Source organism: Pan troglodytes, chromosome X (assembly GCF_028858775.2).
Source record: "Pan troglodytes isolate AG18354 chromosome X, NHGRI_mPanTro3-v2.0_pri, whole genome shotgun sequence".
NCBI lineage: Eukaryota > Metazoa > Chordata > Mammalia > Primates > Hominidae > Pan > Pan troglodytes.
This window is the reverse complement of record NC_072421.2, coordinates 16,690,191-16,834,369: the sequence shown is the minus strand read 5'-3', so window position 1 is coordinate 16,834,369 and position 144,179 is coordinate 16,690,191. Positions and strand designations below refer to the sequence as shown.

Sequence of the window (144,179 nt, the reverse complement as noted above, 5' to 3'; positions counted from 1 at the left end):
AGGCTGCCATGGGTCTCCTTTCTCCCTCTTGCTCTTCTCATCTTCTTCTGATGCTCTTTGATGAAAGACCTGCTTCCTTCTTTCCATGAAGTTGCTCCAAGCTTCTTCTTCCCATCAAATATCCAGCTACCCAGTGTTTCTAGATACATTTTTATATTCACCTGTTATTATTTACTAACCCTACAGTAACCACCCACCCTACAGTTTTAATGGCATGACCTATGACACAGCTAACCACCTATCAGAGAAATTATACCCCAAAATCTTTAACTAAAAATTTTAAACAAAATATAAAACTCTCAAAACGAGCAATAATTGTTTTTTTTCCATTCCCATAATGTCCCCAAAATATCTCCTCTGAATTACACCTGAAGTTACTGCACTTACAGTCAGGTTTATAAGCACCTTCTTTTAATATGCAACAACCACAGCAAGTAGTTTAGCAGACAAGGTGTTATTTTCCCCCTTGTTGTGCATTAGTTTAGTCCAGATTGCTTTTCAACAAGCAAGTAGTTAATATTAGTCACACAGAAGAAATTGCATTTTTGATGGGAGTTGGATTGAGAATGAGGAGAAGGAGGAGAGATAAATAAATTACCCAAGTCTTTGAAGTCAGGGCTGGATGAGGAGGAGCAGGAAAAGAGATGAGAATAGCATTTATTGATCACATCACATACTGCAGAGAAGTCAGGCACTGGTTTAGTGTTTTCAAAGCAACACTGTAATAACAGCAAGGTAACTGAGAGGAGCATCCTCATATCATGAATGAGGAAACCAAGGTTCAGAGAGGTTAATTCACTGGCACAAGGTCATAGAACTGGATATAAATTCAAACTAGGATTCAAACAAAGGACTTTCTAACTCATAGCACACATCCTTTCCTGAATGCTAGGCTGCATATCAGACTAAAGTGATCAAAGTAGCACCAAGTACGCTGAACACTTGAAAGATAAGGAAAGGGATACCAGAATATAGGGACTGGATACAGAAGGGAAATAAAAGGGTTCCAGAAGCAAATGGTGCCCACTACTTTGGCATTTTCCAAGATGTGTCTTAAAGCAAGCATAAGAAACATGTCAATGTCAGAGTTCTTCAACTGAAATCTATGAATATAGTATCAGAAATCAGTGAAATCTTTGAAACTTCTCATTGCTGATTTTCATTTCAATGGTAATACTTTAAAAGTATTTTCTTATATAGACTTTATTCTCATTTAGTATAAATTATTATTCAAAGACTTGTGCATTTTCTATTTATACAAAAGAACTGAAATAAATCTTGTAAGCTACTGAATAATAGTAGCTTTTAAAAGTCTCTGCCTTTTCTCTTTGAAGATTAATATAGTAGCAGCTATCATGATTTCCTTAAAAATATTAACTGTATTCTGCAGACCCACTTGGTTTTGTTAAAAAATATGTATATATTAGCTATAAGAAACAAATATTGCCTCCACACCCCATATAGAGGTTGACGTGGTTCTTCTCCAGCTAATTGCATGCTGCTTTCGCTTTATTTCACTGTGGTAAAATGTATATAACATAAAATTTACCATTGTAACTATTTTTAAAGTATACACTTTAGCGGCATTAAGTACATTCACACTGTTGTGCAACCATCACCACCATCTCCAGCACTTTTTTCATCTTCCCAAGCCACAACTCTGTATCCATTAAAGATTAACTCTCCATTTCCCTCTCTCCCCAGCCCCTGGAAACCACCATTCTATTTTTTGTCTCTATTCAGGTAACATTTAACAAGTGCTTTAACAAGTTATAAAAACAAAACATCTTTTGAAGTGATAAATACATACGCAGTATGGCTTCCTCCAGAACTTGAAAATAAGGGAGATTTTAAAAATGCCCTCTGAGGAATAAACATTAACATTAACACATAATAAATCTTCAGTCGTCATGTGGAAGAGTAACAATGACCTCCAGGTTATGGTCATTCATCTCCCCTCTTTCCACCCTGGTTCTCTGTTCCAGCCACACTGGCCTTCTCTCTGTCCTAAGTCAAACCTTGATCTTTTACATCTATTACTAAAGGCATAAAACAATATCTGAATAGGAAGATATACATATTCTTTTTATATATATATACTTTAAGTTCTGGGTTACATGTGCAGAACATGCAGGTTTGTTACATAGGTATACACGTGCCATGGTAGTTTGCTGCACCCATCAACTCGTCACTTGCATTAGATATTTCTCCTAATATTATCCCTCCCCTAGGCCCCCACTCCCCACAGGCTCCAGTGTGTGATGTTCCCCTCCCTGTGTCCATGTGTTCTCATTGTTCAACTCCCACTTATGAGTGAGAACATGCGGTGTTTGGTTTCCCGATCTTGTGATAGTTTGCTGAGAATGATGGTTTCCAGCTTCATCTATGTCCCTGCGAAGGACATGAACTCATCCTTTTTTATGGCTGCATAGTATTCCATGGTGTATATGCGCCACATTTTCTTAATCCAGTCTACCATTGGTGGACATTTGGGTTGGTTCTAAGTCTTTGCTATTGTGAATAGTGCCGCAATAAACATACGTGTGCATGTGTCTTTATCGTAGAATGATTTATAATCCTTTGGGTATATGCCCAGTAATGGGATTGCTGGGTCAAACGGTATTTCTAGTTCTAGATCCTTGAGGAATTGCCACACTATCTTCCACAATGGTTGAACTAATGTACACTCCCACCAACAGTGTAAAACCATTCCTATTTTCCCACAACCTCTCCAGCATCTGTTGTTTCCTGACTTTTTAATGATTGGCGTTCTAACTGGCATGAGATGGTATCTCATTGTGGTTTTGATTTGCATTTCTCTAATGACCAGTGATGATGAGCATTTTTTCATAAGACATACATATTCTTTAATGGAAATACTTGGTGTCACAAAAACTCATTCACTTAAAATCAATACATAATTTAGTGAAATATTAATTATAATCCCAATGGGAATTTTAAGTACATAATAGATATTAAAGTACATATAAGTCTAAACACCCAGGAAAATTATTATAGAGAAGGTTACAGAATATATGGGAGGGCTTATCTTAGCTATTAACATACTATAAAACCAGCATAGTTAAAATAATATAGTATTGGCTTAGAGATGTGCAAATAAAGTGGTGGAGTGTAATAGAGATCACAGAAATATACTTCAGTAAATATATTAAAATATAAGATGGGATAAAGTCAGTATTTTAATTCAGTAGGAAAAGAGATATATGGTATTATCACATCTGTCTATACATTTTGAAGAAAATAAAATTGAAACCCTAGCTTGCACCACATCCAGAAGTAAATTCCAGATTAAAAAAAAAAAGATTTAAATTTTAAAAACAAACAATAAAATCCACAGAAGAAAGTCTTCCTGATGGGAATTAATGCTATCAATCCTGCTGGAAAACTCAAAAACATTTTGCCAAACCTCACCACTGGTATAGCCACGGTCATGGGAAGACCCACAGTTCATGTTCATAAAATGCCAGTCGTCCGAATTAAATGGTTTGGTGAGCTACTTGCAGATGGTGCTCTCAGTTTAAAGCAGTCCTTCATTGCTTTTGTGTTTTAATAACTATTTCTCTGGAAGGCCTCTGCTTAGGGAGATTTTAGTTACCCAGAGAGGAGATGTCTTGGAAATTTTCATGTAGGACAGGGCCCACCAATTCCTTATACTACTACAATATTATTACAAAACATCTGATGCCCTATTTCATACTTTCCCAAGATGTAAAGCAAAATTGTTATACTGGAGAACCTCATCTGTGCCCTTCCTCCAGAAGAGGGAAACTTGTCAACATTGACCCAGAGGGGTAGAATAGTTCTCATTCTTCACCTGCCCTTTGTTTAAATCAATAGGGTGTTAGTACACATGGCATAAGCAGAGGCTTGAGAGTTGCTCGCATGGTTTACCATGAGCAGAAGTCTCCTGTATAACTGTTAACCCTTTAACTTGGGTCACAAAATGAACCACAGGGAAAAATTCACCACAACCAACTCTCAGAATAAAAGCATAAAGTACAGCTTCCTCAGCTAACGTGAACACAAAAAATATCAGTACACCACTAAGATTGTTTGTTACAAAGCTATACCTGTCCGTAAAATACAGCTATGATATTTAAATTAACGTGCATAGACTCAAGGGATGGAAACAGTGGATAACATTCAGAGGTTCTTGTCAGGGGGCTAGAAAAGCCCATATGAAATCTTTCCTTTTTTTCTGACTCAAAATTGAAAGAGACATGCTAGCTATTTACCTATTCAACCATAATGTATCCCATGCCTATCACACAACTACTGCTCACAGTGCTAAGCAAGATAAATCTTTCCCAAATCTTTGAGACTTTAGCCCAGTAGAGAACTGAGAGTAAGCAGAGCATTTTGATCCCATGTGAGGAGTGCTAGTCTATAAGAAACATATGATGCTACATGAGGATATTTTATGAGAAGTTCACAGTGCCACACCTAATGAAAACTTAGGGAGCCTCATAAGTTTAATGGGGGAAATCTAGGTTGAGATCTAAAAATGAAGAGCAGTTAAGAGGTTAAGGAAGGCACAGAAAATCATATGTCATGACAAGGTGCCAGCTTTGCAAGACCCAGAGATAAGTGATCATACAGCACATTGGAAGATTTGAAATATCATTATGTCAGGAGAAAATAAATGGTGGAAACTACTACAAGAAAACACTGAAGAAAATCTCTAGGACATTGGTCCGGGCAAAAATTTCTTGAGTAATACCCCACAAGCACAGGCAACCAAAGCAAAAATGGACAAATGGGATCATATCAAGTTAAAAAGCTTCTGGATAGCAAAGGAAGCAATCAACAAAGTAAAGAGACAACCCACAGAATGAGAGAAAATATTTGCAAACTACCCATCTGACAAGGCATTAACAACCAGAATATATAAGGACCTCAAATGATTCTATAGGAAAAAAATCTGATAATCCAATTAAATAATGGGGAAAAGGTTTGAATAGACATGTCTCAAAAAAAGACATGAATGGCCATCAGGCATATGAAAAGGTGTTCAACATCATTGATCATCAGAGAAATGCAGATCAAAATTACAATGAGATATCATTTCATCCCAGTTAAAATGGCTTATATCCAAAAGACAGGCAATAACAAACGCTGGAGATGATGTGGAGAAAAGGGAACCCTCATACACTGTTGGTGGAAATGTAAATTAGTACAACCACTATGGAGAACAGTTAGGATGTTCCTCAGAAGAACTAAAAATTGAGCTACCATACAATCCAGCAATCCCACTGCTGGGTATATGACCAAAAGAAAGGACACCAGTATATCAAAGAGATATCTGCATGTTTGTTGCAGCATTATTTAGCTAAGATTTGGACACAACCTAAGTGTCCATCAACAGATGAATGGATAAAGAAAATGCAGTACATACACATAATGGAGTACTACTCAGCCATAAAAAATGAAATCTAATCATTTGCAACAACATGGTTGGAACTAGAGGTCATTATGTTAAGTGAAATAAGACAGGCACAGAAAGACAAACATCACATGTTCTCATTCATTTGTGAGATCTAAAAATCAAAACAATTGAACTCATGGAGATAGAGGGTAGAGGGATGGTTACCAGAGGCTGGGAAGAGTAGTGGGGGATGAGGGGAAGGTGAGGATGGTTAATGGGTACAAAAAATGGAAAGAATGAATAAGACCTAGTATTTGATAGCACAACAGGGTGACTATAGTTAATAATAATTTAATTGTATATTTTACAATAACATAAAGAGTGTAATTGGATTGTTTGTAACACAAAGGATAAATTCTTGAGGGGATAGATACCCCATTTTCCCTGATGTGCTTATTTCACATTGTATGCCTGTATCAAAACATCTTATGTAGCCCATAAATATATACACCTACTATGTACACACAAAAATTAAAAATAAAAAAATTTATTTAAAAAGTGAAAAAAAGGAAAACTAATGGTAGAATGGGAGAGAAGGACTGGGAAAAGGAAAAAGGAAACCATGTCTCAAATTTGATATGTCTTCTCTCTTTTCCTCAATATTCTTCTGTGAATGGCAAAACATTATACATTTAATATATGAAGCACATTTTTCCCCTATGGCTATTCTTTTTTGTGTAATCCCAAAGAGGTTCTATTCAGATATCAGAGAAGGCTGACCTAGAGCAAGAGAGTGACAAATATACAGATATTATGCAGATAATGTAAGCAAATATTGGCTCAAAAATAATTTTCTTAAAAACAACAACATATAGGAAAGTTCCAAATATTCAAGACCTTTTAATGTCTGATTCTTAAGGAGTTTACAATCTGCTGGTGAATAGAAGGGAATAACATATTCTTCAATAAGGTTAAGATATGAAATTTTTAAAAACAAAACAAAATGTTGTCTGTGGACCTCAAGTTGCTTTTGCTTCAACCCCTCCCCATTCATGTGGAATCTTTTCTGAACCTGCTTCAACTAGCCAAGTTCAAACTGTCTACTCTGCCATCCCTATAATAACCTGATCTCAGGAAAATACTGGGGATTCATTCATGCTAAAGCGTAATTTGCAGATAAAGTTTACAGGGCAATCACCCCAGGGATATGTGCATTGCAATGGGCTGGAAAAGCACTAAACTAAGAATATCATTTTAGGCCTCAACAAAAGGCTGACAGATTGGGATCTGCCTTTCCTCTTTGTATCTATGCCTTTTTGAGAAGCAGAAAGTAATTCATCCTTCCTCTTAGAGATGTACTGTTGAATCTCATTATTTGCAGTAGTTATGAAGTCATCATGAATACTTGAATACTGCATTACTGAATACTGAAGCAGTATTCCTAGGGGAAATACAGGTTCCTGTGAGTCTCTGATAACAACATTTTTATCAACTGATCAATACATGACCTTATCTTATGTTTGTTTCTATTTAAAGACACCTTATTTAATATATATTGTTGATTTATTAACATCGAACTCCTTTTCAAAAGCACTATCACTCATGCCTGGCACAGGTATTTTCTCCAAAAGGCACATCAAAGCCTTATAATGATTAGGGACACTAGACAGTACCTCAACACTATACTTGGGGGCCACTTTAAGCAGCAAAATCACCTACAAAAAGCACAAAAATGTGAAAAATGTGGCACTAAACAGACCATGAAAAGTACACTTGTTTACAGTCTGAGAGTTGAAACAAGAAGCCAGAGTGACGCCTTGTTTGACTTCAACTGAGGGGGTGTGCGTTGAGTGAGTAACATTTTTCACCACCCTAAGCATGTCTGTGAATGATTGCAAAAGCACCTCAAGTATTGATTTGAGAGTTATAAAGAAACTTTAGCAAGTAGGTACATTTGTAAATATGGCATCTGCAAGTAATGAGGACCAACAGTCTAGGCACCACATATTGTTTCCCCTTTCTGCCTTATCCGCTATTTACACACTGGGTAAACACTCTCCAGGAGCCACATGCAGAGCTGTCCCCCACTTCTAACAGTGTGTACTGGTGCTCCCTGCATTCCAGGTTCTGCTAGGTCATCCTGTGGGGATGGGAGTCATGTGAGCTTGTATTGGTTACTTCTGGAGATTGCTTGTATTTTGTGATTGTGTGTGTGTACACCTACACAAATAAGGCCTTATACTTTTTACACATGTGTGTGCATTCTCAAGATGCTTAAATGACTATAATGTATTATTCAGGGGAGTGATGCATCTTATTCTTCATAAACAGTGCTGTTTTCTATCTCTTTAAGAGATGAATGACTTGTCCCCCTAGGATAAGATGATACCCTCTTATTCAGTCAGTATATGCATCAGAAATGCTGTCAGATAGTGTGCTGGATTGTTTTATGGTCAATTTTGTATGCCAGGAATGAAGTTTTCCAGAATCTCCTTTCCTACATTGTTCATAGTGAGAGTTGGCCAAAGGCGAGACTATACGAGATTTGGGAGACAGAAGGGAAGCAGCACCCATTGCATTCTGAAGGTCATTGTTGGCTAGAGGTGGCGAGACACAGATGCAGAGCTGTCTATGGGGCCAGCTGCTCCTTACTCTCCTCACCTCCACATTCAGCTCTTCAGCCCCTTCTGACCAACAGCAATCCCAGGCCCACTACGAGTTGCTGCCCTACAAACTTACAGAGGTAGTGGCCACAAAGAGCCAACAACTTCCCATGACAGCTCTACCAGCTCCTCTCTATGGTCTGACTCCAGCCACTGGACCTGCTAAGCTCCAGAATTTGCCCAGAAGCTCTCATTCACCAATGCCAGGGCTGATTAGTGACCTTCCCCTGACCCCTCAGTGCCCACCTCCTGTTGTCCAATGTTTGCTTCCCCAGTTCCTCCCCCACTGATAAGGTCTAATTTTTATAATAAATTTCTTCTTTCATACTACTCTTAGTGGTTCTGCTTCTGTGACTCATACAGTTATTAGCTTTTGATTTTTGATTTCTCCTTTCAGTGCCAGGCCTATACAAAATAGGTAACAGACATTCTTGTGGACAAACTAAGATACAGAGCTGGAACAAAGATCCATGCTGTTTGTAGAGTGGTGTTAGAAAACCACATGGCCACTAGTGAATCACCCTGAAACCAGCTCAGTGCCTCCGTGTTGTGATCTCTGCTTACCACGCCTGGCACACAGCCATTTCTTACGCTTGCATGGCTCCTTCCAACCTACAAGGTGCTTTTCAGTGCATATTCTAGGGACCAACACTATAGGAAGGACTTGGAATTGGTTTTCCCATTTTATGGATGAAGAAACTAAGAAAGGTTAAGGTGATGGGGCTAGGAAGTGGCAGAGTCAAGAATTAAACTGAAGCCTTCCAGAGCATTCTTTCCATTTCACTTAGGAGATTCAAACGTTATGTAAAATATTTAAGTAGGCACCTGTTCCTAATGGTTAATACCTTTACAACAACAAAATTTCCCTAAGACAGCTTTTCCCTCAGTGATCTAATTTATGTCCTACCATTAGCCATCTCCATTAGAAAGAAAAATCGCAGACACTTTCAGAAGGACTAGTGAAACCAAATTGGGCCTCAGATAATTTTACAGGGCCAGAAGAGACCTATGCAATCATCTAACATGGTAGACTCCTTTTAAAAATAAGGAGAGTAGAGCCTAAGACTCCCTTACTCCTCAAAGTGTGGCCCCCAGATCAGCAGCATCAGCATCACCTGGCAGTTTGTTAGAAATGCAGTTTCAGGCCCTATCCCAGGAATCTGTGTTTTAAACAAGTTCTCCGTGTGATTTTTTTCAGAATCACTACAGTTTGAGATTCACTGGGCTAAGTGACTTATCCAAGGTTTCATGATTAACTCATAACAAATCCAGCTCTTTTAATTTCCAAGTTCAATGCTTTTTCCGTTATACCAAATGGCTAATAAATACCAACATTCCCTCTCTGTCCATTCACCATTTCCCTAGTCAGGTCGTAGCTAAAATCATTTATTTTGTATTACAACAAGAATACAGTAAATAAGCCCCCCATAATAATATTTTCTAGAAAACTTCTTGTCTAATAAAAATCCTTTAAATATTGGTTTTGAAGTAAGCTGTAAGGAATTCTTCTCTGCCACACCAATCAGTGATTTATTCTCTCTTTCCTATTAACTTCACAATGCATTTGTTTGGTGCTGAGAAGTAGTTGTGCTTTGGTCCCATCTCGGGAAGGTGAAATAAGATCATGATATTGAAAAATCTTAAAGTTACTGAACTAAAACCCCAAATTATTCTGCTGATCTGTTTCTTTAGGCAGTCTGCACTCTCAAATGCAAAACAGCTGGGCCTACTTGACTTAAATAACTAGTGAAGGTGAAATAAGATCATGATACTGAAAAATCTTAGTTACTGAACTAAAACCCCAAGTTATTCTGCTGATCTGTTTCTTTAGGCAGTCTGCACTCTCAAATGCAAAACAGCTGGGCCTACTTGACTTAAATAACTAGACCAGTCTTCTCCAAAGTTATCCCCCACAAGCCTAGGATAACCTCTGCCTTGGAACTTCAGATGTTTCCACAAGGCTCTTTGGGCACCATTTTATTATTACAAATCATTTCAGATGAGTTACTCTGTTTAGGTGTTTATGTTATTCCAGAGAAGGCCCACCTGCTGGCTTGTGGCAATGGGAGGAGAGGGGTTGTGTCAGGTGCCCCTGGATTGGCCTTTATTTGAAACCTGGTGATTGTCCCTATTGACAGTTGCTGTGAAGATACTTCTTGGAATGAGGTTTTGTCTGGCCAGAGCTGCTTTGGGTGTCAGAACAAAGGACGTGGGTAAAGAGTTATTTCCTATGGGGAGTCTTGCATGCCATGTGCCTCACTGTTCCTTGGGGACTCTTCTCTGGAGAAAACACTTTGCAAATGGAGAGCATCATGAGAATGCATAGAACAAGTGGCAACGTAATGGCATGAATGAAAATTTAGAAACTTTGAAGATGAGCTCTGTACATCTTCCATCATCTGCCATGGTCTATATGTTTGTGTCCTCCCAAAATTCATATGTTGAGACCTAATCCTCAACGGGGTGGCATTAAGAGGTGGGCCTTTGGAAAGTGATTAGGTCACCTGCCCTCATGAATGAGATTACTGCCTTTATAAAAGAGGCTCTGGGGAGCCTGTTTGTCCCTTATGTTATGTAAGGGCACAGCAAGAAGATGCTATCTTTGAAACAGAGGGTGAGCCCTCACCAGTCAATGAATCTGTTTGATCATGAACTTCCTAGCCTCCAGGACTGTGAGAACTAAACTTCTATTATCTATAAATTGCCCAATCTATCATATTTTATTATAGCAGCCTGAACAGACAAAAATATTCATTCCTTGGAATCTCAGGGAATCATTAAATTTTAATAATTTTCATCTATTATTCATGTCATTCTTCAGGATGCCAAAGGTAGGATTTCAGCATAAGCTAATTTGGCCTTTTTTTTCAGATTCCATAAAGCAAAACCATATCTGTTTTCTCTCCATAATTCCTTTTATGGAAGATTTTAAACTTTGATGGTTTTCCCCCCAAATTAGCAGTAGAAAAAATACTTCTGTCAAACAAAATCTTATGCTGGAACAAATAAAAGAAACAGACAAAAATTATAACTAAATTCAGGAGGAGTAAGGTATATAAAAATGTATCCTGAAATGATATCAAAGTAAATTCTCATGTATAGTAGTTAAAACATTCCACTAAATAGCTTTCTGATCTTGAGTGAGTTACTTATCTTCACTGGGGACAATAATACACCAACCTGGGGCGGGGGGCAGCCAAGATGGCCGAATAGGAACAGCTCCAGTCTACAGCTCCCAGAGTGAGTGACGCAGAAGACGGGTGATTTCTGCATTTCCATCTGAGGTACCGGGTTCATCTCACTAGGGAGTGCCAGATAGTGGGTGCAGGACAGTGGGTGCAGCGGACTGTGCATGAGCTGAAGCAGGGCAAGGCATTGCCTCACTCGGGAAGCACAAGGGGTCAGGGAGTTCCCTTTCTTAGTCAAAGAAAGGGGTGACAGACGGCACCTGGAAAATCAGGTCACTCCCACCCTAATACTGCGCTTTACCTATGGGCTTAAAAAACGGCATGCCAGGAGATTATATCCTGCACCTGGTTCAGAGGGTCCTATGCCCATGGAGTCTCACTGATTGCTAGCACAGTAGTCTGAGATCAAACTGCAAGGTGGCAGCGAGGCTGGGGGAGGGGCACCCGCCATTGCCCAGCCTTGCTTAGGTAAACGAAGCAGCTGGGAAGCTCCAAACTGGGTGGAGCCCACCACAGCTCAAGGAGGCCTGCCGGCCTCTATAGGCTCCACCTCTAGGGGCAGGGCACAGACAAACGAAAAGACAGCAGTAACCTCTGCAGACTTAAATGTCCCTGTCTGACAGCTTTGAAGAGAGCAGTGGTTCTCCCAACACACAGCCTGAGATCTGAGAACGGGCAGACTGCCTCTTCAAGTAGGACCCTGACCCCTGACCCCAGAGCAGCCTAACGGGGAGGCACCCCCCAGTAGGGGCAGACTGACAGCTCACACGGCCGGGTACTCCTCTGAGATAAAACTTCCAGAGGAACGATCAGACAGCAGCATTCGCGGTTCACGAAAATCCGCTGTTCTGCAGCCACCACTGCTGATACCCAGGCAAACAGGGTCTGGAGTGGACCTCTAGCAAACTCCAACAGACCTGCAGCTGAGGGTCCTGTCTGATAGAAGGAAAACTAACAAACAGAAAGGACATCCACACCAAAAACCCATCTGTACATCACCATCATCAAAGACCAAAAGTAGATAAAACCACAAATATGGGGACAAAACAGAGCAGAAAAACTGGAAACTCTAAAAAGCAGAGCGCCTCTCCTCCTCCAAAGGAACGCAGTTCCTCACCAGCAACGGAACAAAGCTGGACGGAGAATGACTTTGACGAGTTCAGAGAAGAAGGATTCAGACGATCAAACTACTCTGAGCTACAGGAGGAAATTCCAACCAAAGGCAAAGAAGTTAAAAACTTTGAAAAAAATTTAGACGAATGTATAACTAGAATAACCAGTACAGAGAAGTGCTTAAAGGAGCTCATGGAGCTGAAAGCCAAGGCTCGAGAACTATGCGAAGAATGCAGAAGCCTCAGGAGACAATGCGATCAACTGGAAGAAAGGGTATCAGTGATGGAAGATGAAATGAATGAAATGAAGCAAGAAGGGAAGTTTAGAGAAAAAAGAATAAAAATAAATGAACAAAGCCTCCAAGAAATATGGAACTATGTGAAAAGACCAAATCTACATCTGACTGGTGTACCTGAAAGTGACGGGGAGAATGGAACCAAGTTGGAAAACACTCTGCAGGATATTATCCAGGAGAACTTCCCCAATCTAGCAAGGCAGGGCAACATTCAGATTCAGGAAATACAGAGAATGCCACAAAGATACTCCTCAAGAAGAGCAACTCCAAGACACATAATTGTCAGATTCACCAAAGTTGAAATGAAGGAAAAAATGTTAAGGGCAGCCAGAGAGAAAGGTCGGGTTACCCACAAAGGGAAGCCCATCAGACTAACAGCGGATCTCTTGGCAGAAACTCTACAAGCCAGAAGAGAGTGGGGGCCAATATTCAACATTCTTAAAGAAAAGAATTTTCAACCCAGAATTTCATATCCAGCCACACTAAGCTTCATAAGTGAAGGAGAAATAAAATACTTTACAGACAAGCAAATGCTGAGAGATTTTGTCACCACCAGGCCTGCCCTAAAAGAGCTCCTGAAGGAAGCACTAAACATGGAAAGGAACAACCAGTACCAGCCACTGCAAAATCATGCCAAATTGTAAAGACTATCGAGGCTAGGAAGAAACTGCATCAACTAACGAGCAAAATAACCAGCTAACATCATAATGACAGGATCAAATTCACACATAACAATATTAACTTTAAATGTAAATGGACTAAATGCTCCAATTAAAAGACACAGACTGGCAAATTGGATAGAGTCAAGATTCATCAGTGTGCTGTATTCAGGAAACCCATCTCACATGCAGAGACACACATAGGCTCAAAATAAAAGGATGGAGGAAGATCTACCAAGCAAATGAAAAACAAAAAAAGGCAGGGGTTGCAATCCTAGTCTCTGATAAAACAGACTTTAAACCAACAAAGATCAAAAGAGACAAAGAAGGCCATTACATAATGGTAAAGGGATCAATTCAACAAGAAGAGCTAACTATCCTAAATATATATGCACCCAATACAGGAGCACCCAGATTCATAAAGCAAGTCCTGAGTGACCTACAAAGAGACTTAGACTCCCACACAATAATAATGGGAGACTTTAACACCCCACTGTCAACATTAGACAGATCAACAAGACAGAAAGTTCACAAGGATACCCAGGAATTGAACTCAGCTCTGCACCAAGCAGACCTAATAGACATCTACAGAACTCTCCACCCCAAATCAACAGAATATACATTTTTTTCAGCACCACACCACACCATACCTATTCCAAAATGGACCACATACTTGGAAGTAAAGCTCTCCTCAGCAAATGTAAAAGAACAGAAATTATAACAAACTGTCTCTCAGACCACAGTGCAATCAAACTAGAACTCAGGATTAAGAAACTCACTCAAAACCACTCAGCTACATGGAAACTGAACAACCTGCTCCTGAATGACTACTGGGTACATAACGAAATGAAGGCAGAAATAAAGATGTTCCTTGAAACCAACGAGAATAAAGACACAACATACCAGAATCTCTGGGACACATTCAAAGCAGTGTGTAGAGGGAAATTTATAGCACTAAATGCCCACAAGAGAAAGCAGGAAAGATCCAAAATTGACACCCTAACATCACAATTAAACGAACTAGAAAAGCAAGAGCAAACACATTCAAAAGCTAGCAGAAGGCAAGAAATAACTAAAATCAGAGCGGAACTGAAGGAAATAGAGACACAAAAACCCTTCAAAAAATTAATGAATCCAGGAGCTGGTTTTTTGAAAGGACCAACAAAACTGATAGATAGATCACTAGCAAGACTAATAAAGAAGAAAAGAGAGAAGAATCAAATAGACACAATAAAAAATGATAAATGGGATATCACCACTGATCCCACAGAAATACAAACTACCATCAGAGAATCCTATAAACACCTCTATGCAAATAAACTAGAAAATCTAGAAGAAATGGATAAATTCCTCGACACATACACCCTCCCAAGACTAAACCAGGAAGAAGTTGAATCTCTGAATAGACCAATAACAGGCTCTGAAATTGTGGCAATAATCAATAGCTTACCAACCAAGAAGAGTCCAGGACCAGATGGATTCACAGCTGAATTCAACCAGAGGTACAAGGAGGAACTGGTACCATTCCTTCTGAAACTATTTCAATCAATAGAAAAAGAGGGAATCCTCCCTAACTCATTTTATGAGGCCAGCATCATCCTGATACCAAAGCTGGGCAGAGATACAACCAAAAAAGAGAATTTTAGACCAATATCCTTGATGAACATTGATGCAAAAATCCTCAATAAAATACTGGCAAACTGAATCCAGCAGCACATCAAAAAGCTTATCCACTATGATCAAGTGGGCTTCATCCCTGGGATGCAAGGCTGGTTCAATACATGCAAATCAATAAATGTAATCCAGCATATAAACAGAACCAAAAACAAAAACCACATGATTATCTCAATAGATGCAGAAAAGGCCTTTGACAAAATTCAACAACCCTTCATGCTAAAAACTCTCAATAAATTAGGTACTGATGGGACATATCTCAAAATAATAAGAGCTATCTATGACAAACCCACAGCCAATATCATACTGAATGGGCAAAAACTGGAAGCATTCCCTTTGAAAACTGGCACAAGACAGGGATGCCCTCTCTCACCACTCCTATTCAACATAGTGTTGGAAGTTCTGGCCAGGGCAATTAGGCAGGAGAAGGAAATAAAGGGTATTCAATTAGGAAAAGAGGAAGTCAAATTGTCCCTGTTTGCAGATGACATGACTGTATATCTAGAAAACCCCATTGTCTCAGCCCAAAATCTCCTTAAGCTGATAAGCAACTTCAGCAAAGTCTCAGGATACAAAATCAATGTACAAAAATCGCAAGCATTCTTATACACCAATAACAGACAAACAGAGAGCCAAATCATGAGTGAACTCCCATTCACAATTGCTTCAAAGAGAATAAAATACCTAGGAATCCACCTTACAAGGGACATGAAGGACCTCTTCAAGGAGAACTACAAACCACTGCTCAATGAAATAAAAGAGGATACAAACAAATGGAAGAACATTCCATGCTCATGGGTAGGAAGAATCAATATGGTGAAAATGGCCATACTGCCCAAGGTAATTTATAGATTCAATGCCATCCCCATCAAGCTACCCATGACTTTCTTCACAGAATTGGAAAAAACTACTTTAAAGTTCATATGGAACCAAAAAAGAGCCTGCATCGCCAAGTCAATCCTAAGCCAAAAGAACAAAGCTGGAGGCATCATGCTAACTGACTTCAAACTATACTACAAGGCTACAGTAACCAAAACAGCATGGTACTGGTACCAAAACAGAGATATAGATCAATGGAACAGAACAGAGCCCTCAGAAATAACGCCGCATATCTACAACTATCTGATCTTTGACAAACCTGAGAAAAACAAGCAATGGGGAAAGGATTCCCTATTTAATAAATGGTGCTGGGAAAACTGGCTAGCCATATGGAGAAAGCTGAAACTGGATCCTTTCCTTACACCTTATACAAAAATTAATTCCAGATGGATTAAAGACTTAAACGTTAGACCTAAAACCATAAAAACCCTAGAAGAAAACCTAGGCATTACCATTCAGGACATAGGCATGGGCAAGGACTTCATGTCTAAAACACCAAAAGCAATGGCAACAAAAGCCAAAATTGACAAATGGGATCTAATTAAACTAAAGAGCTTCTGCACAGCAAAAGAAACTACCATCAGAGTGAACAGGCAACCTACAAAATGGGAGAAAATTTTCGCAACCTACTCATCTGACAAAGGGCTAATATCCAGAATCTACAATGAACTCAAACAAATTTACAAGAAAAAAACAACCCCATCAAAAAGTGGGCGAAGGACATGAACAGACACTTCTCAAAAGAAGACATTTATGCAGCCAAAAAACACATGAAAAAATGCTCACCGTCACTGGCCATCAGAGAAATGCAAATCAAAACCACCATGAGATACCATCTCACACCAGTTAGAATGGCCATCATTAAAAAGTCAGGAAACAACAGGTGCTGGAGAGGATGTGAAGAAATAGGAACACTTTTACACTGTTGGTGGGACTGTCAACTAGTTCAACCATTGTGGAAGTCAGTGTGGCGATTCCTCAGGGATCTAGAACTAGAAATACCATTTGACCCAGCCATCCCATTACTGGGTATATACCCAAAGGACTATAAATCATGCTGCTATAAAGACACATGCACACGTATGTTTATTGCGGCACTATTCACAATAGCAAAGACTTGGAACCAACCCAAATGTCCAACAATGATAGACTGGATTAAGAAAATGTGGCACATATACACCATGGAATACTATGCAGCCATAAAAAATGATGAGTTCATGTCCCTTGTGGGGACATGGATGAAATTGCAAATCATCATTCTCAGTAAACTATCTCAAGGACAAAAAACCAAACACCGCATGTTCTCACTGATAGGTGGGAATTGAACAATGAGAACACATGGACACAGGAAGGGGAACATCACACTCTGGGGACTGTTGTGGGGTGGGGGGGGGAGGGATAGCATTAGGAGATATACCTAATGCTAAATGACGAGTCAATGGGTGCAGCACACCAGCATGGCACATGTATACATATGTAACTAACCTGCACATTGTGCACATGTACCCTAAAACTTAAAGTGTAATAATAATAAAATAAAATAAAATAAATAAATAAATTAAAAAAAAGAAACAGCAAGTACCTGGGAATAAATCTCAGGTGAGAGATGCTCAAGAACTCCATAGAAATAAATATATAAAAACTTTATAGCAACACTGAAAAACATTTAAAGAAATGGATAGATGTATTTTCTTTAAGTAGCAGAAAATTCAATATTATAACAATGTGATTTCTTCTTAAATTGATATAGAGATTCAATGCAATCTCAAAACAATCTCAACTTTTTTTTTTTTTTCTGGGAACTTGCCAAACTGATTGTAAATTTACATGGAACATAAAAGATCAAAAACAGCCAAACATCCTTGAAGGATATCATGATTGAATAAAACGTCCTATCTAGTTAATGGTCATTAGTGTCAAACACCACTATAAAGACAAGTGAGGTGGGGATGGACAGATGCCTGTGGGATATGGCATTATTGAGGCCATCAGTGGTAACAATGGGATCAGTCCATTGACCTGGTGCAGATGGACATAAAACAGAAATTGATTGAGATGGTAAAGGAGTGATTTGAAAGTGGAGACAAGGAGAACACTACAGTATTCTTTGAAGAAGTATAGCTCTTAAAGAAAGGAAACACATTGGGGAGGACGGGTTGAAGAAGTTTTTGCTTTGTATAGGCTGGAGTCATTTTAACACATATGCTTGATTTTTAAAAAAGATTGTGTGGAGGAAGCAGTTGACAGAAACAGAGAAAGAGGTAAATATTGGGTAACAGTCTTTGATGAGATGTAAATGTTGTGGGATCTAATACATGGAATTGTCCTTCTATAGGAAAAGGTAACTCATTTCTTCTGACACAGTAACAAAGAGAATGGGAGTAGTATTGGGGTAGGCAGTTTGTGTAAACTAAAAGCTGATAGAATTTCTACTTGATGCTCTTCATTTTGTCAATAAAGTAGGAGGAGGAACTGACAGCTAATAAGAGGGAGGATGGAAAAAGTAAGTTATTGGGCCTTGGAGAGAGACCTTGGAACACCCATTCAGGGAATTGAGATGGGAAGAAACTCGGAGACTAATAAGGCATTTTCTGAGTTATCACAGAGAGTCCTGCTGCATTTGAAGTCATTGATTTATAAGCTAGGGCTTTTTATTTGAAGTTTAGTGTCTATCAAGAAGAATTAACATAAGAACAGGGCTAACAACATGCCAGTTGCTCTTATTATCATATCAAAACTCACAACATCCCAATAGGAAGGTACTATTATTATCCTTATTTTATGGAACAAAGAAATGTGACTTCCTCAAGGTCACATGGCTAATAAGTGGTAAAGCTGGGATTGCATCCTAGGCAGCTTGAATTTGGAGCCCACATCCTTAAACACTATGCTATACTGCAACTGTTTGAAATTTTGTGATCTCATCCTTTAGTGATCGCTGTAAGTAGATTAATGGATGGTACAGATCTGTTCTATGTTGAAAAGTGGTATCAGAGAATCTGGGCTGTTAGGTTTTTGTTTGTTTGTCCATTTGCTTTTTTGTGAAATCAAATCAATAAAGAATTTTATGCCCAGAAAGTGAAGACCTCTTTGATATCTGGACCAGTGAGCTTTTGTGTTTCTCTGTGTACCCTTGATCCATGGCTACAATTTTAGAACTGAGGCTATAATTCGGAAAGATCTTTACCCCCTTTTGAGTGTGCAGTTTTCCTATCTCTGGAGGATGTTAACCAATTAGATTATGAAGCATCTCAAATTAAAGAAACTCTATTCTGAGCTCCTTGAACTGTCAATCTACATTGGTTTATAGATATAAATGAATGCATATAGAAACTGAATATTCCCCATATTTCAGAAAATAAGGACACTTCTAATATTTTAAAGGTACTAAAAAGTTTTCAGAAAAGCTAACTCAAAAATATTTTAAGAATCCAAGTCCATGTAATTTTGGCAAATAAGACTAATTGAATAATTTTGGTTTAATAAAAACAACTATGTCTTCTCTGACTTACCAGTGTTGAATACATTTTTATTCTATTTGCATATGTTTTTCCTAAATGTATATAGATCAAATAAGGTAACATTACTCCTACTTAATGTTTAAGATTATGGAAAATGTAGATTTATGTTAATTAAATTGCATCATTATTCTACATTTGATCTTAGCCAAAAGGTCAAATTATATTCTAAAAAACTTTGAATTTCAGCAGCAATTATGTTTTGTAGTATGTCAGCTTAAAGATAATTTCCACAATTTTAAAGTACCTTAAAATTTGGGGATGATAGGGGCAGGCACAGTGGTGTGTGGAGGCTGAGGCAGGAGGATTGCCTGAACCCAGGAGTTTGAGGTCAACCTGGGTAATATAGCAAGAGCCTGTCTCAAAAAAAAAGAAAAGAAAAGAAAAAGAAAAAAAAATGTAAAAAAAATTGGGGATGGGTTTCACTCAAGTCCGTGTGAAGAGACCACCAAACAGGCTTTGTGTGAGCAACAAGGCTGTTTATTTCACCTGGGTGCAGGCGGGCTGAGTCCAAAAAGAGAGTCAGCAAAGGGAGATAGGGGTGGGGCCGTTTTATAAGATTTGGGTAGGTAAAGGAAAATTACAGTCAAAGTGGGGGGTTGTTCTCTGGCTGGCGGGGGTGGGGGTCACAAGGTGCTCAGTAAGGGAGCTTTTGAGCCAGGATGAGCCAGGAGAAGGAATGTCACAAGATAATGTCATCAGTTAAGGCAGGAACAGGCCATTTTCACTTCTTTTGTGGTGGAATGTCATCAGTTAAGGCAGGAACCGGCCATCTGGATGTGTATGTGCAGGGGATATGATGGCTTGGCTTGGGCTCAGAGGCCTGACAGTGGGGATGATAGTAAATTGAGTTAATTAATGAATCACCATTCGATACCTAGGTCATATAATTACCAAGCATAATTTTATCTTTATAAAGTTTTGCTCTTAATTTGTGTATACCAAAGAGAGGTTATATCTTTCGGCCATGTCAATGAATGTGTTCATTTTTGCCACTTTGACAAAGTATAAAAAGGGGTTGTGTGACTGTAGAAGGTTGTCTGAAGAGCTTTGCCTCTTTGCTGAAACACTTGTGGAGGGCCAAAAGTTCTCAATTATTTTCCCCTCCCTGTTTGCTTCATGTAATAGAAGTTAGTTACTTTTGTTAAAGGTTATAATTAATGAGTGGCTGAGATACCCTAGCAGAAACAGTGGCAGAAAAACACAACTGTGCATGTGCCTTTTTTTCTCAAGGAAAAAGAGTATGTATGCCTTAATGCAGTAGTATTCAGCTTCTTTTTCCTTTTTGTGTCTGAACCTCTTTATACTCTTGGAGCTTACTGAGAAGCCCAAAAAAACTTTTGTATATGTAGGTTAACTATCAATACATACTATAGTAGAAATGAAAACTGAGACCATTTTAAAATACTTACTTATTGGTTCCTTTAAAAATAGCAATGATGAATACATTGCATGTTAGTAACATCTTACTACTACAGTGAAATTAATGCTGACCTTTTGGGTGCCCTAAGATCTGTCTTAAAGTGTCAGATTGTTCCAGAATATGAAGGAGCTAATGAAGGACAAACCTTGGAAAGTAAATCTCATTTGCCCTGGCTTATAATACCCGAGTTTGAAAACAAGTTATAAAATGTGTTAAAATCTTAGCAAAGTGTGCTCAATTTTGGTGGCTTTATTTCCTTGGTTTACTGCTTATTGGCTTTGCCTACATTAGAGACAGTTGTTTTATACTTTCCAGATAGAAATTCTGTGTCTAACCAGAATAATTCCCTGGGCTTTATGTTGATTTTATTATATCTTTGACTATGTGGAAAAAAAAAAAGAACAAAGGTTTGTCATTCCTCACTTGTAAAAGAACAAAGATTCTTTACAATCATGTTGCCTTCTTTTATTTTAAAATGTTTTATTGACACTGATGTAATATAGAGCCAAATGTTACTTCTCAGGCACCCACAATTGTATTTTAACCAAGTGTGCAAGACTCCTCTGACAACTTCTTTGATTTTTGCTTGATATATTTTGATTTTTGCTTGGTATATTTCTTGGTATATTAGTTATGTTTCAGATTATTATATATATCAGGATTTTTCCCTTTAAAAAATTATGTTCATCCATTTTTGTCTTCTTCCATTTTTATACATCAAATGTAATGTTTACTAACTGTTGAAAATAGGCATAATCACTGTTTTCAAGACATTTTGTGGACATTTTTAGAATGACTTTATTATCTTTGCTTTTCACATCCTGGAAGAATCTAATTTCCTTGTCAGTTGCATTACTCTTATAAACTTTTATCAAACATTTCACATATGAGAATTTTTAGTGAAAGTTGATTTTCAGTGAAAGTCTCCTTGCTCTACAGATAGCTTTTATTTTACTCTAATTATCATTATAAGCTATAAATCATGTTTTTGTCTTCAATAAATGAAGAACCATCTCAGAGTGCTGTGAAAGACTATGACAGGTAATTATTGACACTATGAAAAAAATCTTGAGTACAGGCTTCTGATGGTGTCATTTAGACATATTTGAGATCATATCAGTGGACTGAGTCAGGATTTTCAGAACTCTTTTTAGCCAACAAGTAAATAGTTTCAGAACACTACTGACACTCCATCAGAATAATAACTTTACATAGGACTGAATAAACTGATAAGAGAAAATTTGTTGTGATTACTTGTTTGGAATAAAGTTGAATTTGTTTGGAATAAAGCTGTTTTAGTGGTTTTTTTCCTGTATTATATAAGAAAACTTTTCTTTTTCTACTTAAGCTATCTGTAACCCGCAATATTTTTAAACAGTTTTACTGAGATATAATTTATATACCGTAGATTTCACCCATTTAAAATATAAAATTCAATGCTTTTTAGTACATTCACAGAGTGAATATTGCCATCACCACACCATGAACACAATTAGAACATTTTCATCATCCTAAAAAGAAATTCTGTAGTTATTAGCAGTCATTCCTCCCATCATCTCCAGCCCCCGACAACAACTAATCTACTTTCTGTTCCTATAGATTTGCCTATCCTAGGCATTTCATATAAATGGAATCATGCAGCAATGTGGTCTTTTGTGACTGGCTTCTTTCACTTAGCATTGTGTTTTCAAGGTACATGCATATTGTAGGTATATCAGTACTTCATTCCTTTTGATTGCTGAATAAAAAGGAATATTTCATTGTATGGATTTGGCACATTTTATTTTTTCATCAGATGATAAACATTTTTGTAACCCACAACATTTAAAACTATATCTGATTCTCTCTGACACCTTTTCTCCCTCTACCACTGCCCCTTGAATTCCAAAATTTTGTTTCCTTATTTTTCCTAGAAATATAGTTATTTGCATAGTTTAATTAAGAACCTGCCATCCTTTTTACTAGAATATACTTAGAAGAAACAGTTATATGAGCAAGATCGTGCCTGAAGTGTCATATTTGAGAATTATGCTAATTGAATTAGATATGCCAGACATTTTTATGGACTAAAATTGGCTTTACTTTTGGAGCAAATGCCCACAAAATCCTTCCAGGAAAACTCATGATACCTAGAGAGTCCAGCCTTACATGAGCTCAGAAACATTGCTTCCTGGCAGGCCAGGAACCTTAGTACACTTGCAGGACCTTGAGGAGAAGGTATAGATAGTGCAAATGAAATTTTGTGCAGAGCATTTCTTGGGCTTGGTTTCCTAGCCTCAGGACTGCAAATAGTAGAGGTCGTTAAATCTGAGTTTTTAATGTAAACTTCCAGCAAAGCTAATTTAGGAAGGCCTATGTGGTAAACTAAAACTTCCTACACCTATGTAAATAATCAGGCCAAATCTAATGAGACTAGTTTTATTTTGTGATCATAAATAATCATTCATAGAGATTACTTTGATCTCTAAGAGATAGGGAGAAAGAGAGTATAAGGAAAAATATAAAACCTTAAAATGGACTATTAGGGTACAGAAGATGATTCCTCAAAATATGGCATGCTATAGTTTGATTTGTAGGACCCTCTAAACCTCATGTTAAAATTTGATCCCCAATGTTGGAGGTGGGGCCTAGTGGGAGGTGCTTGATCATGGGAGTGGATCACTCATGAATGGCATGGTGCTGTCCTTGCAAAAATGAGTGAGTTCTTGCTCTATTAGTTCCTGTGAGAACTGGTTGTTAAAAAGAGCATGATACCTCCTCCCTCTGTATTTTTGCTTCCTCTCTCACTATGTGATCTCTGTATATGCCAGCTCCCCTTCACTTTCTGTCATGAGTAGAAACAGCCTGAGGCTTTCAGCCGATACTCAATCTTTCAGCCAGCAGAATCATGGGCCAAATAAACATCTTTTCTTTATAAATTAGTCAGCCTCAGGTATTCCTTTATAGCAACACTAAATGGACTAAGACGGAACATTGGTACTGAGGAGTGGGGTTTGCCATAAAGAAACTTGAAAATGTGGAAGCAGCTTTGGAACTGGGTAATGGGCAGAAGCTAGAAGAGTTTGGAGAGCTCAGAAGAATTCAAAAAGACAAGAGAAATGTTGGAACTTCTTAGAGATTGGTTAAATAATTGTGATCAAAAAGCTGATAGAAATATAGATAGTAAAGGCCATGCTGAGCTGTGGTATCAGATGACAATGAGGAACTTTGGGACTGGAGCATAGATCGCCCTTGTTACACTGCAGCAAATAATTTGACTGCATTATGTCTATGCCCTAGGGCTTTATGGAAGGCTGAACTTAAGAGCAATGACCTAGGATAACTGGGGAAGAAATTTCTTGGCAGCAAAGCATTCAAAAAGTAATGTGGCTACTTTTAACTGCTCACCATCAGATATGGCAGCAAAGGAATGACCTAAAGGTGGAATTTATAATTGAAAAGGAAGCGGTACATACAAATTTGGGAAATTCACAGCCTGGCCATGCAGTAGAGAAAAAAAAAAAGCATTTTCAGGAGAGGAATCCAAGGATGCTATGGAGCAATCATTTGCTAGAGAGATTAGCACCGATGAAAGGGAGCCAGGTGCTAATAGTAAAGATGATGGGAAAAAGACCCCCAAAGCATTTCAGCCATCTTAAAGATTACTCCCTCCCATCACAGGACCAGAGGCCTAGGAGGATAGAATGGTTTTAGGGAACAGAACCAGGGTACTGCTAGACTGCACCACCTTGGGATGCTGCTCCCTGCATACCAGCTGCTCTGGCTCCAGCCACAGCTCAAGGGGCCCCAAGTACCACTCCAGGGAGTGCAAGCCATAAGCTTTGCCAGCTTCCATGTGGTTTTAATTCTGCAAGCTCCCAGAATGCAAGAGTGGTGGAGGCTTAACAGTTTCCACTTAGATTTCAGAGGGTATATTGGAAAGTCTTGGTGCCCAGACAGAAGCCTGCTATAGGGGCAAAGTTCCCACAGAAAGGCTCTACCAAGGCAATGCTGAGAAGAAAGGTGGAATTGTTGCCTCTGCAGAGTTCCCATCAGGGTATTGCCTAGTAGAGCTGTGGGAGTAGGACCACCACTCTTGAGACTCCAGCATTAATAGAGCCATCAGCAGCATGCAACTCCAGCCTGGAAAAACTGTAAGCATTCAACTCCAACCCATGAGAGCATCTACAAAGGCTGTGCCCAGGAAAGCCATGGGGGCAGAACTGCCCAAGGCCTTGTGAACCTATCCCTTACACCAGTGTGTCCAGGATGTAGGTCATGGAGTCAAAGGAGATTATTTTGAAGTTTTAAGATTTAATTTCTGCCCTGCAAGGTTTTGGACTTGCTTTTGGAATGGGAATGTTTACTCAATACCTGTACAACCATTTTATCTTGGAAGCAAATACATTGTTTCTTATTTTTCAGATTCACAACTGTAAGGAAATTGCCTTGGTCTCAGATGAGACTTTGAACTTTTAAGTTGGTGGTGGAGCCAGTTAAGACTTTGGGAGACTATTGGGAAGGGATGGTTATATTTTGCATGTGGGAAGGACATGAGATTCAGGGGGCTAGGGCTACAATGCTGTAGTTTGGTCTGTTTGACATGCCAACCTTAAATAACGTGATCCAGAAAATATGATTCAGTATAGAGTTTATTTGAGCACCAAGCTTGAGGAATGCCACCTGGGAACAGACTCCAAATGAATGGGGTCAGCATTCCAAAAAGTGGAGAAGTAAAAGTTTCACTTATATAGGCAGAGACAGAGATATTTTAGCAGGATTACAACATTTTCCATAGAGACCAGTGCATACCTCACAACAATTTGATTGGTTACATTTACATTCCAAGGAAGATGACATTATTACTCCATTAGGAGGGATAGTGATCTGAGTGGGTCTTATCTCTGGCTCCATTTGATTTTATTATTTACAGGGAAAAAAAGGCAGAAGTTGCAGTTGCATGTTGCATGACTCAGGCTGCATAGCCACATTCCTCTCAAGGCTAAGAATAATTTAAAGTTATGTCAGGCCTCTGAGCCCAAGCTAAGCCATCATATCCCCTGTGACCTGCATGTATACATCCAGATGGCCTGAAGCAACGGAAGATCCACAAAATCACTGAAAATAGCCTTAACTGATGACATTCCACCACTATGATTTGTTCTTGCCCCACCCTAACTGATACATATATTCTCCCCTGCCCTTAAGAAGATACTTTGTAATATTCTCCCCACCCTTCAGAATGTGCTTTGTATGCCTATCCCAAACCTATAAGAACTAATGATAATCCCACCACCCTTTGCTGACTCCTTTTTTGGAATCAGCCTGCCTGCACCCAGGTGAAATAAACAGCCTTGTTGCTCACACAAAGGCTGTTTGGTGGTCTCTTCACACAGACGCGCGTGACATTTGGTGCCAAAACCCGGGACAGGAGGACTCCTTCGGGAGAGCAGTCCCCTGTCCTCATCCTCACTCCATGAGGAGATCCACCTATGACCTTGGGCCCTCTGACCAACTAGCGCAAGGAACATCTCACCAATTTCAAATCAGGTAAGCCGTCTGTTCACTCTTCTCCAGCCTCTCTTGCTACCCTTCAATCTTCCTCTCTCGCTACCCTTCAATCTCCCTATCCTTCCAATTCCAGTTCTTTTTCCCCTCTAGTAGAGACAAGGAGACACATTTTATCCATGGACCCAAAACTCCGGAGCCGGTCACGGACTTGGGAAGACAGTCTTCCCTTGGTGTTTAATCACTGCAAGGACACCTGCCTGATTATTCACCCACATTTCATTGGTGTCTGATCATTGTGGGGATGCCTGCCTTGGTCATTCACCCACATTTCCTTGGTGGCAAGTCAATTGCAGGGATGCCTGCTTTGGCTGCTCACCCACAGTGCAGCCCAGGGCTGCTCATCCCCAACCCCCTTCTCCATGTCTCTACCCTCTCTTTTCTCTGGGCTTGCCTCCTTCACTATGGGCAACCTTCCACCCTCCATTCCTCCTTCTTCTCCCTTAGCCTGTGTTCTCAAAAACTTAAAACCTCTTCAACTCACACCTGACCTAAAACCTTAACATCTTATTTTCTTCTGCTATGCCGCTTGGCCCCAGTACAAACTCGACAATAGTTCCAAGTAGCCAGAAAACAGCACTTTTGATTTCTCCATTTTACAAGACCTGGATGATTTTTGTCGAAAAATGGGCAAATGGTCTGAGGTGCCTGACGTCCAGGCATTCTTTTACACATCAGTCCCTCCCTAGTCTCTCCTCCCAATGCGACTCGTTCCAAATCTTTCTTCTTTCTCTCCTGTCTGTTCCTTCAGTCTCCACCCCAAGTTCTGAGTCCTTTGAATGCTTCTTTTCTACGGACTCATCTGACCTCTCCCCTTCTCCTCAAGCTGCTCGTTGCCAGGCCGAGCCAGGTCCCAACTCTTCTTCAGCCTCCACTCCCCCACCCTATAACCCTCCTATAACCTCCCCTCCTCACGCCAGGTCTGGCTTACAGTTTCATTCCACGACTAGCCCTCCCCAACCTGCCCAACAATTTTCTTTTAGAGAGGTAGCTGGAGCTGAAGGCATAGCCAAGGTTAATGCTCCTTTTTCTTTATCCAACCTCTCCCAAATCAGTTAGCGTTTAGGCTCTTTTTCATCAAATATAAAAACCCAGCCCAGTTCATGGCCCGTTTGGCAACAACCCTTAGACGCTTTACTGCCTTAGACCCAGAGGGCCCAGAAGGCCGTCTTATTCTCAATATGCATTTTATTACCCAACCCACTCCCGACATTAGAAAAAGCTCCAAAAATTAGATTCTGGCCCTCAACCCCACAACAGGACTTAATTGACCTTGCCTTCAAGGTGTGCAATAATAGAGAAGAGTTGCAATTACTTGCCTCTGCTGTGAGAGAAACCCCAGCCACATCTCCAGCACACAAGAACTTCAAAACATCTGAACCACAGTGGCCAGGCATTCCTCCAGGATCGCCTCCCCCAGGAGCTTGCTTTAAGTGCTGGAAATCTGGCCACTGGGCTGAGGAATGCCTGCAGCCCAGGATTCCTCCTAAGCTGCGTCCCATCTGTGTGGGACCCCACTGGAAATCGGACTGTCCAGCTCACCTGGCAGCCACTCCCAGAGCCGCTGGAACTCTGGCCCAAGGCTCTCTGACTCCTTCCCAGATCTTCTTGGCTGAGTGGCTGAAGACTGACGCTGCCCGATCACCTCAGAAGCCTCCTGGACCGTCACAGAAACTTTGGGTAACTCTTACAGTGGAGGGTAAGTCCGTCCCCTTCTTAATCAATATGGAGGCTACCCACTCTACATTACCTTCTTTTCAAGGGCCTGTTTCCTTTGCCTCCATAACTGTTGTGGGTATTGACAGCCAGTCTTCTAAACCTCTTAAAACTCCCCAACTCTGATGCCAACTTGGACAACATTCTTTTATGCACTCTTTTTCAGTTATCCTCACCTGCCCAGCTCCCTTATTAGGTCAAGACATTTTAACTAAATTATCTGCTTCCCTGACTATTCCTAGGCTACAGCCACACCTCATTGCCGCCTTTTTCCCCAGTTCAAATCTCCTTCACATCCTCCCCTTGTATCTCCCCACCTTAATCCACAAGTATGGGACACCTCTACTCCCTCCTTGGCAACCAATCATGCACCCCTTACCATCCCATTAAAACCTAATCACCCTTACCCCGCTAAATGCTAATATCCCATCCCACAGCACACTTTAAAAGGATTAAAGCCTGTTATCATTTGCCTGCTACAGCCTGGCCTTTTAAAGCCTATAAACTCCCCCTTACAATTCCCCCATTTTACCTGTCCAAAAACTGGACAAGTCTTACAGGTTAGTTCAGGGTCTGTGCCTTATCAACCAAATTGTCTTGCCTATCCACCCCATGGTGCCAAACCCATATACTCTCCTATCCTCAATATCTCCTCCACAACCCGTTATTCTGTTCTAGATAAACCTAGCTGACCCCATAAATCCTAAATCCTTTCCCCACTCCCCTTTCCATTCCTTAAAAAACAGCCCTAAAAGCTGCTCCCACACTAGCACTCCCTAACTCATCCCAACCCTTTTCATTACACACAGCCAAAGTGTAGGGCTGCGTGGTCAGAATGCTTACACAAGAGCCAGGACTGCACCCTGTAGCCTTTCTGTCCCAACAACTTGACCTTACTGTTTTAGCCTAGCCCTCATGTTTGCATGCAGTGGCTGCCACTGCTTTAATACTTTTAGAGGCCCTCAAAATCACAAGCTATGCTCCACTTACTCTCTACAGTTCCCATAACTTTCAAAATCTATTTTCTTCCTCACACTTAACGCATATACTTTCTGCCCCCAAGACCCTTCAGCTATACTCACTCTTTGTTGAGTCTTCCACAATCACCATTGTTCCTGGCCCAGACTTCAATCCGGCCTCCCACATTATTCCTGATACCACACCTGACCCCCATGACTGTATCTCTCTGATCCACCTGACATTCATTCCATTTCCCCATATTTCCTTCTTTCCTGTTCCTAACCCTGATCACACTTGGTTTATTGATGGCAGTTCCACCAGGCCTAATTGCCACTCACCAGCAAAGGCAGGCTATGCTATAGTATCTTCCACATTTATCATTGAGGCTACTGCCCTGCCCCCCTCCACTACCTCTCAGCAAGCCGAACTCATTGCCTTAACTCAGGCCCTCACTCTTGCAAAGGGACTACTTGTCAATATTTATACTGATTCTAAATATGCCTTCCATATCCAGTACCACCATGCTGTTATATGGGCAGAAAGAAATTTCCTCACTACACAAGAGTCCCCCATCATTAATGCCTCCTTAATAAAAACTCTGCTTAAAGCTGCTTTACTTCCAAAGGAAGCTGGAGTCATTCACTGCAAGGGCCATGAAAAGCCATCAGATCCCATTGCTCAGGGCAACACTTATGCTGATAAGGTCGCTAAAGAAGCAGCTAGCTTTCCAGCTTCTGTCCCTCATGGCCAGTTTTTCTCCTTCTCATTGGTCACTCCTATTTACTCTCCCACTGAAGTTTCCACCTATCACTCCCTCTCCACTCAAGGCAGATGGTTCTTAAACCAAAAAAATTTGTATCTCCTTCCAGCCTCACAGGCCTGTTGTATTCATAACCTCTTCCATGTAGGTTACAAGCCATTAGCCTGCCTCTTAAAACTTCTCATTTCCTTTCCATTGTGAAAATCTATCCCCAATCCGCCACTCTTGACTCCCTCTTGGAGTGGATAGATGATCTTTGCTGACAGGACACACTCCAACACTTTCACCCTGATGAAGTCCTATTCTTTACTTTTATACTCACTCTTATTCTCGTTCCCGTTCTTATGCCACCCTCTACCTTTCCCCAGCTATCTCCACCACACTATCAATCTCACTCACTCTCTCCTAGCCATTTCTAATCCTTCTTTAACAAACAATTGCTGGCTTTGCATTTCTCTTTCCTCCAAAATCACCGAGGCCTCGATTTACTCACTGCTGAAAAAGGAGGACTCTGTATATTTTTAAATGAAGAGTGTTGTTTTTACCTAAATCAATCTGGCCTGGTATATGTCAACATTAAAAAAACTCAAGGATAGAGCCCAAAAACTCTCCAACCAAGCAAATAATTACGTTGAACCCCCTTGGACACTCTCTAATTGGATGTCCTGGGTACTCCCAATTCTTAGTCCTTTAATACCTATTTTTCTCCTTCTTTTATTTGGACCTTGTGTCTTCTGTTTAGTTTCTCAATTCATATAAAAACCACATCCAGGCCATCACCAATCATTCTGTATGACAAATGCTCCTTCTAACAACCCCACAATATCACCCCTTACCCCAAAATCTTTCTTCAGTTTAATCTCTCCCACTGTAGGTTCCCACACTGACCCTAATCTCGCTCGAAGCAGCCCTGAGAAACATCGTCCGTTATCTCTCCATACCACCCCAAAAAATGTTCGCTGCCCCAGCACTTCACCACTATATTGTTTTGTTTTTCTTATTAATATAAGAAGACAGGAATGTCAGGCCTCTGAGCCCAAGCTAAGCCATCATATCCCCTGTGACCTGCATGTATACATCCAGATGGCCTGAAGCAACGGAAGATCCACAAAATCACTGAAAATAGCCTTAACTGATGACATTCCACCATTGTGATTTGTTCCTGCCCCACCCTAACTGATACATATATTCTCCCCTGCCCTTAAGAAGGTACTTTGTAATATTCTCCCCGCCCTTGAGAATGTACTTTGTACGCCTATCCCAAACCTATAAGAACCAGTGATAATCCCACCACCCTTTGCTGACTCCTTTTTCGGACTCAGCCTGCCTGCACCCAGGTGAAATAAACAGCCTTGTTGCTCACACAAAGGCTGTTTGGTGGTCTCTTCACACAGATGCGTGTGACACTAACAGCTTTAAGTATGAATTATTTTAAGTTTGAAATATTTTATTTCACAGACCCTACAAAAATCTCATGTTAAAATTTGATTCCCAATGTTGGAAGTTGAACCTAATGAGAGATTACTGGGTCATGGTGGCATATCTGTCATGAATGTCTTGGTGCCACCCTCACAGTAATGAGTGAGTTTTCACTCTATTAGTTCCTGCAAGAACTTGTTAAAAGGAGTGAGGCACCCCTCCCTCCCCATGTCTTTTTGCTTCCTCACTCACTATGTGATCTCTGCACACACTGGCTCCCGTTTGCCCTCTGCCTTGAGTGAAAGCAGTCTGAGGCTTTCACCAGATGCCCAATCTTTCAGCCAGGAGAACCATGAGCCAAATAAACTTCTTGTCTTTATAAATTACTCAGCCTCAGGTTTTCCTTTATAGCAACACAAATGGACTAAGACATGGCACTCGGGCATGCTAAATGCTTTTGAAAATTGAAAGGCCTCAGAAATAAGCCTCAGAATCAAGGTCCCTCTAACCTTGTTCCTCTCCCACCCAGTGTAGGGAAGAACTCTCTCTGGAAGTTCTTTATCTGACCAAGAAAATTTATTATCAAAAGAAACACAACTGTCTTCTATCCCCTCCCAGTTACCTTATCTATTGCAGAAAAGAAGACGGAAGAATGCAGCCACACCTGGATGAACTTTTCCATGAGATAATGCCTGCCTCTTGGGTTCATTAAAATTCCAAAGAGATTCCTGTATAAGTTAATTTATCTCTGGTTCATTCATTCTTCCTAATAATCTCTTATTGTCCCTCAAAATAATTGTCTACATTTCCCATCTCCTCCCTCCTCTACAGAAAAAGGGTATATAAGGTTCTATATCCCATTGGGGGGTGGAGTAATCACTCTGTGATTCTCTCCCATACAGGTTAATAAATTTGCATGCCTTTTCTCCTGTTAATCTGCCTTTTGTCAGTTGCTATTCAGTTGAACCTTTAGAGGGCAAAGAGGATGTTTCCTTTCTTGGTTCCTATAGGACAAAAGAAACTACTGAGTATTTTTTTAATGAAATGCTGGAACCTCTGGGGATTATCTCTTGCCACAAGGGTGTGCGCCTTTGCCTTTGTCTAGGCTATTATATGACTCTGAAGAGATAGATGTTAACTGGTGGAAAACTGATGGCAATGTAAATACTTATTACATTACATAGAAATGCAAATTAGCTGTGTCTAGTGAAATGCAATTCATTACTGCCCAATGGTTAGACCACTTTTTTGCAAACTTATTTCAACAACTGTACATACATTTATGGTTCTTTGCCTTCTTCTATGAACTGCTTGTAACATCTTTTCCAGGTCCCTGTTAATTGATGGGTTAAATAAAAATATGTGATGTAATCATTTTATACTTGCATAAGAGTGATGATTTTACCTTTTTTGAACATTATCCTTTAATCTGTCTTATCAAATCAAAATTATCCTTATGCCATCTCTATGAGAGCAGCCTAAACTGCAGGGTGGGGCTGGCTGCACTAAAAGATAAAAAAGAAGGCTGGAGTATGGGATGAGCTAAGGTGATTCTCAGTGTTGGGGACTCTTGGCTCTCTTTTAAGTATATCTAAGAATAGGACAGGGGCAGGGAATACATGAAAGGGAGAAATAACTCTTTGGTGAAATGATTTATGGTAGGATAAGAGAACTAGAAGGTAAATCAATGGAAAGAGTGCTGGGAGAGTGGTATTTACTCTCCTCCTTCTTCCTCCTAGATCTGGGTTCTAGACCCAGTTCTGCCAGCTAGTAGCTGTCTGACCTTGTGTAACTTTTCTAACCTCTCTAGTTTCCTCAAATAATCATACTATCTCCTAAGGTTGTTATAAGAATTAAAATTAGGCCGGGCGTGGTGGCTCACGCCTGTAATCCCAGCACTTTAGGAAGCCAAGGCAGGTGAATCATTTGAGGTCAGGAGTTCGAGACCAGCCTGGCCAACATGGTGAAACCCCGTCTCTACTAAAAATACAAAAATTAGCCAGGCATGGTGTTGCACGCCTGTAATTCCAGCGACTTGGGAGGCTGAGACAGGAGAATGGCTTGAGCCTGGGAAGTGGAGGTTGCAGTGAGCTGAGATCGCACCACTGCACTCTAGTCTAGGCAAGAAAGTGAGACCCTGTCTCAAAAAAAAAAAAAAGAAAGAAAAAGAAATGCAGAATCTAAGGCCCCATCCCAGATCTGCTGACCCAGAATATGCATTTTAACAAGATGTTTCCCTGATTCATATGGACTTTAAAGGTTGAGAAGCACTGATACAGAACATACAGTAACATATAAAAATCAGACAATTAAGTACAGTATTAATCATGTGATGTTTATTAATTGATGGTTCCCAGCTGATGGATGCTGGGCCACATTAAAATCATATGGGAAACTAACATGCAGACCCAGCCCCAGAGATTGTGAAATTCAAGTGGGGCCCAGAAAAAAATTTTTTATGGTTCACAGCCAGATATGGGAGCAGGGTATGAGAAGTGGGAGTTCTGAAAAAGGATGAAATGAAGCAGAGGAGTGGGCCTTGACTGACCCTTGAAATATGGGTTCCATTTTTGGAGAATGAGGAGAATATATGCACGTGTGTATGTGGAAACAAGACTGTAAGACAATGTTATTGTAGCTTCTTCCAGAGAGGGAGAAATAAAAGCACAAACGAAGGAAATATTGCTCCCTGGGGAATTTTGGCAGAATTTTAAAACAATAACATTTCTCTGGTTAGAAACAAGGATGATACCATAATATCTCAGGGGCCAATGTCACATTTGATTTATGTTTAGAAACAATTTGAATGGATAGAACATTTTTCTTCTCAATTCCCACTTGGGGCTAATATATAGTCTTTTTCTCACATAAAAACAGTTTTCAACTCTTGCTCTACATTGAGCAGAAATAATCTAAGCTTGGATTCATTTCAAGATGTTTCCTATCAGCTGGGAAACATTTTTGTGCATTGGCACTATAGTTTAACTTCAATGAGTTCATTAAAAATCAAATAGGATAGTGGGGGTGTGATTATAATTTGAAATGTGGGAAATGCTATACAAATGTCAGGTCATGATATGACTTTCTGGCCTTCCTATGGTTTGTATTCCTTCTGCCTCTTTCATCCCTTCCCCCTTAAGTCTAACTCTGTGCACAACCTTGCTATTCACCATGGGTCTTCTTGACTCGTGATCAGATCAGATGTTCCTCCCTCCAAAATTTTCTTGATACTTTTTTGTTGTTGTTAACTCTACACTTACACGTCCAGTGTTTCACTTTATAATTTTGGGCCTATAAATTATGCATTTATATGCAGATTTTCTCTATGAGACTTGAAGCTCTTTGAGGCATATGATAATGTCTTATTCATTTTTGAAAATCTAATGCTGGAGGTTCACTTCTCATATGTTTGTGGAGGGGAGGAAAAAATAATTTTCTCCTCTATCCTTCTGAGTTCTTAATTGAGATGGATGTCTTTAACAAAAGACAGATTAACAAGAGAAAATCCAACAGAAGTTTAATAGCATGTATACCTCATGTATACATGGGAGATACTCAAGGGAAATGAGTAACTCTTTAAGAGATGGCTTTGATTTCAGACTTAAATATCATCTTTAACTGAAATCAAGAAAGAAGCGTGTTGGGAGGCCAGTAACGAGGAGGTGGCCAGGAAAAGCATGGTAAACAGGGTAAGGTTTGTGGTGCAGAAGTTTAATATAAAGACATAAAAGTAACTCTAAGGGATAACTTAGAGAGAGAGACAAAGAGGAGTAGGGAGGAAGAGAGAGGAATCAAGGAGGAAAAACTTAGAAGAGGGCCTGTTCCCCAAGGATGCGTTTAGACCTCATTGCAGAGGATGTGGCCACAGGCTACTGGATAATGAAGAAGTTTGCTGGGTTGCCCTGACCAGAGCTGGGCCACAGTCACACAGCCACAGAGGCTGATAGGCGGGGGCATAGAGGGAGTCAGGGTATCTGCAGCCCACTCACTGGCAGGGTGGTACACAGCCCTTGATACATGGTGCCTTTGTGGGAGGGCTGTAGAAACTAATCACTGGGGCACCAGTGAGCCAAGGCACTTGGGTGGGTGTGCAGAGAGAGCTGGGGTATCACTGCCAGCATGAGGCCTGGAGTTCACCAGTGTCCACCTTAGGAGGGCCATGTCATGGAGATCACTGGATCTGGGCCAGGCTGTGGGATTACTGAGTTTTGGTACACTCTCAGCACATAGCTGGGACAGAGCACCACTAGATGTCCCTATACACATGCACCATGCAGCAGAAGCAAGAAAAAGCAAAAATCAGCACAATGGAACCAGGAAAAGAAGGCCCCTTCCTCCTGTAATGTCCCTCTACTGACAAAGCTGACTGTAAAGGACATGTTTACTATAAAGGACAAATGATTTAAGAGTCTAGGCTATTGTTGCAGAGCAGGTACTGAAGGGTGAATTTGGAGTTGAGAGGCAATAAATTCATGACTGACATGTATTGCAAGTTTCCACCAGCTCTTTTGAGCTCCTACCATCCATGAAAACAGCATGGCCCAAAGAGCCACTGCATCTTCAGATTGAGTTCTACAATGTGGAGCAGACATGAACCATAGGTAGTGTTAGGCCTAGGCTGGCTGAGATCGTTGAAATGACAGCCAACTTATGACTCATGAGTATCAAACAAATATTCATTGCAGCAAGTTCTTGAGATATTTGAAGCTATTTGTCATACAGAAAAAAATAACTAATACATCGATTTTCCTCCATATCCCTTGTGCCAGTGCCTAGATTATAAGATGAGATCAATATATAGTTTTAATTGAATTGTTATACAGACTCTGGGTCCATTTTCTGATTTTTCTGAAGGTGTAGCCCACATGTTGTCTAATGGGCTACAAATTGAGTCACCATTTCAGGTACACAGCAGAACAGGAATAACATCATGAAGAATCTTAGTAGATTTCAAATTGGCTCTTTTAAAGAAAAAAAAAAAAAAAACTCTTTTAATGGAAAACTCAAACCCAGGAATTGCTTTTTAAGCTTTTGGAATCCACACAGCTCATTCAGTGTGGAACCTTTATATGATGCAGCTAGGCCATTAGGTCTGGCTTCATCATCTAAAGTGGTACCTTTTTTATGTGGCTTTGGGGGAACAAGGTGAAAACTAATCAGAAGATTGCCTTGTATGTGAGCTGGCTATTTATTGCTCAAAGGGTGAATTTATGGGTGAAGAGAGAAAACAGATAATCCAAACATGGCCCCTACTTGTAGGGTTGCAACTATCATATGTTAATTTTATGTTCCAATCTTTTTCTCCTGTTTGAGGTCACAGCACAACATCACACCCTCACATATAATTGACTACCAGTGAAGAATTCTGTCCTTTCTTAATTATTATGCTGATATTACTTTCATTACACCACAAAGAACCATCAGCAGGAATTAACACATTCTTCAGTCAATTGAAATTATGTTATTTAAAAAGACATTCCCTTTCAAAGATGCCTGGCAGAAATTCTGGCATCGTATCCTAAATATGATTGTTGGTTTGGCCACAAATGTTTTCCATTGCTAACAATATACTCGAGAGCTTTTCACTGGTTTTCATGATGCATATAGTAGAGCTTCCCCCTAATTTATTGACCAGAGCTATGTTTATGGAGCTTATCATCTCTATGTTCTGCCCCAAAACCCCATACTCCAAATGAGCTACACTTTATCTGTTGTCACTTTGGACTTCATGGTGCTGCTGCTACTAACAGTAGCCACTCCTTGCAAGTCATCAACACTCTGTCATGCAGGGGTTTTGATTTAGCTTTTCGTAGCAGGCTTTTCTGATTAAACACACTGTAAACTCTACCTTTCTCAATGGCATAGTTACTTATTTTCCTTCCAAGGATGTTCATTAAAGGGCTTTCAAAATAAAATAGTACATTATGTTGATATTCTTTTAGGTCCACAGCCTCTCTATATTTTATACTTTTAAAGTTTCCCCTTTCTTTACTGTAATACTCATCTAAAGAATCCAAAATTGGTTTCCATTTGATTTTGTTTACTCTCTTTCTAAGTTCTCTTTTTCTGAGCTAAAATAACTTTTGATATGTATCTCTGAATGAGGGTTTCCAAAGAGTAGAAATGACATGATCCCTTACAAGTGGAAGCTTTGGACAGAATGTAGACCTGGATAGAATTTTAGACAAAGTTTTCTTCAACTTTCTCCTTTTGCCATTGAGGTTTAGAGAGGCTAAGTGACCTGTACTAGGTTAAATAACTAAGTGATGGCATATTTGGGACCAGGAATCAGTCATCCTCTCTTCTCTCCCAGTTTTCTTTTCACTGGATCATGACACAGAATGATAAAATGGGAGAGCAGGGAGGGATGTTAGAGATTACTCTATCTAACCATATTATTTGAAAGATGAGAAAGTAATGCTAGGGAAATTTGGATATCTGGCATGATCGTGATATTCTTGGCCTTCCAAAAAATATCTTTCATTCTTTTTAATCTCAAAATAAGAAGCTTTTCAGCAAATCTCCAGTCCCAGGGACTGGCCCTGGTGAGACAATTCACTGAGGAAATCTGTGGCTTACACCCACATGTCTGTTAGGAAGCTGAGCCATCTTCACGAGTAGGCAGAAAAAGGAGGTGCACTAGGAAATCTCTCTCAACCAAAATATCACCCCACACATATCCTCTTTGGGAGACTAACTCTTCTGGGTTCTGAAGGCTTCTTTCTATCTTTCAGAGTTCCCTATTAAAATGCACATAATCCTAGAAAGAGAATCATTTTGAGTCATTTCAGGTGTTATTTATTTATTTATTTATTTATTTTGAGACGGAGTCTTGCACTGTTGCCCAGGCTGGAGTGCAGTGGCGCGATCTCGGCTCACTGCAAGCTCCACCTCCCAGGTTCATGCCATTCTCCTGCCTCAGCCTCCTGAGTAGCTGGGACTACAGGCGCCCGCCACCACGCCCGGCTAATTTTTTTTTGTACTTTTTAGTAGAGACAGAGTTTCACCGTGTCAGCCAGGATGGTCTCGATCTCCTGACCTCGTGATCTACCCACCTGGGCCTCCCAAAGTGCTGGGATTACAGGCGTGAGCCACCGCGCCTGGCCCCATTTCAGGTGTTATTAGTGAATATTCAGATTTTCTCTGAGAGAAAGGCTTCCTTGATGTGCTTTTGTAATAGACGAAGAGAACCAGGAAAAAAAGAGTCCTGAAATGAGATGTCTGTCTTCAAATCAAGCTCCCTAAACCATGTCTGGGACTGAACTAGACTTAAAACCTTGCTGCTTTACATAGGCTGTGTTCTTAACATCAGCAGAAAGAAACACAATCACACTGAGTATTTTTATTTAAATTATGCAAAAGTGTGGGTAGAATCCCTGGATTTCCTTCTCAAGCTCACTTTGCAACTACTAATGATCCCACATAGAGAAAAGGGGAAACATTGGAACTGATGCTTAAGTGAACAAATCTAAACACATTCTTGACTTTATTTAAAATCTATATATTTCATCAATTCCAAGATATATTCCCACTTCCCTATATTAACATTCTGAAATCAAGATGTTTCTAATGGCTGGTGGTGTCTTACAATCATTGGCAGCCAGGTGGGCACTGTCACGTAGTTATCGCATGGATGGGCACCAGCTTGACCACACACGGTGTTCATATTACCATTTCAATAGACTTATATGTAGTGTTATTTGTTCACATAGCAATGTAGTAATAAATATAACTGGTATTTAAGTTTAAATTTAACTAGCACTTGAAGTATCTTTAATGGATTATTCCATGATTTGGTATTAAAACATTAAGATAATGTGAATACACAGAAGCGGAGAAACAGAGCAGCAGGGTGTAAATTTGATATTAATGAAACAAATATCTGTCATGGAAGGAATGATGACAATTTTACATTTTCTTTCAATGCAACAAGCAACTGCTTTATGGTTATCTAGGAAAGGAAGATATCCACAGGTAGATGAAACTCTGCTGGATTTTGCCATTCGTGTTCATCCAAAAGCTTTACCTACACCTCATCAGGCAAGAATGTGCCAATATCAGCACTTGCAGAATGAGTGTCAGCAGCTTGCAAGGAAATTGCAGGAACAATAGTGGAGCACCATCTTAAGAAATGCTGTATTACCAGAGCTCTCGAAAACATAGAGGACAAGATCATATGTACTCTATGGTATGACACAGACGTAAAACCAAAACATGGACATGGAAATTTTGTAACGAAAAATGATTCAAAAGAGTTAGACAATAAATTTGAAAAATCCTTAGGAATTAAATCAGTTTATTCCATTCATATTTCCCTTTTAGATATATGCATAATAGTGAAATATGATTAAAATCTGTGCTTAAGTCTAAAAATCTTCTTTTAAAAGCTATACAATAAAATTTATAAGTAATTAAGAAGTATTATAACTTAAGTACTTTTTGTTTCTTAGTGTTACATGAATAATGGTACATCTTATAATTGATGACATCTTAGATTCAGTGTTAATTAGTGGCAAAGCCTGGAAAAGTCCAGATCTTCTAACTGTCAAATACCTCACACAATGTCTATTACATAGAATGTACTCAGTGAATAGAAGAATTGCTGAAGAAAAAAGAAGAAAAGAAACAATAATGATTACAAAATCTACCCGGGGTGAATTCTCAGTAGCAGAGAATAGCAATATCTATCAGAGAAGAAAGCCAGCCCTTAAGTAGATTGTCAATTTACTTTGACACGTACAACTCAAAATTGACCACTTTTACCTGGTATCTGAATGTCTGCCGAAAGATGATGAGAGGCATGAACATGAATTATCTTGATTTTCTATTTAGAGGATGGATAATTACCTATGATGATTTTTTAAAATACCTGTGAAGACTCAGGAGGCCAAGTACGGTTATGGAGTTAACCTTTTGGTTTGGTTGTTGTCAAGCAGCAGTAAATCAGATTAAGTGTGGAGGGCAAAGTCTTAGAGGATAAGAAGCCAGACAGAGGTTATAAGGCCATCAGAGGCTGTAAGGAACAGCTTGCTGGCACGTTTCCAGTTTTGCCTCCACTTTGGACCATGCACAAATGCACTGTGAAGCATCATTGGTACTGCAGTGTTCAAATACAATTGATCCTTGAACAACACAGGTTTGAACTGCATGAATCCACTTATAAGATTTTTTTCAATAAAAGTTACCAGTGTGCCCTGCCTCTCCTGCCTCCCCTTTCACCTTCTCCACCTCTTCCACCTCTGTCACTCCTGAGACGCAAGACCAACCGCTCCTTTTTCTCCTCCTCCTCAGCCACTTAACATGAAGACATGTTAACATGAGGACAAAGACCTTTATGATGCTCCACTTCCACTTAATGAATAGTAAATAATGCATATTTTCTCTTTCTTATGATTTTATTAATAATATTTTCTTTTCTCTAGCTTATAAGAATACAGCATCTAATATGTATAACATACAAAATACATGTTAATACTGTTTATGTTATCAGTAAGGCTTCCAGTCAATAGTAGGCCACTAGCAGTTAAGTATGTTTTTTTTTTACTTTTTAAAATTTTTCCATAAGTTATTGGTATACAGGTAGTGTTTGGTTACATGAGTAAGTTCTTTAGTAGTGATTTGTGAGATTTTGGTGCACCCACCACCAGAGCAGTATACACTGTACCATATTTTTAGTCTTTTATCTCTTGCCCCCTTTCCCACTCTTCCCCCCAAGTCCCCAAAGTCCATTGTATCATTCTTATGCCTTTGCATCCTCATAGCTTAGCTCCCACATATCAGTGAGAACATGTGATGTTTGGTGTTCCATTCCTGAGTTACTTCACTTAGAATAATAGTCTCCAATCTCATCCAGGTCACTGCAAATACCATTATTTCCTTCCTTTTTATGGCTGAGTAGCATTCCATCATATAAATATACCACAGTTTCTTTATCCACTCATTGATTGATGGGCATTTGGGTTGGTTCCAGGATTTTGCAATTGCAAATTGTTCATTAGCAGTTACGTTTTGGGAGTCAAAAGTTATACGTGGATCTTCAGCTGCATAGGGGTTGAGATCCCTAACTACCATGTCGTTCAAGGGCCAATTGTATCAGAGTGTTTTGAGATAACAAGTGCCAAAATGGAGAGGCAGAAGCCAGGAGCTCATTCCTGAAGAAGGTATGTTGGAAACAAAAAATTGTACTATTTCCTTAGAATCAAGGTGCTCCAGAGAACAATTGGGGATTTATCTGAAGTCCATTGAGTTTCTCATTCTCTCCAAATGGAAAAAAAGAAAGACACTGATTGTGCAACTATTACAGACCAGGTGTTTTATCTACATTATCTCACTTGAACTCCTTTGACAATCTTGCAAACAATGTATTTTTGTTACATTTTTAGATGACAGGAATTCAGGATAAAACAGTTGAAGTAAGTTGACCTTGGTGTCACAGCATGAGTGACAGAGTTTGAAAACTCTGCTGGACCCCAAAACTTATGCTTGCCACTCAACATGCTTCAGTCTCACACAGGGAGAAAGACACATACAGGATGTCATGTCAGGAAATACAGAAATGAAGAGTATAAATGTGGCGCGTTGCCGGAGGGTTCAATTTCATTCAAAGGTTGGGGGAGAGTCATTACTTTCGTATTAAAATAATCATAGACTACTATATGCACATCACATTGGCTAAAAATTTTAAAAGACAGAACATAACAAATGTTGGCAAGGATTTAGTGCAACTGGAACTCTCATACACTGCTGGTGGGAATGCAAATTGACAAAACCACTTTGGAAAACGGTTTGGCAGTATTATAAAAGCGATTATTTGCCTGTCTTACAAAATTTCAATCCTTGATATATTTCCAACAGAAATTGGCTCAGCAAAAGGCACAGAAGAATGTTCATAGTTGCAATATTAGTAATAAGCACAAACTGAATGAAATTCAAATGTTCATTAACAGAGGAAAGAATAAATTGGTACATGTTTACCCAACAGAATACTATTATTACTCTTACATACTACAACACAGATGAAACTTATAGACATGATGTAGAATGACACAAGCCAGATACAACAGTTTGTTGAGTATGATTCCATTTGGTTCAAAAATAGGCAAAACAAATCCATGCTCTTAGAAGTCAAGATAATGATTACCCTTGGGGTGGGGATGGAGTAGTAGACAGTGACTGGAAGAGGACACAATGGGGCTTTTGGGCCTGCTGGTAATGTTCTGGGAGCTGATCGTGTGGTTGCTTCCAGTTTGTGACAGTTTATTGTGTTGTAGACTTAAGATTTGGACAGTTTCTGGTATGGATGTTATTGAGCAGCATGCAAAATTTTGATGAAATTTTGGGATAGAACAAAGCAGATCAAATAATTTTGTGTTTGTGATGGATTGTTTTGTTTTCAGAAACCATTTCATAACTAGCCCTCACCTGATGCTGGGACCAGGGTCTGGCCTCAGAAATCGGAGAGGATTTGGTCCCTTCTCTGCCTTCTTTGTGCATTGATATCAGTCCCATCAATGACCCTTATCAAGTTGAGAACAATGAGACCCCAGATGTCCTTAATGACCTAGAAGCTGGCTCTCCAGAAGGTACCTGGACTTAGTCTACCCAGAGAAACTGAGGGTCCACAATAAAATAGCAGTGTCCTGTGGAGTGTTGGATATTAACATTCAATAGCAAGTTTATACATTGTGGAAACCAATTATGTTAAAGACACAGAGAAACCCAAGAGCCATTCTATGACACACATACATAATTCTGTTGCTGATAAGAAGTTTAAACCTTCCAGGAGCTGACTTGAATGGCCTTGCTCACTAGTACTTTTGTTTTTCACTGCATCTATTTAAATGCTACTTTTTATGACATTTCTCTGGAGCTAAAAGGAATTTTATAATTACTTATGTGTGGACCAGTACTTCAATATAAGGTGGAAATTTACATCTTATAATTGCTCTCACATGGGCTTTTCCGCCTTGTTTCTCCTCACTGGAGCAGATGCTAAGAGCATGGCAGACGTACAAAAGTATTGACCTTGATCTGAATAGGCCTTGGTTGAACTTGTGCCAGAACTCATGACTTCAAAAGATCTTTTGGAATAAACAGAGTCAGGTGAAACAAATTTGTTCTTTACTAAAGCAGAGCCAACATGTGAGTAGATGGCACAGTCACTTGGGGGCCAAGAAAGGTCTCTTTGATCTAGTGTCTAAGGGTAGGAGCCTAGAGATTAGCCTTCTGTTAAGAATATCCAGAAATGGAGCAAGACGACTGATAAGATTCAAGTGGGTGGCACCACATACCCTTCAGTCTAGTTTTCGTTTTTATTTTTAATTTTTGTGGGTACATAGTAAGTGTATATATTTATGGGGCACATGAAATGTTTTGATACAGGCATACAATGTGACATAATCACATCATGGAGAATGGGGTATCCATCTTTCTCAAGCATTTATCCTTTGTGTTACAAACAACCCAGTTACACTCTTTCAGTTATTTTTTAATGTACAGTTAAGTTACTATTGACTATAGTCACCCTGTTGTGCTATCAAATATTAGGTCTTATTCATTCTTTTTTTTTGTACTCACTAACTGTCCCCACCTCCCCCTGCCAGTCCCCCATTACCCTGCCCAGCTTCTGGTAGCTAGCCTTCTACTCTCTATCTCCATGGGTTCAATTGTTTTGATTTTTACATCTCACAAATAAGTGATAACATGTGATGTTTGTCTTTCTGTGCCTGACTTATTTCACTTAACATGATGATGTCCAGTTCCATCCATGTTGTTGCAATTAACAGGATCTCATTCTTTTTTATGGCTGAATAGTACTCCATTGTGTATATGTACCACATTTTCTTTATCTGTTCATCTGTTGATGGATACAAGGTTGCTTCCAAATCTTAGCTATTGTGAACAGTGCTGCCACAAACATGGGCCCCTCAGGCTAGTTTTGACAGAATGGCTACATGGTTACAAAAATGACTTATGTGGTATGATCCAGAATTTCATCTAGAAAGATAAAAACAGTCTGTAAAATTTCAGTAAGATTGTTTAAGTTTAGGAAAGTTATAGAAATCTAAAGACTCAATGGTTACTTTGGTCATGTGTTACAGGTTTGTAACAGAAAGAGTCTGTTTCTTGTCTACTTTCCCCTCTAGACCACAAGATCCTTGATGTCAGGGAATTTATCATCTTATTCATTGTTTGGTCTCCTGGACCTTGAACATTGCCTGATACATAGTAGATTCATCATAAGTATTTGCTGAATAAGTAAGTGAATGAATGAATAAGTGGATGAATAAAAAATGATAAAATTATTCTCCGTGAGAAATTTTTATTATCTTAATTTATACTGTGTGACTAGCTATCAAAGTCTTTAAAAACTGAATGCAAATCTTAGATTTCCATAACTCTTTATAGTGAACAAGTGAGAAAGATGTGCACTTTCCCCATATACATATGCACGCATGTTTGCCCACACTGACAAAGAACATGGGTAACTCATTCTATTGGAGGAAAAAAAATCAATCAAAAATGTTTGTTTTCACTGGGAACATCACCAGGAACAAGATTGTTGCTGTGCATTTACTGATGAAATGTTTAAGGGGCAGCTGTAGATAATTCATGTCTGTGCTTCCAGATCACAGAAACTGGCATTCACTTTAGAGATAGCAACTGTTTGTTTCTATTTGTTTTAATCTCACACCCAAGCTTTACTTGCTCCAATGTCATTTTAATATTGTTTCCTTGCCAAGGTGAGCAGTGAAAAACACCTGGTGTTGGGATCAAAGGTTAATCACAGGCACAGCTTCCAACTAAATAGAGGTGAACATGGCTACTACTGAATCTGCAGGAATCCGCTGTTGAGCAAAAAGCACCAGTCTAGGCATTGGGTGTGTATTATTTGTCTTTTGCTGCCTAACAAATTATCCCAAAATCTTAGCAGCTTTTTACAGAAATATTAATTATCTCACAGTCTGTGAGTCAGGAACATGGGCAAGGCTTAGTTGAGTCTTCTGACTAAGGGTTTCTCAGTGGGTCACAAACAAGGTACTGACAGGGACTGCAGTCATCTCAAGGCTTGATGGCTTATAATTTCACTCACATGGTTGTTGACAGTATTCAGTTCTTCACGGACTGTTGGACTGAGGGCTTCAGTTTCTCTCTGGCTGTTGACCAGAGGCAACCCTCAATTTCTTGCCACATGAGCTTTTCCATAGGGCAGCTCACAACATGGCAGCTGGCTTCATCAAAGCGAGCAAGCAAGAAGAACCACAGAGAGAGTGCGAGCAAGATGGAAGTCATGGTCTTTGGCAACCTAGTCACTGAAGTGACATCGTATCACTTTTGCCATGTTCTACTCATTAGGAGCAAGTGACTAGGTCCAGCCCACACTTAAGGAGAGGGGATTACAGGAAGGCGTGAATAGTAGGAAGAAGAGATCACTAGGAGCCATTTTAGAAACAGCCACCAAAGAAGACTTATATCTCAGTCAAGTGACAGTAATTACCAGCATGATACTGGTTATATTATTTTGCTGTTTTGCCCTCAGTTCTCCCATTTGCAAAATGGGGGGGTTGGACTGAATTGCCATTGGTATTTACAAGATGTTAATAAGTTTATCCTATCTCTGGGATTGAATTGTTGGACATAAATGCCATAGGGCATTAAACATTCTTCATTATGTTAGCTAAGCCTTTTGGCCTCAAAGAGTAAGGTCTTTCTCAAGTTACCACAAGGAAAGTGCTCATCTATAGTTAGGATCCAGGTGGTTTGAACTGAAATGGGAGGTAAAAGATGATTCTAGGAATTCACTTCTTTCATCATATCCGAGGGGGCCTTTGTCATGGCATTTTTGCGTTGCTCTGGAAATCTATTCCATTCTCCTCTGCCTTCTCCTTAACACATGTCTTTTACTTACTCGGTTTCTGCTTTCTCGCTATTTTAATTTGCCATGGTCCATCATCACCTGAATCCTACTATCTGACATTTCCTATATACATCCTTTCAATGACTAATGTATTCCATATCTCCCAGGGTAAATTCCTGAGAAAGACAATCTTAATGTTCTAGGTCATCATTTCATGTCAGGCTTTTTGGGAGATATGGAAGGTCAACACAGGCTCACTGTAAGTTATTGTACACCCATCCTCTAGTGTTTTGAATATCTTACACATGAAGGAACAAATCCAAGGACCACTTCTGATGAGCTCAAAATTCTTCCACTTCCATTTATAGCCTTTTCTTATTATTGATAAAAAATAGTGTACAACAAGATAAAAATCTAGGGTTGGGTATAAGTCTATGATCTGTGTTCTAGACTCTATAATAAAGACAGGAATCTAAACAACAAGAAAAATTAACTCAAATGTCTTGAGTGATTTGTTCTATTGATGAATTTGGAAACTATGACTTTTTGACCTCCCCTCACCTTTACCTTACCCTGAAGTATGGTGGGCAGAGAATTATCTGAATTACATCCAGGGAGAAGGTTTCAATTGATTTCAAACGTTCTGAATGATTTCAGCTAAATTAAAACTTTTGCTAAGTCCCTGTTGACTTCCCAGTTTAGAGTACAGGTCACAGTAGAAAATCCAGGTCATTGAGGACATATTTACTTTGCTCTGAAGTAAGAATGGAGAGTGCCTTTAGATACACACACACACACATACATACATACACACACACACACACACACACACACACACACACACACACACGTCTTCTCTCCAATTAGGAATCAATCTGGCTTTGTGTTTCCCTACTTTTGTTGAAAATAGAATTTGTAGCTTACAATGTAATTTCACTGATGTGCTACCCTTGTAATTAAATGAAGATTCAATGATTCTTTTGTTATCCTTGCTTGTTGATATTTATTTTCTTTTTAAAATCTCCTGAGGATTCATTTCTTCCAGAAAATCTTTTGCAACTTGATTCCTTAGTTGGGCTGTAATCAATTATATGCTTTGGGAGCCCAAAGACGGTTGAGTATTTTTAAATCCAGTCTCTTTATTTTACAGTTGAGAAAACTGACGTCAAGTAAAACTAAGTGGCTTGCCTAACATCATGTAGCTAGTTAGTGGCAGAGCTACGACTGGAGTCCATGTTTTCATACAAAATTTAAAGACCTTTACACCTTAATTAGTCAACTGACAAAGTATTATTGAGTATCCCCTCTCTTCTCAATTGTAAGTTAGAACCTGTTATGGAGCTAAGATATATCAAGAGAAATTAGAAATAATCATTTCTCACCAAAAGTTCTACTTGTAACCCTCAAATATGTGGGGTTTACATTTCACAGCAAGATCTCCTACTGTGGTAGTCATGGGTATCTATTGATCAAATGTCCAAAGTTCTACTACGGTTCTTCAACCACATTCAAATATATCATCTTACTACTGTTTGGGCACAAAGAATAATACCTCCAAAGCATGGTGGTTTGGCATGCTGAGCACTTAGAATTAAAAGAAATTGGAAGGCTCTCCTCCCTCTCCCAAGTGCAGGGAGAAACTCTGGTATTTCCTTATCTGACTAAGGATACTTATTTTTTAAAAGAAATGCAACTGTGTTAGGAACCATTCCTTGGGAATCTTGTCAAATAACCAGGAATGATTAATCATTGGAGAAGAGAAGAGACTAAAAGTCATCACCACACCTGGATAGACTTTTCATCTATGCTTCTAAGGGCAGTCTTGAGAGATTACCTGAGAGACTTTATCTACATAAGAAGACAATCTTTGTTCACAGTACAGTTCCACCCATCACCTTCCCATAGCTTCCCATTTTAGTTTCCGAAGAAAATAATTTAAAAGATAATGGCTGTATCCCAGGCCCATTTTTTTTCGCTAAAAATCATGAACTACCTCTTTAAAATTGCCTACAGCACCCCACTTCACTCTCCCCTATGAAGAGAATAATTAAGCCTCAACCATCTGGCCCTTTTTGTCTCATATTTGCTGGACTCCTGTTTCCATGTGTATGTTAATAAATTTGTATTGTTAACAGAAAAAACAAACTCTGCAAAATATTTTAAACAGGTTTATTCTGAGCCAAGATGAGTGACCATGGCCCAGGGAACACGGTCTCGAGAGGTCCTGAGAAAGTACACCTACAGCAGTCAGGTTACAGTTTAGTTTTGCACATTTTAGGGAGGCAGAAGTTACAGGCAAATATATAAATCATTACATGGAAGGTATATATCAATTTGGCCCAAAAAGGTAGGACATCTCTAAGTCATAGGTAGGTTTTAGGTATTCTTTAGTTGACAGCTGGTTGAGAGAGTTAAGCTATTGTCTAAAGACTTGAAGTCAGTAGAAAGGAATGCTTGAGTTAAGATGAGGGAGTTTCGGGGGCAAGGCCCTTGTTATGTAGATAAAGCCTCATAGGTAGCAGCCCTTAGAGAGAATAGATGGTAAATGTTTCTTTCCAGTCCTTAAAGGCATCAGACTCTCAGTTCATCTCTCCTAGATCCAGGAAAGACCTGGCTGCATTGATGGAGATTCTCTACAGATGCAAATTTCTCCCACAAAAGACAGATTTGCAGGGTCCTTTCAAAATATGTCAAAAAAATATATTTTGGCTATTTCTCATCTTGCAAGATGGCAGGTGAAAAAGTTGAGAAGCCAGATACTAAAGACAAGAAACCCGAAGCCAAGAAGGCTGATGCTGGTGGCAAGGTGAAAGGGTAGTTACCTCAAGGCTAAAATGCCCAAGAAGGGGAAGTGCCATTGCAGCCGCAATCCTGTCCTTGACAGAGGAATTGGCAGATATTCCCGATCTGCTATGTGTTGCAGAAAGGCCATGTACAAGCGGAAGTACTCAGCTGCTAAATCCAAGGATCCAAGGTTGAAAAGAAAAAGGAGAAGGTTCTTGCAATTGTTACAAAATCAGTTGGTAGTGACAAGAATGGTGGTACTCGGGTGCTTAAACTTCTCAAAATGACTAGATATTATCCTACTGAAGGTGTGCCTCGAAAGCTGTTGAGCCACGGCTTCAGTCAGCACGGGAGAAAACTGCAAGCCAGCATTATCCCCTGGACTATTCTAATCATCCTCACTGGATGCCACAGAGGCAAGAGGGTGGTTTTCCTGAAGCAGCTGGGTAGTGGTTTGTTACCTGTGACTGGACCTCTGGTCTTCAATCGAGTTCCTCTACGAAGAACACACCAGAAATTTGTCACTGCCACCTCAACCAAAATTCATATCAGCAATGTAAAAATCCCTAAACATCTTACTGGCATTTACTTCAAGCAGCAGCAGCTGCAGAAGCCCAGACATCAGGCAAGTGAGATCTTTGACACAGAAAAAGAGAAATATGAGATAACAGAGCAGTGCAAGATCAATCAGAAAGCTGTGGACTCACAAAGTTTACCAAAAATCAAAGCTATTCCTCAGCTCCAGGGCTACCTGCGATCTGTATTTGCCCTGATGAATGGAATTTATCCTCACAAATTGGTGTTCTGAATTTCTTAAGGAGAACTTAATTAAATAATTGAGATATATATATGTATATGTAAAATATTTTTATTTCCCTCAGGGTCTGCTATCTGTCATGTGATGCTATACCAGAGTCAGTTTGGAAATCAAGCCACATTATACCTGGTGAATAAAAAGCCTGTTTAACAAGGTTTTATGGTTTGTAGAGAGTGACTTGACCTTTGCTTTGCATGACCTTAGGTCTTCTTTATAATTTAGTATTTTATTGCCACAAAGAATCTGGTTTTTCAGTCCTGGGATCTCTATTTTAACCCTAATGCTGGTCAATCGTGCCTAAACTGCAAAAGGGAGTTAACTCCCTTCCTGTCATGCCGGGAATTCAGCTTTTCAGGTTTCTCTGGGGTCTCCTTGGCCAAGAGGGGACCTGTTCAGTCAGTTGGGAGGCTTAGAATTTCATTTTTTGGTTTACAGCATGCTTTTTCTTTTATTAATCTGTCTATTGTCAGTCTGTTCAGACCTTCAGATGGAAAGTTTGAGCTTCCCTAACATTACTTAAGCTAGTTTACCATATCCAATTGCTTCCATCCCATCTTCTTCTCAAGACAGCCTAAACTCCTTACTCCTGAATACAACATATCCTATCCCCTTTGCACCTTTACTCATGTCGTTTCCCCCCTCTCCTTTCCACTTGCCAAAGACATTTGTGGTCTATATCAGGATCCTTTGTTTCCTTGCAGCATCTTTCATCTATTGTATTCTGCCGTGATTTCCTTTTGCTTGGAGCTCCCATAACAGACAGAACATTCATTTATTATTCCTTTCACTTATTGACACTGTATCCTATTCTAGGTACTGATCTAACTATGTGGATAAAGGGCATCAAAGACGTGACAACATGATTTTTACCCTCTCGATGTTTAAAATTACACCAGGAAAAATAAAGCCACATAATTTTGGAGAGATAACATTTCTACATATTAACTTATAAAAGTTCTTTTTTTAAGTTCCCTTCTATTCTGCTTATTCAATCAGACAGCAGTGTGTTCTTTTTGGGGGATGATATATATGGAAAGGGCTGAAAAACAGAAGTAATCCCTTTTCTGACTTTATCCAAAAGACTAAGTTTGTAGGGTCTCCATGATATTCTGAGGATATCCTCGTGGGTTATCAAAGAAGGTAAAAAGTAGTTTTTGTGTATTTTCAGCCATTTTCAGAGTTTTGAAAAAGCAGAGGGAAGAGAGGTTTTCTTCTCTCCCAGACTAGAAATTAATTTCCCCTGAGAAATGGAACAAGAAGGTGAACCTAAGGATCTTGGGATAACTTCCTGGATGTTCTGCTGGCAAGCCCCCAAAGCTGATTGGCTCAATGGTGCATTTTACAGTTGAAAGTAGCAAACTATGTCCTTGTCCCAGTGGAGACGTTGTTAGAGATAGGGGATGACTCAGCAGAAGCCTTCATGGGCCATGACTGAAAATCAGATGGTCATTCTAAGCCCTCCTCACCCCTGCCTCCAATCAACATTTTGTCCCAAGACATAAGAAGCCTGATACAATGTTGAGGAGAAGGTGGGGCACCACAGGAAGTACAGAGGCTTAGTAATCCATTAGCCTGTTGGAATGGGTATTTGGAGTCAGAAATTAAGTTAAAGTACAAAAAAATATAAAAGTGATAGTCTGTGTACCCTTGAAACTGTGGATGGAAGTATATTTCTGCTTTGTGCTTTAGTGTAACATTCTCATCTCCCTTAGTTCATTTTGTATTACTATCAAGGAATACCTGAGGCTAGGCAATTTAGAAAGAAAAAACGTTTACTAGCTCACAATTCTGCTGGTTGGAAAGTTCATGATTGAGCATCTCCATCTGTTGAGGGCTTCAGGAAGCTTCCATTCTTGGCAAAAGGCAAAGAGGAGCCAGCATGTGCAGAGACCACATGGTGAGAGAGGAAGCAAGAGAGAGAGAGAGGGGAAAGGTACCAGGCTCTTTTAACAACCAGGTCTTTCAGGAACTAATGGAGTGAGAAATCACTCAGTCCCAAGAGAGGGCATTAATCTATACATGAGGGATCTACCTCGTGACCCAAACGCCTCCCACGAGGCACTACCTCCCAATACCACCAAACTGGGGGCTAAATTTCAACATGAGATTTTGTGGGGACAGACAAACCATATCCAGATCGTAGCATCATCTAACAAAATGTTCCCTTTGGGCATCCCAGATAATTGATACAAATGTCTCCATTTGTAAGCTGAACAATGTGTAGTATAAAAAATATTAAAAACTTTTAAAACCACTCGGTTTTGGACAATATATAACATGTCACTATACTCCAATGTCCCACAATGTCCTCAACAAACGTTCCTTCAAGTATGACTTGAGAATCTGTCACCAAAACAATCAAAGCAAAGAATTAAAGCAATTTAAAAATCTGCTAATAGCAAAACATGTTCTAAAATCAAACTTAATCATTTCACAATAAATGGTGAAGGCCTGCCTAGGGGGGAACCTTCCCTCAGTTAGTTGTCACATTCTTTTTGCGTTTGAGGGATGTTCTGTGATACAGGGATTTTTTTTTGAGGTATTGTGATACAAGGTTTTTTGTTCCCTACCCAACTTTTGGACATTTTTGCAAATAAATATTTAACCCAGCTGTTTAAAATCAGTGATTGGCCAAGTCGATTTTTCTCTCCTGCTGAGTGGCGGCCTCACTTTTATGCATTATACCAGATATGTGAGGGTTCACTCAGCATGTCCAAAGCAGAGTAACCAAAATTGGGACCTATTGTGCATGGCTGGCTATCCCATCTGGAAAGCCTGGGACATGGATGTGATTCCTGTGGAATAAAATTTGCCATTTTAAATTTGCACCCCAGCCAGTCATATCAACACTGTCTTCCTCAGTCAGGAATCCCCAGGAAAAAGGTGTTATAGATTCACTCTCGGAAGTCAAAGGAGAACATGTTTATCAAATGGAGGAAGAATTGTTCCTACCAAATAAATATTTCATCACTAGACCTTACATTATCCAGTACAGTAAGAACTTATCAAGTATGTTCTGAAACTGCTTTGCTTACTATCACATGTACTCCAAAGGAAGGATTTACATGGTAAACTTGAGTGAACACTCTAATATGAGCAGAATTGGCCATCATAGTGACAAAAAAGGAAAATTTACATTCTTATAAAGGCATTTTGAAATTTCATTATGCATGTAGTTTATTTTGCCCTTAGTCTTTCCTCTATGGAAAAATGAAACTTATTCAGTTTCGTGTTGATACTATGGTTGAGTTTGCTAAATGTGAGTATTATTATAATTTATAAATCATAATCTCTTTGTTGTCATTTTAGTCCCTCAAAAGGGCTTCTTGCTACTCCAATAAGATTTCTGTTCTTGCCTCTTCCCCCTACTACTCCACCCTCCAATCAGTGTGTTTCTTTTGCATTGGCATTAATGTAATATAAGGGAAAGTGTGGGAAATGATATCTAAAAAAAATTGAGTAAAGTTTTAAAGATTGTTTTTGCTCCTATTTAGACCTAAGACAACAGGAACAAAAATATTTTTTAAATTGCGAAACATTGGTTATAAAAGGAAATTAAGCCAGACTACAGAAACACACACACACACACACAAACCTGGATGACCATCGTACCATGGTGCTGCAAACCATATTTTCTGGCCAGGATGCTTGAGTAGCTTACCATTTTCTTGCAGGCTTGGCATCTCAATATTATGGTTATAGCTCATAAGCATGGTTTATAATGTAATTTTCTCCAAATTTATATTGGTGAAACCAAGTGACCAGAAAAAAATGAGTTAATTTGAAGGCTCTAATCCAATATTAAAATGTTAATGGCCTTGAAGAGCTTCTAATCCTTCCATATGAGGTCATAACATATCAGAGATAATAAGCCATCTTGAAAATATCCTAAGAACCAGGTCTCTGGGCAATGGTTTACAAACTACGCAGCATCCATTCAGAATATTTTCCATCCCAATTTAGGAAGCAAATAAATAATTACTATTTTGAGGGGAGAATTATAACACTTAAGCATTCTGAGGGTTACATATTTTAAGGGACTAATTCCTTACTGCCTGATTTTTAATTCTCAATATATCTACTGTAATCTTTGCTAGTTTAAAAAAATATTTAAGTATTCAATAAAGTGCACTAATTATACATGTGTAACTTGATGAACTTTTATGACTCAGATCAAAATATAGAACATTTCCAGTACTCTGGAAGGCTGCTTCATGTCCCTTTCCAGTCAATACCCGCTTTATTTATTTATTATTTTGAAATGGAGTGTTGCTTTGTTGCCCAGGCTGGAGTGCAGTGGCGTGATCTCAGCTCACTGCAACCTCTGCCTCCCAGGTTCAAGCGATTCTCCTGCCTCAGCCTCCTGAGTAGCTGGGACTACAGGTGTCCAACACCACGCCCGGCTAATTTTTTTTTTTTTTGTATTTTTAGTAGAGATGGGGTTTCACCATGTTGGCCAAGCTGGTCTCAAACTCCTGACCTCAGGTGATCCACCCACCTCGGCCTCCCAAAGTGCTGGAATTACAGGTGTGATCCACCGTGCCCGGCCCAATACCCTCTTTTTAGAGATAAAAAATATTCTGACAGCTAAACAATATTAATTAACTTTGCTTGTGCATGAATTTCATACAAAGGAAATTATATAGTATATGTCATTTTGGGTCTGGCTTCTTTCACTCATCAAGTCTGTGAGAGCTATCCATGTCACTGTACGTTTTTTGTAGTTCATTTTTACTGTTGTGTATTATTCTATTATATGAATATACTACAATTGATATCTCTTTCTCCTATTGCAGGCATTTATGTTGTTTTCAGTTTAAGTTATTATGAATAAGGCTACTATGGGCAAGTTTGTATATGTCTTTGGAACACATATGCATTCATTTTTCTTGGTTATTTCCTAGGATTTGATTGCTAGGTCATGTTTATCTTAAGTAGATGCTTATTTAGCTTAAGTAGTCACCATCAGTGTTTTAAAATGGCTTTACCAATTTACATTCCTACTAATAATGTATTTGAAAGTTCCAATTGCTTCACATCCTTGCCATCACTTGGTATTATCAATCTTATTAATTTTGGACCTTTTATTCAGTGTGCAGTAATATCTTATTGTGATTTAAGTTTGACTTTTCCTGATAATTAAATAAGTTGTACACCTTTTTATGAACTAATGGACCATATGGATATTCTCTTTGTAAAGTGCCTGTTCAAGTCTGTTGCCTGCTTCTAAATTTGGCTATTTGTCTTTTTTTATATTTATTTGTAGGGGTTCTTCATATATTCTGGATATGAGCCATTTTTTTGTAGATCTAAAAATGTTTCTCCATTTGTGGCTTGCCTTTTTACTATCTTAAAAGTATCTTTTGATGAATAGGAGTTCTTAATTTTAGGTAAGTTCAGTTTATCAATCTTTTTTATGGTTAGGGTTTTTAGTGCAATTTTAAAGAAAAAATTGTACCTTTTCTAGTTTTGCTTACTGGCCAACAAAAAAATATAAGAATTGAATCTAGCATTCTTACTGATGTGGACAATCAGAAAACTTTAAAATGCTATAAAACTCCACTAGAATAGCTAGAATTTTAAAGACTTTCAGAAAAAAAAATGTTGGTGAGGATGTGGAACAACCAGAAGTCCCATTGCTGGTGTGAGTGTAAAATAATATACTCACTTTGGAAATCTATTTGTCAGTTTCCTACAAAGTTAAACGTACACCCACTCTATAACCCAAAATTTCTACTTCTAGGTATTTACTTAAGAGAAATGAAAACATGTCCACAAAAAGCCATGTATAAGAATGTTTACAACAATTTCATCTTTAATAGCCCCAAATTGGAAATAAATGAAATACCTATCTACAGATCAGATAAGCAAACTGTGGTATATTCATACAATAGAATAATACTTAGCGATAAAAAAAGAATTACTGATACAAACAATAACATGAATAAGTCTCACAAACATGCTCAGGGAAAGATACCAGACAAAGAGAATACATATTGCATAATTTCATTTATATGAAGTTGTAGAACTTGCAAATTAATATGTGGTAATAGAAATCAGAACAAGCTGACAACTTTCAGTTCTAGAAAATATTTTTCTTGCAGAGAAAACACACAAAGAGTTGATGAACAATGCAGGGAGAAAAACTGTATTGTCTGAAAGACAAACACAAATACTACTGGCAGATAGTTTTAGTTTATATTTGAGGACAACAAGATGGCAACTTTTATTATTAGCAGCCCAGGAAACAAACAACGTGTGTCTGTGTCAAATGCTTTATTCTCCAGCACCAAAGGACATTTGGAAGCTTTGGCTCATAGGAAACCAGCCAGTGTGGCTATTAGGGAGGTGACAGTCAAGAGGATGAAAGGACTGGAGGGGAGGCAGAACCCAAGGCAAAAGGAAAGAGGAAGGTCCGCTCTGCTACCCAAGAGAGAGGTCAGTTATTAAAGAGCTTCCGAAGACAGAATGCCAATTCTGAGACTTGTCCTAAGCAGATTTTTTCATTCTCTCTCACCACTTACTTATAATCACTACTGTGACACAGATTATACATGCACTTTGTTGCTTATTGTTAGTGTGTGCCATTGTGTGACCTTTGGACTGTTGAATTTCAGGTTTCAGCTTGCATTGATGCTTACTTCTCTTTTCTTCATCTACTTTAATTAGGCCACAAGCAACGGGGCACCATACTTTCATCTATTCTAGGTACAGCTACAGATGGAATTATTTCCATGTTATGAGGAAATGAAAACTAAGGCAGGGAAAACATTGTGTCTGTGTTTTCTACTCCAATGTGGAAGATCTTTTGGAAGGCCTAAGTCTCACTGTTAGCATCTTTGAGATACTTTGTCTTTTTCTATGAGTTCTACATGTAGGAGAAGTGGGCATGATGAAACTTATTCATTCAAGAGATGAGGCTCAGAAACATCCGCTGAAGGATAAGAAAACTGAGTAAGTGCATACACTGTTGGGAGGAATGTAAATTAGTATAGCCACTCTGGAAAACAGTATGTAGATTCCTCAAAAAAAACTAAAGATAGAACTACCATATGATCCAGCAACCCCAATGCTAGGTAGATACCCAAAAGAAAGAAAATCAGCATATTGAAGAAATGTCTGCACTTCCATGTTTATTGTAGCCCTATTCACAATAGTCTAGATATTGAATCAACCTAAGTGCCTATCAACAGATGAAAGGATAAAGAAAATCTGGTATGCGTACACAATAGAATACTATTCAGCCACAAGAAGAATGAAATCCAGTCATTTGCGGCAACATGGATGGAACCGGAAAACATTATGTTAAGTGAAATAAACCAGGCACAGAAAGATAAATATTTCATGGTCTCACTCATATGTGGGAACTTAAAAAATTAATTGGAGCTGGTGAATAGAATGGTGGTGACAAGGCTGAGAAGAGTGGGGGAAGGCAAGCATGAAGAAAGGCTGGTCAATTGGTACAAAAATACAGTTAAATTATTTTATTTTATTTTAAATTTATTTTTTAAAAATTTATTTTATTTTTTTTAAAGACATCACTCTGTTGCCCAGTCTGGAGTGCAGTGGCATGATCATAGCTCACTGCAGCCTCAGACTCCTGAACTCAAGTGATACTCCCACCTCAGCCTCCTGAGGAGCTAGGACTACAGATACGTAGCTAGGACTATCATGCCTGGCTAATTTTTTAATTTTTTGTAGGGATGGGGTCTTGCTATGTTGCCCAGACTGGTCTCAAACTCCTGGCCTCAAGTGATCCTCCTGTGTCAGCCCCAAAGCACTGGGATTACAGGAGTGAGCCAGTGTGCCTGGTCCAAGAATATAGTCAGATAGAAGGAATAAGTTCAATATCACAGTCAGGTGACTATAGTTAATAATTTGTTGTATATTTGAAAATGATTAGAAGATGTAAAATTTCCCAACACAAAGAAATAAGAAATGTTTGAGATGATGGATATCCCAATTATCCTGATTTGATCATTACACATTGCATGCATGTATCATAATATCACATGTACCCCATAAATATGTACATGTATTATGGATCCATTTTTTAAAAAAACTACAATAACTAGAAAATATAAAAGAAAACAGCAGATTTAAAGCATCTCTAATACTCAAGAGTTGGCCTGGTCCTATTAGCTAATCCTTGGTGTTGCTAAGAGCTAGCTTGGCACTTACAGCTAAACCATGGTGTTTTCTTGTTAAGCGTAAGCAATCTCACAGAGCACCAGATTCAGATAAGCCCACTCTGACCGCGATGGATCAAGAGAAAATAAGACCACCTTGCAGTCATGTCTGAACACAAACAAAAACATGAACATCGTTCAAACCACAAAAATGATCAAATGGCTTTCTATCTTGGCTAATATAAGTAACGGATGCTGCCTTATCAATGACAGTGTTAGCCTCATACTAGTCTTCCTTCCTTTAGATAAGATTTATTATGATACTCAATAATAGAATTACCATTTCCTAACAGCATGTAATCTGGAATAAAGTCCTGCTTCCTGAACCTTCCTCCAAGTCACCCACTACAAGTCCAAATACTATGATAAGTCCTAACACTCTCTATTGAGATGCCCTATGGCTCCCCATGGTGTTCATTCACTCTCATTGTAATAAGTCAATAAAGCCAACTTTGACTGGCTATAGGTGTGCTCCTGATGGTCTTTAGCTGAAGGACATTAACAGAAGCATAAAGAAATTGAGTGGAATTTCGAAGACAATGTGAATACCAAGAAAAATCACACCTTGAGGACCATCTGCATATAGGTCAGTACCAAAACTCGATTACGTGCCACTTGAGAGACTTCTTGTACCTCAATCATTTTTAGCCTGGCCTCTTGGCTACTAGAAGCAGAAAAACAAAACTTGTATGTCTCATTTGGAAACCTTGTATTGAATATGTGCCTTACTTAGATAAAGATGCCCAGGGAATAGGTGTATGGTGTCAATATTTAGTGGGTCAGAGACGATAAACATCTTTGTCAGAAAATGGGACTCATGGAATCTGGAGAAAGACAGGTGGAATCATCGCTGGGGTGACTGATGTAAAACGGAAAAGTATTAAGAGAAACAGTGAGAGACTGAGTCCTGGAGTCCTTTCCATAACATTTACACCAGGAGAAAATGCTCTCTGTGCCTGAATCCTGGCCCCAGCCCAGACATACAAATGCCAGTTTCCTACAATGACTCTTGGTGAACAAATTCATTCCCAAGGCTCTAGGTTGTTTTGTGAAGACATTGTCCTTTTGACAGGACATTTACAGTTTTTTAAACCACACTACTATGTGGTAGTTAAAAATCAGGTTCTGGAGTCAAAAATACCTGAGTTTAAATCCTAGCTGCATCAGTTATAAGTTACTGTTCTTGGGAAAGTTCCTAACCTCTTAGTGCTTCAATTTCTGTATCCAAATAGCAGAGACAATAATAACTGTACCAACTGCACCTGCTTTGTAGGATTTTGTGTAAAGTGCTTGCATGATGTTTGGCACACGGTAAGCTTTCAATGAATCATAGCTATTGTTCATATAATTGGTCTATATTTGGAAGTACAATGATGTCACCTTTTCCTAGTATCTGAATATTTGTTTTAAGAGAGTTTTACATAGATGTCAAACATACTTATGTAGTTACATGCGTACATATACACTCAAATACATATGTATACATATCCATACACAGATGAACACTTGCATTCATGGGTTTTTCATGAATACTGGGCTGGTCCTTAGGTGGGTAAATGCTGTGAAATTATGGGGCTCAGGTTAGCTCAGGAATGAATATAAGCCTGTAAAAGGCTAAAGGTGACTTTGTAAATTTCTAAATCTTAGTGCTGATAAATTTTACTTGGCTTTTCCTGAGCCTTTTCCCTAAACTTAGAAGTTTGCTTCCTTAAATAATTTGACAGCCCCTCTTGTCATTTTACATTCTCCCACTAGTTCTTATCCCAGAAGTTATCATGACTGTTAATACCAGCCCTCTCCAACAGTGCTTTGGCCACAAAGGCACCAAAGAGCCATGGCGAATAATGACTTAACTATTGTTAATTCTTGTCCCTCAAAAGGGGGCCTGTCTGAAAGAAGTCCCAATAGACCGTAACTCCAAAGTCCACACAGTGATAATGTTTTTTATTAAAAAGAGTTTGGAATGGCTGGGCTGGGAGCAGTGGCTCACGCCTGTAATCCCAACACTTTGGGAGGCCGAGGAGGGTGGATCACGAGGTCAGGAGATTGAGACCATCCTGGCTGACACGGTGAAACCCCGTTTCTAGTAAAAATACAAAAAATTAGCCGGGCGTGGTGGCGGGCGCCTGTGGTCCCAGCTACTCAGAGGCTGAGGCAGGAGAATGGCGTGAACCCGGGAGGTGGAGGTTGCAGTGAGCTGAGATCGCGACACTGCACTCCAGCCTGGGCAACAGAGCAAGCCTCGGTCTTAAAAAAAAAAAAAAAAAAAAAAAAAAAAAGTAAAAAGAGTTTGGAGTGACTGCTCATAGCTTACAATGCTGTTTCAAAGGGAAGAATCAGGGAAACCATCTAACACAGGGGAAGTGTGATGGAGGATAAGTCAGAGTAGAAAAAGACAGTGACCTTACTCAATTATGCTTTAAAATAGCTTGTATTTGTGAATTTGACAAAAATGTATGACCATATGAATCACTGCTAGGGCCCCTTCCAGGGCCTTGGAAGGATTCAATACAAGTGTGGGGCCCTGAGGTTAAGCTGTTTTAGTAATGCTGCCTATGCCTCCAACTCTCCCAGGCACCGATAGGGTTTCAGTTGCAGTTGTCACTTGTTCATCCAAAGGAATAACTATTTTGTGCAGACTGGTGGGAGAACAGGTTTAGGATTGCCATTCTAGGTGTTGGGCATGGACTGTGTCTGTCTTATTAGCACTGAAGCCCCAGGGCCAGCATAATGCCTTCCACAGGAGAGGTGCTCAGTAAACACGTGCTGTATGAAGGAAGAAACTAAGAATTCCACCCCCAGGATGACAGGGATAGTGAATTCCAATGTTTTATTGAGTGAGGGATAAATGATACAGAGAATGTGCATAGCACTAAAGTTTACAAAAGTCTTTCGTGTACATAAGAGGTTGGCAAAACACAGCTCATGGATTGGTAGGTCAAATTTAGCCTGCTGCCTTATTTTGTAAATCAAGTTTTATTGGAATACAGCCACACGCATTTGTTTACCTATTGTCTAGACTGTTTTCCTGCTGAAATAGCAGAGGTGAGTAGCCACTGAGATCACATGGCCTGCAAAGGCTAAGATGTTTACTATCTGGACCTTTAGAAAAGTTTGTTGACACCTCATGCATATTATATTTTGATTTTGAGCCTCATTTCATGCCTATGAGGGAGGTCAGAACTTAATATCTCTTCCTGACAGATGAAAAAAGTTGAGACTCAGGTTAAATGTCTTTGCCTGGTTAGTTGCATATCAAGAGTTGACGTTGAACCTAAGTGCTGGGACTAATTCAGGTGTGCCACGAATGTAGGTTGCTAAACTACTTGTAAATGAGCTCATGCTGTGAACCTTTAGAGATGGAAAGCCGTTTTCAGAGGAGCTCAGTAAATGAAGCAAGTTTCAGTGTTTCCACTAAGGCTTTTGGGCAAGCTTTGCACAAGTGCCACATATAACTCAGTCCTTAACACTTAAGTCTACCCCAGCCAACTTTCAACTGCAAATGTCTACTTTTAATGTTTAAATGGAAGGCCACTCTGCTTATATGTAAGGCAAGCTGGAACTTCCATGAAACAATTCCTCCCAAGAGAGGTTAATTCCTGCCAGAAGTTGGTATATAAATACCCCAGCTCCCTCTCTCCTTGGGTTAAAAACCCTCAAGGCATAGGTTTCACACCACTTCTCAGAGTTGCCCTGTAGGATTAAGCTCCAGTTTCCCACAGTGGAAGCTGGCTTGATAATGCATCCTTTATTGGCTGCCTTCTCTGTTTTGTGACATTTCCCCACTCTCCTACCAGTGTTATCTGCACCTCCCAAATAAACTACCTGTACTTGTATCCTTCTCTCAGATTCTGCATTTGGGGAAATCCAAGCAAAGACAGCTTTGGATAAATGGAGGCACTCTTACAGGGGAGCAAATATTTGGCCTCATTATGATAGTTCACTGCGATGTTTCAAAGGGAAGGATCAGTCATTAGGATGGGGTTAATCTTTTGTAGTTCATTCTATTAACCCAACTACTAGTTTGCTGATGAGGGCTCACTTTTCCTGCAGTCACTGATCCTGGAAGATGCTCACCTGAGGAAAGTCTGCATTAGCCAAGACACACATGGCTGCTGCTGCTGAAGTGGAAAATACTGCAGTGTCATCAATCAATGCCTTCCACATGCTCTTGGCAGAAGGGCAATTAGTGTTACTCAGGATGAAAATGAATATAAGGCTGTGGATGAATGGGTTATTGAAGAGACTATCGAATCAGCCTGGCTGTTAGAAGCGGCCAGAGGCAGTGGGGAAGGCTCCTTGTCTGTGCTCGGCAACAGCTAGTGTAGAGCAGCCTTCTGTCTCAGGCTTGGAAGGGGTCATTCAAGTGACAGAAAGATTAGTCATTTTTACCAGATTAGTCATTTTTACCACTTCCTCCCTTCTGGGTTATCCTCTCAACAGACTCAGCAAGTAGGGTACATCTACTCACAGGGCTGTGGCCATATTTTCTTTTATAAAAGCCAGAAAATGGAATCCCTTCAATGTAGTGACATGATTTTTTGCAAGCGTTTCCTTTTTATCCCTGCCTTTGGCTGTCTCTCACTGTCTATATTTCTCCCTTTGGCTCTTTCTGCCCCCCACCTGTCTCTGTATCTTTGCTTCTGTCTCTCTTCCCTTCCTTTCTCCGTACCTAGTTTTCCCGTCCGCTTCTCTTTCCTTCTCCTAGTTTCTCTCTTTCTCTCCCCACCTTCCTCTGCTCTGGTCTTTCTTTTGGTCTTTGGAATATTTTCTCATGTTCTGACATTCTTTAAGGTAGGTTCATTTATTGAATCTTTGATATATCTCCCAAAGAAAAGCAGTTATAATTAAAATCTTTGTTACTTGTGGGCAAATAACCCCATATAAAATCAGATTCATTTTCAAGTAAAATTCCCTCTTGGGCTTTAAAAGCCTGACTCCTCAAGTTCCCCAGCTGGATAGACTGTCTGCTTCTCTGTCTTTAAACGTTATCCAGGCATGGCGGGCACAGTGGCTCATGCCTGTAATCCCAGCACTTTGGGAGGCTGAGGCAGGCGGATCATGAGATCAGGAGTTCAAGACCAACCTGACCAATATGGTGAAACCCCATCTCTACTAAAAATACAAAAATTAGCCAGGCGTGGTGGCGCATGCCTGTAATCGCAGGTTCTCTGGAGGCTGAGGCAGGAGAATCGCTTGAACCTGGGAGGCGGAGGTTGCAGTGAGCCAAGATCATGCCACTGCACTCCAGCCTGGGTGACAGAGCAAGAGTCCGTCTCAAAACAACAACAACAACAACAACAAAACATTACCCAGGCAGCAGGGTGCACAAAGTTTAGCCACCTTTTAGAAATAGGTGCCAAGTATTGTGTCCTGCTCTGTTTGCCTAGGTTTATTGGCTGTAGTTCACAGGTGAGCCTCTAACAGAAGAGAAGACATAAGCAGCTTTCACACCAGAATGGAGCCAAGATGTCTGCAGGCTTAGTGACTGGATCTGAGACATCCTTGGTATCATCACGGGGTTGAGACCTGGAACTTTCAAAAAAACTCTTGGTTCTGTATTATCAGTCCAGAGGCAGAAGTACTAAAAACCTGCTGGAAAGCAGCAACAGGAGAGGGAGAGAGCTCTGTCTCAAAGACTCAAAATGGTCTTATAAACCAAAATTCCAAAGAAAGTAAAGAAATTATGTGTTAAGAAAGACGGCTGACAAAATCACCACTCAAACATGAATTCACTCAGGACGAAATTAAAATAATTTTTTAAAGTTTAGAAAAGACTTGATCATTGTCAGGCCTCTGAGCCTAAGCTAAGCCATCATATCCTCTGTGACCTGCACGTACATATCCAGATGGCCGGTTCCTGCCTTAACTGATGACATTCCACCACAAAAGAAGCAAAAATGGCCTGTTCCTGCCTTAACTGATGACATTGTCTTGTGAAATTCCTTCTTCTGGCTCATCCTGGCTCAAAAGCTCCCCTACTGAGCACCTTGTGACCCCCACTCTGCCCGCCAGAGAACAACCCCCCTTTGACTGTAATTTTCCTTTATCTACCCAAATCCTATAAAACGGCCCCACCCTTATCTCCCCCTTCACTGACTCTCTTTTCGGACTCAGCTCGCCTACACCCAGGTGATTAAAAGCTTTATTGCTCACACAAAGCCTGTTTAGTAGTCTCCTCCACTGACGCGCATGAAATTTGGTGCCGTGACTCGGATCAGGGGACTTCCCTTAGGAGATCAATCCCCTGTCCTCCTGCTCTTTGCTCCGTGAGAAAGATCCACCTATGACCTCAGGTCCTCAGACCGACCAGCCCAAGAAACATCTCACCAATTTCAAATACGGTAAGCGGCCTCTTTTTACTCTCTTCTCCAACCTCCCTCACTATCCCTCAACCTCTTTCTCATTTCAATCTTGGCGCCACTCTTCAATCTCTCCCTTCTCTTAATTTCAATTCCTTTCATTTTCTGGTACAGACAAAGGAGACACGTTTTATCTGTGGACCCAAAACTCCGGCGCCAGTCACGGACTAGGGAAGGCAGCCTTCTCTTGGTGTTTAATCATTTCAGGGACACCTTTCTGATTATTCACCCAGGTTTCAGAAGTGTCAGACCATGCAAGGACGCCTGCCTTGGTCTTTCACCCTTAGCGGCAAGTCCCGCTTTTCTGGAGGAGGGGCAAGTAGCCCAACCCCTTCTCTCCGTGTCTCTACCCGCTTCTCCGCCTTTCTGGGGGGCAAGAAACCCCCAAACCCTTCTCCTTCACTCTTAGCGGCAAGTCCCGCTTTTCTAGAGGAGAGGCAAGTACCCAAACCCCTTCTCTCTGTGTCTCTACCCCTTCTCCACCTTTCTGGGGGGCAAGAAACCCCCAACCCCTTCTCCTTCACCCTTAGCGGCAAGTCCCGCTTTTCTGGAAGGACAAGTGCCCCAACCTCGTATCTCGGCGCCCCAATCCGTTATATCCACGCTCCGACCTCTTATATCTCTGTGCCCTGATCCCTTATTTCCGCGCCCCAACCTCTTATACCTCTGAGCCCTGATCCCTTATTTCCATGCCCCGACCTCTTATCTCTGTGCCCCGACCCCTTTCCTGCTTTTCTAGAAAGTAAGAACCCCCAAACTGCTTCCTTCCGTGTCTCTACTCTCCCTTTTCTTTAAACTTGCCTCCTTCACTATAGGCAACCTTCCACCCTCCATTCCTCCTTCTTCTCCCTTAGCCTGTGTTCTTTAAGAACATAAGATCTCTTCAACTCTCACCTGACCTAAAACCTAAATGCCTTATTTTCTTCAATGCCACTTGACCCCAATACAAACTCGACAGTAGTTCTAAATGGCCAGAAAATGGCACTTTCGATTTCTCCATCCTACAAGACCTAAATAATTTTTGTCAAAAAATAGGCAAATGGTCAGAGGTGCCTGACGTCCAGGCATTCTTTTACACATCGGTCCCTCCCTAGTCTCTGTGCTTAGTGCAACTCGTCCCAAATCTTCCTTCTTTGCCTCCCGCCTGTCCCCTCAGTCCCAACCCCAAGAGTCGCTAAGTCTTTCTAATCTTCCTTTTCTACAGACCCATCTGACCTCTCGCCTCCTCCCCAGGCTGCTCCTCGCCAGGCCGAGCTAGGTCCCAATTCTTCCTCAGCCTCCGCTCCTCCACCCTATAATCTTTTTATCACCTCCCCTCCTCACACCCGATCCGGTTTACAGTTTCATTCCGTGAGTGGCCCTCCCCCACCTGCCCAGCAATTTCCTCTTAAAAAGGTGGCTGAAGCTAAAGGCATAGTCAAGGTTAATGCTCCTTTTTCTTTATTAGACATCTCCCAAATCAGTGAGCGTTTAGGCTCTTTCACCAAATATGAAAAACCCAGCCCAGTTCATGGCTCGTTCGGCAGCAACCCTGAGACGCTTTACAGCCCTAGACCCTAAAAGGTCAAAAGGCCGTCTTATTCTCAATATACATTTTATTACCCAATCCGCTCCTGACATTAAATAAAACTCCAAAAATTAAATTCCCGCCCTCAAACCCCACAACAAGACTTAATTAACCTCACCTTCAAGGTGTACAATAATAGAGTAGAGGCAGCCAAGTAGCAACATATTTCTGAGTTGCAATTCCTTGCCTCCACTGTGAGACAAACCCCAGACACATCTCCAGCACACAAGAACTCCAAACGCCTGAGCCGCAGCTGCCAGGGGTTCCTCCAGAACCGCCTCCCCCAGGAGCTTGCTACAAGTGCCAGAAATCTGGCCACTAGGCCAAGGAATGCCCACAGCCCAGGATTCCTCCTAAGCCGTGTCCCATCTGTGCAGGACCCCACTGAAAACTGGACTGTTCAACTCACCTGGCAGCCACTTCCAGAACTCCTGGAACTCTAGCCCAAGGCTCTCTGACTCTTTCCCAGATCTTCTCGGCTTAGCAGCTGAAGACTGACACTGCCGGATCGCCTCAGAAGCCTGCAGGACCATCACAGACACTCTAGGTAACTCTCACAGTAGAAGGTAAGTCCGTCCGCTTCTTAATACGGAGGCTACCCACTCCACATTACCTTATTTTCAAGGGCCTGTTTCCCTTGCTTCCATAACTGTTGTGCGTTTTGACGGCCAGGCTTCTAAACCTTTTAAAACTCCCCAACTCTGGTGCCAACTTAGACAATACTCTTTTAAGCACTCCTTTTAGTTATCCCCACCTGCCCAGCTCCCTTATTAGGCCGAGACACTTTAACTAAATTATCTGCTTCCCTGACTATTCCTAGGCTACAGCCACACCTCATTGCTGCCTTTTCCCCCAGTTCAAAGCCTCCTTCACATCCTCCCCTTGTAGCTCCCCACCTTAACCTGCAAGTATAAGACATCTCTACTCCCTCCTTAGCGACCGATCATGCACCCCTTACCATCCCATTAAAACCTAATCACTCTTACCCCGCTCAATGCCAATATCCCATCCCACAGCACGCTTTGAAAGGACTAAAGCCTGTTATCACTCACCTGTTAGTGTGGCCTTTTAAAGCCCATAAACTCTCCTTACCATTCCCCCATTTTACCTGTCCTAAAACCAGACAAGGCTTACAGGCTAGTTCAGAATCTGCGCCTTATCAGCCAAATTGTTTGGCCTATCCACCCCGTAGTGCCAAACCTATATACTCTCCTATCCTCAATACCTCCCTCTACAACCCATTATTCTGTTCTAGATCTCAAACATGCTTTCTTTATTGCACCCTTCATCCCAGCCTCTCTTCGCTTTCGCTTAGACTGACCCTGACACCCATTAGACTCAGCAAATTACCTGGGCTGTACTGCCGCAAGACTTCGCAGATAGCCCCCATTGCTTTAGTCAAGCCCAAATTTCATCCTCATCTGTTACCTATCTCAGCATAATTCTCGTAAAAACACACGTGCTCTCCCTGCAGATCGTGTCCGATTAATCTCCCAAACCTCAATCCCTTACAAAACAACAACTCTTTTCCTTCCTAGGCATGGTTAGTGCGGTCAGAATTCTTACACAAGAGCCAGGACCACACCGTGTAGCCTTTCTGTCCAAACAACTTGACCTTACTGTTTTAGCCTAGCCCTCATGTCTGCATGCAGCGGCTGCCACTGCTTTAATACTGTTAGAGGCCCTAAAAATCACAAACTATGCTCAACTCACTCTCTACATTTCTCATAACTTCTAAAATCTATTTTCTTCCTCACACCTGACGCATATACTTTCTGCTCCCCAGCTCCTTCAGCTGTACTCACTCTTTGTTAAGTCCCACAATTACCATTGCTCCTGGCCCAGACTTCAATCTGGCCTCCCACATTCTTCTAGATACCACACCTGACCCCCATGACTGTATCTCTCTGATCCACCTGACATTCACCCCATTTCCCCATATTTCCTTCTTTCCTGTTCCTCCCCCTGATCACGTTTGATTTATTGATGGCAGTTCCACCAGGCCTAATCGCCACACCAGCAAAGGCAGGCTATGCTATAGTACAAGCCACTAGCCCGCCTCTTAGAATCTCTCCTCATTTTCTTTCCATTGTGGAAATCTATCATCAAGGAAATAACTTCTCAGTGTTCCATCTGCTATTTTACTACTCCTCAGGGATTATTCAGGCCCCCTTCCTTCCCTACACATTAAGCTCGAGGATTTGCCCCCACCCAGGACTGGCAAATTAGCTTTACTCAACATGCCCCGAGTCAGATAACTAAAATACCTCTTAGTCTAGGTAGACACTTTCACTAGATAAGTACAGGCCTTTCCTACAAGGTCTAAGAAGGCCACCGCAGTCATTTCTTCCCTTCTGTCAAACATAATTCCTCAGTTTAGCCTTCCCACCTCTATACAGTCTGATAACAGACCAGCCTTTATTAGTCAAATCAGCCAAGCAGTTTTTCAGGCTATTAGTATTCAGTGAAACCTTTATATCTCTTACGGTCCTCCGTCTTCAGGAAAAGTAGAATGGACTAAAAGTCTTTCAAAAACACACCTCACCAAGCTCAGCCACCAACTTAAAAAGGACTGGACAATACTTTTACCACTTTCCCTTCTCAGAATTCAGGCCTGTCCTCGGAATGCTACAAGGTACAGCCCATTTGAGCTCCTGTATAGATGCTCCTTTTTATTAGGCCCCAGTCTCATTCCAGACACCAGACCAACTTGGACTGTGCCCCAAAAAACTTGTCATCCCTACTATCTTCTGTCTAGTCATACTCCTATTCACCGTTCTCAACTACTCATACATGCCCTGTTCTTGTTTACACTGCCGGTTTACACTGTTTCTCCAAGCCATCACAGCTGATATCTCCTGGTGCTATCCCCAAACTGCCACTCTTAACTCTTGAAGTAAATAAATAATCTTTGCTGACAGGACTATGCTGAATCTCCTTAGGCACTCTCTAATAAGATGTCCTAGGTCCTCCCAATTCTTACACCTTTAATACCTGTTTTTCTCCTTCTCTTACTCCGTTTAGTTTTTCAATTCATACAAAACCGTATCCAGGCCATCACCAATAATTCTAAATGACAAATGTTTCTTCTAAGAGTCCCACAATATCACCCCTTACCACAAAATCTTCCTTCAGCTTAATCTCTCCCACTCCCACTCTAAGTTCCCATACCGCCCCTAATCCCGTTCGAAGCAGCCCTGAAAAACATCGCCCATTATCTCTCCATACCACCCCCAAAAATTTTCACTGTCCCAACACTTTACCACTATTTTGTTTTATTTTTCTTATTAATATAAGAAGACAGGAATGTCAGGCCTCTGAGCCCAAGCTAAGCCATCATATCCCCTGTGACCTGCACGTATACATCCAGATGGCTGGTTCCTGCCTTAACTGATGACATTCCACCACAAAAGAAGTGAAAATGGCCTGTTCCTGCCTTAACTGACGACATTGTCTTGTGAAATTCCTTCTCCTGGCTCATCCTGGCTCAAAAGCTCCCCTACTGAGCACCTTGTGACCCCCACTCTGCCCGCCAGAGAACAACCCCCCTTTGACTGTAATTTTCCTTTACCTACCCAAATCCTATAAAACGGCCCCACCCTTATCTCCCTTCGCTGACTCTCTTTTTGGACTCAGCCCACCTGCACCCAGGTGATTAAAAGCTTTATTGCTCACACAAAGCCTGTTTAGTAGTCTCTTCACACAGATGCGCATGAAAATCACAAGTATGCCTAAGTTGAAAAACTACATTTTCATAAAAATAACAAAAAATTATAAAACAAAGCAGACTTGAAAGAACAAGGGTGGGTAGATATGAAAGGAAGAAAAACAAAACAGAATGAAACATAGTTAATTGTGCTAAAGACTCAATAGATAAAATGAATTGAAATCTGGATACATTTGAATAGAGAATTTGTGAATCAGAAAACAGTGTTGAAGAATTTAACCTGAATATTACACAGATACTGATATCAAATATAACAGAACAGTCACAATAAGGTTGAGGAATAAACAGGCATAATGTGAATTACATGAGAAAAAAGAGAGTGGGAAGTTGAAGAGGCAATATTTAAGAAAATATTGAACATTTTCCATAATTGACAAAAGACATGAGTCTTCAAAACAAAGCACACTTTGAGACTGAGCAAGAGAAATAAAATTATACCCACCTTTAGACATATTGCAGTGGAAATGAAGAGCAGCAAGAATAAAGAGAAAATATCTTAAAAGCTACCAAATAAAAAAGACGATACAACAAAACAATTAGAGAGCAGACTTCTCATTAACAATAGTTGCAAGGAGACAATGGAGTAACGTATTCAAGCTAGAAATTTATGTGCATATACATTCTTATTCAAGAGTGAAGGAAAAATTAAAATATTTTCAGATTTACAAAGGCTATATTTATGATTCAGACCCTTGTTGAAAGAAATATTACAATATATACATTATCAAGAAGAGAAGTGAACACAGAGGGAATGCTTAAGACGTGTGAAATCACAATGAACAAATAAATTGGTAAAATATGCCAGTAAGTTTAATGACTGAAAAAAGTAATTGTTTTGTATAAACCAAAGTAAAACTAAATTTCAAAGCAACAATAAAATGATCGAGTTGTTCAATGGATAGTTAGAGCATGCTAAAATCTTTGCCTTTGGAAGGAAGATAAATAAAACTGGTTAACATTGTATTGTTTAGAAAATTTATATGTAAATATGTTTTTAAAAGTTGATGAGTTCTAAAAAAAATAAAATAAATATAAATTAGTTAAATTCACCCAGTAAAAGACATAAACTATCAGAGTAAAAATGAAAACCAAATCTGCCACCTTAATTTATAAGAGAAACTCCTAAAATAAACCCATATATAAAGGGTTAAAATAAAGACCTGAAAAAAGTACATCAGATCAATATTAACCAAATTAAAACTTGGATAGCAATGGCAATATATAAAAAGTGATTAATTTTTGTCTGTTTTTATTATCAGCCTTCATTCTTATTGAACTCTTTTATTAGTACCTGTAATTATTCATTATAATGTCTTAACTTTTTAAGATAACATGCATGTTAATTGGGGTTAACTTTATTTCTGTTTCCTCTTTTCATATATAACTTACTTTCCTTGTCTCATTAAAATAGTCTTGCACTTTCATAATGTTTTAAAATATTTACATTCTGAGGGAACAAAAATTCTGTGCTAAAGAACTCTCTTCTGTGCTGCCATTAACCTTTTCAGTATAAATTCTATCACAGGCTACATAGGAGATGACAGTTTTAACTTAAAACCCATTGTAAACACATTATATTGATGACATAGACTTCACACTGTGTGTGTCTATTAAATGAGTCTATAAACTTCACTAACAGAGTTGCAGGGTGTTTAAGTTTGAAGATACTGCCTGATCCATCATTTCACAGAGAAAGAAGCTGAGGTTCAGAGGAGGTAAGTGACCTGCCTGACCATACACAGCTCTAGTTTTAGAGCCCGGACTAGAGCCATCTGGTGCCCTTTACATCTAACTTCCTTAGAGATGCATTTACCATGAAGCCACTAAAGCTTAAACTTCAGGGCCCCTCAATTGCAGAGGCCTCTTCCATGCCCCTTGCAGAACATGAGCAATGTGTTGCCATGGCCATATAGGTTTTGTAAAATCTGCAAAAGAAAGATATTTTAAACAGGATCAGTTAAGAACACTCTCTTCCCATTCTGACTTCCCCATCACACTTCCCCCTCATTTAAAGGAGCACTGGAGTGGCCAAGGATATTGAATGTGTATAACTTCATATTATTTTTCCAAAAGAAGCCCCTACAAAACCTGGATCCACCTCACCTGCATTTATAATGTTAATAATACATGTTATTGATTATTCCATGACCATCGATGAACCTGCTACTTAACGCAGGAATTTAAACATAACAAAAACTTACTTTAACTCTGAGCTCTGCCCCTCTCCCATCCTCCCTCTCCCTCAGAGATAGCCACTATATTAATTTTGTGTTTATTGTCCCGTTGTCTTTTTGTTTTGTTTTGACATGTCATTCGCTTTAATATAAATACATGTTTTGACTTGCACTGAACTTTGTGAAAGAATATTGTACTTGGTCTTCACTCAACATATTGTTGCAAGTAGTTGTGATTCAATCATTTTCACTGCTGTTTAATATTCCATTGTGTGAATGTATCATAATTAGTTTACTCATTCTCCTGTCAATGGGCATTTGGGTTGTTTCAAAAATTTTTGCTATTTTGAAAGGTGCTGGTACAAAGATTTTTGTATATATTTTTGAATAACCATGTGCAAGAGTTTCCTTTGGGTATATACCTTGGAGTAGAATTGCTGTTTCACAGAGTTTAAACATGTTCAACTTTATGATATAATGTTATGTTGTTTTCCAAATCATTTGGAACAATATACAATGTATGAGTGATACATTACATAAGAGACCTATTGTTTCATCTCCTTTTCAATACTTGATATTGTCAGGCTTCCTATTTTCCCAATTGTGTGGGTGTAGAATGGTATCTTTTTGCAGTCTGGCTTTCGATTTCTTTAATTACTAGTTAAGTTGTGCATCTCTTCATGTCATTTGCAATTCTTACAACAATCTTGTAAGTTAGGGATTATCATCACAATGTGATAGATATAGAAAATATGACACAGAGAGGTTAAGTAACATATCCAAGGTCTCCCAGCTAGTAAGTGGTAGACCGAGGATTCATACTCAGTGTAAGCAAAGTTCTCACACCAATTCTGTTATATTAACCACCTTATTTCTTTGCTACATATGGTATGGAATAAAGAATCTTGGAGAAGTTGCTGTTCCAGGTCTTGCAAGATTGAAAACCTAATCATTGGTAAGGCTTTCTTTCCAGAAGATTGAATTAGTAGCCATTAATCCACCGAGGCTAATGTCTGTGCCCTTTGGGTATTTGAATTTATCAAAACAAGTCTCTGCAGAAGTGAAATGACCTAATCGGTGTAGTTCTCTGGGTTTGTGAAGTGGGAACATTATTCTGTTTGCTTCATGATGAATTATTGAACTAATACTTAAATCATTCCATAAATACAGAGTGAGGCTGAGCAACCAGGAGACACAGAGCTAAGAAAAAGTTGGCTTTTAATATCATTCTCTGAACCATTAATCTGTCAGGAAAGAGGAAAAGATGTCATATTTTATTACAAAGATGCCTAGAATATGCAATTAATCTAATTACAACAGTTGTTATTATTTTTTTAAAAATCAGTGCTTCCTGTGCCCTGGGCTCCATGATCCCTCCAGCCCATGAAGTGACTTAACTGGGGAGAGTGGTGTTTCTATCCTGGGCTGTTCCCAAGAAGCCACAGTCCAATCAAGGTGTCTGTGAGACACCTTGAAAGAAAGGGAGCTGTGTGGGACAACCAATTTTTATTTGTCTATCTCTCTGCTCTGCCTCAGGGACATAGGAACAGAGTAAACAAATGCTGTAAATTCCTGCCCTAGGCACTGATTTTTGAAGGAATTGAAAAGACAAACAACAACTGTAACCCGGTAGTTTTGGATGCAAAACTGTCCTAGCTTTAAGGTGTCTTGCATATCCTCGGTCCAGATGCTTTCAATAACTAGCCAAGAGATAAAGAATGGGTTCCTTTGTGGGAAGTTTGAAAATAAATATGTCTGCATCTTCACTTTGTAATCTCTGGAAAAGGATGCTCATGGGTATTTAAAGAAGCTGGCTCTGGGCAGCTGAAAAGGCAGGGAGAAAAGCCCACTTCATTTTTTTAAAAATAGCTTTAATGATATATAATTCATATGCTATAAAATTTACCTTTTAGAAATAGACCTGTGACTTTTAGTATATTCATAAAATTGTACAACCATCATCACTATCTAATTTTAAAACATCCTAATCCCCTCAAAAAGAAAGCTTGTACTGGTTAGCAGTCACTTGTATATTCTACGTGGAAGTCCCTTATCAGATAAATGATTTGCAAATATTTTCCCCATTCTGTGGGTTGTCTTTTCACTTTCTTGATATTATCTTTGAAGCGCAAAAGTTTTTAATTTTGATAAGGTTCAATTTGTCTCTTTTTTTCTGTTGTCACTTATGCTTTTGGTGTCATAGCTAATAAACCGTCATCTAATCATAGGTCATGATTTACTTCTACGTTTTCTTATAAGAGTTTTATAGTTTTATCTCTTATTTTTAGGTCTGTAATCCATTTTGAGTTATTTTTTATATATGATGTGAGTTAGGACTCCAAATTTAGTCTTTTGCATGGAGATATCCAGTTGACCCAGCACCATTTGTTGAAAAGACTATTATTTCCCCATTTAATTTTCTTAGTATTATTGTTGAAATGAATTGACCACAAATATAATGGTTAATTTCTGGACTCTCAATTCTGTTCCATTGATCTATATATCTATTCATATGTGAGTATTACACTATTTTGATTACTGTAGCTTTGTAGTAAGTTTTGAAATCAAGAAATATTACTTTTCCATCTTTGTTCTTTTTCAGATTTTTTTTTCTATTCTGAGTCCCTTGTACTTCTGAATGAATTTTAGAATCACCTTGTTGATTTCTTTAAATCAACTTGAAGGAAAATTGGCAATTGCCTTCAAACAGGCAATTTGGATTTTGATAGGGATTGCATTAAATCTGTAAGATCAATTTGGGGAGTATCATCATCTTAACAATATTAAGCCTTTCGATCCATGAACATGGTCTGTCTTTTATTTACATTCTTTCAATGATGTTTTGTAGTTTTTGGCATACAAGTCTTGGGTTTCCTTTGTTAAATTTTTTCCCAAGTATTTTATTCTTTTTGATGCTGTTATAAATGGAGTGGTATTCTTAATTTCATTTTTGGATTGTTTATAGCTAGTGTATAGAAATAAAATTGATTGCTGCATATTGATCTTGTATCCTGATCAAGTATCCTGATTACTGAACTCATGTATTAGTTCTAATAATTTTTTGTGGATCCCTTAGGATTTTCTATATACAAGATTATATCATCTGCTAATAGAGATAGCTTTACATCTTCCTTTTCAAACTGGATGCCTTTATTTCTTTTCCTTGCCTAACTGCTCTGGCTAGAACCTCCACTACAAGGTTGACTAGAAGTAGCAAGAGCAGATATTCTTGTATTGTTTCTCATCTTAAGCAGAAACTTTCACCATTAAATATGATTTCACTGTCAGTTTTTTATAAGTGCCGTTCATTAGCTTGAGGAAGTTCTCTTCTATTCCTAGTTAAGTATGTTTATTATTTTTAAAAAGTGTTAGATTTTGCCAAATGCTTTTTCTTTGTTTGTTTTGTTTTGTTTTGAGACAAGTTTTCACGCTGTCGCCCAGGCTGGAGTGCAGTGGTACAATCTTGGCTCATTTCAACCTCTGCTTCCCAGGTTCAAGTAATTCTCTTGTCTCAGACTCCCGGGTAACTGGGATTACAGACACATGCCACCACACTGGGCTAATTTTTGTATTTTTAGTAGAGATGGAGTTTCACCTTTTTGGCCAGGCTTGTCTCAAACTCATGAATCAAGTGATCTGCCCGCCTTAGCCTCCCAAAGTGCTGGGATTACAGGCATGAGCCACCACGCCTTCTATTACAAAGAAAACCAAATGAGCCAAAATGCTGCTTGCTAAATCCAACTGAGTAATCATTCCCCATGAGAGGATCAGTCATTTTAACTGGGTGTGAAGAAGACTTCCCCAGTCAGATGCACCACGAAGACGCTAGAAGGTGTGCAGAGGACAAACACCTTTCCTCCCTCCCAGCTGCCCTTGCGTTGAACCCATCCCTAGTTTCATTCGCCACCACCAAAACTCTGGACTACGCAAAGAACTGGCCATCCTATGCAGTACACCTCCTTTCCATTCCCTTTTAATGGAGCAGTCTGGCTCCCCCAGGCCAGGGACAAAAGGACCAGGCCAGTGGCTGCTGGACATCCTACCTGAAGGGAGCATCACCCTCATTCTCAGAAACAACCTAACACAGCAGGCAAACCATCTATATAGTGCACTGTGCTCACTGGCATGGGGACACAGCACAGGAGTCCTTCCAATCCTGCCCCAGGTGGGGATGCCCCTCTGGTCTACCTCATCCCTAAGGAACTGGTGGGACCACTTTTCCCTTGAAGGCCTAGTCTGTCCACTCTGAAACCCACCACCTGAGGGTCTGGTCTCTGCTCACCATTTCAACAACAGCCTCATCTAGCCCCTGATGCAGGCTAACTTGAAATGCCCTCCTACTGAGGGACTGGCAGTGTCTCAAGTTCCCAGCCTGCCCTGTCCCAGGGCATTTATAGTAGAGGAGGGGCAATGCAGGGAGGATCCTATCTTGAATCTCCTCCCTCTCCAGTACCTTGATTGCCCCTTAGGTATTCCAATGTGTCTCTTCCGCGCATCCCACCCCAACCCCACCGTGTTCCTAATAGGAGAGCTGCTCTTGGATTCTAAAATATCATTGTGAGGGGCTGGGTCTTCTTTGTCTGTGCTTTCCCGGAACTAGCATGAAGACTGTCAGATGTTCAATTCATGTTTGGTGAATGACATAATTCAGATGTTTGTCCCTTCTAAATGTCATGTTGAGATATAATTCCCAGTGTTGGAGGTAGGGCCTGGTGGGAGGTGTTTGGACCATCAAGGAGGGTCCCTCATGGCATGGTGCTGCCCTGGCCATAGTGAGTGACTTCTCCAAGATCTGGTCATTTGAAAGCATGTGGCACCTCCCACCCCCGCTCTGCTTGGCTGTCTTTCCTCCCACTGTTGCCACATGACATGCCTGCACCACCTTCCCCTCCTGGCATGAGGAAAAGCTCCCCAAGACCTCCCCAGAAGCAGTTGCTGGTGCCATGCTCATATAGCCTGGTGAACTGTGAGCAAGTCAACCTCTTTTCTTTAGCAATTACCCAGTCTCAGGTATGCCTTTAGAGCAACACAAGAACTGCCTAGCACAAGGAACAAAAGAGCCAGTGAGCAACTGTTCTCCTTTATGATGATTTAATTTCTCCAACATTCTTGAATACACATAGCAACTGTGAGTATACAGCTTTTCATTTTATCACAACAAAAGACTTAAATAAGATTTTTAAACGTCAAAGGTTGCCAATCAATCGACACTTTTTTCCCACCATCTTGTGATCCCAACTGATGCAGTGTTCAGTTGTTTCACAGTTTAAAGCCAATCGCTATTCCAATGCTATTTCTTCTTGCACTAGATCACAATCTAATAAGTAAAAATTTCCAATTTGTTTTACAAAATACAAGAACATCACTCTTCAATGTGATAAACAGCAATAATTGTGTGAGGCACCTAATTCATGAACTTAGATTCTGAATCAAAGTCAATCTCTTTCAAAGGAACACGCGGTAGACACAGAAGAGAAAGAGGAATCTATAAGTGGCTTGCAAATAACCAGAACAAAAGAAAGACACGTCTTGGGCTCTCTCTAGCCCCACCTCACCCCCAAATACTGAGATGGTGGACAGGCTTTTCAATCTCTTAGTGAGGATTGCCTGAGACTTCACTAGGGCTGAAAGTACCTGCTAGCCCTGGCCCTGGCGCTAGCCCTGGCTGCCGCTCTGGCTCTGGCTTGCTCTTCCTCCTCTCTCAGAGCCTCTTCATACCGGGACTTGTAGGTACTGGCAACGGTATCATTGAGCTTGGCCACAAACTCCAGGACTTTCATTTTGCTGGTTTCAGCACGGGCCCTGGGGCCCCACAGGAACTCGTAGCGTGGAGGATCGCTGCTGGGCACCTGCTGGTACTCCAGGTACCCCTCTCGCACCAAATCTTTGGTGACAAGCTCCTGGGGCTCCCCATAGATGAAGTGCTTCCTACCCTTATACATCCCCAACGCATTCAGGCATTCCCACATCTCTTCCTCAGTGGCACGGTTGCCATGCATGAAGATGGTGCTCAGGAGAACCATCAGGAGCCCGCTCAGGGGAAAGCCCCTGCCATCGCTCAAGCTTCCTTGATTGGGAAAGTCCAGCTTGCTAACAAGCACATAGGACTGACGGCTGGGGTCCATTTCCTTCAGGTAGAGGCCAAAGACCACCTCTACATTCTCGGTGCTTCTCCGGAGTATCTCAGGGAAGTGCTGCTTGTACTTTCTGTTGATAACCTTCAGCATGGCTTCCCTCGTAATGGGCTCTTTCCTTATATACTTGTTGAGCAGGAACTGCACCAATTCGCCCGTCTTCGTGTTCAGAAGATCTCTTCCTGTGCTCTCAGAGGAGGACGGGCCATGGAAGGAGTTGGGACTTTCCCCCTTTTGACCCTTGGCACCTTCATCAGAACTTGTGAGTGAAATAGCTGAAGCAAGAGAGTTGGGGTAGCTGGCTCTCTGGGACTCCTGAGGAATGCCTGCATTGGGGAAGCTCTGGGGAGGACTCTGGCATGCAGGAGAGGAGGAGGATGGCAGCTTTTCCTTCTCTGCTGCGGTGGCTTGAGCACCCCTGAGACATTGGTCTTCACCTCGAGCCTGGCGGCGTTTCTCACGGGCACGGCGCTTACTCGCCTGACCGCGAGGCATGATGACCGTGCTTAGGGGCAGCAGGCAAGAGGGTGCAGGAGGTGGGCACCTGGAGCAGGAGGAACAGAGGGTGTGAGCCCCTCAGTGGGGAGATATCACCTTAAGGAGGCCTCCATGCAGGTGTCCTTGAGGACCCTGCTCCATAGCCCCACCAGGCTCCTGTTCTCCAGGGCAGCCTGTCCCCTGGGGACCCTGGGGAGGAAGTTACAGTGCTCCTTGCCCTGCAGCCTGCCAGCCCTGCCTGAGACCAAGATCCTTACTTCTCTGTTTCCTCTGAGGGGAAACTGAGGCCATCTGGGCTTGACATCCCTGTCTGGGGCCTCAAACCTCTGACATAGGGAGGGATCCTGAGGTCCTCTTACTAATTTGGGGTCGGTGGCTCCACGCTCCTCAGGGTCCTCACTATCTGAGGCCCTTCCCTTCAGGTCAAGGCCCTCACCTTCCTGAGACCTCACCCCCACCCCAAGGGGAAAGAAAGCATGAGTCCCCTCCAGCCACCCCTGTTCATGGCCTTTCTGGACTGGTAGCAGGGTCTGGACTCTCAGAGCCTCTGATGTTCTGGGTTCGGTGGCCCTGTTAGTCCTCACTTAGGCAGAATGTGGGACATGTCCCTCAGCCCACCAGATTCCTCCAGCCTCAGCCCCAGGCCCTGTCCACTCTGAGCCCCCATAGGCTAGAAGTGAGGGGCCCTCTATCCGACTCCCTCTCCTGAGGTTTCCCAGGCCTGAGAGGGAAGCCAGCCTTTGTGGTGCCCCCGGATCCAGGTGAGTGCTCTCCTCAGCTCTCACTCAGAGTCTTAACCCTGATTCCCATCATTACCTGGAAAACACTCCTGTCTTAACCTGAGACTTATTCCCTCATACCAGCCCCTCCATTCTGAAATACCCCTAGGAAGTAGTGACGGTCACCTCAGCTGGCCACAAATGGTCATCATGTCCCAAGACTGGGAGCAGTGGAGATTTTCTGTGTTGGCCCCACAGTTACAAATGGGTGGTCCCCTTGGTCCTCAGGGTCCTCACCTTGACTCCTGGCAAGAGCTTAACAACCTCCAGCAGCTGTCTTGAGGCTGTCCCTTTTACCCAGGCTCTTCACCTCCCTGAGATGCCCTGGGAGGAAATGCCACTCACCATGCCAACGTGCCTGGGTCTCCCAGAGGTGACAGTAGGGGTGGTGCTCTATGTGGCCTACTTCTCCCTGGGAAGGGCTCTTCTCATTCAGTGTTCTCCCCTTGACTCCCACCAGGGACTAAGTCCTCCTTCCCACCCCACCATGAATGGGGCCTCGCCCATTGGTGCAAAAGAGCCACTTCTCTGAAACGCCACCCCGACCCCTTCAGGACACGAGGGGTCACCAAATGCTAATGGCTCTGCCCATGGTTTCCCAGGGCGCACAGCAGAGCTGAGACTATGTGGTCTCCTGTGTTTTGGAATGGCCATTTTCCTCCCTCCTCATGCAGGGTTTTTTTTTACCTTCACTCCCCACAGAGCCTGGGACTCCTTTCTCCGCTGACCTGGGGCAGCCAGTCTTGCAACCAAAGCCCTCTACTGAAACGCTCCGTGCAGCCCTGTCTACTGAGGGCTCAGGATCTTCACCTTGCTACTTGACCAGTCCTGGGACTCCATCCTCAGCTCACTACAGGCAACACCCTTCAAAGCAAGATCCTTGCTTCAATGGGACCTCAGATTTGGACATTCAGGGTAAGCCACATCCTCTCAAGGCTGTTTAGGGCCTTCAAGGCGTGACAGCAGGGGTGGGACTATAGGGGACCCCACTGCTCTGCCTCAGGGTTCTGAACCTGGCTCAGGGTGGGACCTCCAACTCTTTGGGACGCGACTCAGGTCGCTCCACTGACCTGAGTCAGCCAGGCCCAGGCCCAAGCTCTCACGTCCCAAAGTTGCTAGAGGGAAAAGTCACGGCATGCCCCGTCTGGCTATGCCTGCACGGGGTCTCCCAGAGCTGACAACAGGGCAGCAGAAACCTGGCTCTCTGGCTCTCCCTGGCTCTCTTGCTTTTTCCTTTTTTTTTTTTTCTTTGTGACAGACACGGGGTCTCACTCTGTCGCCACGCTCATGGCGTGACCATGGCTCACTGCAGCTTCGACCTGCTGGGCTCAAGCGATCCTCCTGCCTCAGCCTCCCGAGTCGCTGGGGCCACAGGCACCGGCCACCATGTCCCGCTAGTTTTTGTTCTTTTCTTTCTTGGAGAGAGAGGGTCTCGCTTTGTTACTCAGACTGGTCTGGAACTGCTGGGCTCGGGTAATCCTCCCGCCTCAGCCTCCCAAAGCACTGGGATCACAGGTGTGAGCTACCATGCCCACCTCGTGGGCCTCCCATGTTTGGGAGAGGTCTTCTCATCAGCATCAGGGACCTCATTTCGATTAGGGCCTAGGAGTCCATCCCTCTGCAGAATCGAAGCCTCACCCTCACACCAAACCCTCCCCTCCCTGGTGCCCTCTCAGAAGTCAGTGCCACAGCCTGACTGGAGCCTCCCGCGGCTGAGGGAGGTGGGTACCCGGGGGCGGGGGTTGGGGGACACAGGGTGGTCGCCTTGGGTGCGTGTGGTGGGCCTTTCAGTCCACGATCAGGGTCCTTACCTTGATACCCAACCAGTCTTGGGGTTCTGGTAGCCTGAGGTGGCGTCCCTCAGACGAAGATCCTCACTTCCGGCAGCTTCCCAGGCGGGCGGATGTCGGAGTGAGCCACATCCAATCAAGTCCCTGCTGGGTCTCCCAGGGCTGAAAGCGGGGCGGGGCTCTGCTCGGGCCCCCTTTTTGCATAGAAGTCCTCTCCAGTGTACTCAGTGTCCTCTCCGGCACTCCAGTGAGTGTCCAGTTCTCTTCCCTCAGCTGAACTGTGCTTTTGCCTTTCGACAGAGTCACTACCCTCGTTAGAGCATCTAAGCAGAAAAAAAGGGGTCCTCAGCTGAGGTCTTTGCTATGGCTGACAAGATTAAGCATTTTTTTATTTTTGTTTTTATTTTTTGCTGATAACCATTCCCTTATGTCACTCTCGGTCCTCACCTTGATTCGGGTCAGTTTCTGGGGCTCCACTATGCACAGCTGGGGCTTCCCCCACCAGACCAAGATTCTCCTTTCCCTGAGACCCTCCAGGCCGAAATGACAGTCACCTCAACCTGACAGCTCTTCCTGAGCTTCCCAAGTCACAGGAGAGGTAAGGATGGTGTGACAGGAGTGGGGATGGGATGGTGTGGCAGCGGCGGTGCAGGGAAGGGGAGATGTGGGTTGGTGGAGGTAAGAGTTTTTGTGTCTTCCTCTGTTCTAGTATGGATGTGTGGTTTTCTAATTGCTCCCTGAAATTCCTCACCTTGACACCTGACTAGTCCTGGAACTCGATCCTCATGGGACTTGAGGCTGCTCCCCTCTGATCAAGGTCCTCACCTTCCTGGGACTACAGAGTTGTAATCAGGATGAGCCAAATCTACCAATGACTATTCCAGAACGACAAGGGCTGTCAGCCAGGGCAGGACTCTATGGGACCCCACTGTTCTGGCTTGTTCCTTCCTTTATTCTTAATTCAGGGTCATCACCTTGGTATCTATCAGAAGCTCACAGTCCTTCCTCTACTGACCTGAGTTTGTCTTCCTGAAATCTCTCGTGCTCCTGAGAACCTTGAAGGATAATTGTGGAGATGCTCAGCCTCAGCCCTGCCTGTGGCCCTCTAAGTCTGAGAGCAGCCACAGGCTGGTCTCTGTTGGACCTCCAATATTCTGGGATGATGGTATCCTCAGTCCTCCTACATGGGGCTTCACATCTTGGTTCCTGTCTCATTAATTCAAGGCTTCCTGGGAAATGCCAAATCCCTGCAATCTCTTTAACAGTTTTTCTTCCGCAAACTTTGCAGAGAATGGCTCCTTGCCCTGAAGTGATGAGAGATCAGGAAGTTGTAGCTCAAGGCAGGGGGCCCAGGACAAGTGGTGGGTGGTCAAAATAAAGCCAGTTGGTCTATTCCATTTCTTTACCAGCCAGACTTTGCCTCTGCTGTAACTTTGGTTCTAATAGATTGGCTTTCTCCAAGGAAGGGTAGGGCCACATGATTCTGTGAGTCCCCAATCTTTTCAGGTGATCTGACATCACATATGTAGATGATCATGTGGTCACTGAGTATTGTCTCTTTCTTTTCCTTATTCATAGCTCTCATTTATTTTTGTATTCTTATTGCTCTGGCTATGTATTCCAAACCAGTAGTTTGTACACGGTATTTTTCTTCTTATTACTTGATATACAATTTGGAGTAGGGAGAAGAAAAGTGAATTAAGATACACAAGGTCTGTCTCAGGCTGAGATGAGTGTGACAGTATGGGAATAGTTTTATTTTAAATAAACAATACTCGCCAGGCATGGTGTCTCACCCCTGTAATCCCAACACTTTGGGAGGCTGAGGCGGGTGGATCACCTGAGGTCAGGAGTTTGAGACCAGCCTGGCCAACATGGCGAAACCCTGTTGCTACTGAAAAAATACAATAATTAGCTGGGTGTGGTGGCAGGTGCCTGTAATCCTAGCTTCTTGGGAGGTTGAGGCAGGAGAATTGCTTGAACCCGGGAGGTGGAGGTTGCAGTGAGCCGAGATTGCGCCATTGCACTCCAGCATGGGCGATAGAGTGAGACTCCATCTCAAGAAAAAAAAAAAGCAATACTTGCAGATGGTTAGCAAGAAAGTTTATTTTTTTCTTACCGTGGCATTCGCCAGCATGTTTCATGTTTCCTAGTTAATATGAGCCCCTATGACAAGTTTGACCACTCACAGTGATGTATATTAAAGAACTCTCAGAACGTTGCCCTGCCTTTGACTACAGGCCAGAGAGTCATGGTTCCTTTACTTCTTGTCTGGAGTGGGCATCATTTTTAATAATGGTGAATTAAGTCAGTGTTAGTTGGTGCTAATCTGTGCACCGCAAATGACAGTTGTTTATTTGATGGTCCTATTGGACATGACAAGTAAGGTAAATACTAATAGTTGCCTAAAAGGCAGAATTTATTAACTCTGACACTTCCCTCCTCACTTTGGCTATTTATGCTCTGGGTCTGTGGTTGTGAGAAACTGATCACATAGAGCTCTGCAAAGGGAATTTTGTGGTTTTCTCTGATTGGTTCAGACAATGCAATAGACATGAGGGATGGCAAGACAGAGAGAGAGAGAAATAAAGAAGGAGAGGGAGGGAGAGAGACAGAAGGAAAGAAGAAAGAAAGGAAGAAAGAAAGAAAGAGAGAGAGAAAGGAGAGAGGGGGGTGGGGGAAGAGGAAAGAAAAGAAAAAGAAAGAGAGAGAGAAAGGAGAGAGAGGGTTGGGGGAAGAGGAAAGAAAAAAAGAGACGAAGAGAGAGATAGAAAGAGAGAAAGAAAAGAGGGGTGGAGGAAGAGGAAGGAAGGAGAGAAGAAAGAAAGAAAGAAGAAAAGAAAAGAGGGAGGGAACGAGGGAGGGAGGGAAGGAAGGGAGAGAAAAAGAGGAAGGGAAAAGAAAAGGAAGAAATGAAGGAAAGAAGGAAGGGATGGAGGGTGGGAGAAAGGAAGGAAGAAGGAAGGAAGGAAAGAAAGCCTTATAGAGAAGAAAAGGTCCCTGGCCCTAAGAAGCTTTATTAGTCTCATGCAGGAGTCAGCAAGTGACAACTTTCAGGCCAAATCTAGCTCACCACCTGTTTTTGCAAATGCAGATTTATTAGAACACAACCACACTCACTCATATACATGTTATCTATGACCGCTTTCATACTACAAAGGCAGAATCTAGTAATCATGACACGGACTGTATGTCATGCAATGCCTAAAATATTTACTCTCTGGCCCTTCACAGAAAATGTTTGCCAATTCCTGATTTCCTGGGATAGATCAGCATTTACACAAGTAAATATAATTCAAAGCAGGATATGATTAAAAAAATAAGACCCATGTAGAAAGTACTGTGTGAGTACAGGAGCATGGGAGGGCTTCACGGAGAGAGAACACTGCAGCTGGGCTTTGGGGAATGGGTTGGATTCAGGCCAGCTGAGAGACAAGAGGACATTTTAGGTGAGGTAGTCCTCAACCCTGTCTGCTTATTGCAATTGCTTGGAGAGCTTTGAAATAGAGATGTCTGGGTTCCCCCTCCTGGAGATTCTGACTCGGCTGTTCAGGGGCAGGACCTGGGCATCAGGATTTTTTTTTTTTTTTTTTTTTGAGACAGAGTCTTGCTCTGGAATGCAGTGGCCTGATCTCGGTTCACTGCAGCCTCTGCCTCCCGGATTCAAGTGATCCTCCACTTCAGTCCCCAGAGTAACTGGGACTACAGGTGTGCACCACCATGCCTGACTAATTTTTGTATTTTTTTTTATAGGGATGAGGGTTTCACCATGTTGCTCAGGCTGGCCTCAAACTCCTAGGCTCAAGTAATCTTCCTGCCTTGGCCTCCCAAAGTGCTGGAATTATAGGTGTGAACCACTGCGCCTGGCGGTCATCAGGATTTTTTAAAACTCCACAGGTTATTCTAAGGGCAGCCCAGGTTGAGAAACACTGGCCCAAAGAAGTGTCAGGGAACAATTAGGAGCCAGGTGTGAATGGAGGGAGTCTCTGGGTGCAGAGGGAAGGGATAGTGCAGTGGGAGATAAGCCTGGGAAGTAGGGAGTCAAATCAAGGACAGGGAAATTAGATTTTGTCCTGGGAAATGGGGACAATAACAAAATGTGGGCATGAGAGCAACATGATCAGAGGCATGAATAAGGAAGCATAATCTAGAAAAAAAAAAAGTAAAGAAGAAAATTAAGAGCCTGTTAGAGGTTATTTGCAAGAGTTTAAGCAAAACAAGGAGCATATCTTGTTTAGGGCAGTGACATGTGATATGGTTTGGCTGTGTCCCCACCCAAATCTCATCTTGAATTTTAGTTCCCATAATCCCCATGTGTCGTGAGAAGTACCCAGTCGAAGGTAATTGAATCAAGGGGGCGGCTACCCTCTTGCTGCCCTCATGATAGTGTGTGAGTTCTCATGAGATCTGATGGTTTTATAAGGGGCTTTTCCCCCTTTTACTCGGCACTTCTCCTTCCTGCCATCATGTGGAGGATGTGTTTGCTTCCCCTTCCACCATAATTGTGAGTTTCCTGAGGCCTCCCAGACTTGCAGAATTGTGAGTCAATTAAACCTCTTTTCCTTATAAATTACCCAGTCTTGGGTATGTCTTTATTAGCAGCATGAGAACAGACTAATACAGTAAATTGGTACCTGCAGAGACTGGGGTGCTACTATAAGGATACTTGAAAATGTGGAAGCGAATTTGGAACTGAGTAAAAGGCAGAGGTTGGAACAGTTTGGAGGGCTCAGAAGGCAGGAAGATGTGGGAAAGTTTGGAACTTCCTAGAGACTTGTTGAATGGCTTTGACCAAAATGCTGATAGTGATATGGACAATGAAGTCCAGGCTGAGGTGGTCTCAGACGGAGATGAGGAACTTTTTGGGAACTTGAGTAAAGGTGACTCTTGCTATGCAAAGAGACTGACAGCATTTGGCCCCTGCCCTAGAGATCTGTGGAACTTTGAACTTGAAAGAGGTGATTTAAGGTATCTGGCAGAATAAATTTCTAAACAGCAAAGTGTTAAAGAGGAAGCAAAGCATAAAAGCTTGGAAAATTTGCAGCTTGACGATACAATAGAAAAGAAAACCCATTTTCGGGGGAGAAATTCAAGCCTCCTGCAGAAATTTGCATAAGTAACAAAGAAACAAATGATAATCACCAAGACACTGGGGAAAATGTCTCCAGGGCATGTCAGAGAACTTTGCGGTAGCCCCTCTCATCACAGAGCCCCCCTGCTGTGTGCAGCCCAGGGACTTGGTGCCCTGTGTCCCAGCTGCTCCAGCCATGGCTAAAAGGGGGCAAGGTACAGCTCAGGCCCTGGCTTCAGAGGGTGCAAGCCCCAAGGCTTGGCAGCTTCTACATGATGTTGAGCCTGCGGGTGCACAGAAGTCAAGAATTGAAGTTTGAGAACCTCTGCCTCGATTTCGGAGGATGTATGGAAACCCCTGGATGTCCAGGCAGAAGTTTGCTGCAGGGGCAGGGCCCTCATGGAGAACCTCTGCTGTTGAAAAGGGAGGAGTATTCCCTCATCCCCCTCACAGGGCATGCAACAGGGATGTGGCTCCCTTCTTCAGTGCCCTGCTACTCAAACCCCTAGGAGGAGCATGCAGACAGGCAGGTCGTGGGGAGTGTTTTGGGGCTCTAACCCCATGGCGGTGTCTAGGGTTGTTTACAGCGCCTGAAATCCCAGTGGGCATGAGTTACAGTGTGCTCTTTCAGTTGTGTGTTAATCAGCTCAATTAGACCCTCTGCCTTATGAAAAGGACAGAGGGCTTTCTGAATCCTGGGTTCTCGCAGTGCTATACCAGAAAAATCAGATCACATGTGGGCTTGCAGAATGAGTGCAAGGTTTTATTGAGTCGTGGAAATAGCTCTTAGTAGATGGATGGGGAGCCAGAAGGGGGATGGAGTGGGAAGATGGTCTTCCCCTGGAGTCAGGCCACCCAGTGGCCAGATCCTCCTCTGACTGCCCTGGTCGAATTCCCCTTGGTGTCCACATTGTTCCACCATTGATGGCCTGCCGGCATCTGCTGGTGTCCGTTGGTGTGTTCTCCTGCTGGTGTGTTCCTCTCAATGTCCAGCCACTTTGTGTCCCTCAAGTTTATATGAGCACGGGATGGGGGCATGGTGGGCCAGAAAAATGCAACATTTGGATGCAAAAACAGGAGTGCCTGTCCTCACTTAGGTCTGTGAGCACATGCCTGAGGGTGGAGCCCTTACCAGGGACCATGGCCTTCTCTACCCAGCACTTCTCTGCCCCCTTCCCATATTAGTAGGGCAGTGCAGAAGGGAAATGTGGGGTTGGATCCCCCACACAGAGTCCCCACTGGGGTACTGCCTAGTGGAGCTGCGAGAAGAGGGCCATAGTCCTCCAGACCCCAGAATGGTAGATCCACCGACAGCTTGCACTACTGTGCACCTGGAAAAGCCAGAGCCCCTCAACACCAGCCTGTGAAAGCAGCCAGGAGGGGGCTATACCCTGCAAAGCCACAGGGACAGAGCTGCCCAAGGCTGTGGGAGCCCACCTCTTGGATCAGTGTGACCTGGATGTAAGACATGAAGTCAAAGGAGATCATTTTGGAACTTTAAGGTGTAATGACTGCCCTGTTGGATTTCAGACTTGCCTGGAGCCTGTAGCCCCTTTGTTTTGGCACACTCAAGAGCTCCCTTGGCAAGGCTGTCAGTGTGCCTCTCAAAGAGTTTTGTGACTGCATCTAATAGACATCTCTGGTATTACCTCTTCTCACCTGGAGTACAGGGAGCTTGGACAGCCCTAATTTGCATCCACTGTAGCTGTGTCATTTCTTTGTCATCAGCTTATTTTGTTCACAACTTTGCGACTGTGGTATTTCTCATGCTGCCTAACGTTTGCTGTTGAGTATTTTAAATATTCCTAGAGACTTGATCACTGGCATAGTCATTAGGCAGACTTCAAATAAGTGGAATTGGTGACAAAGAGAGAAAGAATTTGCTTCCTGACAACTGATCCTGCAGGAATGGATAAATGAACTAAATGCCAACTCTCCTCACTGTCTCTGGAACGCTAACCTTAGAATCAATTACTCTTTCTTCACAATAAGCAGGAGCCAAGATGGAAAGAAAAGTAGGCTTCAGGTAGTCAGTAGGCTAAACATCTGGAACTTTCAGCTAGACTTCTTCACTTTGATTTATAATTTGTGTGAGCTTTCCTGCTCTCTGATGCCTACGATTATCCCAGGAAACAGACACTCCCAAACTTTAATGTTCAAGTCCTAAAGAGAGCAATTTAGAATAACTGTCAATATTATAAAAGCGTATGCTCTTTGTTTCTGCAGTTCTACATTTAAGAATTTTTCCTACAGCAACACTTGCTCATGCATGAAATTGTGTATGTTATTCATTGCAATATGGTTGATAATAGCCAGATATTGGAAGCAATCTGAAAGTTCATCAATGGGGGATGGGTAAATAAATTAGGGGCTACTATGCTGGTGTAAGAAAGAATGAGGAAGTGCTTTATACAATAGTCCCCCCTTATCTGTGGAGGATATGTCCCAAGACCCCCAGTGGATGCCTGAAACCACAAATAGTACTGAGCCCTATAGATACTATCTTTGTTTCCTAAACGTACATATTTATTATAATGTTTAATTTATAAATTAGGCAAGGTAGCAAAATAACAACAAAAACTAACAAGAAAATCCAACAATTATAACAACATACTGTAATAAAAGTTATGTGAATGTGGTCTCTTTCTCCTAAAATATCTTATTGTACTGTACTTGGCTTTTTTCGGACTGCAGTTGTCTGTGGGTAGCTGACATGGCAGAAAGTGAAACTGTGGATAAGGGGGGACTACTGTTTACCGATATGGAAAGATCTCTAAGATATGGTATTTAGTGAAGTAAACAAGGGGCAAACAATGTATATGCTACCATTTCTGTAAAATGGTGGTGGGCTTCAGGAAAACACAGATTTGTATTTATTCGCATATGTGTAAAAAATGTCCAGTAGTGTACACAAGTAAGAAACTAATAACATAACAATGGTCACTCCTTTGAAGGGTTTGGTAATGGGTGCAAAAACTGTACAGAGGGGACAATGGTAGCTGAGTAAGTTTTCACTGGATTCCTTTCTAGGCTTTTGGTTTTGGACCATGAGAATGGCTTACATATTCAAAAGGTAAGTACATATTTAAAAAATTTAATTAAACACCACACCCCCAGCCTAAACATTGACATTGTTCCAAGTCAATAGAGGGTTGGGGAATCTGCATTTTGCAATGAGCAGCCTGGCTGATTCTGATGTAGATGGTCCAAGGAACCAAGGAACTGTGGGGCACAGAGCCACAGACTACGTTCATGCAACAACTATTTTTTATTGAACGTTGGATACATGTATCTGTCCATTTCACAAATTATGTTTTATTATATTAAAGAATAAACCTCATTTCTTCTGCAACTTGAACATCCAGCTTACTATACACGGGATCTGACTTAATGTCATACAGACCACTTACAATGTGATAGAAGCATTGGAAGCATTTGTTGAAAAATAACAATTTCACTCAAAGCACACTTTATAGATAGAGTTTTACATGGTCACAGAGTTAAGTTTGAACATTTAAAGGGATCTGAGTCATTCATATTAATATTGTGAATTTCTTATAAATAATTCATTTGTTCAAGGAGTCCAGGCAAAGCCAAGCCGTGACATTATTTACACTAAGTACCACACCTGGAACTTGTTCTGAGTTATTTAACACAGAGTACATTTTTCAATGCAATAAATATTTACAGTTAATAGTAGCAAGTACAATTATAATTTATGAAATATGAGTCTAATATTTAAAACAAAACATAAAATGACATTAAAGAAGTTTGTGCCATTTATTTTTACAACTCACCGAATTGACTGTTTTACGAATTTTATTACCCAAAACTCTAGTGACTTGAATGCAAGAAAGGTCATGTTTGACTCAGTAAAGCCCAGACTGCAGAAAAAAAAAAAACTTTTAGAAGATAATGAGTTTTACTTTCTTAAAGTTATACACGTATTATTAATGTCATTAGCTAAAATGGAAGCAAAGTTATGAAAATCTGGATTCACAACAGGCTCAAATTATATAATGTACCTTCAACATTGAAGTTCTGAGTTATGCCAACATTTTTCAGCTTGTCTGGGAGTTAATGAGGCCTTGAATGTACGAGGTTTTACTGTCCATTAAAATTATTCTTTTAAAATGTCATAAAATTATGTGAGTCCTTTCATGTCATTATATGACTCTGTGAGTGAATTTTAAATTGGGGGAAAAAAGGCAAATAATCTTATCTTCTAGAAATGTGAGCTCAGAGAGGGCCGAGAGACAGTGGTGTCTGTGTTTAGAACAGGGCACCTAGGGCTGGGCACTCAGATACCTAAGTCCATATGTGAGTTTCTTATCTGTCCCCTTAGTCCAGGAGATGCTTTTCTGTTAGAGGCTATTTATGTAGCCTGGGTCCCCAGACTCTAGGAAACCAACCATTGTCGTATCTTACTCTATTTTGGGGAAAGTGGGGGCGTAGGTGGTTCTACCTCTACCTGACACTTTTTCTCCAACTAATTCTGATTCAAAGAAAGATGGCTAGATTCGCTGTTCTCATTTGGGTTTTCTCTCTAACTTGGTCCTTAGCAAGTTTTTTTCTCTCCTCAGACACAGAACTAGGTGGGAAATTCTTCCCAGGGCTTCCAGTTGCAAGTGAATTGTGTCTCTGAGTAGGGGAGAAGGAGGGTGCGAACAACTGACCTAAGGGATTTTCTTACTCACCCGCTTTGTGCTGCATTTCAGCCTCTGCCCTCAACAATTCCTTAAACTAGGTGCCTCAATGCTCTTTGCATACATTCTTTGACTCTATCATTAGTTCAGGTCTCTGGACAAAACCTAGAATAGGGAGTGGAGTTTTCTTCTAAGTACTGTGAACTTAATTTTTCACACAGGTGGGATTTGGGAAGCAATGCTAAGCAGTGGAATGGACATCGACATAGAGAGATCAGCTCCACACTTATACTCTGCCACTCAACTTCCCCATGTGACTTGAGGATCAGTAAGTAATCTCCTTGCCACGGCTTCATGTGCCCAGCACTGGACTTGGCACATTGTCAGTGTTTGGTGAAGTTGAGCCCCTTCCTTTCCAGCACTTCCAGAGCCACAGCACTCCATTCAGGTTTTGGTCAAATGTGGTGTATTTCTTGGCCAGTGTCTTTGCTCCCAAGGATCCCACCCTTCTTTGTCTTAGCCTTCCATTTCATTGTGGCATTGAATGTTGTGCCCACCAATATGTCTCTCCTGGGGCAGCCCACAATGACCCTGTCCACTCCCTTGTGCCAAGTTAAACAGATTCACTTTGGGGACAAGAGAATATCCTGTAAAGTGGAGAAGTGATGATCAGCACTGCTCTTCAGTATAACTGAATAGCCCATGGGAATGAAGTACAGTTAGTTCACCTCGAAACAATATGAAATCAGATTAAGCTGAACCAGATGAAATTGCCTTTTTGTAGTTCGAAAATGGCCCAATCTTAACAGTTTCATGTTTCAGCCTCATAGTTCCATGGGCCTTTTAAGGTAATGGTAGATGGTCACATTTCCATAGTAAAGGATGTAAAGCAGCTCTTTGGCCAGCAGGGAAGGCTTGGATGAAATGAGGTAATGAGTATAAAAGTACTTTATAGACCATGAACACTAGGTAAATGCAATGTTTTTAAAAAAATTAGTCATGGACATGATTCCACAGTAATATTCTAACCCAGGGATTCTTAAATTTAACATATGTGCAACATTGAAGCTTTTTAAAAATTTAGATACATTCTACTGAATGAATTTCTAATATGAAGTCTCATAAGAGAAAAGTCTGTTCTCAGTGTGTTATTTGTTGATTGCTCTGAATATATTCAGCTGGACTTAATGCTTGGCCGCCTGCAATATAACAAAGGGTGTTTCTGAAGGCCAAAGTTACAGTAAGAGATTGTGAGATAGTGAAATTGTCGTGTGTATTTGGGAAGTGTGTGTCTGGGTGTGGGCTAGGAGAAATGAAATGACCATCCAGATACGGAATAAAGTAGAGCTTGGTAAGCCTTGGTTTCATCAAACAGTGTGCACAAAGCCTAGGCCCATGAAAGCCTAGGCCCAAGAAAGATTCTTTAATCCCTTTGTTTCCAGCTGTTAATCCATTTCATAAGAATACAGCCAAAAATTAGACAAGTGTACAAAAGGTGCTCCATTCCCCCAGAAACCCAGGGATAATTCTAAGCTACTCTCTAACAATAGCTACCTCCTGTTGTGGATGTGAAGAGCACAAATGGCAAGAAAGTTTGCACCCTTCCCATCTCACCACGATACAAGTGGATGGCTCTTCATTCAGCTCCCATACAGTCAGCTTCCCAGGGCGATGGTTTCTAGCTGGCTTCCAGGAACAGTGACTTAGCCACCTTTTAGTCCACAGATGATGCCATTCAATGTGTACTCCCCAAACAAAGTTAATCTCTATTACCAGAAGCTACTTGATGCATGAAGACACTTTGAAACAAATAACCAACTGCTGCTTTTGACATGAATGAAGACTTTACAATGCAAGGATGCTCATGTGCTATTGTCAAGTTCATTTATTTCTGTTCAGTGTTCATTTTCATAACAAGATGAGCTTGGTTCATCTGCAGCAGCCCCTAAACAGTTTATTTACCTAGGGGTTCTCCATCCTCCCGGATGGAACCAAATTGTTTGTGGACAAAGAGGGAAATCCAGAGCTTGTTAATGAGGCGGAAGGCAGGTTCAGTGTGAGAGTGAAGGCAGTCAAAAAAACAGGGTTTAGCCATCCACATTTATGGAGAATCATCAAATCAACAACAGGGAGGGGCCCTGTTTTCACTAAGCAGGGAGGATCTTCTTGCTAAAGAATATCACTCCCAATAGCAGCTGCACCTTCCCTGCCAGCAGCAGCCGTTGGTGGGAAGATTGCTTTGTTTATTGCTTAATCTATCACTGTTGAGCTGCCTGCCTCAGGGAGGCTCAATTTAAGATAGATTGAAAGGTAGTGTCTGTCAATTGAATAAACACAGATGGTTTTCCACAGCAAAAATTGATTTTTTTTTCTTGCCAAAGACATAAGTGCTAAACGTGATTATCTTTGGAAGCCAGGCGTGAAATGTCTCAGCTCCAGCCCCTGCCACACTCTGCTTTGGCAGAGAAGTGATACACGTGGGGACTTGGGTCTCTCTCACGTAATTTTAGGTTCTTGAGGTGGAATAAAATAATAAAATTTTGATTTCCCTAGAGAAGGGCCCAACTATGCCCTTCCTGGTAAGAAGGTCTAAGTCAATCCATTAGTTGATTCACAGAATAGTTTTACCAGTCCTTGGTCACTGGCTGGCAAAGGCCTCCTTCAATCCTTTCATTTAAGAGTCTCGAAGAAGTAGTAAGATTTGGCCAGGCACAGTGGCTCATGCCTGTAATCCCAGCACTTTGGGAGGCCAAGGTGGGTGGATCACCTGCGGTTGGGAGTTCGAGACCAGCATGACCAACGTGGAGAAACCCCGTCTCTACTAAAAAAATACAAAATTAGCTGGGCATGGTGGCGCATGCCTGTAATCCCAGCTACTTGGGAGGCTGAGGCAGGAGAATCCCGTGAACCCAGAAGGCAGAGGTTGCGGTGAGCCCAGATAGTGCCATTGCACTCCAGTCTGGGCAACAAGAGCGAAACTCCATCTCAAAAAAAAAAAAAAAAAAGTAATAAGATTCGCCTAAGGACACACAGCTACACCTAGACCTCTATCTCCTCACTCTTTGTCCAGAAGCTAGGAAGAAGACCACACACAATCTATGCCATGATGTTAACTGAAGGAGACATGAAGATGAGCTCTACTCCCAAAATGTCTCTGGAAGCAGGTAGATCAGAGATGCCTGAACAAGTTATGCTAGGTATTCAAAAGGCTATACATGTTAGCAACTAACTAAGCATACAGTCATTTATATTCAAGGGTTTTGAAGAAAGCCAAGGGCAAAATTGTGGAACACTAGTTCAAAATAACAGATTCATGGAGGTTGAAGAAGGGTGAATAGGAAGAGTATCCTTTGTATAATGAGAAGACTCAGCAATATGTTTTCTTATGTCTCTTACAGCTCTGACTCCAAAACATAGCAAGCTCGCGGAACATCATTCATGCAAAGTATTCCAAGGAGCCCCTTGAAGCAACAGAATGGTCTGTCTCCTTTCATACCACTAATGTGAACACAAATATAGAATAGCGGTTGATTTCCAAAGAGTTGTTTTTGCAAGGGTAGCAGAAGTGAGGCTACTGTGACCAAATGGGCTACAGAAAGGCTGCAAAGACAGAACTAGAGACGATGAAGAGACTCAGAATTTTAGCGATAGACAAGACCTTAGCACTGTCTTCTCAGTCTAGAGATGAAAACAAGAGTCTAGACAAGTGAAATTGATAGCCAGAGTGATATAGCTAGAGGCAGAGTTGGACTGTCAAGCTAGAAATCTTGGTTCTTTAAGCTATACTATCTGTCTTGCTTTTCAAACTGTTCAATGTAATTATGGACTACCAGGAAAGCAGGTTTGTACAGTACAGACGAGCACGTAGCAAGCAGAATTGAAGTTTCATTCTGTCTTGGTCCCAACTCCTAAAGCTCCATAGACAGTGGGCACTTCTTCATATCAAGAGACAAAAATCTTTTCATATGTGCCATGTGAAAATGAGAGCCAACTGTTTGTATCTCATCTGGATAGAGAAAACCTAAATTAAAATTGTCTTAGAATTTTAATGTGTAAGGGCACATTTGTAAAATTTGAATTTATTTGAAAGTGGGTTAATATGTTTGCAACCTGTCAAAATTGCCCTCTTTGAGTGAAAAAAAAACTCGATTCAGGGTTTCTAAAGTAAGGGAATCAAATCTTTTTAGAGCCAACTAAACTCACTTAGAAAAGAAAAATATTTCAGCCAAGTCTTTTTCTGCACATGGCTCTTTCATAAATACTCTTCTTAAGTAGAAACAAGTCTGTAGCTGTTTTTCAATCAGTTCTTAAAGTTAAGACCCCTGTGACTTTCTTATACATATTCAGACAAAAAATACGTGTTACTGAAATTTTATTCACTTCCTCCCACAAACGTTAGGAGAAGCATACATTAAATATAAACATGTTCCTATTTCTACTCAGATACAATCCCTTCTTTCTTATAGTGAAACTACTGATTCAGTGTAGCAGTCAAAGACAAATCTAAGTAAATACATTTGACTCAAAACCTATGTATCAAGAATAAATACTGTACTTTATGCATTTATAGATATTTGATTAATTAATAGCATGATTTTTTTTTCCTAAAAGGATTTCTCTTCTATGGTGGAATGGCACCCTGGATGATTAAAACCGTAGCAGCAAACAAAACCTCCATCAAGTAAGAATTCAGAGTGTGAGATATCACGCACAGCCACGCGTGGATCTTTATATACGTGTCAATGTGTTTGATTGTATTTTTGCTTTAAAAGTATGTATTGAGCATTTCTTCTAGGTCCTCAGTAACATCTTTTTTTAAAAAAAATAAATGCTTAGGGAATTGTTTTATATTAAACTCGCTTCCATTGTTATCAACTTGGAGAGTGTCCCTCATAAATGGAGCTCTTTCACAGGATTGACTTTTCATATTAGGAGTGTAAATAAAAGTTGTTCCTTGGTTTGTGTATTACAGATATTCCTGAAAACAAAGTCAAGTTATATTTCTACAGTACTAGCGTCTGCTTAAAGAAATGACAAGGTGAAGTCTTTCACAAAGTAAGCATTCAATGTATGATTTCTCTGCTATGTAAATCTGGTTGTTCATACAGTTTCTATGACATAATTGGCCACGACCATTTAACAGGGCTTGATGCTTAAAAAATAATTTTCTACTTGTTCCCTTTTCTGAAAAGGGAAGGTTTGCTTCACATCAGAAGAAACGTTCACAAGTTGAAATGAAAAACTTAAGACTTGATGGCTTCTTTCAAAATATGATGGTGATCCATCATTTGGGCCTCCCCACCCCCACCTACACCACTCAGGAGCATTCTGAAGGGTCTTTGGAGGGCACAGACACAACAATGGATGCAAGGGTTCCTGTCTAGCCATAAAGCAAAACCGTCCCTCAGGGGGCAAAATCAAGGGTCAATCTAGACATACCGCTCGTGACAGATGTTTCCATTGATGAGGCTAAAGGTGGCCACGGAGGGGTTGGTACTCTTGAGGGAGGTCACGCAGGTTGTACTCCTTCCAGTGCTGTGAGACCGGATGATCAGGCCAGGCTGGCAACAGAGGAGCTGAGTGTTGAACTGTTTCCTGAAACTCTTGCTCAGCAGGTAGAGGGCAAAGGGGTTCACGCAGGAGTTGGTGAAGGCCAGGAGGCGGGCACAGATGCTGGTGACAAAGTGGAGCATGGAGGTGTCCACCTCAGAGTAGTGGTAGGAGCGGTACAGGTAGATGACGTGATTGGGGAGCCAGCAGAAGGCGAACAGGCCCACAAACACCAGCACTGTCTTGGCAAGTCGCTTCCGGGATTCAATCTAAGGAGAGAGTCACATGGAGCGAGACAGAGGAACCAAGGGACAGTGTCAGAAGAATGCAGAGAGACAAAGATTCAGGCAGAGAAAGAGAAAGGGAAAAACAATTAGGGCAATAGAGGAGTTCACAAAGCCACCGAAAAAGAGTTCAATAGGAGAGGGCAAGAGAGAATCCAGTAAAATGAGAGAAAGGCAACAGAAACAGACAGAAAAGGAAAAACAAAGAGTCAGAAACACAGAAATGGATGAGCCAGGAAGCAGAAACCCACGAGGAAGAATAGAGTTAGAACATACCACTGAGAACAGATCTTTAAACAAAGTTGATTACATGTTTGAATGGACTGCAACATGAACTTCTAATAAGTGCCCCCTTTTTCCTCAGGAGAGCATTGGTGCAGTTTATCAGCCATACTACTTCATGTCTTTCTTTTCTCCACAGTTAATAATTTCTTATTCCCTCTGATGCTCAAAAAGAGCAGCCAGCTTTGTTCTTCTTCACTGGCTAAACCAAGATAACTCTATTATTATGATTTTAAAATCTTGAGTTATCTCTGGACTATAGTCTATAGAAAGAGACTGTGGCAAAGAGGGATGGGCATCTCCTTTTGCTCCCAACTCCATCCACTACCTCAAGGGGAAACATGTTTCTCCATAAAGAGTTTGGGGTATAATGGATGTTGGCTAATGAGAGGTTTTTCAAGTAGGAAGGTAGTTTTATTAGAAACTGCCACTCTTCCCCCACAACTGAGACAAATACATAAATAATGAACATTAAAGGGTAAGGTCTCCAAGTGAGTCAGCTATTCACTGAAATGCAGTGGGGAGTGTTTCTGCTTTTCCATCATAGATGCTACATGATCTACACCTGGGCTAGAAGGCAAGCACTGACAAAGAGGAGGAAGCCGGAGCCCTTGCTTTCTACCATTTGTTTGTAACTCAAGGATGAAATTATGGAGTGTTATGGGGGATAAGGAAGAGAGTCTAATCATATGGAGGGCATCTTGCATGCTGGGCACTGTAGGCCTTACATATACTCTCTCTTGTAATCTTCTTCCAATAGTTTTACAATGCAGGGATTATAAGCCTATCTGATAGGTAAGAAAACTGAGGCTCAGAGAGGCTGAATACATCATGCGGCTTGGACTTGAGCCCAAATCAGTGTGAGCCTATCCTAATCAAACTACTCTTTTTCTTCAACTGCCCTCACTTTCCAGCCTCCTCTGCTTTGTCTCCATGTGGTAATCCTCTTTCTAGGCAAACAATGTGACTGGAGTTTAAAGAAGTCACATCCCCATGAGCTTCAAAGCTTCATTTATTTATTTTAAAAATACAACTCTTTTTCAGATTATTTCTCCAAAAGAAACCCACACTTGAAATATTTCAGGTTCACAACACCTCCCTAGCTTAGGTCTTTAACAGGAGAATAAGACTATAAAGAACACCTTGGGTTTCCATGGCTAGGCATTTCCATTTAGCCTCTGGCCACACATCACCCACCTCATCTAATTGCAGATTCAAGTGTCATGGCTTGTCAGTGGGGTCCAAAAGAAATACAAGGGATTATATCCCCAAGGAGGAAATGAATCAATCCTGAGCACCTACCTGCTTCTTGACATGTATATTCCCTTCCACGGGAAGATTGTAAGCACTCTGGATCAGATTTTTAGCAATGAAGTAGTAGTAAACAGAGATGATCGACAGTGGGATGACGTAGAAGACCAGAAAGGAAGCCATAGAATGGATTTTGGGGTGAAGCTCATTAGAGTGTGGGTATGGGGCACAGCTAATGAAGGTCTGGTTGGTGCTTTCCTCATGGAAGGGATGGAGGTCAGAAAACACGGCCTCTGGAATGGCCAGCAGCATGGAGATGATCCAGATAAAGGCGGCTTTGAGGCAGATCTTCATTAGGGCATGAGAGGCCTGGATATCCATTGGCCGGACAATGGCTTTGTATCTAGGGCAGGAAAGAAGGATCTCCATCAGTTGCATAATATTATTCTGAATACCAGGGCCAGGACTAAGTTGAGGCAAGCGAGACACCTGGCGTACAATATTTAAGGAGGTGCTCACTTTCGGGTCCTGAGGGTGCCGACTGTGAGCTCTGTGACCCTGAGAGTGAGTGCCTCCTTAAATTTTGTACTCCAAATAGCCACTTGCCTCATTCTAATCTAGCCCTGAAGGATGCCTTCTCTTCTCTCCACAAGTACCATTCCGCTTATATTCTCTTTTTGTCTTAATTTAAAGCCAATCAAAAATAAATAAATAAAAATTGTATATATTTACTGTATACAACATGGTGTTTTAAAATATGTATACACTGTGGAATGACTAGATTGAGCTAGTTAACATATACTTTACCTCACATACTTATCTTTTTAAAATGAGAACACTTAAAATCGACTCAGCAATTTTCGAGTGTGCAATACATTGTTATTAACTATAGTCACCATGTTGTACAATTCACACTCTCTCTTGATTTTAAGAATACCTCTTAGAAAAGCTGAATTTCCCTTTGTTTTTCTTCTTAAATCATAGAAATTAATAACAAGGCATGTTGCTAGTTAAAGGACACAGAGACAAGGAGGTTGGCTTTTTTTTTTTTTTTTTTTTTTTGGCAAAACCTTCATTTTGCGTATTCAGATCCACTTCAGGGAACCTTAAGTCGTTGAGTATTTTAAATATGCCTCTTTTCTTTTTCAAAGTATGCATAATAAATGGTCCCTTGAAAAAGTAATACCCAGGAGAATCCCTGTAATTTTCACATTGATTTTTCCCTTGCCTTCCTGATCTCAGCCTTATCTTCTCTTGAAGTATTTAGGTTCTTCCTGGTTTGTGAGCTATTTGTGCCCATGTCTTGGGTTGAGTATTCTGGGAAGCAGACACTGAGATGAAGTAAGAAATACAAATTTTATTGAGGAACAATACCTGTGAAAGGAAAAAGGGGAGGAAGTAGGATAGAAAGAGGGATCTTCTCAGGTCTACACCAGCGAGGATGACTAAACATCTTGGTTTGCCTGGAAATTTTCCAGTTTTAGCATGGTAAATCCTACATCCTGGGAAATCTCTCAGTCCAAGCAAACTGGGATAGCTGGTCATTCTACGCTAGCCCAACAGGAAGCTTAGGAACAAAGATTACCCAATGGGGAAGTCCTGCTTTGGGTGGAAATTGCCAGGCCCATGTATAATCACCTTGCTTAGTCATTGCATGGGGTCACCCCAGGAAGAATGTGATCTCAGTTACCACCTGGCTCAGTCACTGGGCAGGAACCACCCAAAAGAACATGACCACAGCTTGAAAGTTGAAGTGGACCCTGAAAGAGCTGGTAGTTGGAGGCTTCAGCTAACCACACCCCCTGCAACTGGGCAAGTCTCTTCTTCAAGGGAGGTCTGAGCAGCACATCTCCATGTCTGCACACTCTCCATACGGTCTCTAGCTCTCTAGCACAGTGAGTGACAAGACAAGGGCACCATTATCTTGCGTACACCTGTCTGAGAACCCACCAGAGGATGAGCCTTTGGTGGGCAAAGAGTATGTCTTTTTCCATGTTGGAATCTGCCAGCACTGTGATTTGCACACACTCCACAATAGTTTGTTCAATTGAACATGAGCTACTATAATGTGGAAGTTGATATGAGTTGAGACCAACTACATGTGAGGGTGTTTATTGCTGAAAATGCTGTGTTTAAACTGGACTCTACTTATGATACTCTTTTATATCATGGACTTCAGGGAAGGGGAATACTTATTTCCACTTGTTTTCATGTTGATTAGACCTCCATTGGTTTACCACTCTTGGCTGCACCCTGACTCCTCACTCACTTTCCTCCTCCTACCAGGGAAGGGGGAATGAATTATTCAGTGGCAAGTTTGGGAAAAAGAACCTGGCTTGTGCATTGGGCTCAGGGAGGACTATGGTTGTTTAACTGGCCCTGTCTAGAGGAATGGCAAGTGTAATATAGAAGATAAGAGAGTGTCTGCAAGTTCATTATTGCTATAGACCTGAGTTACATTCCCCAAACAGCTTTATCAGACATAGATGCAACTATTTTTATCATAGTCTCTCTGATTTCTTTATCTGGCTTTTTGTTCTCAAATTAGGTAGGGAAGAGAGGGCTATTATTTATTAAACATCCCCAAACCCCAAAATTCCAGAACAATACTACAGTCCTGCTTCAATGTACCTGTATTTGCTTTATTTTTAAACAAATACAAATAAAAATAAAAATTTAAAATAAAGTTCTATTTTCTTTTGGATCTTCTTTATTCATTAGCCATTTTAAACATTTTCCTAGCTTAGAATGTAGGCAAGAAATTGGTATCTTTAATTAAAGGCATGAGAACATCTTCAGCCAAAGATGCATATGGCTAAAGATATCGCTAATAAATTTGTTAGAGATAAAATGATAACTAAGACTTCTATCTGCATTTTCTGGCAGATAGCAGTCATAATTACACTAACTCTCTGAGTAAAGGTGATTCACTCAGTCAGAAACCAGAGTAAATGGCTTACTTCCTTCTCTTTTAGGAATCTTGTCTTCCTAGGTGCAAAATACCATGGGAACTATGCTCTTTCTTTTAAATTCACAACTTTTAAAATATAAAATATAGTATAAAGCATTTATAGTTTTACTAGAAAATTAATTTGAATCTAAATCTAATTAAGCCTCTAGATTTATGTGCCAGTCTTCAGGAAATATGGTGATAGAAGAACCTGCTAAATGATGCTATAAGGATACAATCAGCCAAATTCTGAATTGGAAAATCCTACACGAATAATTACCCCATTTTTTTTCAACAAATGTATGGCATAGAAAATGAGAGAATGGTTATAGACTGACTGAAAGACATATCAACCAAATGCAACGTGTAGGCTCCTTTTGGATTTTGAGTCAAACCAAACAACAATAAAAAGATATTTGTGAAATAAATATTGAAGAAAATCAAATATAAATGTACTATTGGTGATATCAAGGAATTATTTTTAATGTATTGAGTGTGATAAGGGTATTGCGGCTATGTGTTTCTTAAAAGACCTTGTTTATAAAAGACACATGCTAAAGTATTTACCAGTGAAATAATATAACATCTAGTATTTGCTTTAAAGTATTGACATATTCATATATCACTTGTGCAATTAAAAATAAGTTAAAATGCATTGCAAACAATTTTCTGTTGTGGTATGTTCAGAACATAGCAAATAAATGAAAGAAATCCCATTTACTAAGCTCTTGCCTTTTTCCAAGCAGAGAATAGAATCTATATTATCTCATTTATATTCCAGACAACTCCAATAGGTAGACATTATTATCTCCACTCTGCAGATGGGAAATTGAAGCTCAGTTTAAGAGGTGGTAGAGTCAACATTCAATTTAGAACCAATGTTTTTTAGAACACCACAGTTCTTTCAGAAGAGAGCTTTGGGTAAATTCTTCCTAGAGGGAGAGAAATAGACCAGATGTTTCTCAAATGTATGTAGAACATACAAAATGTTTCCTGCAAGTCTAATGGTTCTGTATAGCATGGAGCATATCAGTCTATTTCCTCTTCTGGCCTAGATTGCTCTGCCCAGAGCTCCCAATGCAGGGAGACACCACAGGGTAGTTCCTGTTTAGGAGCGATGGCTGGTTGGATTGGAGTAGATACCTGATCTAAACCAGCCAATGAACTGCCTGGCTAGCTACTAAAGAGATTCTCTTTCTCTTAAGCATTTAAACGGAAAAATAGAGAGAATATAGTTAGTAATAGATGCTGGAAATATAAGATTTTGATGTCAAGGAAAAGATCAGGGCAGCCATATTTAAACATGCAGAAGATGAATAAGCTGAGTAAATGGACTGAGAGAAAAAAAATGAAGCAGACATAAGAGGAGAAGCTGAGATAATGTGGCCCTAAGTCATACAGAGGGTATGGTTTCTGGCTTATGTACTAGTTTTGAATGTACAAGAGATGTCCTGTTATAATTTTACAATACTACCATCCCCTTTTTCCTTGAGTTAGTTTGAGTGGCTTCTGTTCTTTGCCAACAAAAGAGCCTTATCTAAAACAATTAGATGTGATAACCCTTTAAAGTTATCACCAGATTTAGTTCCAAGATCATTTTGCATAGATCATTCCCCACTTGCTACCCTCTGAAAGAAAGAGCTGTCCACTTTCCATTGTACTCAAGAGATAGACTAGTCTATGCCTCATTCCTAAATTTTCCATTGCTTTCCTGTTTCCCTCCTTCCATCATGCCCAATTCCAGATTCTTGATTCATTTAAATCCAATCCTTCCAAATTTCAGTTTAAGTATCATCTTGATGAAGTTTTGCTGACCAGTCTAGGCCTTAATAGTTCCCATTCTTTCTCCCAACCTGTCTGACTTTTATGACAAGATTATCAACTCCTCTCATTTTCTGCTTATTATGCATTATCTTGAATTGTTTGCTAGTTTTCTATGGGTATGTCTTTTCTTTCTTCTTCCATTTTTAAGTTTTGTAGGTACATGGCAGGTATATATATTTATGGGGCACATGAGATGTTTTGGTACAGGCATGCAATGCATAATAATCACATCATGTAGAATGGGGTATCCATCCCCTCAAGCATTTATCCTTAGTGTAAAAAGCAATCCAATTATACTCTTTTAGTTATTTTAAAATGTACAATTAAATTATTATTGACTATAGTCACCCTGTTGTGCTGACAAATAGTAGGTTTTATTCATTCTTTCTAATTAGTTTTTGTACCCATTAACCACCACTGCCTCCCGCCTATCCCACTACCCTTCTCAGCCTCTGGTAACCATCCTTCTACTCTCCATGTCCATGAATTCAATTGTTTTGATTTTTAAATCTCCCAAATAGAGCATGCAATGTTTGTCTTTCTGTGTCTGACTTATTTCACTAACAAAATGATCTTCAGTTCCATCCATGTTGTTGCAAATGACAGGATCTCATTCTTTTTTAGGGCTGAATAGTACTCCACTGTGTATATGTACCACATTTTCTTTTTTTTTTTTTTTTTTTTTTTTTTTTTGAGACGGAGTCTCGCTCTGTCGCCCAGGCTGGAGTGCAGTGGCGCGATCTCGGCTCACTGCAAGCTCCGCCTCCCGGGTTCACGCCATTCTCCTGCCTCAGCCTCCCGAGTAGCTGGGACTACAGGCGCCCGCTACCACGCCCGGCTAATTTTTTGTATTTTTAGTAGAGACGGGGTTTCACCGTGTTAGCCAGGATGGTCTCGATCTCCTGACCTCGTGATCCGCCCGCCTCGGCCTCCCAAAGTGCTGGGATTACAGGCGTGAGCCACCGCGCCCGGCCTACCACATTTTCTTTATCCAATCATCTGTTGATGGACGTTTAGTGTGCTTCCTAATCTTGGCTATTGTGAACAGTGCTGCAACAAACATGGGAGTGCAGATATCTCTTAGATATACTGATTTCCTTTCTTTTGGGTATATACCCAGCAGGATTGCTGGATCATATGGTAGCTCTATTTTTAGCTTTTTGAGGAACCTCCAAACTGTTCTTCATGGTGGTTATACTAATTTACATTCTATGGGTATGTCTCTTCTACCTGACTTTTTCTTAATTTTCCTGAGGTCAGAAGCTTACATCCTTTCCTCTTCTCTTTTTCGTGTCTCACTAAAAATGTTCCAGGTTCCTTGCTCTGCAAATCACTTATTTCAAAGTAGGGACTCGGCAAATACTTGCTAATTAATTGATGATTACTATGTGACTTGCCGATGTGTCTCTTATTTCCAACTTCTCACAAATGAGAGAGAGAAGTTTCCCTTTTACACATTAAGTCAGTAAAAATCATTCTTCAATAGACTGACAAATTTGGTCCTCTGACAATATGGGGCTCAAACAATTGTTTCCCACTTCTGAAAACATCTGTGCTTCATTTTTCTTATACAAACATTGGAAAGGTCACAAAACGTTCTCTGTGGCAAGATTAATTTGTCAAAGAGATTCTTGGCAACTAGAAGTAGCTGGCTGCCACACTCTGGGTTGGAAACCTTTGCCCACAGAAAGGTATGTCTTTTATTCAAATATGGGCAGTTTGTTTATTTTTAAGGATCCAGCATTTCAGCCCTTATTTGTCCATAATTACCTAAGGAAGTCTGTAGGAATTGTTGCACTACAATATTTTTAAAACTCCACTGCAATCCTAATGTATACTATGTGGAGAATACTGAGGTGAAGATGATAATTAAACGAACTAAATGGTCTCTAGGGTAACTGACACATTGCCTGCCTTAAAATTAGAATTCTACCTGATGAGATTTGACAAAACTACTAAACATCAGCTTTATTTTCTCCTGAGAATAGCACCAAGAATTTTTCTGAACAAGTAATTACGGCAATTATTAGCTGGCTTGTATGATGATTATAACCCAGAGCAATGGAATCTTATCTCTCTGAGCTATTACTCCACAAATGGAGAACTTACTGGTCTTTGGTGCCAATCCAACTGTTATCTTTAAGTATGTAACAGATTGCAGTTATGCTTTTCTGTTTTCTCCAGGATAAATATCTCCAATGCTCCTTTTCACCTCTTCTTAATATACTCTAGTTTCCTCTGGGCTCCAATGCAGACCTAGGATCAAGAGATGTAGTTCCTAATGGTGATTCTCCCAACTAGTTGTATGGTCTTGGATGAATCATGGACTCTGCACTTCAGTATTCTCATCCTTGAACAGGAGACAATTCTTTACCGACAAGGAGCTCGTGGGGATATGTTAGCAAAATAGCTAGAAAGAACCCTCTAGATATTAGGTATTACATTCCCCATTACTTTAAGAACTGAGGTGCTACACTGAATGAACAAACAGAACTCACATCCCACTTCGCTATTCTACCCTCCAGAAGGGACTTGCAATTCTTAGCCTCAAGCTTTTGAGGAACCTCTAAAGAAAGGAGTAAGGAGTCTTTGTGGTAATTTCAAGTAATATTGACAACATCGATGAGGGAAGACTGGGGAGAAGTGGAATAAAGCCACATCCTGTTAGAGAAGCTAAGGAAGAGTCAAAAGGTATTCCTCCAATAGGAACGAACAAAGGAAGGAGAGCAGGGAGGTTCTAGAACTTTGGGTGGCTTGTTGCATTTGGGGAATATTAATATTTGGGAATCTTCAGGTTGTTTACTCCAGCAGTCCTCCATCTTTTGGCTCCTTTTCTTCATTGCTTTAATTTGTGCGTGAGCACCAACTTCTTGGAAAACCACAATGATTCAGAGAGACTGCAGAAGCTAAGCTGGGGAAAAGAAATGTCTTGGGATTTGCTTTTGGCTCAACAGGGAGAGGTAAAGTGTTGGAGAGGGGTGAAACTAGTTTTTCCCACCAGGATGGGTAAAAAAGAGCAGTAATATGGGGCAGGAGAGAATTTCTGTCCCTGCATGGAGGGAACAAGCTTGCAGCTTTATAGTTCACAGGTCTGAGTGTGTGATCAACAGGGCATGGAGGGGTGAAGAGCTCCAGCAAAAGGGCAATTAAATAAATAATTCCCCAACTTTTCTGCTGTCAGACATGAGCAGGAATGCCTGAGGGACTAAAAGGAAAAGAGCAGAATCACTGGGGAAATAAGGGGATGGAAGGAGGGGAAGAGAAAAAAAAGGAACAAGAGAAAAAGAAAGGAAATTTGACGATAGGAGAGAAGGAGGCAAGGGAGAGGAGGAGAGGAGATGAAAGGGGAGAAGACAGAAGAGATGGAGAAGAGAAGAAAGGAACAAAAGTTATATTCCAGCTAGCAACACAAGTTGGGCCAGTTCCCTGCAGACACATTCATCTGGACCTTGTCAGTCTACTCGGATGCCCAAGAAGAAGCTGGAATAAGGGTGGTGGGAAGTTGGAGGGGGAGTGGGGGCACTTAGGGAAGTATACCAACCCCCATTCTTTAAAAATCCTTGAAGAACAGAGCTTTAAGAAAGTAATAACAAATTGAACATACACCTACATTGTATGTATGTTAATGTATAAATTATATATATGTACTACTGTACTAATATATTAGGTACAATTTCATTCTATGTTACCAGGAATTATTGTTAATTTCATTCAATGTGACGGTGGCATTGGGTTGTGTGGAAGACTACCTTTGTTCTCAGAAAATATACACTGAAATACTTAGGGGTGAAAGGTGAGGATGTTTGCACCTTACTTTCCAAAGCTCAGCAAAACAAAACACAACAACATACACACAGAAAGAAAGAGAAAAAAAATCTAGGAAATGGTAATTACTGAATGTGGGTGGGTATTATACAAGAGTTCATAAACAAGTCAGGGAGAAAACATGCTAAAATGTAGAATTTTTAAAAGATGAGCTAACAGTAAAATAAAATTTTAAAGACTACTTTAAATATTTTTTGTTAAATATTTTATCCTAGTTTATTGTCAGTGAACCTTTTGCCACCAGAAAAGCTTATTATAACTGTGATGTGATTGAATGTGTCATATCTGATTAGAGCCTATACCGGGAATGAGAGAAGTGTCTTCTCTGTTATATTCATATTACTCTCTTGGGCTTGCAATTTTAATGTCATCTACAATCTGTGGGGTTTGGTTTTGTCTATTTTGTTTCAGCAGGAATATTTTTAAGCCACTTGCCCATTTGAAGAGGTTACTTTAATTAAAACTAGATTATGCACAACAAGCATCACTTGGCAATGCCTTCCCTTAAGCTAAAAGTGCAAAGAAGAGTAAGGGTGTCCTATTTGAGCCTTCTAGATAGTGGGCCACTCACTCCTGCTGCCTGAGCCACATGTGATAAGGAATCCTCTGATGTGGGTGAGCCTCAATTTGGATACTACATATTACTCATGTTTAATTCATCCTTCTATTAAAATAAAAATCAATATAAATAGAGGCTCTGGTACTTTCCTCCCTTATCTCTCAGATCAGGCCACACCTCTCCGGGAGCATGTGAAATTCACTTTGGGGTTCATTGTCCCAGAAGACAGTTTCCAGAAAATTTGGCTAAGGTTTCAAAGGTTCTCTTCACCCCCATATACACACCTTGCAGTTCCCTATGGCCTGAGGCCTAGAGCAGTGTCTGGGCTCTTTAAAATATTCAGAGGCCTCAGGGCCGGCAGTGGTCATCTGAGTGAGACCTTGACCTTAGAGCCAAGGTGAAAAATGGCACCAGTGAAGGACTAGAAACCAGAGGCTGGAACAAGGCTAGAGAAAGAGCTACTGACATTGAGAAGGTACTGATCCTGGGATATGAGGGATGTAGGAGCTTAGGGATAAAATGGAAAGAGAGATGCAATTCGTTGTTGGACATCTTATGGCACTTTCTCATAAGGAGTTGGGCAACTATTGACCCTTGGGCCAAAAATGAGTTTCAGCAGAGTGATCCAATTTCAAAGCTCAATGCTAATCCTGTAAGGGAGCCCATCAGAAAGGTATATGCAGGATGAAATATTACAGTTGCCAGTGGATATGTTTGAAATGACAAAGGAAAGTAGTAATCCATTTAATTTCAGTAGGTGTTCAAACATCCTGGCACACATTGTTCATTCCTCAAAAATGTTATGGAGGAAGAACATGTATTTATAACTTGTTAAAATTTTATGAGCCAAAATGTTTGAAAAACATTTCGAAATCCCATTTACAAATTGTAGTTAGACACAGCCTGCAATTACTTTACTGCGTAGCAAAGAAGATACACAGAGAACGGGGGAAAAAAAAATCACAAAGACAAAGAAAAATTAACCGTGCTCTAGGTGGAAGGGATAATAGATTCAGGGTCATAAATTGCCTTTGTAAATTGTCGTTCACCTCCAAACAGACCCCGAGGCAAGGATTTAGGTGCAAGTAATTTATTTGGAAGAAGATGCCAGGAAGCACAGGGAGGTAGAAAAAGCCAGTAAAGGGCACCACAGTGGGCAACTGGGGCACATTCTTGCTGGGAATCCCCTGAGAAACCACAGTTAACACGTTCCAGAACTGTGCCACCAAAGGATGAGGTGGGTGGGCTGTTTACCCACCAACTCTCATCTCTGGTTGACAATTGTCTGTTGGTGGTAATTCTGGGGCACTTCAGCCTACCCCAAACCTTTCCTTGGCCAGAGATCACCCTTGGTCAGAGAAACACAGGAAGCCCAGCCCTCTAAGTGACCTCTGAGTTGTGCCAGGGGATATGGACACCCTCACTATGTACATTTTTTCTCCTGATCCGGTCAGTTTATCAAACACATATATAGAAAATGAAATATCACAGATAATTTTCAGTTTTTAAATATATTTCAAATCATTAAGGATAAAAATGGAATTTCTAAATTATCATAATAAAATACATTATCATTTTTTTCCAAAATAAGAATCATTACAGCTCAAAAATACCATCATGGCATATGAGTCACTGTGTCTAATTATAAAAATTTAACAGCACTAGATTTAAATAAATGTTTGGGAAAGGTTTTATAAATGGTGAAATGGTGACCCAACTTTGTAGCTTACTGGGACCACTGGCCCAGGAGGTTGATCCTGGCAGTGCTGGTGAGGCATCACCATATGGTGCAGAGGTCCAAGACGGGGAGAGAGGGACTGGATGAAGACTGGGAACCCTGCACTCTAGTCCCACTTCTATGATTAACTGTTTTTGTGAAAGCATGTTGTCTCCGTTTCTTTTTATTTTTTGTTATTTAACAAAAACTTACATAGTACTCACTGTGTGCCTAGCACAAAGTTCTCGACACTTTTCAAGAATTAGAGGAAGCTTTCCCTCTGCCCCTACATAACAATACTAGAAGATAGGTATTACTATTGTCATCTTTTTTTTAACACATGAAGAAACGAAGGCACTGAGAGGTTAAGTAACTTGTCCACGGTCATACAGCTAGCAAGTGGAAGAGCTGGGGTTTAAACAGAGACCATCTAGCGTCTGAGTCCATACTTTAAACTGCAAGATTTTGATGCCTCCATTTTCTTCATCTGTGAAACAGAGCTAAAGATACCAATCTTACTTAGTATGACGAGGATTTAAATGAGCTAAATTTTTCAAACACACTTTGAAAAACAGCATTATTTAAATCAGGGGTGCCCAATCTTTTAGCTTCCCTGGGCCACACTGGAAGAAGAAGGATTGTCTTGGGCTACACATAAAATACACTAACGATAGCTGATAAGTAAAAAAAAAAAAAAAAAAAACTCAAAAAAATCTCATGTTTTAAGAAAGTTTATGGATTTGTGTTGGGCCGTATTCAAAGCCATCCCAGGCCGCAGGTGGTCCGCAGGCTGCGGGTTGGAAAAGTTGGATTTAAATAAAAGGTTATTATTGTATTTCCTGAAAAGGAAAGCGAGTCCACTAGAATGTCAACTGGTCAAGACTTCTACGACAACCTCTTGGCTCCCCTATGAACCTAAACAGCAGTCATGCTAACGGTGCACTCACTCTTTTGACTAGGAATCGTAACATGTCATAAAGAAGTCAACATATATTATTTAATTACATCATTACAAAAATTACAACAGTCCTATGATATATTAAAAGTAGATGATCCTCTCCCCATTTTAAAGATCAGGAAACTGAAGCTTACAAAGTGGTTTGCCCAAAGTCACATAGCTGACAACTGGAAGAACCAGGGCTCAATCTCAGACATTTCTTCAAATTTAATGCTTTTGAATTTATCCCCACTATGAATAATAGTGATGTACTAAATGTGATCCCCCAAAATTCATAAATAAAACAAAAGAAAGCAAACAAAAGAAAATGACAAAAATAAGGGGACTTGTTGCTTAATGGGCATACAGCTTCAGTTTGGGAAGATGAAGAAAGTTCTGGAGAAGAATGACAGTGATAGTTGCACAGCACTGTGAATGTCCTTACTGCCACTGAACTATACACTTAAAGATGGTTAAAAGGGCAAATTTTGTTATGTATAATTTACCCCAGTACAATTTTAAAAAGAAAAAAACAAAACAGCAAGAAAAGAAGAAAGGGAAGAAAGATGAAATACTTTTTAAGCTTGTTATCATGCAACTTCAGGGTTATCGTAAGAACTAACTGAAATAGTCTCTCTGAGTCAGCAAAAGCATCAACAAGGAAGGTGGTTAGGAGGCATTTAGCTATTTTGAAGGACGTTTTTCATTCAAAAAAGTTATTATCAAACTACAAAGAGCTTATTGTAAAATCTTAGTAGAGAATTCTAAAAACAAACAAAAATCATCTGTAAGTTTTGCATGTCATGTTTTGATATATTTCCTTCCAATTTTCCCTTTTGTCTTTTGTACAGAATTGAGAGCATACAATTCTGTATCTTTTCTTAATGATCTATAGCATAAACATCTCCCAGTTTCACACAGATGTCCAAGACCCTTCTAGCAAACAGGCAGTGCTCTGCTCATGCTTCTGGGCACCATGACTTTTCAAAGAACCTTGGTGCTCGCTAGAGGGCAATGTCCCTGCTTCCACAGGTTCTTCCTACAATTAGCTTCAGTGCAACACATCATGCTAAAATGACACAAAGCACCCCTTACTTCCCAAAAAGTAATACCTCTAGCATATACAAATCCCAACCCAAAGCATACCTTAAGCAGCTACTTTTGCATGGTCCTATGCTAGGTACACAAGAGTTTAAACAAAGCATAAGCTCTGGACACTCAGTGACATTTATGCTCATTCCATTTTGGAAATTAAGAAGGTTGATGTACCCTGAGTAACAGGAGTATCAGTTTCTTAAGAGTAGAGTCTAGGTCTTGTTCATTTTCTGCCTACTTTATTTATGAAATAAATAAATGACTAAAACTAAAAATCTAGAACTATTCATCCAATTTGTCTGGCCTGTAATGTCTTCCTTTCAGATAAGGAAATGGGTTCAAGATGCTCAAGACAACCCATTCCTCCCCTGCCATGCTCCCAGTCACACACACTACTCTCAAGCCCTTTTACCCAAAATCACTCTGGATACCAGTTTATTAGCCTTTTCCCAAGAGATCTCCTAGAGCCAAAACACTTCCTATTTCTCTAATCATTTCAAGACTAGAAAAATCACTGGGGGTAACCAAAGAAGTGATTCTCCCAAACTCAGTTCCTCTTTTTGACAATTTTAAGGCAACTTGCTCACATGAGCCTATAATGAAAAGACCTTAGAGAAAGCAGCACTTTGCATGATGGAGAAACATTAAAAGGAGGTGGTGAGAAGCATCTGTTTACACCTTTACTTCCCTAGTAAACAATTTACCAGGCCCTGCCCTCATGTCTGCCACCCATGGAAATTGGAATCCAGCTAAACCTCCATTTAAAACCCTCTTACTTGTTTCATTTAAACAACAGTTAGCATCACACGGGACCCAGGTCATGCTGGAAAAGACACTTGGCTTAAAGACTTCAGCTTGATTCTCAATTTCACTGTTTGCTAATCGTGTGATGTAGAACCCTCATTTCACCATCTAAAAACAGGGATAATGATAAGGATTCCAAATGATCTAAAAAGTTAATGTTCATGATATGACAGTGCCTCAAAACCCTGAAGCATCACACAGATGTATGCCTTTTCTTTATAATATTCCTTAGGAAGTCTGTCCTGGCTAACTGGAAAGGGGTCATGGATTCCCCTAGGTCCCACTCCATTCAAATAGGAAATTCTCACTGCTAAATAACCACCCCAGAAAGCATGCACACTCTATATCAGGGACAGTAAACTAAGACCCACCAACCAAGTCTGGTCCACTGCCTGTTTTTATATGGCCCGTGAGCTAAGAATGGTTTTTACATTTTAAATGGTTGAGAAAAAAATCAAAAGAACATTTTGAGATGTAAAAATTTCATAAAATTCAAATTTCAAGGTACATAAATAATGCTTTATTGTATCATCACCATGTATATTTGTTTACACATTGTGGCAGATTCCACCCTACGAGGGTAGAATTGAGCAGTTGCAATAGAGACTTATGGTCCACAAAGCCTAATATGCTGCAGAAAATGTTTGCCAAAAGTTTTACCATTTCTGTTGTTCTCTGCCTGTCCACACCAAAGCTGTTGGTTCCTTCTTTAAACAGAGGTAAGCTCATTTTCCATCTCACACAGCACCGTCTGTTAGACTTATTAATTTATGATAATGAAGACAATAGGCCACTGACCCCTGTCGTTGGTCTTCCAGTACTAAGCACTCATCGCTCAGGATGCTTAGTCTAACAGCATATTTAAGTACTAATTTGGCATCTCAGGCTCTGCTTGGCACCATGGATATAATAGTTCCCGGCCATTGAGGGTTTAAAATCTAATTGGGGAAGCAAGATACATCTAGGAAAAGCCCTTAATGAGCCATATAAGAATACTGACATATGCCTTTATGAAGAGCTCTTAGAATAGATGCTGCTAGGTCAGCATATAAAGTGCTGCTATCCTGGTACAGACAAATGAGTCAATGTCTAATCACAAATCTGTTTCATATGTAACTATGGAATATAAAACTTAGAGGTCATAGAAGAGGAGACTGAGACCAGAGACTGAGGCCCAGAGAAGTCCCACAGCCAGTTAGCTGAGAACCAAGACTAGACCTGGGTCTCTTGATCCCCAAGTCAGCAGAGATTTTTATGTTTACCTATAGCACTTTAGATGCTCGGGTCTTTTTAAAGCACAAGTAAAGAATACTTAAAACTAAATATTGACTGTACTTGTCTTCATCCCGCAGTACATGTATTCCTTAAATCATCATTTTAACCTTCATTTTCACTTCTGTTCACAATCTAGGAAAGAAACGATGCCAAATTCTGATTTTTCTGTTTTTCTATGATGTTTCCAATCATTTAAAGTGTAAAGGGAGAAGAAAAGATAATAATGAAATTCTTAGAAATCTGTTCTGATCACCATTTATTTAAAAAGAAATAAGCATTTCCCATATGTACTCATGGGGTAACTACTGTGATTTTGTTTTGTACATAATTTTCTATTGTTTTAAGATTGTATTTAAAGTATTTCTCATAACAGAGGCCTGTGGCTAATATGAAACAGCCTGACTCAATTAAAAAATCACCACCACCAAATGGAAAAAAGAAACCTTGAAAAGCTTAAAGTTGATCTGTAGTTATTCTATGTAGACAGCATGAAGAAAGAAGTGAGTCACATACACACAATATTGTCACAGTAAATTCTCCTCACATTGGAAAATAAATTCTTTATGTGACAAATTTTGCATTTTCCCCCTACTTCTTTCCCATGTAATCTTTAGCTATCACCACTGGCCAGCTAGCCTGAGTACAATACAAAAACAATATTAAAAAAGAGAAAAAAGACAAAGAAAGACAGAAAAAGTAATAAAGATGTGAAGTTTAAAGAAATGTACCTTAGGAACATTCTGGCTCTTTCCTTCCCATGAAATTTTAGCTGTTATCAATCACTGAATAGCAAAATGTCATTTGTAGCTCCTGCTTATTGGGGCTAAAAGTCCTGGCTTAGTTTAAAGATCCCAGAGGCTTTGATGTACCTACATGCTTGGCAGTGTCCCCTGCGGCAGGCATCAGTTGAGATTCCTGACTTACTCACTTTGAGGTTAGCCAGAACTCACTTCTCACACTCAAAATTGCTGAGATAATTTGAGGCTGTGAATGTTGATCCCATAGGTCTGAATAGGTAGCTCTGAATGCCTCTTTAAAGAAACTGGGATGTGTGTAGTTTTGAGGGCAGCAGATCAGGTCTTTAAGGGAGGTAGTAGTATAGCATGTACTCTTTTTGATGGCAAACTCTCCTGGAAGGAAAAGTTTTAAAAATCTATTTGAAAACATCAGAGAAATACCAAGGTAATAGGGATTTGAGAGTCCAAAGTCCTGGAGAGAAATGATGTGCAAAAACGTGAAGTTGTTATTCAGCATCATTTCCCCCTTAAGGCATTAACCAAATGTCAAGCAGCAGCAGAGAAAGGGAGAGCTGATCCGAGCTTCCAGGAGTTTTAGGATGAAGGAGAACAATAAGTAGAGTCCAGGGCCCACCAAGGAGAGAAGCCCAGGTTAACACCTCAGGCTTTTAGTTGAGATGCCTGAAAGGGTAAGCCTCAGTGACAGGGGAAAACTAGATTAAATAGACCAACTCTCACAAAAACCAAAGTCCATCCTTCAATCTGTTCAATCCCTGACTGCATCAGATGTAATGCCACTTCCTAATTACCTTCAAGAAGCAAAAGCTAATCTCTTCTGGAAGATAATACCATCTAGAGCCTCAAATTATCTATAATTCTTGATACATAAATAGAAACAGATTTATAGAGGTTCTACATATTAGGCTTACCAGAAAGGTATTTTAAAATATATTCGGACTAATTTGAGAAATTAAACTACAAAATGGAACAAAATGAAAATTCTAGAATTGCAATATATAATAACTGAAATGAAGAATTAAATGGAAGCTTCAGAAGCAGCCTAGACACAACTGAAGAAAGGATTAGAGAACTGAAAATGGCCAGACTGAAGTACAGTGAGGAAAAAAAGATGGCAAATACAGAAAAGAGAGTAGGAAATTTATGGGACATGGCAAAATGGTGAAATGAAATTGTGCTTAAAATACTTCTCAGTAACAGAGGTCTGACTCTAGTATGAAATTGCCTGCCTTAGTAAAAGCAAAGATAACCAAAGGGGAAAACACTTTAAAAGCTTAAAGTTAACCTGTAGTTATTCTATTTATCTGTAGCCAAGACAAAGAAGGAGAGGAAAGAGATAATGAGATAGAAGCAATAGTTGAAGTTGTAATGGTTGAGAATTTTCCAAAACTAATTAAAATCTTCAGGCCACAGATTTAAGAAATGCTATGAACTCCAAGCAGCAGAAATACAAAGGAAATCATGCCTAAGTGCATCATAGTAATACTGCTGAAAATCAGAAAGAAAGAGAAAAATCTTAAAATCAGTCCAAGAGAAAAAATCAATACCGTTAAAGGAGCAACAATAAAACTGACATATGACTGTCAGATACAGTAAGAGGACAATGAATGGCAACTTCAATGTGCTGAAAGATAAGAACTGCCAACCTAGAATTCTATGCCCACTGAAAATATCCTCCAAAAGTACATGAAACAAAGACACTTTCAGACAAACAAAGACTGAGAAAATATGTACACTAAATGAAATACTGAAGGAAGATCTTTGGGGAGAAGTAAAGTGATCTCAGATGAAGCCACAGAGATACAGGAAAGAATGGAGAACAACAGGAAAGGTAAATAAACGGAATCTAAATCTAAATCTAAAGGTAAATATGTGAGTATATGTAAAGTATGTACAAACAGTAAAAATAATGTAGGTTTTTAAATCTAGAGAGAATTAAACTATAGAATCACAATAACCAACAAAAAGGCAAGAGGGAATTTTAAATGAAGTTAAAAGTGTCCTATTATTTTTACATTGTCCAGGAAGTAGGAAAGTTCCAATTTGTAGTAGATTCTATCAGGGATACACGCTGTTGTAAACTCTAGGGAAGCCCCTAAAAGAAATTAAGAAGAGTTTGTATAATTAACAAACTCAGAGACAGGGGAAATAGAATAATTAAAATATCTAATTTAAAAGAAAGCAAGAAGGGAAGGAAAAAATGTTATGAAACAGGTGAGATCAATGGAAATCAAACAATAAGATGGTAGATTTAAATCCGAATATATGAGTAGAATTGAATTTATGAGTGTCTGTGTTTATAGGGCAGAAACATGTAGCCAAATTACAAATAGCGAATATATTTGTGTAAAGTCACAGATGTTGTGCAAACTCACAAAATACTGACATTGATGGAGATAGCACAAAACTCATAATGTGAAGATATCCATGAAAAATAGGTTACTAGGAATCATCAATTGAATAAGTATTTAAGATTACTCAACGCAGAAGAAAACTTGAAATGCTTTGGGTTTTTACAGTCCAGATAAGAAAGAAATTTGATAATGGCTTTTCCAAGTTTGATGTTAATCCTAAACATATATATGACACTACCAATAATGAGATATGAAGTTGAAAGAAAGTTTTTCTAATCTCACATTAATAAAAAGACAATTTTAATCAACCATGCTAGAAGACTGACCTCCTCCTTCTATTTTCTCTATAGAAATGGATTTTACCAAATAATGTCATTTTAAAGGGAGACAAATGAGGGTGAAGCCAAAATATTTAAGAAAACAAGTATGACAGAGGTGTGTCAGACAGTTATTTAATAGATATTATATTCTTTTTCTGGATTTTATGATGTTGGTGAAATTTAGCAGCTTATTTAAATGTGTGATTTATTATGATTTCTAAATCTAATGTGTGATTTCTAAAGGTTTTAAAATATCCACTTCTCTCCCTAATTTTGTAGTCATAATTTTATTTGGTTTTTCTTTAAAAATGCCCCCACCCCAAGAGTCCCCATAAAATCTGGATAAACTCTTGTCATCTAGGGTTGGAACCATTGTTCTCCTGCAATCACTCTGTTAATCATGAAAAGTAATGAGCAACATGATTTACAGACCATAATCCAGTATTCTGGGTTTACCCAGTAGGACCTACTAGAATTCATTAATTCCTTTATTCCTCTCTTCATGCATCCATCCATTCATCAATTCAACAAATGTTTATCAAGCACCTACTACAGGTTAGGGACTGTTCCAGTGTCAGAGAATACACCAAAGAATGAGATGGCCTCCCACTTTTTTGGAGCTTATATTCTAGTGGTGGCAGACAGAGAGTAAACAAACAAATGAACAAAATAATTCTCAAGAAAATAATACTGGATGATATTTACCCAAAAGAAATGAAGACATATATCCATACAAAAACTGTACAAGAATGTTTATGGCAGATTTATTCATAATCACCCAAACCAAAAACAACCCTAATGCTCATTAACTGGAGAATGGATAAACAAAATGTGGAATATCCATACAATGGAATCCTTCTCAGCAATAAAAAGAAATGGATTACTGATACGTGCAAAAAGTGAGTTAAAAGAAGCCAGACCTAAAATAGCTACATACTATGTGATATCATTCACATGACATTCTGGAAATGATCAGTGGTTGCCAGGATCTGTAGGTGGAGGAAGGAGATAGATTACAAAGGGGCATGATAGAATTGGGGGATGACGAAAATGTCCTCTATCTTGACTGTGCTGGTGGTGGTAGTGATGTGACTGTATGTTTGTCAAAATTCATACAAATGTAAAAAATTTATTGTATATAAACTACGCCTCAGTAGACCTGAAAAAAAGAAATTGGATTATGGGGTAGTATTGGTTATTTCTTCAGATTCAGTGGCCAAGGAAGACCTCCTACAGGAAATGATGTGTAATATGTGAAATGAACTTCTTCAAAATCCCTTGTTCTATTATTACTAGGAGATAAAAAGAAGAAATGGAGAATTTTTTTTTCTTTTATTCTGAAAAACATGTGTTTTAATTAAGAGAGAATTTATGCAAACCCCACACATAGGAGGACTTACAAGTTCAAAAATGTAAATTTAGCCTATTTTCAAAGGATGTTATTGACAGGCACAGTTCAAAAAACCTCAGCAGGGAGTCCTTTCAGGCTATACTCTATGTTTCATGATCAAGCTTGTGCTTTCTTTTTTGCCTCTATGCATATTAAGTTGCCAGAAATGATACTTAATTAGTCACATAAAAGCCTAACACTTTAAAAGATAACAAGTGAGAGACAAGGTCAAAGTTCTTTGCTGCCCTTCTCCTCTCCTGATCCGCTTGAAAGAGCCTTGCTGGGAAACCTCACTTCAACAGCACCTGTCCTCTCATCACTCCCAGAGGCTGCTGGCAGCTGTGGTAGTTCCATTGCCGTGGAGAGACATGAGTTGAGTTTCCTTCCAGAGAGGGGCAGCATGTGTTTCAGAAAAATCAAACTATACAGAAGTTATGAACTGGCAGCTTATGTAAACTGGTTCCAGCAGAGGGACTTTCTTGTAAAGCATTTCTAGAAGGATGCTTTACAAGGAATGATATTAAGTAAGTCTTCTCTTGTGAGAAAGGGGCCAATCTCCTTGCAATCAATGAAGCTGGGCCTCCAGAATGGTAAAGGAGCCTTTGGAATTACTGGGGTGACCCCATTAGAAGGGGATTACCCTGGAGTCACTCAGGGTATTTTCCTTCAGAAGGGTAGGTTTTGGCATCAGTAGCTCCCACTGTCCAGAAAAGGGAAATGGAATCAGACTCTGTGTTTGATGGCTTCTGAAGAAAAGTTTCCAGTTCCCCTGAAGGAATTAAGACTTGGAATGAGGATGAAAGGGTTCTTTCTAATCTGAGTCCATTCTGAATTTGTTGTGACAAAGTTAAATCCCATCACCTCTTTTGGTCTCTGTGTCAAACAAGGGTGTGAACTTCAAGATGACTTTTACTTCTAGCTGCTGGACTTTATCCTTTTGTCACTGCTCAAACATCAACCAAGGTGTAGTTATTGTACTCTTACTGAATGCAGAGTGGGCCTGGCTACTGTAGAAGACACAGATCCCTATGAACCACCCCATACGATTAAGGAAGTATAAAACACATCTCTAACAAAGACCTAGTAGTACAGGATAGATTTGACATTTAATGAACAATACAGGCAGAAACATCTTAGGAAGGAAAAAAAATCAATGAAAGCCAAAGATCAGGGAATGCTTCATAGAAGAGAAAGGACTTGAACTATCCCTTGAAGGATTGATAGGATTTGGGTAGATGGAAAGAATAGGGCCCAGCCATCAGAGAAGGGGAAATGAAGTTAGAGAGGGGAGAAGTCTGGTGGCACATGTGGGAGGCAGTGAGAAGAGTTTGGCTAGAGCAGTGTTTGTTCTGGCAAGTCTTGGGACAGGGGGATATAAAAGAGAGACTGGCAGCTGGAAGAGGACCTACAAGAAAGAATGAAAGGATCAGACACAAGTTCACAGTGGAGACCTGGAAAGCTGACCCCTCATGTCTTTGGAAAGCCTCAAAACCTCATCAATGAGATGCCTAAATTCCCCAAGCCTGTGACTACAGATGATATGGGGCTGCTTCATTTCTTCCCTCTTCACTTGTGTGTGTCTTCCAACAGAAGATATTTCACAGACAGAAAGAGCCTGTGCAGCTGGGAGGCATTTGATATTTGCCTATCTGAGGAATTCCTGATACCCTCTGTGAGAGAGAGGAGCAAACGTGTATCCTGGGGAAGAAATTTGGACCCCAAAGCATATAGCAAACTCTTTTCTAAACTGTCCAATAGAGCCCTCTGCAATGACTGAAGTGTTCTCTGTCTCCACTGCCCAATAGAGTAGCCACTAGCCACATGTGGCTACTGAGCACTTGATGTGTGGCTGGTGTGATGAGGAAATGAAATTTTCCATTTCATTTAAATTAAATGCAAATTTAAATAGCTACATGTGGTTAGTGGCTACCAAGTTAGACCATAGAACTCTAGATGTCGGGAAAGCTACAAACCATGTTATCACATACATTCCTTGCAGAAAATTCAAAGAATCTGTACTTCAAGAAGTTTGCAGAAATATAACACCTTCCTGTTTCTTTCCACATTCCAAATAACAAAGAAACTTATAACCAGTCTTTCCATAGAATCAAAGAAGAATCATGTTACAGTGGAACTGCCATATCCATCTGTCCTTAGAATCCATTCTGCCAGCCCCATTCTAGTAAAAATAACACTGAATAATGGCACTGAAGCAGGCTTAATATAACTTGGGCATTATATATGTTGTCAACATTAAATTCAGCTTTAAACCTTACACTTACTGGAAAAGAAAACACAAACCACTCTCACCCTTTTTCTGTTGAGGGTCCAATTCAGGTCTCAAATTTCATTTACATAATAATGAGGCACCTAGCACAAAGGTGGACATCTAATAGGAAGGACCAGTATGTAAAAAATATCTCCATCTATCCAACCATTCATCCATCTATCCACCCATCTGTCCACTCATACATGTAACCCACCCAATCAGCCAGCCAGCCATCTATCCATCCATCTGTCCACTCATACATGTAACCCACCCAATCAGCCAGCCAGCCATCTATCCATCCATCCACCCATCTATTTATCCCCTGAATCTACTTACTGACCCACAAAAAATAGTTTTTCTTTCATTTACCCAGATAATGAGAGCTTAATAGAGAACAGATGAGCAGGTGACTATGTGATACGTTATTGTTATTATTATTATTATTATTATTTTGGGATGGAGTCTTGCTCTGTCATTCAGGCTGGAGTACAGTGGCACAATGTCGGCTCACTGCAACCTCCGCCTCCTGGGTTCAAGCAATTCTCCTGCCTCAGCCTCCCAAGTAACTGGGATGACAGGCTCCTGCCACCACACCCGGCTAATTTTTGTATTTTTAGTAGAGACGAGGTTTCACCATGTTGTCCAGGCTGGTCTCAAACTCGTGACCTCAAGTGATCCACCCACCTTGGCCACCCAAAGTGCTGGGATTACAGGCGCAAGCCACTGCGCCCAGCCAATACATTATTTTTAAGAGTATGCTTTCAGATTAATCCTCAAAATAGAATGAAGAATAAGAAAGAGGAAAATTGTATGCATTAACTAAACATAATTTTAATTAGTCAATATTTATTGATCACCCATTTGGCACAAGAAAACTTGAGGGGCACTATGGAAGATTTAAGAATATATTAAAAATCTCTGCCTTCAACATTCTTAATAATCTACCTAAAAAATGTAAAGCAATGAATATATGAGAGGCTAAAATAAACAGACAAACAAAACACTTCAAAACAGCAATATAAAAGGTGTCACAAGATAATTCATGTCTCAGATAATAAGTCTGATATTTCAAGAGGGTCAGGAAATTTGAGCTAGAATGGCTCAACTTAGGGCTTTAAGGAGGAGATTTGAATCAGATTCTGAATGATAGACAAGAAGATAGAAAAAACAATCACAAGATTTTAGAACTTGAAGGGACCATAGACATTGCCTAGCTCGACTCCATCATTTTATAGATGATTAAACTAAGGTCAGAGAGTTAAGTGACTTAGTCCCACTTTCTCATACAGGTAGTAATGGCAGGAAAATGTCTAAAATGCAGGTTTGTTGATACCCATTCCAAGCCCAAATGCCACATGGGATGAGGAATACAGTCTGTATTTAGGAAAGGAGAAAGCATTCTGGAGAGCGGGTGGGACACAGCATAAGCCAGGAAACAGAGCCAGGAACACATCAGTGCAACCACTGTGTATGAGGATATCAGTGTGTGTGTAAGGACAGAAAGCATGGGAGGAGACGGAGGATGGGGATCAATATTGAAGGTGGTTGAATGCAAACCTACAACTGCTCAGCTGTGCAAATCCCCAGAATTCTGGTTTCTGGGACTGCCTTGAAGTCTCCCTTTTACCCGGTGATGCCAGTGTAAACTTTTCTAGAAACTTGATATTCTTTTCATATTGACAAAGACTCGAATTCACCCAGTGAAGGGGGGAGCTGCAGAAGGGAAGCTGGAATGAGGACTGGCAATGCTGGGCAATGTATAGGGGGCAGGGATGGATGGTTATCACTATGTGCCCCACTCATGCCTCAGAACCCTGAATTCAGTAGATTTAGGACAGGGCCTAGGAATCTGTATGTTTTTAAAGCTCCCCTGTGACTCTGGTGATCATCTGGTTTGGAGGGTCTTCTGGTTCATTCACTTTTTCACCAATCTACCTAATACAGACTACCACCTTGAAAACTGACAATATTTAGTAAATATAGACCCCTATAACCCAGCAATTTCACTCACAGACATATATCCAAGAAAAATAAACACTTATGTTTCCCCAAAGACATGAATAAGAATGTCCAGAGCAGGTTATCATCATCCCCAAACTAAAAACAACCCAGTGTCCATCGGTATTAGAAGGAATAAATAAACCAAAGTGTATTCATACAATGGAACACCACACACAATTAAAAAGAACAAACCACACTGTTACACATATTAATACAGGTGAATATCACAGAGATAATGATAAGCATAAGAAGATAGATACAAAGGAGTACTTGCTATATGATTCCATTTATATGAGATTAAAGAACTGGCAAAAATAACCTATGGTGATTGGAATCAGAATAGTGATTGCCTCTGTATGGGGGTATTAACTAGGAAAGGGCATAAGAGAAACTCTGGGGGATGCTGGAACTGTTCTATATCTCCATCTGGTTATGCAGTTCTATAGACATATGTAAAAATATATTGAGCTGTTACTTGTTCAGTTTACTGTGTATATGGATTACACCTTGTTGAGAAGAAAAAATAATATAGAATATATATTTGCCCTGCCAACCTCAGAGATATAAGATAGAAGAATCCCATTGTTTTCAAAAATGAGATGAATAGAAAAAAAGTACAGTCTTAATCATTTAGCTCAATACCTATTCTTTCTATTGGAATTGGTTAGATGCACTACCTGTGATTCAGGTGATCCATCAGCTTTTTAAAGACTTAGCAAAACACAAAAAGTTAGCTATATGGGAGCTTCTAGTAATTTCTGAACTTGGCAAGGACAGGCAGTAACTATAAACTTACTGGGAACACACTGGAGCCGCGAAGGAGTGCAACCTGGCTTTTGAAAGAGCTTTCCCTTTCTGTTGATGGTGAACTTGGTCTGCTTTGAAACTCCAGAGAAGAGTTCCCTGCAGCTGCATCTTTACAGTTCATGCCCTCACTTTCCTTTCTGTTTTTCTCCCTAAGAAGAGAGTAAACACCATCTGTACCACTGCACTCACCAACCCGGAAACCAAAATCTCTCCTTCCCATTAAGAAAATTACCCTCATCCTGAAGAGCCCTCGGCCATTGGTAACAAGCCACAGCCCTTCTGCCAGCTCCAGAGTTTGCCAGCCCTGAATCAATACATGAAACCGTCTGTGGTCATTGGTATCTGTGGGCAGATGTGCAGGGGAGGTTGTGCAAGCCGAAGGGGAATGGAGGGAATGGAGAAACTCTGTCCAGTCGGTACAATGTGCAAACCTTACTTCTGTGCTATTACTTTTCAGACTTTGAAAATGTCGTGTGCTGGGCAGTGTGCTTCAGGTAGCTAAGCATAAACACATATCTATAAATACTGATAACACTATCTTTATTTGTCCATTACTCAACAAAGCCAGATCACCTGAGGACTGTTTGTTCCTCTACAAAATGAGAATCCAGCACCACATGTATTAAAATGTGGGACATTTTCTTCGGAGTACAAACTTTCAAGAGCAGCATCTATGTCTTTTCCAGAACACTCTCAAATCCTTCTGTATCTTTAACACATAACATACAGTTGATTATAAGTGAAAAATTTATAGCCTAGGTTCATTGCAGCAGTTTTTCTGGGTTTGACCATATGGTCTATGCTGTGTCTGAAAGTCTATTCATTACTATGTCCAATTTCCAGAACACAGAAGTACATAAAGTATGTTCAGTAATTTATGTGAACAACCTGCAGCTATTTCTTGACTTGTTAATTCAGGTAAGTGTTTCTTACATGCTAGACACTTGATAAATGTTCAAAGAATGAATATATAGTTTTAAGACTAAATAAACGTAAACTTTTATGCAATGTGCTCACACAAGAAATGCAGTTTGCAAATATGTATATTTCCCAGAATAAAAAACTGTAGTGAACTCCCTCTTCCTCCCCACAATAAGCCCCAAAAGCATGGTATATGAAGTATTGTCAATAAAGATATTAAAATTAGAAATCAACCTTGAATAGAGCTTTCTCCAGAAAATTTTAAAAACTCAAATAATGTTTGATTTCATTTAAGAGAGACTTAGGAAAACCGGCATACAATTGTTCTATCACAGAGAGTCAAATTCAAAATCAGCTGTGAGAAAAGTTAAACTGTCTGAGGAAAATGAATTTCAGAGAAATGAGGCTTATTTTCTCCTCTTGGTTATTTCTGAAAGAACGTTTTGAAGAAATCCAGTGGAACTTTCCTGTTCTCTGAGGGGTTTCAATTGCTCCTAAAAAACATTTGCCTGAGGTTTAAACTCTATTGGGTGTGATTGTCTTTCTCACTGGTCAATTAATTTTGCAAGGAGGGAGAAGTTAGGAAAAGGCAATGCTAAATAGATATGTCTCCAGAAAAAGGCACCTCAGTTTTCTGCTTAGAGATTTTTTTTTTTCTCATCTGTCTCCTTCTGTCCCCATCATTCACTTTTCTTTCTTAAACCAATATGTTACACTCAAGAAGTCATGCCCAGAATAAAAACCCTCCTGGAAGGGAATCCGTGTTTGAGTAAAACTTCCCTTGTGCAATCAGCTCCCTGTCCCGACATGGTAGTTCATTTACCCAGGCGTCTATCACCCTTGGAGAGCATGTAACTTTCAGCCTGTACTTACCTGTCTGCCGAGAGCGCCGTGAGTGTGAAGACAGACACCCCAACAGAGGTAAGCTGTATAAAGGGGATCAGTTTGCAGCCAATCCTGCCAAATAGCCATCTGTCAGCCAGGTACCTGCTGGCATCCACTGGAGCACACGTTATTAGGAGGAGCAGGTCTCCCAAAGCCAGACTGGAAATGAACAGGTTTGGAACGTTTCGCATGGACTTGACTGTACAGAAGATCTTGATCAAAGTGATGTTGCCAATGAGGCCTATCAGAATGATAACCCCATAAACTGCAGGGATGACATAGAGGATCCCCGGGTGGGACCAGTCGTCGTTCACGGGGAGATCCGCACTGTGATTGGAGATGTTGCAGTGCATGAAATGGTCCACCTCCAAGTTCAGAAGGAAACAGTCATTTAGAGCCATCTCTAGATTTTTTTTCCCACCTAAAAGTTCCCGTAGATGCTATTTCTTAACTATTGATTTTGCAACCGAGTGAAGATGAAGATAAGATCTATGCCGGGCTCTTTGTCTTCTTTAATAAAAATACTCTGAGTACATATATACTAACTATGGTATTCAAAACTCTCTGTCACTATTTTGACACTGGTGCTGCTCTGGCTTTCACATGACCAGTGCAATACAACTCTAAATTCAATAAGTTAACAACAACAAAACTTAGCCACAAAAAGGCTTAGAATTAAACCCACTCTGCATCAGTTCTTTCTACCTCCATTCTAGTCTGAGTCTCCCTGGCTGCAGTTTACTAAGAACTTTTGGCCTGCTATTTTCCCACAGCGTCTTTCCTGATATTTAGAATCTGGAGGTTTAAAGTGGGTAGAAAAAAACTGCACTGAGAAATCCTCAAATCCTATAGGCAGGATGCTTTGCACGTCACGGGCTTCACCAGCAAACGGCAGCTCCGCTGAGCTGAGGCTCTGAAGAGGAACCAGTGTTACTTATAGACAGAGAATGCCAGCCCCCTGCTGGACACTTCAATCACTGCCCAGTTGCCTGCTTTCTCCAGATGAAAAGCAACCAGCCGACTGCAGTTCCTACCTAGCTTAACAGATACCTTTGGCTTCTCATGTAAGCACATAGCACCTAGGGTAGGTATTTAATAAATGTTGCTAGCATTCTGCAAAGGCACTGAAAATCTTTCTGATACTATCCCCATGAATCCAGATGGGGATTTACATCCCATTTTCTCATTTTTTCTAATTCATTAGAATGACATGTCAATATTGCTATCAAATGAGGTCTGTCTTTGAATTAAACGCACACTGATGCACAGGGTGTCCATGTGTGAGTTATCCCACTCAGTCTTCCCACTGCCTCTTTGAACAGGGACTGCTCCTCAGAAACACATGCACAGACTCACACCTTAAACCTTCAGCAACTGACATCTGGAAAAGCCAGAAGCACAATGCACACATGTTCTTTCCTGTAGATTTGCCAAGCCATTCCTATTCTGTTTACCAGGGAGAAATTAAATTGGGAACCAGCTGTATTCTTAACTCTCAATGATCAATAGTCTTTTCCAGAAAAATGGGTCTTTTCTCATCTGATCTAAAAATTTTATGAATCGGCATTTTGATGCAGCTATTTGCATTTTTAATTGAATGTTTGCCATGTTTTATAGCAAATATCCTCTTTATAGCCCTGTGTGGAAAATAAAGAACTATAAAAGCGTGATAGATACAATACTGAGGAATTGAGTGGGTGGTAAAAGAAGTAAGTTATCGTTGAAGGAGTGCTAGAAAAAGCTTAACTGAGGAAGTGCTATTAGAATCAGGCTTAGACCTTTAGCCAACAACTTCTAAATACATTATTAGAGTGCATCTTTATGATGTATGTGAAGCCAGCTCCTCCAGGTACATGACGTGAAGCCAGTCACTAACAGGTGAAGTCTCATTTTTCAGAACCCATAAGGAATAACAAAACTTGCACTTACCATGCCAGGGCCCACAAAGAAAGCCCCCAACTGTGTTGTTATGGACATTTCCAGTGGCAGGTTCCAACACTGAGGCTGCTGCCATGCTTTCTATGTAAATATGAAAGGCTCAGCGCCCCTCTCTGCCAGCAGGAGGGAGACTGACGCTGCATGGCTAGAGGTGGAAGAGCTTCTCGGCAGAGATCAGCAGCACCAGTAACCAGCCAATAGCTATGAGCCCAGTGGTGTTGATTAGGTGCCAGCAATATAGCTTAATGATACAGTACACAGGCTCTGCTTCAATCCTGGCTCCCTCATTTATAATTATGGCAAGTTACTTAGTGTCTTAAGCTTCAGGTTCCTCATCTGCAGGGTGAGGAGAACTTATGAAGTTGATGAAATGATTCATGTTAAGATTGCATAGTATTTGGCACATAGTAAGTGCTCAATTAATATTAGCACTTATTATTATTATCATTATTAGATTGAGGGGGAAAGGCTTACTTTGGAAAAGCCCAATGACTTCAGAAGAGTGATTGACCTCAGATCAATAGGCAAGCACTCATACGAGTGAATTAGCAACTCCTTTATTTACTTGAAAAAAATTTATCAAACATCTACCAGTTGCCAGGCACTGAGCAAGAGGCTGAGAAAAATAGCATGAAGATGTGTACTCTCACAGCTCTTTAGACCCCAACCCCTCTCTGGAGTGAAGCAACTACCTTTTCTCCAGAAAAGACGATATCCTTAAAGGTTAAGTGTTGACAAGGTCTTTTGAATGAAGAAAATCATATGTGCCTAGGATCAAGGCATAAAGGAAAGAGCATGACATTGAGCAGAGGGACATCTATAAATCCAGAGGGTCACCCAGATTGGAAGACAGGGGTGGAAAAAGAACAGCGTGAAATGCAGCTAGAAGCAGGTTTGGGTGAGATTGTGATGGATCTTGTATTCTTGCTAAGAAGTTTGGTCTAAAAGGCATATTTTTGGTTCACAAAGAGAACTTCTGGATGTTGTTTCACTTTATTTCTTTAGACACCCCTGTGTGCTGAGTCAGCCTCACTACTTAAATCTAATTGGGTGGTTAGTGTTTCTTCCAATGTAAGTTAAGGGGATGCTGATAGATATTGATTTCTCATAGCTGGTGTTAGCATTATGTGTTCCACAGCACTATAGATTCTTCTAATGGTATTTTAGGAGTAAAGGTGTGTTGAGGTTTGACATCTAATATTTTCTGGGATCAAGGATGCTTTAAAAAGCTAATTCGGGCCAGGTGCGGTGGCTCACGCATGTAATCCCAGCACTTTGGGAGGCCGAGGCGGGCGGATCATGAGGTCAGGAGATCGAGACCATCCTGGCTAACACAGTGAAACCCTGTCTGTACTAAAAATACAAAAAATTAACCAAGCGTGGTGATGGGCACCTGTAGTCCCAGCTACTTGGGAGGCTGAGGCAGGAGAATGGCGTGAACCCAGGAGGCAGAGCTTGCAGTGAGCCGAGATCATGCCACTGCACTCCAGCCTGTGCGACAGAGCAAGACTCCCTCTCAAAAAAAAAAAAAAAAAAAAGCTAATTCCATAATTTCTATGTCATTTCAACTAATTAACTATAATGACTCTTTCCATCCCTACCATTATGTGTCACCTTCCGGCAGAGCCGGAACACCAAACACCAAACGTATTCAGACATTTGCTTAGCTTTTTATTTACTGGTGAACATGAGATGCCTCTGACATGTGAACATGACATGGAACAAATGTAATATAAAATCTCTGTCCCCAGGGAGTCCAATTTCTGAATAGAATTGGAGTATGACTCAGCATCTTTTCTTATGTGTTGGGGCAGGGATGTCACTTTGACATGTGAACATGACATGGAACAAATGTAATATAAAATCTCTGTCCTCAGGGAGTCCAATTTCTGAATAGAATTGGAGTATGACTCAGCATCTTTTCTTATGTGTTGGGACAGGGTTGTCACTTCTGTTTCTATTTCAGTCAATAGAGTCACCTTTTTCATCTTTCCAAAAGACTGGATTTTCTGTGGGGCTCTAACATGAGGTGGGCAACAGTGACTTGATAGAATTTAGGAGAACAGGTAGATTCAATGGGACCACAGAGTGTGGAGACAAAGCCTCTTCCCACTGGCTATGAGCAAGGTCAAAAGGGAAGCTTCTGGAGGGAAAGGCTGAATTTGGCTTCAGGCATATTGAGTTTGCTAGATGAACAAGGGAATGTAAGAAAGCCAATGGAAAATGAGAGGTGAAGTCTGAAAGCATAGAAGTAAATAATTAAGAGGACTGGTTGAGAATTAGAACCCTGAATGCCAAATAGTTTAAATGTACAGTAAAAGAATCACAGAGAATCAAGTGAAGTTAGGCTTTGAGAAGAAGATTATGTGGTAAAAGTCAGTGAAGACTAAGCGTGATTTCAATATTAGATTTGTGACAGCACCACGGAGAAGCTGCTCAAAAGACTGCAGCAACTCTTGCTTGAGAAGAATCAGAGATGTCAAATTTTAGTACTGCAGCAGGAACAAAAGAGGCAGATGACTCTATCCAGATCCTGTAATGCTGGGATCATTTCAAGTTCCCTTTTCTTTTCTCAACATTCTGTGACTTTTTATGGGGCTTAAAAACTTAGAAGAAAGATGAGAGGAGTCTTCTGGAAGGAAAAAATGAATTGGGTTTCATTTTGAGTCACATGAAACTGCAGAAGTAAATGTAGATGCCAAGAGAAAGCCTAAAGAGGAAGACGAAATTCTCAGACACATCTGAGGCTAGGAGAACACCTGGTGTGGTGGTTAAAATATATTCGCCAGTTCTCAGTACTCTTTGCTTCAAGAGATGTAGATTAATTTAACCCCCACCTCCACCCCTTAAGTGTGAGCTTTACTTAGTGACTTGCTTCTAACAAATAGAATGACACAGCAGGAATAGTGTGTAACTTCCAAGACTAGATGATAAGGGACATTGCAGCTTCCTCTTTGCACTCTCTCCTTGGATCACTTGCTCTGAAGGAAATCAGCAGCCATGTCATGAGGATACTCAAGTGACCTTATGGACAGATCCACATGGGGAGGAACTGAAACCTCCTGTCCAGAGCTATGTGAGTCAGTCATTTTGGAAATGGATCAACCATCCCCAGTCAAGCCTTCACATAACTGCAGCCCCAGCTGACTCTCTGACTGCAGCTTCATGAAAGACCCTGAGCCAGAATCACCCAGCCAAGCCACTCTTAAATTCCTGATCCACAGAGACCATGAGTTAATAAATGTTTGTTGTTTTAACCCATTGTTTTATGGTAATTTGTTATGCATCCACAGGTAACACCTGGTAAGTAGAATGGATGGAGAAGAGGAAGAAAAGAAAACCACCCCAAAGACAAAAGAAAACAGAAGAGGAAGACCAGAAAAGGCAAGTGCTATAAACCTGAGTTAAACCTGGAGTGGTCATACAGGGTGTGAGGGAAGGAAAGTATGGTCAAATCTAGAAAGGTTGTGCACACTGAAATTCATTTGTCATTCTGCAACACCAAAGTTTCTTATCTGGATCAAAATATGTATTTTTAAAATATTGTAAATGAACTGAACTTTCTTGCTCAGCCACCATATACCTGGAAATTAGACCGTTTATATTTCATTTCTGCATCTGCTCAGTGAACTTGGACAAGTAAAATAAATTCAATGAACATTATTTGTTACTGAACTGTTCTGTGCTATGGATTCTCCATTCATAAAGTACAGGAACATTTTCCCCTTGCCTATGCCCCAGGACAACTTGATGCATTAGCACCACCAGGAGCATGGAAGGCAAATGAGAGTGGTACTGTTTCTCTACCCTCAGCCATCTGTTTCTAGCCTTTTCTTCCTCTCCCCTGAGAGGGTTCGATCAGCACAGTCCTAGACTCCCTGAAATACATTCCTGTATTATTTCCATCTCTAATAACAGATGTCTGAAAAGAAAACATGTTGCTGGCATGGATTCCTCTTTAAATGTTAGATTTTGAAATGTCTTTCAGTTTACGGAAAAGTCACAAAGACGGTACAAAGAGTTCCTGTATGCCCCTCACGTAGCTTCCTCTATTATTAAAATGTTACAAAATGAAGAAATTAGCATTGATATAACATATTATCTAAACTACATATCTTATTCAAACTTCACCAGTCTTTCCATTACTGTCATTTTCTGTTCCAGGGTCCAATCCAAGATACTATATTGCATGTAATCAACATGATTCCTTAGCTCCTCCTAGCTGCAACAGTTTCTCAGACTTTCCTGTTTTTCCTGACCTTGATATTTTTGAAGAATATTGGTCAGGTATTTTGTAGAATGTCCCTTCATTGGGGTTTGCCTGGTATATTTTCATGACTTGACTAGGGATATAAATTTGGGGGAGAAAAACCATAAGAGGTAAGGCACCCTTCTCATCACTTCCTATCAGGGAGTATGTATTAGTTGCTACTGTAACAAATTACCCCAAACTTAGTGGCTTAAAACAAGAAAAATGTATTCTCTTACAACTCTGGAGACCAGAAGTCAGAAATGAGCCTTACAGGGCTAAATTCAGAGTGTTGGCAGGGCAGGCTCCTTCTGGAGGTCCTATGGAGAATTGTTCCTTGCTTCTTCCAGCTGCTGGTGGTTCCCAGTATTCTTTGGCTTGTGGCCACATCACTCCAATCTCTGCTTCTCTTGTCAAATTGCCTTTTCTTCTGCAGTCAAATCTCCCACTGCCTCCCACTTATAAGAGCCCTTGTGGTATAATGGGCCCATCTGGATAATCAGGACAATCTTCCCATCTCTAGATCCTTAATTTAATTTTGTCTGCAATGTCCCTTTTGCCATATAAGGGAACATATTCACAGGTTCTGGGGATTAGGGGGTGGATATCTTTGGGAGCCATTATTTAGCATACTACAGGGTACACGATTATCCATATGATTTATCAGTGGTGAGGTTAACCTGAGGTTATCAGTGGTGAGGTTGATTAAGGTGGTATCTGCTAGGATTTCTCCACTGTAAAGTTGTATTTGGGGTGATAGATTTTTTTTCATTGCTAAAAGTATGATTTTACTCACACCTAAATAAGTAATAATGTTGATATTTTGTAGCCATTTGACACCATTCTTTTTTTTTTTTTTTTTTTTTGAGACAAAGTCTCACTCTGTTGCCAGGCTGGAGTGCAGTGGCACGATCTCGGATCACTGCAACCCAAGCGATTCCTCTGCCTCAGCCTCCCGAGTAGCTGGTACTACAGGTGTGTGCCAACAGGCCCAGCTAATTTTTTTTTTTTTTTTTTTTTTGCATTTTAGTAGAGATGGAGTTTCACCATGTTGGTCAGGATGGTCTCGATCTCCTGACTTCGTGAGCCATCTGCCTCGGCCTCCCAAAGTGCAGGGATTACAGGCGTGAGCCACCATGCCCAGCCATTTATATTAAGTTCCTTTCCCAGCCAGCCCAAGCTCTAGGTCCCAGAAATACAAAAATTAGCAAACAATGGTTCCTGCCCTCAAGTAGCTAATTGCCTAACTAGGAAGAATGTTTTCAATGTATTGAAAGAAAGCTATTTTGTAACAGAAACCAGCATTGTTTTTAAACAATGGAACCTGCTCCAGCAGAATTTCACATACTGCAGAATTTAAGCTTCTGATTCCCCACCACAAGATATCAGAGGCTGAATTCTATTCAAACTGCTTATTAGCTGCCTGCCTTTGATGAAGTTACTTTTAAACTCTATGCTTCCATTTTTTTCATATATAAAATCTGGAACCTGCTTCAGCAAGGACCTTTGATTGTACAGTAGGTTTCTGGTCATATAAAAATGGAAACTAATGTTCTTAGAGTTTCCAAAGTATGATTGGACTTTCTGTGACTATTTTCCACTTTTATATGCTCTCTTGGATTCTCTTCTCAAAGGTGTTATCATCTCATGGGCAAACCAATAAAAATGCCATCAGGTTTCTCATGAGCAGTCTGGCTTTTATTTTTGTTTCCAGCCAGCTTTATGGGACAAAATGGCCGGGATGCACCCCCAGACTATGGGTGCTCATGCAACTAAAATGAATCCAAACCTCACATTTCACCTTTTGTCTTTGGTCGTAAAATAACACACCATGTTCTTCTCTAAGGAAGATGCTAGAAAACAGGCTTATCCGTAGATTTTTCTCCAAGCGCCACTATGGCACTTCAAACTCAGAGTGGTTCCATGGGAACTCTCACTCAATATAAAAACCCTGTTATTTTTACTGCTTGAAGGAGGCTTACCTTAAATTAACTCCAAGTCATGTCTGAAATATATATCCCATACCAAGTTCTTCAAGTCAAATACTCTTGAAATGGAACAGCTGAGAAATACACAGGGAATTTATCATTCACAAACTGCAGAATTTAAGCATCTGATTGCCCCACAACAAGGTATCCGAGGCTGAATTCTATTCAAATTGCTTATTAGCTGCCTGCCTTTGATGAAGTTACTTTTAAACTCTACTCTTCCATTTTTTCATATATATAAAAGGGATTTGAATGACACTAGGGTTCTCCTTCTTAGCTCACAGAGATTGTTGCAAGATTCAAATGAGATAACACATATGAAAGCATTTAAAAAGATGTAAAGTCCTAAACAATTTTAAGTGACTTTGTAGTAAATTATCACATTTTTTAGGTGTGATAACCGTATTGTAGTTGTGTTTTTAAAAGTCCTTATCTTTTAAAGCATGGGTGAGCATGCTTTTTCTTAAGGGGCCAAATAGTAAATATTTTAGGCTTTGTGGACCACAGGTTGCCTGTCCCTGCTGGGAAAGCAGCCAATAGACAGTAGGTAAATGAATGGGTGTGACTTTGTTCTAATAAGCTTTATTTGCAAAATAGGAGGTTAGCCCACAGGCCAGAGTTTGCTGATTCTGTTTCAGGAAAACTTGCTGAAATATTTATGGATAAAATGACATGATAGCCAGGATTTGCTTCAAAATCATATGGAAAGTAGAGAAGTGGGTAGGGACAAAAATGAAACAGGATTGGCCCTGAGTTGATACTTGCTGAAGACAGGTGAAAAGTATGTGGGTGCCCATGTTATGCATCTGTCTATTTTTGTATATGTTTTAAATTCTGCACTATAAAAAGTTTTTACAACGTCTAATAAATGTAATTAATTATTAACATGGTTAATAATGCCAATAAAGTAACTATTCACATATCTTTGAGGTCTTGGCTGGGTGGTGCAAAGTGAAACTCTTCCCTGAAAGGGTGGTAGTATCATTCCAGCCATTCAGATATGCATTTCCTCTCCTCCACATCAATCAACCTGGAGGTCCAAGATTGAAGTGCCATGAAATGCACATGACTTAGAATGGAATTTGTTTCAGAGTAGCTAGTGGATTGTCAGTGCAGGAAAATGACTCTTCGACGCAGTAGGGAAGTAGACTGATTTGCTGTTTTTACTGACCACCCCAATCTTTCCTCATTCCTCCCCGTGGGCATATTAGTGTATTTTAAATTCTGCTAGTGTCCCACAGCAACCAAATATATATCCAGATAGATAATGAGTATTACAGGATCTGTGGAAAGGGGTGAGGACAGAGGATATAATAATAGAGCCAATATTGATTCCAGATGCTTTATGTGTGTTCTCTCATGGAATCCTTACAACCACCCTATGATATAGGACTATTTACATCCCTTTTACAGATGAGAAAATGAGGCATAGAAAGGGCAAGCACCTCGCCTGCAGTTACATGGTTAAGAAGCGTGTTTCTGTAATTGGGTGCGTAACCACTAGACCACATCATCTCTCAGGGGACAAGGGAGAGAACTAGAGGGATAGTTATGACTCAGAGTTCTCCTGGGAGGTGAAATGGACAAATAGGAAAATGAAGAAAAAAGTGCACTGAAACAAGTAGAAACTAGGGATAAAGAATTAGGGAGCTGAAAGACTGGTGGAAAAAAACCAATAAGGAGAATCCAGCAGCTGTGGTTTCTATTTCTTTCTCGGCAACGGTATCTTGTGTTTTTTGTTTTTGGGTTTTTTTTTTTTTTTCGCCTCTAGAGAAATAAACAGGATGCTCAGTTCCTGTCTCATGTCTATAGTCACATTTCTTTAATATCAAAATAATTTAAGATGTGGAATAGAGAAAAGCAGAAACTCACTAGTTCCTAATGATGACAGGTCCTCAATTGTACTTCCTCTTTCAATAAACAAGATAAAACATCCTCATGGAAACATGAAGCAAATTATGCAATGTTTTACTGAAAACACTGCTAGGCTTCAGGGTGACTCTTAGCAATAATGAAAATGCCCCCATTTCTGATCCCATGGCAAAGAGGCTTCTCACAGGATTAGAGCAAGGCTTGCTAAGTTGTATTTCATCTCCTTCTAGTGCACCCCACTCCCTGTCCTAACCCCACTTCTATATATCCCTTCACCAGCAGTGAAGTGCCACCTTTCAAAATGAAGAGCTAATTTGCTATGTTGGAATTAGAGACTTCACTCTAGTCATCCAAAAGTGTTCATTCCTCTTCCTTCACTTGTAAACTCTCCTTCTGATGATTATGATTAATAATAGTCTTCCTCTTTGGGTTTTGTACCATTAGAAGAACTTACCAACACACATTTGATTTCCTTAATCAAAGGCCTAAAAGTGTGGAAATACTGCCTTTGAAAAGAGATTGACCAGACCCCCCGGGCTATAAGGCTGACTTAAGGGTGAAGCCTCATTATGTCCATAGCAAAGAAAGCCTGGTTGCCAAGCATACAAAAATTTTTTAAAAAATAGAAAGTTAATAACTCTGAGTAGGTTACAGCAGGCTATGATGTTTATAGGTTTCTGAAGCACTTTGATTGAGATTCAGTGACTTCAACTGGTCGGGGAGGCAGAACTCAATAATTTTTTTTTAACTTTCAATTAAATTGTTGAGGTAAAAACAATCAGAGCAGAAAAAGAATGAGGAGAGGCTTTTGTTACTAGGCAATCCAGAAGCAACACAAACTGTACTCTGGAAGAAAAATGCTTTTTACCCTTTCTCAGAAACTAGGACACACGAAAAGTAGTACCAAAGTTTTTCCTTAGATATAGCTACTGCCAAACCTAACATGGGCACATTCACCCCTTAAATTCTCACTCCAAAATCCAGGTTTATTCAAGAGTGTTTGTATGTGAGAACATGTATTTGTAGAAGGGTAGGAGTTAGAATTAGCATTTGCTGAGTATTCACTATGTGCCAGGCACTATTCTAAATGCTTTATAGCTCTTTAGATTTTGAACCCTATTAGGAAGGTACTATTATTAATCCCATTTTAAGAATGAGGAAACCAAGCTCCAGCGAGGTTTTATAATTCACCCAAGATGACACAATTAGTCAATGCTAAAGCCTGGTTTCAAACTCAGGCAATCTGGCACAGATTTCATGCTCTTAATACCATTCTAGTTCCATGCAATTTCTGAATAAGAATTTTTGCTATCTGAAATCAGATATTTTTAAAATTTCAAATAGATTCCCCCACCCCTTCATAGCTGAGAAAACTGAGATGCACAGAGGTTAAGAGACTGTCACAGTACAATATTTATTTTTATCTACATTCTTATTGCATTTTTGTCATCCCAGTTTCTACGACATGCAATATCTTTTAATCATATTATAGAGCTTCTGGAATGCAAAGACCTTGTCTTATTTATCTTCACATAAACCTAATTTTAATACTTCTCTTATAGAGTATGACAAATTGTGAAAATGTACACACATTCTGCATCACTGTATCCATACTTGCTTGAAATAAGACCTTGATGCTCTTCCCATTAAAATGTAGAGACTAACTCTCTATTTATTCTGGCCTTTATGACATTTTTTCCCTAGCAAAATGCACTAGAAATAGCCTTGTGCCAGCTATAACCTAGGTCTCAAGAATCCTAGCATGCTTAATTTTGCCACCACCTTGTGGTTGAACACAGGCTAGCCTGCTGGAGGATGAGAGGCCACATGAAGTAATAGCAAGCAATCACATCTGAGGTTATAAACACCAAACGTCCCTCAGCTATCCCAATCACTAACTATAGATGCATGAATGGGTCCAACTGAGACTCACTGAGAACCACCACCTAAGTCCAACCCAAATTTCTGACTCACAGAATTGAAAGCTAAATAAATCATTGTTGTGTCAAGCCACTAAAAAGAGAGAAAGAGACTGTTACAATAAACTAATGTTGAGTGATGGTCGGAAACCAGGTCTCCTGATAGTTTACATATTTCTCTCCTTCCACCCCGCCGTCCATAAGGCTCTCTAAAGAGACATTTCATCAGAAGAACTATGGCATCCGCAAAGATGCACCACTCAGATCTCCCATCAAGAAAAAACACGTTGTTAGCAGCAAAGAGTACAGTTTGCTAAGAACCTCCAGCTAGTCAGTGCCTTTTAAATCCACCTGAACTCTCTAGCTGAAGCCATGCTCTTCCAAGGCAGCCCTCAGCCAAAGACTCAGCATGGCAGAAGACCTACAACCTGGTCATTTCTGCCCAATGGGAGACTCTTCTAATGGGCAATCTTTGCTACAGAGCTTCCCATTGGGTTGGTGGAGACTTTGTCAGAGCTGCTTCGTTGTCCAAGGCTCTCCCTAGCCAAATCTGCTTCATAACCCTTTTATCTTTCACAGTTATCACCTGTGCAACATACCTCTTTCTTACCTAATTCTAATTCAGTTTCTGCTTTCCAGGGAGGACCTACCTGGCAAAGGAATAAAATCTACTTTGCTGATACTTCTAACATTGAAGGTGGAGGAAAATAATCAAATTTCGAGGCCAATCCTTTGAACAATGTCTTTGCTCCTCTCTTGTTTTTCTTGTATGTGAGGTCTCTCAGTACAGATGATCCCTGACTTAAGATGGTTCGACTTAACAAATTTTTTACTTTACGATGCTGCAAAAACAATATGCGTTCAGTAGAAACCACACCTCCAGTACCTATACAGCCATTCTCTTTTTAACTTTCAGCATGATATTCAATAAATTACATGAGCTACTCGACACTTTGTTATAAAATAGGCTTTGTGTTAGATGATTTTTCCCAACTATAGGCTAATGAAAGTGTTCTGAGCACGTTCAAGATAGGTTAGACTAAAGCTATGATGTTCAGTAAGCTAGGAGTATTTAATGTATTTTTCACTTAATGATATTTTCAACTTAAGATGGGTTTATCAGGAAGTAACCCCATAGTAAGTTAAACAGCATCTCTATTAAGGTAAAACATTCGTGTTTTCAATAGCCTCTTCCATGAAGGTGATTCTCACGTTAATATTCCCCTTTAAGAAATTCCTAAGACAATCATCCAGGCGCGATGGCTCACACCTGTAATCCCAGCACTTTGAGAGGCCAAGGTGAGTGGATCACTTGAGGTCAGGAGTTGGAGACCAGCCTGGCCAACATGGTGAAACCCTGTCTCTACTAAAAATACAAAAGTTAGCGGGTGTGGTGGCACACGCCTGTAGTCCCAGCTACTTGGGAGACTGAGGCAGGAGAATCTCTTGAACCCAGGAGGCAGAGGTTGCAGTGAGCCAAGATTGTGCTACTGTACTCCAGCCTGGGCAACAAAGTGAGAACCTGTCTCAAAAAAAAAAAAAAAAAGAAAAAAGAAAAAAGAAAAGAAAAGAAAAGAAAGAAAGAAGAGAAAAGAAATTCCTAAGACAATCAAAAATGTAGTGAATGCAGCCACACAGAAGTGCTTGTTATTTTTAGGTAGGCTCTTTTACTGCCCTATAATTTTTTCTCACATGCTGCTTGAAATGCCCTAAATATTCTTCACTCTCTCCTTCAGCTGGCAAGCTTCTCATTGTTTTATGCCAAGCTGAAATGTCACTCTTCTACAAAGCCTTCCTAGAGTTCTTCAGACAAAATTGTCCCATCGCATCACAACCACCATCGTGATCTTTTTTTTTCATCATGATCATTATTATCACTATTGACATCTACTGAATATTAATGACAGGTCTTGGCTTAAAGCTACATGTGAATTATTTATTTGATCCTTACAGCAACACAATGAAGTAGGTAGTATAATTGCATCCATTTCACAGATGAGGCATCAGAGGTACAGAGAGGTTAAAAGTCACATATCTAAAACGGAATAGGGCTAGGATTCAAACTCAGCCTATCTCTTAAGTACAATGCTATGGAATATGCTGTATCTGAAAACAGCAGGCCATGTTCTTTTCTTTTCCTAGACACCTCTTCTTAAGAAGTGAATGACTTGCAGTTAAATCTGATTAATAGTCAATAGGCCCGGCAGGAGAAAGAGTAAGAAGGAAAGACTCTGGTTTTGCCTTTGTTAAAGTTAATCCTGAGATTTCCCAGAGCCCTCTTCTCTTCCATTCCCTTTATTTTCCTCTCTCCTCAGTCTCCTCTCCTTTCTAGTCCCTGATTTGCAAAGTGGAAAACTGAGATAGTTATGAATTCTAGCTTCAAGCTGTTGATGTTATTAGGGCCTGTGGACTGGGGAGTGGGGACACACTTACTCCAATTTTTCTCTGTTTAAAGCTTTGGTATAGGAACAATGTAATTACTTCCTAGTTCTTCCTCCTTGGTGGTGGCCATGTGTGCATCCCAAGAAAAGGAGGAAAAAGCACAAGTCTGAACTATGTTGAATTGGTAACAATACTGCAACTGTCAATCTTGGTTTCCCCATGTGTGACTTTCAGCAAGATTCAGAATCTCTATGTATTTATATTTCTTTATCTATAAATGATATCATCTTATTATTTATAAAGTAGAAATAATAATCTCTAACTCACAAGGTAGTTGTGAAAATTAAATGACACGTAGAAATATTCAATAAACAGTAGCTCTTTTTCCCAGTATCATTGTCAAGTTTTGCACTTGATAATCAGCCAACTCCATTGTGGTCTTTTGAGCCACAATTGTATAAAATTAGCTTTTCCCGTCTTTTATGGGAAAGTTTGTTTTTTTCTCTATAAGCACACTGTATTTATGTGACTAAATAATAAATAAATATAAAATATATAAATATATAAAATATATATAATAAAAATTATATGCCTCATATAGTTTGGATATGTGTCCCTGCCCAAATCTCATGTTGAATTTTAATTCCCAATATTGGAGGTGGGGCCTGATGGGAGGTAATTGGATCATGGAGGTGGATTTCTCATGAATGGTTTAGCATCATTCTCTTCATGCTGTCCTTGAGATAGTGAGTGACTTCTCATGAGATCTGGCTGTTGAAAAGTGTAGTACCTAAGGCCAGGCGCAGTGGCTCATGCCTGTAATCCCAGCACTTTGGGAGGCTGAGGCAGGAGGATCACCTGAGGTCGAGAGTTCAAGACCAGCCTGACCAACATGGAGAAACCCTGTCTCTACTAAAAATACAAAATTACCTGGGTGTGGTGACACATATCTGTAATCCCAGCTACTTGGGAGGCTGAGGCAGGAGAATCTCTTGAACCCGGGAGGCAGAGGTTGCAGTGAGTTGAGATCACGCCATTGCACTCCAGCCTGGGAAACAAGAGCAAAACTCCGTCCCCCCTAAAAAAAAAACAAACAACAACAACAACAACAACAACAACAAAACAAGTGTAGCACCTCGTGCTCTCTCTCTTTCTTTCTCCTGCTTTTACCATGTGATGTGCCTGCTCCACCTTTGCCTTCTGCCATGATTGTAAGCTTGCTGAAGCCTCCCCAGAAGCTGAGCAGATGTTGGCACCATGCTTCCTGTAAATCCTGCAGAACCATGAGCCAATTAAACCTCTTTTTTTAATAAATTACTTAGCCTCAGGTATTTCTTTATGGCAATGCAAGAACGACCTAATACAAAGCCATAATCAGTACTCTTTCTTTGGACAGACAAAACAAATTATTTGATAAGGAGGTTTATGTGTATTAATAAATTTGACTGGGAGAAATACATCTTACTGGTGAATAAGAGAAATTTTGTTCTAATTCATGATATGATGAGAAGGGAGGTTAAAGTTCTAATAAGGCATGGAATGGTAAAATGACTATTAATTGAATGCGACCCTTGGGTAATTTATGCCTATAAGGAACTAAAGTATCATGGAAAAATGACTTTTTAAACTGCTATTACATTTATTCACACATCCACTCACTCATCCATGTACTTCTTCGTCTATTATTCATCTGTCCTCCATTCATGCATCCATCTTTCCACCCATCCATCAATTTATTATCCAGCTATTCATCTATCAGTGCATCCATCCTTCCTTTCACCCACTCATTCCACTGACCTACTCAAGGTAATAACAATGCAGTGCATGTAAACATATATAAGAAATGGTCTTTACCATATGGAAACTTTCTATGTATTAGGGGAGAACAGAAGATAAGAGGAAATATGAGCTAAATCACCCGAAGAGTTGTATAATACATCTAGAGAGTTCCCAGGCATGAGAAATTATACCTTAAGGGCGAGAAAGAAAAACTTCTTGGACAGAAGAGACAAAATTTACTTTAGACATTGAAGATTCTTGAAGAATAGGTATAACACCTGTCCTAGTCTTTTCAAGCTACTATACAAAATACCTTAAACTAGCTACTATACAAAATACAGGCTGGAAAGTTCAAGATCAAGGTGTCTACAGATTTGGCATCTGGTGACAGCTCATTTTCTCATTCACAGATAACCATTTTCTCACTGTAATTTCACATAATGGAAGGGGTGAACAAGTTCTCTGGAGTCTCTTTTAAAATGACACTAATCCCATTCATGAAGGCTCTGCCCTCATGACCCTATCACCTCCCCAAAGTCCCCATTTCCTTATACCATCATGCTAGGGGTTAAAATGTCAACATATAAATTTGGGGGTGGGGGTACAAATATTCAGGCTATAGCATTCTGCTCCTGGCCCTCAAAATTCATTCCCTTCTCACATGCAAAAATGCATTCATCCTATTCCAATAGCCCCCAAAGTATTAACTCATTACAGCATCAACTCACAAGCCTAAGTCCAAAGTCTCACCTAAATATAATCCAGGCTGGGCGCAGTGGCTCATGCCTGTAATCCCAACACTTTGGGAAGCCGGGCAGGTGGATCACTTGAGGCCAGGAATTTGAGACCAGCCTGGCCAACATGGCGAAACCCCATCTCTACTAAAAATACAAAAATTAGCCAGGCATGGTGGCACACGCCTGTAACCCCAGCTACTTGGGAAACTGCGACACGAGAATTGCCCCAGGAGGCGGAGGTTGCAGGCAGCCAAGATCACACCACTGCACTCCAGCCTGGACTACAGAGTGAGACTCTGTCTCAAAACAAACAAATAAAAACAAACAAACAAACAAACAAAAACCAACATAAATATAATCTAAATCAGATATGGGTGAGATTTAAGGTAAATTCCTCTTCAACAGTGAGCCTGTGTTATCAAACAAGTTATGTGCTTCCGAAATACAATGGTGAGATAGGCACAGGGCAGACATTCCCATTCCAAAACAGGAATAGAAAAGAAGAAAGGAGTACCATTCCCTGAGCGAGTCCAAAACCTTAAGGCTTGAGAAGAATCTTCTTTGCCTCAATGCTTTGCGTTCCAGATCCACCAGGGTGAAGGTCCCAACTTACAGACACACTGGAGAAAAAGGCCCATTTTCCGACACACTGGGCTGGAGGTCCTGCCTCTGCAGCTTTGCTGGGCATCAGTTGGACCTGCAAGACTCCAGGAAGCTCTGTTCCCACGGCTTTTTTGGGTGCAACACACTTTGTTGCACCCACTCAAGCCACACCTAGGGCAACTGAGGAAGGTGGCAGTAGAGCACAGGGAGCAGAGCCCACAATGTAATTCAGCCAAGGTGTTTGCCACTTTATAACAAGGTTTGCCTTTTCTCCAGTTTCCAATAACGTGTTCTGTATTTCCATCTGAAACCATATCAAAATAGCCTTTACTGTTGATATTTCTACCAATATTATGTTTATAACCATTTAGGTATTTTCTAAGAAGATTGAGGCTTTCTCTACAGCTCTACTCATTTTTTTTTCTGATCCCTCAGCAGAATTATCTTTAAAAGTTTGATATGGTTTGGCTGTGTCCCCACCAAAATCTCATCTTGAATTGTAGCTCCCGTAATCTTCATGTGTTGTGGGAGGGACCCAGTGGGAGGTCATTGAATCCTGGGGGTGGGTTTTTCCTGTGCTATTCTTGATAGTGAATATGTCTTATGAGATCTGATGGTTTTATAAAGGGCAGTTCCCCTGCACATGCTCTCTTGCCTGCCACCATGTAAGACGTGCCTTTGCTCCTCCTTTGTCTTCTGGCATGATCGTGAGGCCTCCCCAGCCATGTGGAACTGTGCGTGAGTCCATTAAACCTCTTTTTCTTTATAAATTACCCAGTCTAAGGTATGTCTTTATTAGCAGTGTGAGAACAGACTAATACAGAGTTAATTCATGGCAATGTTGGCTCTTTCTAGCATGCACCTCAAAACTCTTCCAGCATCTACACACTACCCAGTTCTAAAACTGCTTCCACATTTTTAGGTATTTATTACAGCAGCAGCCCACTTCTTGGTATCAGGGCATGATGGTCTTCTTGATACCATTAATAAGTTCAGTTTCTAAAGAAACTGACCTTCAGACACAGATTTGACTGCAAATAATTTATTTGGCAGATAATCTAGGAAGTTCTGGTAGGTGAGTAGGGTAGCATGTCAGGGAAGGGAAAGGGCCAATAAAGGCTATATTATCAAGCAAATTTCCTCTGTGAGTAACTAGAATTCAATCACACCGGGAAACTCTGGGAGTCAGTATAAAACAAACAAATGCCTGAGAATTATTCTACTGGAGAGGGAAGGGAGTGGGGGTGTTTATATGTCAACTTTCATTGGACATTGGTTGAGAACTGTTCCTAGGAAGATGGTAATTTCCTGGCACTTTTGGCCTTCCATGTGCATGGATAGAGAGGGCTTCAGTGGCCACAGAAAATCCTCAGGAAAAGAGACGACATATTGGCAGTTAGAAATTAAGCCTGCCCACTAAAATGGTAAGGCCCAAGTAGATATGGGGAGATACAGACAGTAGATGCTTTACCAGTAGAGTCTAGAAGAACAGCACTTATAAAAATGACTGGGGGCAGTGCTTTTGTACAAAGGCGAATCAGAATATCTCGGAGGTATGTATAGTTTTAAAAACCATATTTAATATAACATAATTTTATGTTTATAAAATAGCAATACTTTGGGTTTTTATCTCTTTGGTTGGTAAATATAGAGAGAAGATAGTAAGTTTCAAAAGAGTTCAGCATAAAATTATAACATTGAGACAGATGAATCTCAGAAGGGTCATTTGAAATGCTCATGTTTGCTTTTGGCTTAAAATGTTTGAGAGGGGCTAAGCCAGATCCCTCATTACAATGTGCTACCTAATGAGGAAAGTATTTGCTAAAGAGGTTCTTCCATTTTGTTTTTCTACCCAAGGGTAAATAGGGCACAGATATATAAACTGAAAAGAAAAGCTGAAATTGGGATTGCCATTTCATCCACATCTTTAGAGCCACGTTGAAAATGTATTTCAGCACAGAGAAAAAAATGGCCTTTGGCAGAAGCATTTAGCAGAAGATTCAGTTTCTAAATACATTCTCAGCAAAATTAAATGGATTTGCCATGTTCTAATTCAACTTAG

The 144,179-nt window shown here is 40.4% G+C and overlaps 2 protein-coding genes, 1 long non-coding RNA gene and 1 pseudogene across 11 annotated transcripts; 2 read left to right on the top strand and 2 right to left on the bottom strand.

Moving 5' to 3' along the window:
- The first annotated feature begins 48,775 nt into the window (after window positions 1–48,775).
- On the top strand, window positions 48,776–49,649 carry LOC473526 (large ribosomal subunit protein eL6-like; annotated as a pseudogene).
- Window positions 49,650–63,813: 14,164 nt separating this feature from the next.
- LOC107966526 (uncharacterized) lies at window positions 63,814–101,643 on the top strand. Of its 7 annotated transcripts, none has more exons than XR_008541954.2 (13): window positions 63,814–64,191; window positions 66,246–66,342; window positions 71,143–71,218; window positions 72,579–72,632; window positions 77,950–78,073; window positions 79,791–80,003; window positions 81,341–81,476; window positions 88,980–89,022; window positions 90,817–90,923; window positions 93,994–94,073; window positions 95,207–95,276; window positions 95,568–95,650; window positions 101,076–101,643. It is a non-coding gene; the product is annotated as an uncharacterized LOC107966526 (long non-coding RNA). The 7 variants fall into 7 exon arrangements; XR_002941311.3 differs by having other exon boundaries at window positions 66,154–66,342; window positions 81,416–81,476; window positions 101,076–101,641; XR_008541953.2 differs by having other exon boundaries at window positions 66,154–66,342; window positions 101,076–101,638.
- Window positions 72,640–80,975, bottom strand: MAGEB17 (MAGE family member B17). Its single transcript, XM_009438806.4, has 2 exons — window positions 80,900–80,975; window positions 72,640–78,355 (listed from the first exon to the last, which is right to left on the bottom strand). The coding sequence occupies exon 2, from the start codon at window positions 78,304–78,306 to the stop codon at window positions 77,296–77,298; it is 1,011 nt and encodes a 336-aa protein (XP_009437081.1). The 5' UTR covers window positions 78,307–78,355; window positions 80,900–80,975; the 3' UTR covers window positions 72,640–77,295.
- Window positions 80,318–125,557, bottom strand: GRPR (gastrin releasing peptide receptor). 3 transcript variants are annotated; one of them, XM_016944000.3, is made up of 4 exons: window positions 124,639–125,462; window positions 98,014–98,365; window positions 96,035–96,414; window positions 80,318–81,201 (listed from the first exon to the last, which is right to left on the bottom strand). In XM_016944000.3, the coding sequence occupies exons 1-4, from the start codon at window positions 125,049–125,051 to the stop codon at window positions 81,015–81,017; spliced, it is 1,332 nt and encodes a 443-aa protein (XP_016799489.1). In that variant the 5' UTR covers window positions 125,052–125,462; the 3' UTR covers window positions 80,318–81,014. The 3 variants fall into 3 exon arrangements, with proteins under 3 accessions (XP_016799489.1, XP_054532338.1, XP_520952.2); XM_054676363.2 differs by lacking the exon at window positions 80,318–81,201 and adding an exon at window positions 89,202–91,242; XM_520952.6 differs by lacking the exon at window positions 80,318–81,201 and having other exon boundaries at window positions 89,202–96,414; window positions 124,639–125,557.
- Window positions 125,558–144,179: the final 18,622 nt, after the last annotated feature.

Bases quoted from the DNA above. Each gene is read 5' to 3' on its own strand.
- MAGEB17 (XM_009438806.4), bottom strand. From the start codon at position 78,306: ATGCCTCGCGGTCAGGCGAGTAAGCGCCGTGCCCGTGAGAAACGCCGC.
- GRPR (XM_016944000.3), bottom strand. From the start codon at position 125,051: ATGGCTCTAAATGACTGTTTCCTTCTGAACTTGGAGGTGGACCATTTC. The intron at 98,366-124,638 runs GTAAGTACAGGC...TTCCTGCCCTAG, and splicing joins ACGGCGCTCTCGGCAGACAG to ATACAAAGCCATTGTCCGGC. The intron at 96,415-98,013 runs GTAGGTGCTCAG...CTCTCTCCTTAG, and splicing joins ATATACATGTCAAGAAGCAG to ATTGAATCCCGGAAGCGACT.